Below are 122,059 nucleotides of genomic sequence, written 5' to 3'. Positions count from 1 at the left end.
TGGGGGGGGAGGTGTGTGGTTAGATCAGTGGTGGGACCGACCCGATCCATAGCTGTGACAAATCAAGTGTGGAACGAAGCATCCTGGCTCTGAGCGGGGGGGACAGGGGTGGGGGAAGAAGGGAAGAAATCAAACTTCCTCGGAAATCATAACTAACCTATGCAAGGAGAAGCGAGGGGGGGCTCTGGGGTGAGGGGGGGCCTCCCCCTGGGGTGCAAGCTGGGGGGATTACAGAGGGACCGGTGGGTGCTTTAAAGCTGTTTGGAAGAGATGTGTTGTCCTTGTTGAATGCTCAGGCGATACTGGGCGAGTGCACAGAGTGGACAGTGGAGGCTGGAGACCCCTCGTCACCACACGTGGGGGTGCGGTGGCTGAAACACAGGGGGGAGGGGGGTCCCGCTGACGCCTGCGGCTCACCAAGACCCACCATTTTCATGAACTGCTTTTTTCTTTTTGGTCAGCCCTGGGGTTTGAACTCGTGGCCTGGGCGCTGTCCCTGAGCTTCTTTCCCTCCAGGCTGGCGCTCTACCACTTGAACCACAGCTCCACGTCTGGTTTTCTGGTGGTTCACTGGAGATCAGAATCTCCCCGACTTTCCTGCCCGGGCTGGCTTTGAACCGACGCCCTCAGGAGGCAGAGGGGCCCTGGATAAGGACGGTTAGGTGGAAGGGGGCTGGCGCAGGCCTTACCTGCGGGTCTACACGCACATGAAGTGGGACCCTTCGGGGAGCGGCGTCTGCAGGGGCGGCTCGGGCTCGGGAGACGGGGGCAGACTCGCCACTGCAACGGAGAAAACAGGCTTTGTCTTTCCACATTCCACCACCCAGGCTTGAACTCGCGCTCCGGCCCGAGGCAGGGCAGGAGCACTGGAGACATACCCCGGGCTGTCTGGATCTCGCTCTTGGCCTCTGGCGTGGGCTCGGGGAAAGTGACAGGAGCACTGTTTTTGGAGTCTCCTTCAGGACCGTCTGTGGCTCTGTGGTGTGTGATCTGTCTCTCGCCTCCAGGGCTGTTGGGGAGACACAGGCGGCTGAGGCCCGTGCAGGACGGAGGAAATCCGGGTTTCTCCGCTTCTCATCCTCTGTCCTCAGCCCCCCCAGGGCTAGGATTACTGTGTGGAACCCACTGGTGTTTATTTGTTGTTGTAAGTGGCGGTTGTGGGACTTGAACTCGGGGCCTGGGCGCTGTCCCTGAGCTGCTTTCCCTCCAGGCTGGCGCTCTACCACTTGAGCCACAGCTCCATGTCTGGTTTTCTGGTGGTTCACTGGAGATCAGAGGTTCAAAGCCAGCCTGGGCACTAAACACTGTGAGACTCTTATCTCCAATTAACCACTGGAAGCGGTGCGGTGGCTCCAGGGGTGGGGCGGTAGCCTGGAGCTGAAGAGCTCTGGGACAGCGCCAGGCCCAGAGTTCAAGCCCTGAGAGCGGCGAAAATGGCTGAATGAAGATGAGCGTGGTTATATGAAGAGGGGATGGTGGTGGTTGGAGAGGTGCCCTGTTCCTAAGTACCTGCACGTGGGTCCGCCAGGCGCGGGCTTCTCCCTGTTTTCCTGGCCCCCCGATTCCTCAGAGTTTAGCTCCTTTGGCTCCGGGGTGGAAAGCACGCTGTAGAAAACGTCCTCCGTTCTCTTCAACTAGAAAATAAGAAAACCGGACGTGGAGCTGTGGTTCAAGTGGTAGAGCGCCAGCCTGGAGAGAAAGCAGCTCAGGGACAGCGTCCAGGCCCTGAGTTCCAGACCCACAATTGGACAAAACCAAAATAACGCCCCCCCAAAACAAAAACAAAACAAACCCTATCAAGTGACTTCAAATTTTGTACCAAATGTCAACTGGTTAAAAAAAAAAAAGATCCAGGTTGGAGGATACTAAAATGATGGCCATTATTTTCTATTAGCAATTCAGCAGGACCTCGCTGTTGGAATAGAACATTCCGTTAATGGAGCTGGCAATGCTCTACTCCAGCTTTGAGCGTGCTTTACATCTTCGCCCATGTGCATGAAAGGGACAGAGACAGAGAGAGAGAGAGCGTGTGCGCACGCGTGCTGGTCCGGGGTCTCGAACTCAGGGCCTGAGCACTGTCCTTGGACTTTCTCAAGGCTAGAGCTCTACCACTTGAGCCTCAGCTCCACTTCTGGGTTTTTCTATGTATGCGGTACCGAGGAATCGAACCCGGGTCTTCGTGCATGCTAGGCCAGCGCTCTACCACTAGGCCGGGCTCCCAGCCTCTGCGTGCCCAGCCTTCTCTCTCTGGATCTCCTCTGCCCACGATCTCACGCTACCTCCTTTCTCAGGCTGGGACTTTGGGGCTGAGCTGCGTGGACTGGAGCCACGTCTTCCGTTGGAGAGTCAGGCTTTGGCTCTGCGTCGTTTTCTGTGCTGGGCGCGTCGGGATCCTTCAGGCCGTCGTCTCTCCCTGGAGTCTGCCAGGGGACAGGGGGCATTGCTGCCATCGTTTTTCCTCCCGTGGCTGACTCTGGAAGCCGGGCGGGCTGGATTAAGGGTGTGTGCGACAGCTCCCGGCCTGCCTACAGGAAAAGGGACAAGGACAAAGGGAAAGGCAGGGCGTGGAGAGTCCTGTGGGGAGAAGCTGAGAGCCTGCGCGCGGTGCCCTCTGGTGGTGGGGACCCCGGCTCTCGATGCCAGGGAAGTGGGACTTATCTTGGTACTTTGTGACAACACTGAGACTTGAACTCAGAGCCTGGGCGCGATCTCTTAGCTGCTCCTCACTCCAGGCTAGCATTTTGGCAACAACTTTTACTGTATTTTTTTTAGGGGGGGGAGCTGGTCCTGGGGTTCGAACCCAGGCCACTGTCCTTACTCGTCTCTCCAATGAATCACCAGAAAATGCTGGAAGGGGGCAGCGCCCGGCCCTGAGTTCAAATCCCAGGACGGGCTCAGAAAACCAAACCAAACTAAACAGACAAAAAGAAAAAATCCCCCCAAACAGGAGTCAGTGTCCATTGTGAATGGACAAGTGCGGGACGTGGAGGTACCTGGACGGCTGGGGAGGGGCTCTCCCTCGGGCTCTGTGCGGGGGGAGGCTCGGGAGGCCCGAGAACGCCCTTCTTCCTTTCCCGCAGGCAGGCCTGCTGGTGCCTCCGGATCCTCTCCATCTGCTCCTGCACCGTCATCCGGGGTCTGGAACTCTCCGCCAGGCAGAGCTGCTCCACGGCGCTTCTCGGCCGTTCCTAGAGGGGTGAAGGAATTGTGCGGTGGTGAGAGCACTGGACACAGAGTCACTTGTGCGAGGCAGGGCCGGAGACCCAAGAGGGGGAGGCTGCCATTTTCCCTCCCTCTGCCTTCAAAACTCCAGAGGGGAGGCTTCGGGCGACTCTGGAGGCTGAGATCTGAGGATGCAGGTTCAAAGCCAGCCTGGGCAGGAAAATCCCCGAGACTCTGATCTCCAGTGAACCACAGAAAAAAGCCCGAAGTGGGGCTGTGGCTCAAGCGGTAGAGCGCTAGGCCTGGTCTTTTTAAAAGAAGCTCAGGGACAGTGCCCGGGCCCTGAGTTCAAGTCCCGGGGTGGCTCAAATGTGGGGGGGGGGGGCTCTGGCTGCCAGGCTGCTGTAGGGGATGGAGATGTGGGGTTCCCCTGGCAGAGGGGAGGAAGGCGGGCCCTGGGGCCTCAGGGCAGCATGGCTGGGGTTCTACTTGAGGTGGGAGTTTCGGGGCTTTGCCAGTGCGGTTAGGAAAGAACCTATAAACCAGAGATCCAGGAATGACTCACGGGCACCCCTGCACCTCAAAATCCCCCCAACATCTTCCCCGGGCCTAAGTCTGTCTAGTCTTTGCACTCATGACTGGCGCATTACCGCCTGAGCCGGGCCCCGGGTCTCACCACTCCTGTTCAGTTTCTAGTTCTGCCTCTCCCCGCTTCACCGCTTCCTGAAGAGTGTGTGTGTGTGTGTGTGTGTGTGTGTGTGTGTGTGTGTGTGAAACACCTGCCTGTCACTATTTGTGTGAATGTGTGTGCCAATTTCCTGGGGCACCTTCCCACGCGCGCTGTGGCTTCAGCCCGGCTTTTTGCTGGTTCGCTGGAGGGAAAGAGTCTCTCACGGACTCTCCTGCCCCAGCCGGCTTTGAGCTCTGATCCTCTGCACTCAGCCTCCCCAATAACAGGGATTACAGGCGTGAGCCGCTGGCCCCTGGCTTCACGCCTGGATGGGCTTTTTATTTTCTTTTAATTTATGGTTGGGTCTTGAACTCAGGGCCTGGGCGCTGTCCCTGAGCTTCTTTCCCTCCAGGCTGGCACTCTACCACTTGAACCACAGCTCCACATCTGGTTTTCTGGTGGTTCACTGGAGATCAGAGTCTCCTGGACTTTCCTGCCCGGGCCGGCTTTGAACCTCCATCCTCAGATCCCAGCCTCCTTGAGTGGCCGAGATTACATGCAGCACGCAGACCTCTGACCTCGGCGGGGGGGGGGGGGGAACGAATTATCGACTCTTTCTGAAGGCCCTGGGAGAAGAATTCCGTAAACCATTCCAAACGGGTGGAGGGGAGGTAAGAACGGCACAGGTTGGACCCCCAGAAACTTCTAGGACGTGAGTCTCTGGTCCAGTACCGTTCTGAGGTCCAGCATCTTCTTGGTTTTCCTCAAGGTCACATACGAAGCGATTGTAGAAGACTCTGGCGTGGGTGACTTGGTTCTGGGGGGCATGACCCCCGCGGGGAAATGTGACCCTGAAAGGGAGATGGACCTCTGTCACGCCTGTTTCTGCCAGGTCTGGGGCTTGAACGCAGGGCCTGGGTGCTGTCACTGCAGCTCAGTCTCACGGACTTTCCCGCCCGGGCTGGCTTTGAACCTTGATCCTCTGTGCCACGGGCGCCCTGGCACCTATTTTCTTTGAAGTCGGACTAACTACGCGCAGATGATTGGAAATTAAGTTTGCAGGGATCCTATTTTTCTCCTCCTATTCTTGCTTTCGGAATTCACCAGGCGCTGGTGGCGCCCGCCTGCCACCCCAGCTCCTCAGGAGGCTGGGATCTGACCATCCTCATTTAAAGGCAGCCCGGGAAAGCAGAAAAGTCCCTGAGACGCTCACCTCCCACGAACCACTCAAAAACCCAAAGTGGAGCTGCGGCTCAAGTGGCAGAACGCCGGCCTTGAGCAAAAGAAGCTCAGGGACAGCGCGCAGGCCCTGAGTTCAAGACCCAGAACGGGCCAAAAATAAAAAATAAAAAGTGGGCACAAAAAAAAAAAAAGCAGAAAAAGGGGAAAAGGGGGAATCATTGGCTGACCTTTGACCGATGTGTTTTCTGCCTCCGACACAGGCTCGGCTTTCTCGTCGCCATTAGACTCATCCACTTCTGCCACTGTGGTTAACTCGGGCTCACTCTTGTATAATCTATAATCAGGACCCTGGGAAGGAAGAAGAGCCATGATCAAAACCCTCCAGGCCCCGGCTCTCCCTGGCCTGTGAGGACGGGGACCTTGGCGGTTAATCGGCAGCATTTACATGAAACGCGCACATGGCTGGAAACAGAACCAACACGATGCACACGATGGCCACGCAGAGTTAAACTCAAGGGATTTTGTTTTGCCTGTCATCCCACCGACTCAGGAGGCTGAGATCTGAGGATTGTGGGTTCAAAGCCAGCCCGGGCAGGAAAATCTCAATGATCCACACCACGGAACTGGAAGTGGAGCTGTGGTTCAAGGGGTGGAGCGCCAGCCTGGAGGGAAACGAGCTTGGGGACCGCGTCCGGGCCCTGAGTTCAAGCCCCAGGACTGACAAAACAAACAGTGAACCCTCTTCTCACACCACATTTTTCAAGACTCTTCCCCTCAGCCTTCCTCGTGCTCGAATTACAGGTGTGTGCCAATTCCCTTCGCTGCAAAAAAAACGTGATTTCAGGGGCGACCACGAAGGCTCTTTCTTGCGGGGACACGTCACTGCTGCTCCTCTGGGCCAGGAGCGGGCACCTTGCGGGGTGCTGCTATCCCTGAAGCCTTCAAGGTTACCTTAAATTAATTTTTGGGCAGGACTGAGGTTTGAACTCAGGATCTCATCCTTGTTCATAGCTGGTGCTCTACCGCCTGAGCCATGTCTCCAGACTAGTTTTGCGTGCGCATGCCAGTCGAGTTTCCCGCTTCCGGGTGGCTCACTGGAGATCTGATGTCTCCCGATCGTCTGATCTCAGCCCCCCGAGTAGCTGGGATTGACAACGGCTGGGATTTTAGTGCTGGGTGGGAGAGTGGGTTTTCTTCTTTGTTGTCGCGGTTACTGGGCTTCCTTCTTTCACACCTATCCACTTTGCCTCTGTTCTCCCAAACTGGGCCCCGGATACTGTGAGACTCATCCTTTCCCCAAAGGGGAAACACCAAAACCAAACCAAAGCCAAACAAGGATGAAAATGAGAAACGCGTGGAAAATGCGAGCATGCTAAAAAAAAACATCACGCGCGGGGAAAAAGGAAAAAGAAAACAAGAAATGGCATTATGTGTACATGAAAAGCTTCCCGGCTTTAACTGGGGGGAGGGGGGGCGGGGAAAAAAAGAAAAAAGCTTGAGCGTGAGACGAAGGAACTTTCTAGAAACAAGGTGGGGGGGGGGGCCAAGGTGGCTGCTCGAGCCGCTTACACAGTGAGGTCCGTTTCGTGGATGAGCTTGACCTTGAGGCAGGGTGGTTTCCTCGGGAAGGTGCACGGGGCCCCTGCTATAACAGAGCAAGGAGCTGCTATCATTGGACAGAGGGGGGGCTATGGGAGGAGGAGTCTCTGTAAAGTCAAAGGGCCGAGGAGGTGGAGGTCGAGGTGGGGCTATCTCCTCTTCCTAAGGATTGTAGAAGTCACCTTGTTTAGACAGGCACAGTGCAGTCAGCATGGCTAAAGTCTTTGCAGCTTGTACAGTAAATTCACATTCGTACGCGCACAGGGACACTGTCAAGGCCAAAGTCTCCCCATCATCGCAACAACAATGAGAAAAAAAAGCCCCTCCTCCCCCCCCCCCCAAAAAAAAATGGTTAGGTGAACCAGCTGCAGGGATTTCCATGCGGCCACATCTGGGATTTAGCTTCCCACGGTAGTACGTTAGCTTGTTTTTTTGTCCCCCCTCCACCACGGCAGCTCAGTCTTGTGAGAGAATTATATTGCATTTTGAAAAGAAATGGCGCTGGGGGGCTCAGGATGGGGCGGGAAAGCGTGTGAGAGATTCTGATCTCCAGGGAACCACCAGAAAACCAGACGCGGAGCTGTGGTTCAAGGGGTAGAGCGCCAGCCTGGAGGGAAGCAGCTCAGGGCTCAGGGACAGCGCCCGGGCCCCGAGTTCAAAAACAGCAAAAAAACAAACTAAAACAACAACAACAACAACAAAAACCCAACAGCACAAAAACCATTTCTCTTTGGTTTCTGCGCCAAAGTCAAGAGTGCGGGTTTTTGTGTTTCGGCTGACAGCATCCCTCTGCAGTCATCATTTTTCTACACCACACGTTAACAATCACTCTACCAACTTTCCCAGTTAATAAGAGAAACCGTCATTACGATGCAGATCATTCAGAAAAAGCAGTACGGCTATTATTATTATTATTATTATTATTATTATTGACACGAAGGGAAGAAAATTCCTGTTAGAAGCATCAAATTCCTGAACCAATAAAAAAGTCTCAACACTACAATGATACCACTATATTAAAAAAAAAAAAACCACATTTCTGTTATAAGAATGGACTTAAGTGACTTGCAATTTCATACGTTAAATACTTTAGGCAGTCATTCCAGCGAGAAAATCAACCTGGACTCACCTCATTCTTGTACTTAACTGTTGAGAAGGGCTTTGACCCTGTCGTACCTGGGAGAAAGAAATGAAGACGTCACCACTACTTATACCACGTGCTTTTTTTTTTGTTGTTGTTCCCAATGTAGATTGAACTAAGGGCCTCTGGCCCCGTTTCTGAACTCAAGGCACAGCTCCACGTTTGGCTTTTTGGTGGGGAACTGGAGATAAAAAGGTCTCAAACCCTCTACCGCCCCTGGCTACAAGAAGATCCGCTGTCAGGAGCAAGAGCAGACTACGAGAAATCTTCTCAGAAAGCCTTTTTCAAGAGCACCGACGGGCCTGGAGAGCCCAGCAAAGCCCAACCAGTCCCCAGAGGGGCCGACACGCTCTCCTTTGGTCCTGGGTATGGCTCCTGAGCTGCTTTTTCCACCATGCTGGTGTCCTCTGCCCCTTGAGCCGCAGCACCGCGTCCAGCTTTTTCCTAAGTGGTTCCCTGGAGATCAGAGTCTCCTGGACTTTCCTGCCCGGGCTGGGTTTGAACCGCCATCCTCAGAGCTCAGCCTCCTGAGGAGCTGGGAGGCCAGGCGGACGTCTCCTTATCTCTGATGGACCACAAGTGGGAGAGCCCTATAACCTTGAGTGGAAGAGCTTGGGGACAGCGCCCAGGCCCTGAGTTCAAGCCTCATGGCCAACCACCACCCCCGCCCCCCCAAAAAAAAAGGGAAGGAAGGAAGAACCCTCATGCCCAGCCCAGAGGGAGAAACTTCCTTTCAGGGACTGATCTGCGTGGACGTGTGGATTGGCAGAAGGAGGGTCCTGCCATGTAGCCCGGGGCTGGCCTTGAACTCATGGCGTGGCGGTCATGCACCACTCTCCCCGGCTCGGTTACGTGAAAGGCAAGTGAGGTGGGAGACCCGAGGTGGGGTGGGGGGTCCGTACCCACCCGTTTCCCATGAGCCCCTCTGCTGCTTGTGTTTGCTCAGTCCTTCTATCACGTCTTGTATCCGCCAGATATCTTTCTGCACCTGCGCGCGCTGAATTCCCGCTGACTCCGTCTGCCCGAGGAGATGGACGGACCACGAAGCGGGGTAGGGGTGGGGAGACGAAGAGTCCGGGTTACCAATCGACTGGTCAGTCAACACAACCTGAGGACTGCGGGGAGCTTGGCCTGGGGGTGGAGCGCTGGCCTAGCACGCACGAAGACCCGGGTTCGATTCCTCGGTACCACATATGTAGAAAAAAAAGCCAGGAGTGGAGCTGTGGCTCGAGAAAACCCAAGGCCAGTGCTCAGGCCCTGAGTTCAAGACCCAGGACTGGCAAAACAAAATGAAACAAAACGGAACTGCGGTTTAGCAACTTTGGTGGCAACGATGAAAGGCAAAGTGGAGAAAGAAAACCATTTCTCTCTTCTGGTGGTTATTTTTTTCCAGTCCTGGGGCTTGAACTCAGGGCCTGAGCGCTGTCCCTGAACCACTACGACCACTATTTATTATTATTATTATTATTATTATTATTATTATATTATTATTTATTTTTGCCAGTCCGGCTTTTTCTGTGGCCAGTTAGAGAGAAGTTTCATGGACTTTCCTGCCTGGCTGGCCTGGAGTCTCGATCCTCAGATTTCAGCCTCCTGAGTAGTTAGTTACAGGCGTAAGCCATAGCAACACAGCCCCAGTCCTTGTTTTCCAGTCGGTCCTAGGGCCTGAACTCGGGGCTCGCGCGCTGTCTCTGAGATTTCTTTCTCGCCAACAAATGACTCAAAAGAAGCTGGAAGTGGCGCTGTGGCCTCAAGAGGTTGCGTTGAACAAAAGCAGTTCAGGGACGGCACCCAGGCCCCGAGTTCAAGTCCCAGGACTGGAAAAAAATACGTCAATAGATAAATAAATAAAGAACTTGGGGAGGGTGGCCGGGGTCGAATGGATAGTAGCCGGATGGGGAAAGGGGCAGCTTCCGGGCCCTGCGAGAAAGACCCCCCCACCATACCTGAACTCCTCCCAGGTGGTCTAGCTGCTCCTGCATCTGCTTCCGGGTGACGGTGACATCATACTCCAGCTTGTCATACTCCCTCCAGGCCCGCTCCAGCTCCTGCAACCAAAGCATCCGTGACTGCGACAGGCAGCACATCCGCCTGTCTAGAAGTTTCTACCGGGAAAACAAGCTCAGGGCCTGAGCACTGTCCTTGGACTTTCTCAAGGCTAGAGCTCTACCACTTGAGCCTCAGCTCCACTTCCGGCTTTTTTCTATGTATGTGATACCGAGGAATCGAACCCGGGTCTTTATGCATGCTAGGCAAGCACTTTAACCACTAGGCCAAACTCCCGGCCCTCCCTGGGACTCTTTTATCTCCAGGTAATTAGCACTTGCCTTGAGCAAAGGATCCCAGTTCTTGAGTTCAAGTCCCAGGATTGGGGGGTCGGGGGGGGGGGAAATTCTAGGTCTAAAATGATTAAGTATCTATAGATAATTACACTTTAATATAAGAATTCTGACTTGCCTCACACAGAGTACATAACAATTGCTTATCCAAAAGCTTCCATTTCATAAAGGGCAAAAAAAAAAAAGCCCACTGGCTACAGAAATAAACTTCACCTACTTGCCTAAGCGTCCGTCATATACACTACATAAACATGACAGGTCACAGGTGACAGTATCCATACACATAGCACCCATGCCTGCGTGTCCTGTGTGTGTGTGTGTGTACACACACCTATGTTGTGTCTATAGAGATAACGCACCCATACGTAGCTATGAATACAGGTAATAGAATGAAACTCACCGAGCACCGCTGGACAGGGATGGGGGGAGGGAGCCCAGGGAATATTGTAAAGGGTGGATTACAATCCCACACCCTCTATGACGCCACAGTTGCCACCATCACCCTTAGCTTTCCGATGCCCCCCCCACCCCACCGCTGGCCCGGCGCTAGCAGGGGCTGCACTCACGGCCGTGGCCCTGGAGAGCTCCCGGCAGGTGCTCAGCAGTCCGTTCTGCAGGTCTTCCCTCTGCAGTAACACCGTCTGGATGGCGGCTGGGTTGTCCGGGCTGGTCTCGATCTCCTGGCTGACGGACAGCAAGGCCTGCTCCAGCGTGTACTGTGGGGACAGCGGGCACAGGGCGGTTGGTTCCTCGTGTGACTCGTGTCACTGCAGGCACGGGGGTGGGGGAGGGACCCCAAGGGGCCACGGTCACCCACTTTCTCCTTGTGCAGCTGCTGCAGCCGGTCCTTCAGGGCGTGCACCACCTTTTCCTGCTCGCACAGGCGGCTGAGCTTGGCCTGGGTGGACGGGAGGGACGTTTTAGTCACCCCGGCCCTGGTTCTCGTGGGGTTACCAGGCCCGGGGTTCGAGCTCGAGGCCTGGGCGCTGTCCCTGAGCTCTTTAGCTCCAGGCTGGCGCTCTACCACCTGAGCCACACAGCTCCCACGGCGGCTTGGTGCTGGTGCACTGGACATCAGAGTCTCACCACCGACTTCTGTGCCCGGGCTGGCTTTGAACCCGTGATCCTCTGAGCTCTCAGCCTCCTGAGGAGCTGGGGGGGGGTGACAGGGACTGTTGGTATTCGATAGTTAGGGGACAGGCCGGCCCAGGACGACCTTGGTTCTGGGAGCTGGGTGTGTGGGGTGGGGTGGGGTGGGGGGGTCCACGCTGGCTGTGATGGTGAGAATGAAACAAAGCCTAGCAGCCAGAGACACATGGGGACTTCCCGCCACAACGGTGACAACGGTGACACTGGGCTGGGAGCCTGGCCTAGAGGTGCAGTGCCGGCCTGCCACGCACCAAGACCCGGGTTCGAGTCCCTGGTACCACATAGAGAGAAAAGAAAAGGGCCAGGAGTGGCGCTGAGGCTCCACTGGTGGAGCTCCGGCCTTGACAATGCCCGAGGGCGGTGCAAAGGCCCTGTGGCGCCTCAGGAGGCTGAGGTCTGGGCGTGGCCGGTTCGAGGCCAGCCCGGGGCAGGGCGGGGATGGCAGGCCGGGGGGGCCCCCGGGACCGACTCACGTCGATGTCCGGCTCCTCGGGCCTGCAGCGGTGCAAGGTGCCTCCGTCCTGGGACAGCTGCGGGAGAGGAGGCCCCGGGGACCCGTGAGCGCATGCGCGGCCCGCCGCCCGGGCCGCCCCCCCCCCCACGCGCATGCGCAGCCGCACTGACCCGGACCTCCCCCTCCCCCGGACCAAGCAGGGCGCGCATGCGCGCCGCGCCGACTGACTGCGGCTGCGCAGACCGTGCAGCCTCGTCCCACAGCCACGACCCACAGGGCGTCGAGCGCGCGCAAACACGTGCCGCCCGCGGCGGCTGCGCGGACCCTCCAAGCCTAGCGCCGCAGCCGGGACCGACATTCCACCGAGCATGCGCACGCACGCACGCACAGATACACGCGCCGCTCACTGCGGCTGCGCAGCACCGCCCAGCCCCGTGCCTCGGCCACGGCCGTCACGGCAGTGCGCACGCGCGCACGCCCGCACTCACTGCGGCTGCGCAGACCCCTCCGAAGCCCAGCGCCGCGGCCAAGCCCCTGTGATCGCACTGCGCACAGCGCAGCCAGGCCACCCCGGCGCGAGCCCCGCCCGCCGCGTGCACGCGCGTGGAGGGGGGGTCACGTGCACGCGCGTGGAGGAGGGGGCACGTACGCGGTAGAGACGCCTCCTGCTCCTCTGTCTGAGGAACTACGAGGCAAGGCGGGGTTAATCAATCAAGGTCAAGGGGGGGGGAGCCCGGGGCAGCGCTCAGCACGGGGACAGGGGACAGGGGACGGGGACAGGGGGACGGGGGACACGGGACAGGGACAGGAGGGGACAGGGGACACGGGGACAGGGGGACAGGGGACACGGGGACAGGGGACAGGGGGACAGGGGGACAGGGGGAAGGGGAACAGGGGACAGGGGGACAGGGGGACAGGGGGAAGGGGACAGGGGACACGGGGAAGGGGAACAGGAGACACGGGGACAGGGGACAGGGGGACAGGGGGACAGGGGACAGGGGACACGGGGGACAGGGGACAGGGGGGACAGGGGACACGGGGGACAGGGGACAGGGGACACGGGGAAGGGGACAGGGGACACGGGGAAGGGGAACAGGAGACACGGGGACAGGGGACAGGGGGACAGGGGGACACGGGGAAGGGGAACAGGGGACACGGGGAAGGGGAACAGGGGACACGGGGACAGGGGACACGGGGACAGGGGACACGGGGGACAGGGGACAGGGGGGACAGGGGACACGGGGGACAGGGGACAGGGGGACACGGGGAGGGGGGACAGGGGACAGGGGGGACAGGGGACACGGGGACAGGGGACAGGAGGACAGGGGACAGGGGGACAGGGGACGGGGACACGGGGAAGGGGGACAGGGGACACGGGGGACACGGGGCCTCCCTGGCCAGGGCCAGGGCCCAGGGCCCGTCACCCCCACCCGGGACCCGTCACCCACGCCGTCACCCCCACCCGGAACCCGTCACCCCCACCCGGGACCCGTCACCCCACCCCGGGACCCGTCACCCCACCCCGTCACCCCCCACCCGGGACCCGTCACCCACACCCCGGGACCCGTCACCCCACCCCGTCACCCCCACCCGGGACCCGTCACCCGCACCTGGGACCTGTCACCCACACCCCGGGACCCGTCACCCGCACCCGGGACCCGTCACCCACACCCCATCACCCCCACCCCGGGACCCGTCACCCGCACCCGGGACCCATCACCCACACCCCATCACCCCCACCCCGGGACCCGTCACCCGCACCCGGGACCCGTCACCCACACCCTGGGACCCGTCACCCCACCCCCGTCACCCCCACCCGGGACCCGTCACCCACACCCCGTCACCCCCACCCCAGGACTGTCTCCCCCACCCCTGGGCCTGCCACCCCATCCCTGGGCCCCTTCACACCTCTCAGGAGGCCGAGACCTGAGGATCAGGGCTGGAGGCCAGGCCAGGATGTTTTTTGGGGGGGGGGGGGATCTCCTCTCCAATCAACTGCCAAAAGGCCAGAAGTGGAGCTGTGGTTCAGGTGGTGGAGCACCCCCTGGCTTTGAGCAAAAAGCAGCTCAGGATGGCGTCCAGCTGCCTGAGGTCAGACCCCAGCACTGCGGTGGACACACACACGCCCCCCTCCAGTTCCTGTGTCCCAGTCTGCAGACACGCGTCCCCACCTCTCACCCCCCGTCACCAGGGGCTGCTCGTTCTCTCTAGTCTGGTGGAGACTGCCAGGGCTGTGCTTTGATTTGTTCTTTCCCCATGCTGGGTCTGGGGCTTGGCGGAAATATCCCCCCCCCCCCTCCGCCATCACTGGTAACCTAGTTGTGCAAAATTCGATTCTGTCCATGTACCATGAACGCAGGAGAAGACAGCGGGTCACTGGGAGCTAGATCAGGGGTTTGGGGGTGGGGTGGGGGAGGTAACAGATAACAAACATCACAGACACACCATGACCCCCGCCCCCCCCCCCCCGATTCACGCATTCAGGCCGCGTGTGTGTGACTGGCACAGAGCTCATGCAGATGGACCGGAGGTCACACGGACAGCGATCACGACACCACTAAGAGGCCACACACCAGAGCACGACGTGGAAAAGACGAATTTCATGACACACTGGCAAGGCCCAGTTACATGTGACAAGAGGCTGCTATCGGTTTTTGTTTTTTTTTAAATTGTCTTTGCTGGTCCTGGGGCCTGAACTCGGGGCCTGGGCGCTGTCCCTCAATCTCTCTATGCTCAAGGCTGGTTGCTCTACCACTTGAGCCGCAGCCTTTTCTGAGTCCTTTAGTGGACATGAGGGTCTCACCAATGTTTCCTGTCCTGGTCTGGCTTGGAACCCTGACCTCACATCTCGGCCTCCCGAGTAGCTGGGGTGACAGGGTGTGAGCTACGGGTGTGTCTGGTGTGTTGTGGCGTGTTCTTCTTTCTTAACACCACCCACAGGACACGAGGGAAGAAAAAAAAAAAAGAAAGGGAGTGAAACACGTGTCTTTAAAATTCTCAGATCCCTAATTTAAAAAAGGTAATGCCCCAATTATTACTTTTTCATGGTCTATGGAAGTATTCTGACATCTTTTGGTTAATATTTCAAGTTAAAGGCAACACGGCTTTACTAGACCCAGAGATAGGACCAAGTAAACAGGAATTGTGTCCTGTACCCCAGCCAAAAGGAGGGCGGATTAGGTGTGTGTGTGTGTGTGCGCGCGTGTGCGTGCACACCAGTCCTGTGGCTTGAACTCAGGGCCTGGGAGCTTCCCTTAGCTTTTCTTTGCTCTACCACTTGAACCGTAGCTTCGCTTCTTGTTATTTTGATAATTTAAGTGGAGATAAGAGTCTCACCGATGTTCCTGTCTGAGCTGGCTTCGAACTAGGGTCCTCAGGTCTTAGCCTCCTAAGTAGCTGGGATGACAGGCGTGAGCCACTGGCACTTGATTTGGTTGACTTTTCCCTGACGCCAAAAAACCGAGAGTAGGGGATTGCCTTAAGAGCTTTATGAATCGATGTATGGTCAGTAAGTTGGTAAAAGTTGCAACGAGTTGCAGCAAAATGCAGTGTCTCACACCCACACCCACACCCAGCCCTGTAAAAACACTAATGAGGAGACTGTGCCAGGAAGATCAAAAGTCAGGGGACAGAACCTGTCTCAACGCAGAGAGAGACTCAAAAAAAAACAAACCCCAAAACAAAACCACCGCCACAACAAACAAGTCAGGCTCTGGTGACTCAGGCCCGTCACCCCAGCTCCTCACGAGGCTGAGATTGGAGGATCCCAGGTTCAAAGCCAGCCCGGGCAGGAAGGTCCAGGAGACTCTGATCTCCAAATGAACCACCAGAAAACCAGACGTGGAGCTGTGGTTCAAGGGGTGGAGCGCCAGCCTGGAGCAGAAGAGCTCAGGGACAGCGCCCGGGCCCTGAGTTCAAGGGCCAGGGATAAAGTGCCACCCCACTGAAAGCCCACCAGCACCACCACAGACAAACAAAGAACAGAAAACAACAATGTGCACTGCACCGTTAAGCACGAAAAGGGAAAAATAAATCAAATACAGGCTATTGATGTGATGTACACAACGTAAACCACGGAGAAGCCGCATTATCTACCTGCCAGCCACACCACAACGCCTGGGAGCTCACAGCAACGGAGCGTTCTACACCATGATGACGGGTACCGGGGGGGGGGGGGGGGGTCCACGCCTGTCACCCCAGCTACTCAGGAGGCTGCGATCTGAGGATCGAGGTTCAAAGCCGGCCTGGGTTGAGCAGGGCACCAGAATGCCCAGAAAAGCTGGCTAACGCCATGACTGGTCTGTCTGTCCGTCTACCTGGTAACTATCCTCTCTCTCTCTCCCTCTCCGTCATGTACTGGCCCTGAGGATTTGAACTCGGGGCCTGGGTGCTACCCCTGATCTTTTACCCCCCACGGGATGGTGCTCTACCACTTGAGCCACGGCTCCACTTCTTTTTTAGCTGGTGCACTTGAGCGAAGATTCTCATGAACTTTCCTGCCTGGACTGGCTTTGAACTGGGATCCTCCCATCTCAGCCTCCCGAGGAGCTGGGATGACAGGCGTTGAGGCGCTGGCAGGCCTGGAGTTAGGGGCCCCCCATCACGTGTTACGACACCGAGTCGAGAAGCTAGCCAATCATTATTTCTACCCACGTGTGTGTCACCACGCCACAGAATGGAGAGCGAAGCCATGCCCGGAAAGCGTGGATGAGGCGGGGGTGGGGGGGGCGCACCCCTGGAGATCATGGAGGGGTCTACACACAAGAGCCAAGCGTGGTGGGGGGGCTGAGTCATTCATTCATTCACTGTCCAAGACCTTACTTGCTGGTACAGCTGTGGTCTTAGCGCGGAGTTCTCGATCAGGGTGTGAACCAAGGTGATAATGGGTTCGTTCTCTTTCATCTAGTTCAAACCGGGAGGAGCACACAGCAAGCGTCAGTTTACGGCTAGACGTGAAAGACGACACTGTAAATTCACCTTCTAGGGAAGGGTCACCGTCCCTCGTCCCTCGAGTCTCAGCTCTGATGCAGTCTCTACAGAGAGGGACTTCCCAGAGGGGGTGTCCTTGCTTCCTGCCTCTGGGAAGGGCTCTCCTGCCGCTCAGCAGGCTCTGTTCTGCTCAGGCGAAGCGTTCAGAAGCAGGACTGGCATCCCAGCTCCTCAGGAGGCTGGGATCTGAGGACCGTGGCTGGAGGCCAGGGTGGGCCGGGATGGCTGTGAGACTGCCGTCTCGAGGAGCTTGGATTACAGGTGTGAGCCACACGTGCTGGCTGCAAACTGTCTTGAGCAGACACCCACTTTGAGATTCCAAGCCCGTAGAAGAACATATAAACACACACACACACACACACACACACACACAGCACCAGATATGCCAGTCTGTCCAATGCCAGCGCTGCTTCCTGGCATTTCCATGCTGTGAAGGCCAGGAGGGTGGCCTAGTGGTAGAACGCTTGCCTAGCATCCACAAAACCCTGGGTTCGAGTCCTTGGTACCACATACACAGAGAAGCTGGAAGTGGTGCTGTGGCTCAAGTGGTAGAGCGCTGGCCTTGAGCAAAAGAAGCTCAGGACCTGAGTTCAAGACCCAGGACCGGCCAAAAATAAATAAATAAATGAGCGACCTTTACGGAAGCCCAAGGGAGCCCTGCAGATGGAACCCGATGCCACTGGGATCTCACACTTTTTTGGGAGGTGGGTGGGTGGGTTTGAACTCAGGGCCTGGGCGCTGTCCCTGAGCTTCTTTCCCTCCAGGTTGGTGCTCTACCACTTGAACCACAGCTCCACGCCTGGTTTTCTGGTGGTTCCCTGGAGATCAGAGTCCCCTGGACTTTTCTGCCTGGGCTGGCTTTGAACCTGTGGTCCTCAGATCTCGGCCTCCTGAGGAGCCGGGGTGACAGTGGGGAGCCGCTGGTGCCACAGAACGCTGGTAAATCAGAAAACTTCAGCTTCGTCTTCGAGGCCTTTTTAAGGGTAGCATTCGGCTAAAACGGTGGTCTCCCCTTTCCTACACCACTCGGCCGTCCTTCCAAAAATGTTCTGCCAGCAGGTGGCTAGACTGGGCTCTTAAGAGCCTCACACGGCGCCACACAAGGAACAGGAAAGAGCACAGGTAGCTGTGTCCCTGCTGTCGCGTCCACTGAGGCACACGGGTTTTCCTTAGACACTGGCTATGGAAGAGTGGGCAGTGGTACTTGGCTGTGTGTCCACCAGGGGGCAGCAGACTTCAAAAAGCTTTTTGAAGCATTGGCACTGAATCTCTGGGCCCTTCTCATTATTATTATTATTATTATTATTATTATTATTAATGTCAGTCATGGGGCTTGAACTCTGGGCCTGGGCGTTGTCCCTAAGCTCTTCAGGTCAAAGCTACCGCCCTGCCCCTTGAGCCACAGCGCCACTTCTGGTTCTCTAGTGGTTGGAGATGAGAGTCTCATGGACTATCTTTTTAGTGGCTGGCTCTGAACTCGAGCCTCAGGTGTCGTCCTCCTGAGTACCTAGGGTTACGGGTGTGAGCATAAACAATTATTTTTACCGAACACAGCTACACAACTGGTGTCATCACACAACTGGTGTGATGGTAAATGAACTCAAGCACTGGAGACATGGACGGGGAGGGTCTCCTCGGCAGAGGGGGGCGCTGTTTGTATGCCTCGAGGAAAGACAGCGACTTTTTATTTAAGCCGTCTTACGTATCTCAGTGGGAAATAGTCAGACGCCCCCCACTGTGGGAGGGAGGGGGGAGGCCCCACAGGGCACGCGGGGCGAGGAAGGATGGCGTGGATGCAAGCCTGGGTGGAGAAGAGTGGGGAGTCCTTCCTGCCATCCCACTGTTCTGCGTCTGATTGTGGCACTGGTTTCAGTGATGGCACGGATGTCACAGACAGACCTGAAGATGGGGTTATACTGCTGTTTTCTATTATTATTATTATTATTATGTTATCATTGTTTATTTTGGTCCACTGTGGGGTTTGAACTCAGGGCCTGGCCACGGGCACTGAGCTTCGTTTGCTCAAGGCTAACGCTCTACCACGCGAGCCACAGTGCCACGTCCGGCTTTCTTTTTGTGTGTGTGGTACTGAGGAATCGAACCCAGGGCTTGGTGCCTGCTAGGCGAGCGCTCTCCCACTAAGCCACCTTCCTAGCCCTGTCCTGAGCTCTTGCTCAAAGCCGACGCTTTAGCCACTTGAACCACAGCTTTTTGGGGGTTCACTGGAGTCGCACAGACTTTGCCACCTGGGCTGGCTTCAAAGTGCAACGCTCAGATCTCAGCGTCCTGAGGAGCTGGGGTGACAGCCATGAGCCACCCGCACCCGGCTTCCTGGGTCCTTTTGGGTGACACCATCCCAGGCTGCCTTGGGGAGGGTTTTTTGGGGGGGGAGGGGACAGAATGGGGAGCTCAACTAGCCTCCCTCTCCATTTCCTGGCGTACCCCTGAATTCACCTGCTGAGAACCTCTCTGGTCTGTCCCCCGGGGAACATCAACTCAAGTGACCCGAGCGTGCCTAGCAGCAGCTGGGGGGGGGGGGGGGGCGACCCTGCGGTGACACAGTCAGGACAGGACGCATGCACGAGAACCCCACCCACCTGGTGGTCCAGACACAAGGCGTTCCTCTGCAGATGATGCGAAAGTATTTCATTCTGGGAGGCACCGTGGAAGAGGGGAGGAGGAGGAGGAGGAGGAGGAGGAGGAGGAGGAGAGAGAGAGAGAGAGACACACACACACACAGAGACAGAGAGAGGACGCAGAATTCATGAACAGGCCTGTTGACAGCTCAGGTGCACAGGGCATGTGTGCGCATGCTCAGAGACCCGGCAATGGAAGATGGGAATGGACCCTGATGGTTGTGAGCTGCCCGGGGCATCGGAGGGTTCAACACCCGGGAGTCACCCTTCTCATGGCTTGGGCACACTTCATGGTGTCCTGCAGTATGGCCCCAGGAGCTACGGAGGCTTCAAGAACCAGGGCTAGTGTTCACGCTGCACGAATGGCACGGGTGAGTCTGGTGGGCCACGAGGCAGGAGTTAAGGCTGCCATTCGTTTACTCTGCTGGAAATAGGCAGAGCCACGCCTTTCATCATTATTAGTATTATTATCATTATCATTACTTTGTGTCAGACCTGGGTCTTGAACTCGGGGCCTGGGCGCTGTCCCTGAGCTTCTTTCCCTCCAGGCTGGCGCTCTACCCCTTGAACCACAGCTCCACGTCTGGTTTTCTGGGGGTTCACTGGACATCAGAGTCTCCTGGACTTTCCTGCCCGGGCTGGCTTTGAACCTGGGATCCCCAGATCTCAGCCCCCTGAGGAGCTGGGGTGACAGTCGGGAGCCACTGGTACCTGGCTTAAGCAACATTATTTTGGACTCTTTTCTGCATCGCGTTTCAACCAGAATTGTGAGTGAGTGAGTGAGTGGGGCGGAAGGAAGGCCAAGTAGAAACACATCCACTGTGCGTTTTCTCTCAAGGCATGGAGAAGCGTGATTTTTTTTTTTGGTCGGTCCCGGGTCTTGAACTCAGGGCCTAGGCGCTGTCCCTGCGTTTCTTTTGCTCAAGGCTTGTGCTCTGCCACTTGAGACACAGTGCTACTTGTGGCTTTTTAATGAACTATTACTGTTCATTTATTGGAGATAAGAGTGTTACCGAGTTTTCTGCCCGGGCTGGCCTTGAACCTCCAGCCTCCTATCCCAGCCCCGCCCCGAGCAGCAGGCGTGAGCCACGGGGCCTGAATTCTCCGAGGGGTGGTGATGGGCCATGTAGCACCATGGCCGAGACGCTGAACGCTCCACAACACGGGGGGCGGGGGGGGGTGGACGGATGGAAATGAGGGGATGGCGATGGCGCGGGTGGGAGGGCTGAGGTCTGACCTTGGGGCTGTGGGCCTCGAGCTTGAGCTGCATGAGCTGGGCGAGCATGTGCTCCCGAACAGTGCTCAGTTCGGCCTGCTGCCGCCGCAGCTGGATAAGCAGCAGCGTCAGTTCCTCTGGCTGCGGGGGGGACAAGAAGCCACACGGTGGACACCAGTTAATGGCTGACCGAAGGGGCCGGGGTGCGGAGGCAAGCGAGGCGTACTGGGCCCTGGGGTCCGCAGAAGGTTGACAGCGAGCGCAACGCCTGGCCACCGAGAGGAGAAGGAAGCCAGGGAGGTCGAGAGAGACAGAGCCCTGGGCTCCGCTCCTCAGGACCACGCGCACAGGAAAAGCTGCAAGCGGGGCCTGTGACTCAAGGCGGGGTTCACGGGCTCAGCGCCCCCGGGGGCCACTCTAGCTTCTTCTGCTCTACTCTTGCTCTTTAACACAAGTCTTCAACCACGACGACGACGATGACGACCACAAAAACCCAGATGCTGGTTGTGCCAGTCCCACCTGGGAGACGCTAAGCATACTCAAGAGGGACTCTATGGGACTGCAGCCCAGAAGTGAGGGACCCCCCCAAAACCAGGAACTCGGTGGAAGCTCGGCTCTGGAATGGGCCCAGACCAACACTTGAAACTCTGCTGCCTTTTAGGGCAAGGGGTTTTCAGAAGAGTGACAGCTGTCACTCAAGTTGGTCAGCTGTGTGAGGCCAGCGGGGTGAAGTGTTTTGCCCTGACTGTCCACGAGGGGGCGCAGGCCACCCGTGTAAGAATTGGAGGAAGTTGGCATCAAAACACAGAGAAATTTCTTAAAGCCAGGTTGGATTTCCTTCCTCACAGCTAGGCGGGGTAAAGATAAAGTGAGATGATTCAAGAGAAAAAGTGAACCTCGGGAGTGTTTTCTGATCGCCTCCTAATTTAGGGCTAAATCACAGCGGGCCAATTTGAACAGAACACCATTTGGGGAAAATGGCAATGATAAAATTGGCTTTGACCAGGTACTTAAAACACACACACACACACACACACACACACACACACACACACAAAAATGACCAGCTGGCCACCTCACGCCTGTCATTCCGCCTGCTCAGGAGGCCGAGATCCGAGGATCGTGGTTCAAAGCCAGCCCGGGCAGGCAAGTCCAGGAGACTCTGATCTCCAGTGAATCACCAGAAAACTGTGGCTCAAAGTGGTAGAGCCTTGAGCTGAAGAGCTCGGGGACAGCGCCCAGGCCCAGAGTTCAAACCCCACCGCGACTGACAAAAATGACCGGCTGTAAAATTGCCATACCATAAAATTCAACCCGTTTAAATCGGTAATTCGACGCTTTCACTGCAAACTGGTTCTTTCTCTTCGCGTGGCAGGGGAACCAGGGGGTGCAGGCCTACAGTCCCAGGGCTGGGATTGCAGGCAGATGCCACACTGGTTGGCCCTGGCCAAGTACTGGCCCCATTTTCACCTCCCTGTGGAATTACGCTAATAAGTCTCTACTGGATACGAAGCAGGAAATACGAATAATAATTCTCAGAACGGCTGGCGTGATGGCGTCTGTCATCCATCCCTGAATCCAGAAGGAAGAGCCAGGGCGCCGCCTGAGACTGTGCCTGACCACATCGCTCACGCTGGCCTTGAACTCGTGGCGCACGATACACCCTGAAATGCACCAGTAAGCGGATCCCCAACTCTTCCGGGCGACTTTGCCCCCCCCCCCCCGAAACTCACCGTTTTCCCCTGGAGGCTCTGGGGACTCACGGACTGGAGCGTTAGGCTGGCGGGCATGGACCTTCTGTCGGGCACGTACACCTGCTGGGAGAGAAACAGGGCACGGTGAGGGGAGGCGTGCGTGCACACACGCGCGCGTGTGTGTGTGTGTGTGTGTGTGAAGTCAGGTGAGATGAGGACGGGGGGGTCCTCACTTCTTGCCCAGCTCCCCTCCAATCCCCCCCCACACACACACACCAGTTCCCCCTTGCTGAAGAGCTGGGATTACAGGCGTGAGCCACGGTGCCCGGCCTCTCCTCCACAGCCTTGGAAATGAAACATGGCCCTGGGGACTCTTGTGTAAATCTTTCCGTCAGTTCGGTTCCCACACCCGTCTCTAGGTGCCATGTTTTGTGGCAGACCTATGTCAAGAGACCTTCCCGGGAAGAGGAAACAAGTTCAGTGGCTGTTGGATAACGACTTTTATCTTGGACCATGGTATATCGGAACTCCGGGCAGAGAATTCAGATATCCATCGGCTCATTTCTGAGCTTGTTAAATTTATTCCTGTGAATATATATTTTATTTGTATGCATATGTTCACATATATACATACATACACGTATATATGGTTATATATTAGTCTTATTTGCCTGCATGGTTGGATAACAAAACGGCCTCCATGTGTTAAATAGCAGCTCTGGGTGCAGAAGGCTGGCACAGTTGTGCCTAAAATACCAAAAGCCCCATTTGGTAACCACACCACCGACTCGAAGCCTGGATCCCGCCAAATCCCGAGCTCGCTGGGACACTTGAATGGTGACGGTGATAAACATGACTGCTGCCTGTCTGGTTCAGCCATCCAACACCAAGTGTGAACAACCGCACGCCCTTCGTTCCTTCAGTAACGGAGGGACAGGTTATATGTCAGTGAAAGCCGCTTTACTGTCTCTCTTTCGTTTGGTGCCCAGGCTGGGTCTTGAACTCAGGGCCTGGGCGCTGTCCCTGAGCTCTTCAGCTCAAGGCTGGCGCTTTACCACTTTGAGCCACAACTCTACTTCCAGTTTTCTGCTGGTTCACTGCAGAGAAGAGTCTTAGGAGACTTGCCTGCCCGGGCTGGCTTTGAACCGTGATCCTCAGATCTCAGCCTTCTGAGTTGCTGGGATGTCAGGCGTGAGCCATGAACCTGGCTTATTCAGATTTTGACCCAGAATATGTTTTCCTGCCTCTTACGTGAAGAGGGTAGCACATAAAAAGGAAGGAAAGAAAGAGAGAGGGGGGGAGGGAGGGCAAGAAGGAAGGAAGGAGGGAGGGAGGGAAAAGGGGAAGGAAGGAAGGAAGGGGAGGACGGCGGGTGGCGTGGGGCTCACCTTGGGGTGGGGGGCCCGGAGTCTGCGGTCCAGGGTGAGGTCGGGCCTGTGCGGGGAGGAGAGCAGGTCGGGGTGGGCGTGCTGCGGGGAGGAGAAGCCCGGGTAGAGGGCGAGGGAGGCTCGGGAGGGCGAGGCCGGGCCCCCGCCAGCGGGCCGGGGCAGCGTGCCCTGCCGGCTGTACCACTGGCGCTGCTGCCACTCGTACAGCTGCCACATGGTGTCGCCCCTGGCCGGCCGACGCTGGTCCTCGGGGCCCGGGGGCCTGCGGGGCCCGGCGCTGCACGGGCCATCCGGCCTCGGCTTGCTATTCCTGGGCAGCGTCCGGTAGCCCTCGGGGTAGCGGGCGAGCGTGGGGCCTCGGTGGCTCGGCATGTTCCGTGGCAGCGTTTGGTAAGAAAGCACTCTACATTTAGGAGAGAAAGAAGAAAGAAGTGGAAGACACACGAGAGGGAGGGCTGGGGGCTGAGGGTCGCAGGTTCAAAGCCAGCCCGGGCAGGAACGCCCAGGAGACTCTGATCTCCAGGGAACCACCAGAAAACCAGACGTGGAGCTGTGGTTCAAGGGGTAGAGCGCCAGCCTGGAGGGAAAGAAGCTCAGGGACAGCGCCCAGGCCCTGAGTTCAAGACCCAGGACGGGCACAAAAAAAAAAGAAATAATCACATGCAGCAGCGTTGTTCCCCAAATTCTACAATCAACATGTTTTTGGGGGTCTGCTGTGGGGCTCGAACTCAAGACCTGGCTGCTGACCCTGGGCCTCTTTTGTGCTCAGGACTGGCGCTCTACCACTTGAACCACAGCTCCACCGGCAGTTTTGAAGTGGCTCGTCAGAGTCTCATGGACCGGGCTGGCTTTGAACCGGGATCCTCAGATCTCAGCCTCCTGAGTAGCTGGGAAGACAGGCGGGAGGGGCCTGCACCATTCTAAGTCAGGACCACTGGGTCCTGGGAGGATGGAGGGATGGAGGGAGGGAGGGAGGGTGGGGTGGGGGACGGGGGACGGGGGAGGACTCACCCCCGGGGCTCTTCCTCGTGACTCCTCCCCTTCTGGATCTTAATCCACTGTTCCAGCTGCAGCATGGAGTTGGTTCTCTGTAGGACACGGCTGGTCTCGGGGCCCCCGGGGCCAGTGGTGGCGGGGTGACTTGAACCCCTGGGGTCTGCCAGGCTGGCATGGCCGGGCCTCCCGGGCACAGGCCCTGTGGGGTAGACAGGGCCCCCGTCGTGGTCGGTGGGCAGCGCCGTGAGCTTGGCACTGTTGATCTTGGTGAGCGGCCTCTCCTGGCCTTCCTTCTGGAAGCCATACTTCTCCGCTTCCAGGGCCTTTCTGTCTTCCAGGCGGCTCAGCTCCTTGTTTCTTTGGTTGTTCTGGGTCTCGGGTTTGACGAGCAGTCTGTGGTTGGGGATGTTATTGGTCTCTTTCACGGGGGGGCTTTCCCGGGGGATCTTATCCACTCTGAAAGCAGAGGAGAAGGTTCTAGAACCGCCATCGCCTGGCCCTGGGGCACACAGCACGCCTGAGACTCAAGCTAGAGATGCCCACCAGGGCTGAAGTCTTGCTCACCTGTGGCCCCTGGTGGCTGGGACACAGGAAAATCCCCACACCGATTCCCACGTGCACAGCTGTGAGCTTACAAGAGTGGGGGCCGCCAGGGAAAGAGAAGGGAGGACTGCTTCCCTCAGGGAAGGCCAGGCAGGGGCTGGCCTGCCACCTCCACAGCTCTCTTCTTTTATTCTTTTTTTTTTTGGTGGTGTTGAGGCTAAAACTCAGGACCTCACACTTTCTAGATGGGCGCTACGCCACTTGAGACACGCTCTGGCCATTTCGCTACTTTTGCTCAAGGCCGGCGCTCTACCACTTGAGCCACAGCTCCGCCTCCAGCAAATCTGTCAGGAGATTTTCTTTTATAGTCAGAGGACTATAAAAATGGATGCAGATAACCCTAAGCACTGAATCCCACTGCCCTCTCTAACTGGGGTAAAGACCAAATCTGTCCAGCCAGTTCTAATGCCAGGACCCGCTCGTAACAACAGAGAAACCTCAGCTAAAAGCAATAACTGACCAAGTAGTCTCTTCTTGTGTATAGAAGACAGACGCTCAAGGATCACTGATTAGAAAAAAATTATACCATCCCTTTTCTTTCAAATGACAGGAAGATCACCTTTGAAATGTACATGTATTCTACTCCTATCCGTTGGAGAAACAGATTTCCTCTGACAATTAAAAAATAAAACAAAAAAATAAAACAGGCTGGGAATGTGGCCTCGTAGTAGAGTGCTTGCCTCGCATGCCTGAAGCTCTGGGTTCAACTCTCAGGCCCATGTACACAGAAACAGCTGGAAGTGGCGCTCTGGCTCGAGCCCCGAGTCCAGAAAAACAAAACAAAATAAAAAGAAACCAGTAGAGTCTTTCTCTCCAGCTATCGGTACTGGGATCACGAACGGATGCCATGTCCCTGGCAATGAATTCTCAGTAGAGTTGAATAATAGTGATACAGCCTATATTTCCCAGCTGGGAAGAGAAAAATCACTCTTAGATCCATTGTTTTTTTTTTTTTTTAAATAGATCATGCCTGTATTTTCAAGGACATTGGGTACTGGTGTTCGAACAGAAAAAAAAAAAAGGCACCATTCACCAAGTGGGTGTATTTAGAGATAATCTAAGGGCGTGATGAACTATTTTCAGAAGATATTCATCATCGGAATTAACGAGAAAAGGTTGAGGAATGGAAACTCCATAAAAGGTCTCACTGTAGCTGGGTGCAGGGGGGTTCCCAGCGCCTCTAACCCCAGCTACTCAGGAGGCTGAGATCTGAGGTTCAAAGCCAGCCTGGGCAGGGAATTCTGTGGCACTCTCATCTCCAGTGAGCCACCAGAAAATTGGAGGTGGCTCAGCCTTGAGTGAAAGCAGCTCAGGGACAGCGCCCAGGCCGTGAGTTCAAGCCCCAGGACCGACCAAAAATAAAATGAAATAAAATCTTACTGCGTTCAGCTTCAAGAACATGGTGATAATTACACAATTACACAGACTTCATGAAAACAGACGGGAAAGGTTGCCAGCGAGTCGTCTGGGAGGACAGGAAGTGTGCAGCTTGGAAGAAGATCAAGGTGTACTTACCGGAAGTTAAAGGTAATTCTGAAAGAAGAAAGGAAGATTCAGTCAGAACATGAGAGCTGAGGGTCAGTGCGGGAACACTGACTGACGGGGAGGAGGAGCGGAGGGGAGGACGGAGTAGATGCAGGAGAGATCCCGGTCACTCTGCGCCCCTTCCTCCCTCTCCCCGCCGCCCTTACCTCTTCACGGGCTCGGTGTGCACGAGGGCTGCATCCAGCATGGCTTTCATCCACAGCTCCATCTCCTTGCCCGTGTCCGTGCAGAAGTAGTACGTCCGCATGTTCGGATGGGCTGCCTGGTCGAAAAGGACACGGTCACTGCATCAGCAAACCCGGGGCTCTGGGAGAGAGAGGGGGGGAGAACACGAGTGAGGTGGCTTCTCCTCAAAAACACAGTCACAAAAGCACAAGCTGCCTGCCCTGGTCTTGAAATGGACGTAGGGTCTTCATGTACTTACGGATTTGTGTGTGCCAGGCCTGGGCGCTGTCCCTGAGCTGCTCTGGGTCAAGCCTGGCGCTCTGCCCTCTTGGCCCTTTTTCGGTGTGTGTGTGTGTGTGGCACTGAGGAATCGAACCCGGGGCCTTCGATTGCTAGGCCAGCGCTCTACCGCGCCGGGCCCCGCATATGGGGTTTATTATCTTTCTCTGAAGTTCTCATTTTGCTTGTGTTAGGACTGAGCCTGGGCACCAGCGACCACGCCCCCGCCCTGACCACGCCCCCCAGAGGCCACGCCCCCGCCCTGACCACGCCCCCCAGAGGCCACGCCCCCGCGCTGGCCAGGCCCAGGGGACGTGGCTGTCCACTCACCTGCTCCCCCAGAAGCAGCGTCCTCCTCTGAAGACCAGGTGACAAAGCCGCTCAGAAATCCAGGGGGACAGCGCCGACCAGGGGATGAGAAATAACAATTACGACTCTGGTTGCATAAAATAATAACGCCGGGTGATCACAGACTGTGTGTGTGTGTGTGTGTGTGTGTGTGTGTGTGTGTGTGTGTATGTGTGTGTGTATGTGTGTGCGTGTGTGTGTGTATGTGTGTGTATGTGTGTGCGTGTGTGTGTATGTGTGTATGTGTATATATGTGTATATATGTGTGTATATGTGTGTGTATGTGTGTGTGTGTGTTCTCCCACCCCGGGGCTTGAACTCAGGGCCTGGGCCCTGTCCCGGAGCTTTGTCTTCCCCAAGCCTGGTGCTGCACCTCTTGGCCCACTGCGCCACTTCTGGCTTGTTCTGTGTATGTGTGGCACTGAGGAATCGAACCCGGGGCTTCGTGGGCGCCGGGCCCGGAACTGCCTTACCTTAAAGGCAAACTTGCGGTGGATGTGGTCCTCCGAGGTGAGCATGGCTATCTGGAAGCTGGGTAACAGAATGCTGCCAAGAACCCCCTCTTCCTTCTCATCTACGGGGCAAGCGAATCACGGGTTGAAACTTCGGAGGCCCTCGGGAAAGACAGTTATGTTCTCAGCGTTTGCTTGGGCCAAGGCAAAAGGTTTCTACACCCGACTGAGCTGTATTCATGCGTGAGCAGATCTTCTTTTAAAGGTTTTACAACTGGTCAGTCCTGGGGCTTGAACTCAGGACCAGGGCGCTGTCCCTGAGCTCCTTTCCCTCCAGGCTGGCGCTCTACCCCTTGAACCACAGCTCCACGTCTGGTTTTCTGGTGGTTTCCCTGGAGATCAGAGTCTCAAGGACTTTCCTGCCCGGGCTGGCTTTGAACCTGCGATCCTCAGATCTCAGCCTCTTGCCAGGCGGGAGGCACTGGCGCCTGGCTAGAGAAGATCTTCTTGCTACTACTGGTCGATAATAAAGTGGCGACAGTGCTGATGGTGGATTCTGTTTTAAGTACGAAGGATGGGTGTGAACCAAGTCCGCAAGTTCTGGCACAGCCACTCACCTCGGTAGTAGAAGAGGCACAGGTCGGACAGCACAAACCAGCGCTTCTTCCACAGCCTCATGCCAGCGCTATCCTGCGGGATGACAGGGCACAGGGAGCGTCTTTCTCCCCCCTCCCCCTCCCCCTCCCCCTCCCTCCTAGTCCTGGGGCTTGAACTCAGGGCGTGGGCCCTTTCCTGGCACTCTATCACTTAAGAACAGCACCACTTCTGCCCTTTTCTATGTATGTGGTACCGAGGAGTCGAACCCAGGGCTTTTTTATGGAAGACAATCTGGGGCGGGGGGGGGGGGGCTCCCCACATCTACAAATAGTGTATGAAGGATGAGACCGCGCAGGCACCATTCAAGGAACACTTCGTTTGCTGATGGAGGATGAGGGGACAGGACAGAAGGCTGGGAAGGAGCCTCGAATGGAGACGCTATCATTTTGGTTTCTGGCTAAGTCATTTACTGAAACTCAAGCCACAAACAGAGGAGGAGGAGAAGAAGAAGAAAGAAGCCCCAAAACCCTAAGGGATAATGCCAACATGTGGGAGGGGAAAATAAGAATATGTACGTGGTGGTTAATCCCAAATACTTTCCAAAAAGCTTCGTTATCCCACACTCCAGACAGCGCCAACAACTGAAACCTCAATGTACCCGAAGGGCTGAGGAGAAGCCCTGCTTGGGTCAGCAAGGGAAGAAGCTTGGAAAACAAAAGAAGCAAGGCAGAACAAAACGAAGAGGGAGACAAAAACAGTGGGAAGCGCTCAGAACCTCTCTGGATCTGCTCCTCTGTTTCCTACCGAACAGAAGGAAACCAACGAGTCCAGAAAAATACCTGTTTATACAGCCAGCCTCTCCTCACCACGGGAGCGTTAGGGTTTCTTTTGATTGAATTTGACCTCTTCCCAAAATTATGAACTTTCTTCGATGTCCGTGATGTCTAAAAGAGGGGGGGGGGAAAAAGCAAGCAGGGAAGGGAAACACATTGACAACGACTCCTTTGAAATCGGGTTGCATGGCCTTTCTGCGCGTGTGTGTGTGTGTCCTAGGGCTTTGCACTCAGGGCCTGGGCAATGTCCTCTGAGCTGCTTTTTGCTTAACCGCTTCTGGCTTCATCTGCGGTTCATATGGTACTGGGGGATCGAACCCAGGTCTTCGTCCACTGGCAGGCACTCTGCCACGACACCACCCTTCTCAGCCGGGATATACAGGTCTTACAAACGCAGAGTGTGCACTAGCAGTTTATTCTGCCTGTTAGGTAAGATGAGTAGACCTTGAGTAAAAACTATTAACAACGTATAAATCCACCGATGGAACGTTCTGGTTTTTACGTCTGGATGTGCTATAGCGTTTCAAGGAAAGAAAGCTCAGGGCACAGAGCTCAGGGAGAGATGAGCTTCCTGTGGGGAATGTTGCCACAAACAGTAGTGGAATGCCCCAGATCCAGAAGAAAGCAGGCAGTGGCAAACCATGCTGTATCGCCACAGAGTTCAAATCTTTACAAATTCAGCTTTTTTTTTTTTTTCCCCTTTAGGACAAAAAACCTGAACTCAGGGCCTGAGCGCTGTCCTTGGACTTTCTCAAGGCTAGAGCTCTACCACTTGAGCCTCAGCACCACTTCTGCATTTTTCTATGTATGTGGTACCGAGGAATCGAACCCGGGTCTTCGTGCATGCTAGGCGAGCACTCTACCACTAGGCCAAACTCCCGGCCCACTGTGCCTAACTAGCTTTCAGACACCCAGGGTGTGAAATCCCCGGTGGTAAGAAAACATATACAAAGCCCTAGAGGCTCACCCCTGTGGTCCCAGCTCCTCTGGAGGCTGAGATCTGAAGATCCAAGTTCAGAGCCGGCCTGAGCAGGAAAGTCCATGAGACTCTCCCATTCAATTAGCCATCACAACAGGAGACTTTTTAATAAACACTGATGTGGGGTACCTCCAGCCTTGAGCAAAATAGTTCATCAAGAGCAGAGGTTTGAGGCATGTGGAACTGTGGCTCAAGTAGGAGTTTTAGCAAAAGGCCCATCTAGGTTTAGGGCATATTTTATAATAGCGAAACCACGGTAATGATAAACGATGCTTATCGTAAGGAAATAGGCAACAGATTTTTGGAATAGGATTTGAGGTGTTTAAGATAAAACTTTAATGTGCTATTACAGTAAAACAAATTCGCCAGGCATTTTCTGATTCTTGCCAGGCGCCTGGGGGATTGGCTGGCCTAACTGTTCTTTTGTTCTTGGCTTTCTGGCTCATGGCTGGAGCTCTACCACTTGAGCCGCTCCTCCAGCCCAGCTTTTGGTTGGTTAAATGGAGAGGGTGTCTTGAGGGCGTTTCCTGCTTGGGCCGGCTTTGAACTGTGATCTTCTGATCTCAGCCTTGTCAGTAGCTTCGGAGACAGGCGTGAGCCAGTGGCTCCTACTTTTCCAGTTGTTTCTAGGTGACTGATTTCCTTTCCCAAGCCCAGCTGTGCCCATTCTGTCCCACAATGGCCTTCATCTTGTTGGGGCCAAGAAATGCCAGCCCTTCAGGTGCCAGGGGATTCTGGTATAGTTCAGGCAGCTCACCTTTCCTCACACCAACCTGAGACCCCGAGATCCCCGAGCCACTGAAGGGACGGAGGGCACAGACTGAGGTACAGCCCCGATCCTCCTTCTCCTCCCTCTCTGGATTTTGCCCTGGCACCAGTCCCCACCGGTAATGGAAAACCAAAGGCAGTAACTCACCCTGCTGCCGGGGCTCAGGGGATGGGGCACATAGTCCGAGGCCGGGCTGTAGTTGACAGCTTCATTTGTCAGACTGCCAGGCCGTTCCTTCTTGTCTTCCGACGTCATGCTGCCAACTGCCCTGAAAATACAGCGGGTACAGTGGGGGCAGATCACGGGCTTTAGCCGGGGGCCCAGTGCCAGCCTGTCACCCCGGCTACTCAGGAGATGGGAGACAGAAGGAGGATCGTGGTTCCACGCCAGCCTGGGTAAAGAGAATCTGTGTGACTCTTAATTTCCAGAGGACCACGCTAACACAAAACCAAAAGCTGGAAGAAGAGCTGTGGCTCAAGTGGTACAGCACCAACCTTGAGTCAAAATAAATAAATAAATAAATAAAAAAGCTCAGGGGCAGTGCAAAGGCCCTGGGTTCAAATCCCAAGACTGGCACACACACAAATATAGGGGTTCCCCCCCCCCCAGTGCCTGAGCAGTGCCCATCTGACCGCCCGACACGCCCCTCTGACAATGAGCAGACAAGCCCTCGATCCGCCCTCTACTCACTGGTCATTCACTATGAAAATGCAGTTGTCCTGGGACGGCTGGCCGGTGACTGGATGCTTGCAAGTCACTTTCCTTTCATTGTGACTGGGAGAAGAATCAAAGAAGGACTGACGTCAGCTCCTCCATCTCTGGGGTGGCAACGCACGCTTCTCCTGAGGCTCCAGGCACATCAAGGAAGGAGGCAGACGAGACCCAAGTCTGGCAGGGTGCGTGTGTGTGTGTGTGTGTGCGTGTGTGCGTGTCACCCTCACGCCTGGCGTTTTTAAACTTGGTGCTCTACCACTTTCAGTCGCAGCACCACTTCCGGTTTTCTGATGGTTCACTGGACATCAGAGTCTCACAAAATAGCCTGGCCCTGAGTTCAAGGCCCTGTACCAGACAAGGCCAAACTGTCGTTGCCCCTCCTCAAGTTTTAGTGTTTTGAGTCAGCGTGTATGTGCCTGGTCTCTGACGACGGCACACAGGCCAGCCCGTGGCTAGGACAAAAGCGACTTTTTATTTTTATTTTTTTTAATTTAGCAAAGAGGTTATAACGGGTACTAGCCTGGTGCCAGCCACGGCTAATGCCACCCCTCTGAGTGAAATGACACCCGTGGGCACAAAGAGAGACGATTAACTAGTGCTTTCTACATGCCGCTGGCACTGTTGTTGAGTTTATACCCACCAGGGAAAAGGGGGGAGGAAAAAAAAAAGAAGAGAACCCCCTCCCCCCCAGAAAAAGAGACACTGGTTGGCTCTGATGAAAGTCAGATGCATAACCCGTTGATCTGCTGTGACTCATGTGTTTACCCTCGGGAAAGAGGAGAGGATTTAATTTTAAGTTGCAAGCAAACTAGGGTTTATTTCTGCCAAGCTTGGCATCCAGCTTCCAACTCTGTGGTGATTCTTCTGGCAACCCTGGTAAGCAGAGCCAGCACCTCTGCTTGTTTTATTTTAATTTAATTTTTTTATAAATTTCATTTTTTTTAAAGGACCCTCTGCCCATAGACGGTGCCACGAAGCCGTGAGTCCAGAATGGTTACTCCGTGTCACTTTCAGTGACTGGCTTCTTACGGAGAGTGAGTCTAATTTCTATTTGTTTGGACGAAAAGGAGAAAGAGGTGACTTGGAAAAATCTGGCTGCTGCCACGGTCATTTGATTTTTCAACTTAAAAAGAAAAAGCTGGCATTGGAAAATGGTGTCTGTAATTCAAGACGATGACAGTGATTTAGGGACCCCCCCCCCCAAAAAAAAAGAAAAAGAAAAGCAGCGAGAGCTCCCAGCCTTTCTCGGGGAGAAGCGGGAGAGACAACCCAAAGTCAGGGACCCCGAAGGCTGTGACTGTTTCTCTACACACGACAAGCAACTGTTTCCTGTGCCACTGCCTACAACACACAGGGAGTGAGTCGAGTGCTTGCAGACGCCCTGACTCAGTCCTGCCCACCACCCCTTCTCCACCAGGCCAGGGAAGGCGTGGCTCACATGTGGGGTCACTTCTACCCCAGGTCCAGGGGCCCCCCCAGGAAGCTTCCCCCAACATTCCCCCCACCATCTCACCCTCCACCACAGTGGCCCCTCTCCTGGTCAGACAAAAACCATCGCGTGCCAATCTGTCCCGGGTCCAGTTCGTGTCCCCAGGACGCATAAATCAGGAAAAGCTCTTGAAAATGAAATGAAGATTCTACGAACAAGAGAGACGCTTGGCAGGGGCCCTTGTGTAACTCGGGGAGGAACACACAAAACCGAATTAACACCAGGCTGGGGGGGGCACAGAAAGCTCGCGTCACACTCGGCCCAGGTGTAGGGACTCGGTTAGATTTTAGAACACTTGGTACAGGACAGACAGCGAGCACGGAGGGAGGTGGAGATGATCTTACCACCTTCAGGTCCCCGGGTGTGAACTCAGCCAGGTGACAGTCCCAGAGCTGGGGGGGGGGGGGGGACGACTCCAGCATTCAAAGTCGTTTTCTGCCAGGTGTTCCAGAATCACGAGACACTTCTGGTTGCCACTTAGCCCCAAGGTGTATTTTGCTACTTAAAAACAAGACTATTGAATGTGGCCTTAGCATGCATGAGGCCCTGGGTTCGATTCCTCCATACCCCATACGCAGGGGGAAAAAAAAACAGGAGTGGTTTTTATATATATATATACACACAATATCAAATATATATCATGAATATATATATATTATATAGAGACCAGGAGTCCATGATTCAAGACAACAGCACTTCCTAGTGAAATGTTAGAAAACTACATTTTCTTTCTTTTTTTTTTTTTTTCCAGTCCTGGGCTGGAGCTCAGGGCCTGAGCACTGTCCTTGGACTTTCTCAAGGCTAGAGCTCTACCACTTGAGCCTCAGCACCACTTCCGGCTTTTTTCTATGTATGTGGTACCAAGGAATCGAACCTGGGTCTTCATGCATGCTAGGCAAGCACTTTAACCACTAGGCCAAACTCCCGGCCCCGGAAACTACATTTTCTTATAACATGCAGTAAATGGATATTTACTGAACCCCTGGGAGGGAAGAAGAAGAAGAAGAAGAAGAAGAAGAAGAAGAAGAAGAAGAAGAAGAGGAGGAGGAGGAGGAGGAGGAGGAGGAGGAGGAGGAGGAGGAGGAGGAGGAGGAGGAGGAGGAAGAAGAAGAAGAAGAAGAAGAAGAAGAGGAAGAAGAAGAAGAGGAGGAGGAGGAGGAGGAGGAGGAGGAGGAGGAGGAGGAGGAAGAGGAGGAGGAGGAGGAGGAGGAAGAGGAGGAGGAGGAGGAGGAGGAGGAAGAAGAGGAGGAGGAGGAAGAAGAGGAGGAGGAGGAAGAAGGAGAAGAAAGCTAAGTTTAAGTACGATTTTTCCTTGCTGCTAGCTCAGGCTGGCCTCAAGTTCAGGAGCCTGCAGCGTGCTGGGATGGCGGGCGTGGGCACCGTATCTTGCCATGCACCAATGCCAACCCCTTCCACTCCACACACTGCCCCCTCCTCCTCTTCTTTGGTTTTTCTGTCTGTTTGCTTCAGGTCCTGGAGGCTGAACTCAGGGTCCTTCTCACTTTTCAGGGATAATCCCGGCCGCAGGTTTACAGAGCAGCCCTTCTGAGGAGCTGGGCTCACAGACACGCGACACGTGGACACAGTCAACAGTTCAACAGTAACTGGAAAACAAAATGCTGGCCCTTCACCTGCTCTTCAATTTTCAATATTTGCTTATTTCTTAAGGACTACAGGAACTTTGGCACAAGATCCACTTTCAGAACCCAAGTGACGCGACACCCTGTCAACTTTGCAAACGTAAATAAAATTACAAGAGAAACTCCAAAAAAAAAGAAAAACAAATCAGTGTCTTAGTACAGTAAATAGTTTGTATTCCTTCCAGAACCCAAGCACTGGTAACCCAGGCGTACCAGCGTTCTTACAACACATAAACAATCCTAAAGCAAGCGCACTGCTGGTCCTTCCCGCAATCTGCCTTCAGTCCACCAATCTTTACCTCCAGCACCAGAATCTCCCCGACAGACGGCGAGAAAACCAGGGTGGCACTGCTGGCCAGACCCTGCCTCCCGCAGCCGAGAAGGGACAGAGGCTGAGTGGACCCCCGTCCTCACCTCTTTCTTGTATCCCTGCTGCATCCGCTGCCAACCAGAGAGAAACACAAGTGCAGTCAGCGTCCTTAAAGGGATTAGAGACCCCCCTAATCCAGCTTACCAAGCCAAATGCCAAGCAAAAGATGGGGGGCTGAAGCCAGATCCTGAAAGCCTCCTCCCGCTGTGAACTCTCCTCTCTTCAGATGGCCACCTCCAATTTCCTGTCCACACGAGAAGCTGAAGCAGCTCCTTGTCTCGGATTCCTGACGTCTCAAAACCATCTTTGTCTGAAGCCCCTGCCAGGCTGAAGCCCTCGACCCCTGTCAACGTTTACTGCTGAGTTTAAAACTGTAGGGCGGGGAAGGGGGGGGTGGTCCCCAAAACCATGGATGGGATTCTCCAGAGGGAGGGCACAGGAAAAAATCAGAAAGCCCGTGCGCTTTCCTGGACTTATACCTTGAAGCTTTAGGGAGGGGGGGAAAAAAATGTGATCGAGGTTGAAGATGTCGCAACTTAAGAGAAGACGAGGAAGGAGTCAAATGAAATGTCGAGTTAAATAAAGCCAGCGGGAGGAACTCACTTCTTCGGGGTTTCTGTGCTTCCAAATATGGTAGCATAATGAACTGTATCGGGGTGCCTCACACGAGGGACGGGTTACCCCTCAGATCTGTATTTGTACGTGATCACACACACACGTACACACACACACACACACACACCCCTGACAGAGTGGGCACCAGTGGCTCACGCTTTTAATCCTGGCGACTCGGGAGGCTGAGATCTGAGGATGGACGTTCAAAGCCAGCCTGGACTGAGAAGTCCTTTTAGCTCCAGGATTTGTTGCCAAAAAGCCAACATGGGGCTGTGGTTCAAATGGTAAAGCATTTGCCTTGAGCACAAAGAAGTTTGGGGACGGAGCCCAGGCCCTGAGTTCCAACCAAACCAAACTAAACCAGACCAAATAACTTCCTTTCAATGCTTAGGTTTTCAAATATGCACAGCAAATTACAGCCTTCCTTTGCTTTAGAAAAGTCAGTGGAATTTCAGTCCTTGGGAACTTTCAGAGTGGCTTTTCTCCAGTGTTTTTTTTAAAAAAAGGGCCTATTCCCTAAAACCGTGAAATCAGAGGCAGTTGAACACTTCCTCAAAACAATTAGGCTGGAAGTGTCAGCCTACCAAAAAAAGGACAGGCTTTAGGCGGTTTAATATTCATAGAATAAAACGACAATAATGTTCTCAGCCTGCAGGAAACGGAATCATTTGGGGGAAGAGGGAACCCTGAAAACAGCTCCCTCCAACATCAAAAGAACAATGCACTTTTCATTGGTCCTTTCGGTAAATCCAAGTGTCCTTAAGAACCACCCAGCAATATTGGTAACAGCATAAAACTCACAGATACACTTTGCCCAGCATCTCCAGCCAATGGCGGGGTATCTTCACCCTCAAGTTTTACCCCTGGGTCGTCTCCCTGTGACCCTCCTCCTTCAAGGTGACGTTCACAGACAGTCCCACTTTGAATCCTATCACGGGCATGACTCCTCGGGTGGAGGAATTAAACCGCCACCAGGGAAGGACTTGTTAATTCGTTTAAGGGCAAGAATTCAGTCTATTTTTAAGGGGCTGGATTTTCTACAGGACCCTCTGAAGAATTCCTCATAGAATTCTCCCTCTGAATAAGAAAGAGAGAGAGGAAGAGAAGAGAGAAAATTGAGCATTTTAAAGCCAAAAGCGTTGGCTTTACAGCAATGGATGCCTACTATGTATTTACGTAAGGGACTTAAAGGGGAAATGAAGGAGGAAAGGTTTGTCCCCGAGCCCACAAGCCAAAGAAACCCAAACCAACCATGTCCTCTATCACCTAAAGATCCTCTCCTAATGACGATTCTGCCACGCAAACAGCACAGGAGACGTTTATGCCATTGCACTTGGCAGTAGAGCTGCCCAGATTTGCAAAACCCAGAGAGGACTTAGCTCTGGAGAAATGTCAAGGCGCCGAGCCCTTACTTACCAGCCTTCTCCGGGCACCAAGGTCCCTGGCCGGGGAAGGAGCTCGGAGCCCTTTGTGGCTGTGCAGATTCCAGGGGAGCAGGAGAGAACGGGCACTCAGAGGGAGGGGGTGGGGTGCCACCCTGAAGTCTCACACCCTCCCGGCTGGCTGACGTCACGGCCACGTCCACAGAAGCCCCTCCCTCCTGAGCAGGCTGGAAGGAACCAGGCCTTGGAGAGAGGCAGGGAAAAAGAGAATTTCCCTCCACGGATCCAAGGGCCACTGGAGGACTCGGCACCCCTGAGCCTTCGTCAGCTTAGCCGGGGAAGTTCCTGCATTTATCTATCTGCCTACCAGGAAGAAACCTGGCACCAAGTAGTTGAGGGGTGTAAAGGCCACTGAATTTTCTGATGTGGCAAAATAAAGAGGATTATTTAATCCTCCAGAGATTTTGCTGAGAATTGTAGGGGAAAAAATGATCTCCGTTAGTGACTGCCTATTTGCTTAATTCAATGTGGAATCAGACTGTATTTCCTCTACCGTCATGCTCTTGGGTCAAAACAGTGCTTTTTCAACACCTCAGAGGTGGAAAAGGCCTTCACAAATCCACCACCAACATCTTGTGAGAATATCCCATCTGAGAGGCCGGGAGAGGCCCCCTGGGAGAGTGCGTGCCTAGCACTCATCAAGACCCGGGTTCGATTCCTCGGTACCACAAACACAGAAGAGCCAGACGTGGTGCTGGGGCTCAAGGACGGTGCTCAGGGCCTGGACTCAAGCCCTGGGACTAGGGAAAAAAAAATAAAATAAAATCAGCATTTTTTCACAGGTAATGAAAATTGAGGACTGGCAGCCATGGCTCAGGTGGTGGAGCGCCAGCTGTGAGTGTGAGGATAGGGGCCTGGAACTGGAGTCCTGAGATGAGCACACAAAACAAGGAAGACACACAAGCACAGAGAGGCCAGCCAGGCGTGCTCTAACACAGCACTGGCAGGGAGTCCCCGCTGCTTTTCAGGAGAAGGCTGGATTCGATTTCAATTCCATTCCTGCAGACTTCTCTACACCAAGAAAGGGAACAGAAGCCAGGCACGGTGGCTCCCGTCTGTCCTCCCAGCGACGCGGGAGGCTGAGATCTGAGGATCACAGGTTCAAAGCCAGCCCGGGCAGGAAAGCCCAGGAGACTCTGATCTCCAATGAAACCACCAGAAAACCAGGCGTGGAGCTGTGGTTCAAGTGGCAGAGCGCCAGCTATAAGTACAAAAAACTCAGCGACGGTGCCCAGGCCCTGAGTTCAAGTCCTGGGACTGGATCAAAATTACAAAGACCTGAAAATTGCCAGGAAACCGCCAGTAAGTAAACACTTAACCTCCCATACCCGGTCTGGTTTCTCTGGGGCCTGGATGATCACGGGAACTCAAGCCTTCTTCACCCACTCCCTGCTTCTACAGACGAGCCCCGCAGTGGAGTGGGGGAAGAAGACAGGGGACTCCCCTCTCTCTGCCCCCCACCAAAATCTGGTCGCCAGGTCACCAGGATGGGTAGGCAGCCAACACATCGTTCGTGGGCTCTTACCTCCAATAAACTACCAAATTAGGGCTGCGGCATTTTCAATCCACAACCCATTGTGTGCCCTGTGGCCGGTCCATGCCAGCGTGCTGGCAGCCCTGTAGAGCTAGAATTTCACACCACGGCAAACAGTAAAGTGGGAGACACTCGGATGATTTAAGGATCAAATTAGTTCATAAGCACCTGCTTAGAAGAGTCTCATTATTAAAAAAAAAAAAAGCCCTTCAGCGCAGAAAGGCTTCCTTCCCCCAAAGGGAACAGAAACTTCTAGACGGCGCCTGCTGACTCAGAGGAGGCAGAAGTTTTGGAGGACATCCTGTTTTCAGGTCGTTTGGGAACAAGTCACTGCAGTGAGACAGAGTCAGACATTTCTTTTTTTTCCTTTCTGTCCTCTTCCAGTGATTCTTTTCTATTTGTGCCAGTCCTGGGTCTTGAACTCAGGGCCTGAGCACTGTTCTTGGAACTTTCTCAAGGCTAGAGCTCTACCCCTTGAGCCTCAGCACCACTTCTGGCTTTTTCTATGTATGTGGTACCGAGGAATCAAACCCAGGTCTTCGTGCATGCTAGGCGAGCGCTCTACCACTAGGCCACACTCCCGGCCCCCTTCCAATGATTTTTTAATAAATCCACTGAAACGCCAGGTGCCGATCCAAGCCAGAGGCAGGCCAGTTTGGGGAGAAGTCAGGCCTCGTGTGCATTTTTACCCATCTTTCTCTGGCACCTCGAAGACACATTTCGCTTCAAGATTGGAGATGGAGTTTTATCTCCCTGACTCTTCTTTCCTTAGTGACGACAATGCAGAGAAAGTCCCAACGTGTATGAGAAACACAGGTTGCATGAAAGCTTTATATTGGCATGACTATCTATATGTATATTTCAATGTGTGTGTGTGTATGCCAATCCTGGGACGCGAACTCAGGCTGCGTGCCCACCTTGAGTTGATTTTCCTCAAGGGTATTGCTTGAACCCCTTCAGGCACAGCTCCATTTCTGCTGGGTCATGGCAGATAAGAGTCTCCTGGTCTCTCCTACCCGGTCTGGCTTTGAACTGTGATCCTCAAGCTCTCAGCTGCCCGAGTAGCTGGGATAACAGGCGTGCCCCGTGAGTAGACATTTCAAAGTGACGACTGGAGTGTAACTCTGCTTTTTCTGGTGGTCCTGGGGTTTGGAGTCGAGGCCTCAGTGCTTATCAAGAAGATATTCTCCTCCTCGAACCATGCCTCCCGCCCTGCAGACGGTTTCCCATTGCTAATGAGGCCGTAAAAATCTGATTTCTTTCTCCCCAGAGCCTGATTCACCAACAAAACCTTCATTATTCAAGGATCAACCATCAATACCTCGCTTTGGGCCATCTGCCTGGAAGCCACGTGGTCGGCTTTGGAGGCAGAAATAGAACCAGACATCTGAAGCCATGAGAGTCTCGTTATCTTGGAGACAGGCCTCAGAGGGATCCACAATGGCTGTTCTGTGTGGCAGCCTGCCTCCTGTCCCCTCGCTCTAGATTCTGCGCCCAGGACGGGAGGCCCCCTAGGGCTGAGACTTGGTCTCCGCTGTTGTTGTTTCCTTTCTGTCAGCCCTGGGTCTTGAACTCGGGGCCTGGGCGCTGTCCCTGAGCTCTTTAGCGCAAGGCTGGCGCTCTACCACTTGAACCACAGCTCCACGTCTGGTTTTCTGGTGGTTCATGGGAGATCAGAGTCTCCTGGACTTTTCTGCCCGGGCTGGCTTTGAACCTCTGTCCTCAGACATGAAGGTTTCAGAGGTGAAAGTGCTGTTACGTTTTAAAAAGCAAATTAGAACCAGGCTCTGGTGGCTCGCGCCTGTCATCCCAGCTCCTCAGGAAGCTGAGATCTGAGGATCATGGGTTCAAAGCCAGCCTGGACAGGAAAGTCCACGAGACTTCTGTCCCTTATGAACCACCAAACCAGCTCGAGGCAGAGCTGTGGCTCAAGTGGTAGAGTGCTTGTGTCCCCAGTCCGTGAGTTCAAGTCCCAGGACCAGAGCCTAAGCACTTAGACACATACAAGCACGCACGCACACGCACACGCACACACACAAATAAATGTTGGAGTCAGATACCGGTGGCTCACTCCTGTAACTGTAGCTACTCAGGACGTTGAGGAGAAACAGGAAGACTGAAGCTTGACTAGCAAAAAGCCAGGCTGGAGGTGTGGTTCAAATGGAAGAGCGCCAACTGTAAGTGCAAAGGTTCAGCTTGAGACTCTTAAGTTGTAGTCCCCAAAGACCGGGGGTGGGAGAGGGAGAGAAGTAAGCTGAGTGGCAGGAGAGGGTCTCCTGTCACCCACAGCACACAAACCCACGCCGCCGCCCCCAAAAGGACTCCAGTGTCTGCCGTTCCCTCGGCCACGTGGGTGCGAGGACAGCATGAAACACTCCAGCTGCCACGCAGGGCCTGCGCGGTGCCACCGTGCCCCGTTGTTTATAACTCACAACATCTCCGCTCTTCCACCACGAGAAGAAAAGAAATCTTCTGGCGACCGGGAAGAAGCTTAAACGGAAAGGGAGATTCCAGACACGGTTTGGGGTAAGCAAGTACACGCGGGAGTAGGCAGGATGAAGAAGGAGGCCTGGGGCCTCGAACCCGTGACCCTCCAAACCACAGGTGAGCGTGAAGCCGCCCTCCACAATGCCTGCGTGTCCATTTGATCCATCGGACAAGAACCGCCCCAGCTCGGACGGACTGAAGGCTTAGAACCCATCGGGAACCCAAAGCAGGCCTCGGGGGGACAGTGTAAGAGACGGTGTCACCCGCCGGGTGCCGTGGCACGAGCCTGTCTTCCCAGCTTCTCAGGAGGCTGAGGATCGTGGTTCAAAGCCAGCCTGGGGAAGGAAAGTCCACGAGACTCTCAACTCTTCCTCCCCCCAAAGCCAGAAAGTTGGAGGTAGAGCGACAGACAGACAGACAGAGTGGGGGGACTACAGGAGGTAACTGTAAGTGGCGGTCTCGCCCACAGGCAGTGACTTGGTGACACCCATGTGCGCTCCGCCCCTGCAAGGGCTCTGGCAGCCTGCACGCGGTCACCCCGATGTCTGTGGGGCCTGGAGGAAGATTCTGGTTCTTCTACCCGCTCTTCTCCCCCGCCAGACCATCCCCGTTCAATGATGGCTGGCTCGGGAGACATTCCAGCCACCCTCCAGCACGTGGCCACACAGAGGCAAGTTCAGACTGATATCTGGAAATGTCAAAGTAAAGGAAAAGAAAAAACCCACAGGGTATTTTTGGATCTTACGGGGGTTTTTTTGCTTTTGCTTTAAGGTTTCTCCAGATCACAGATTCTATGTTTAGCACGCTGCTTCTGGTTCGATGTGCTAACGAGCCACCAACACAGCAAGGCTACCAGTGCTTTCTACTTGAGGGGCAGGGGCTGGTTCTTGAGCCAGGCCGAAAGATCCTCAGAGCTCCATCACCATCGGTGAAACAGCCTGCCGCCCCAGCTGTACACGAGGAGGAGGTAACAGGAGGATCGCAGTCCGGGACTAGATTTACAAAAATGGCTCATGAGTGCCTCTCTCCGAACCCAACCTCCAGGAGGAAAACCAAATACAACGGGGGGGGGGGAGGGAGGGGGTGGCCTAGAGGGGGGTCCCCAGACCCGGGTTCGATTCCTCAGTGCCACCCACATAGAAAAAGCCAGAAGTGGTGCTGAGGCTCAAGTGGTAGAGCTCTAACCTTGAGAAAGCCCAAGGACAGTGCTCAGGCCCTGCGCTCAAGCCCAGGACTGGAAACACTGGCATGGGTTAGACCAAGCGGGGCTCACGCAGACACTCGGTTTGCAGGCGTGGGTGCAAGTACCCAATCCTGCTTGGGCGGCTGTCACGCTTTACAGCGGGGGTCACTGGCTTATTTGCATATAGGCAAATGAACTGTTTTACACACACACACACACACACACACACACGATCCTGTCCTGCTTTCTTGGCCTGTGGTAAAGGTCTGGAGCTTCTCTGTAAAGGCCTGGATGCTGCAATCCTGCAGAGAAGGAAACAAGGGGTGTGTGTCTGTGTGTGTGTGTGTGTGAAACAAGGGTGTGTGTGTGTAAACAAGTCTGTGTTAGTGTGTGTCTGTGACTGTGTGTGTGTCTGTGTGCGTGTGCATGTCTGCGTGTGTGCGCGTGCGTGCATGCATGCATCTGTGTGTGCGTGCGTGTCTGCAGCGCCCCCCTCAGGCCACACCTGGTACTGCCTCCAACCCCACCGGATCGAAAGCTGGGCGCAGGCTGAAGCTGGGAACTCTTACTGGGGTGTGGTGTGCAGGCTTCCAGACTGGCCGGCACTCGATTCTGGGCGCCACGGGGGGAAAAAGCCACGGGAAGACTGGTGTGATCCAGAGGTGAAAGGACCGGCCAGGGCACGGGTGGTTCACACCCGTCACCCTCAGCGACTCAGGAGGCGGCGATCTGAGGACTGTGGTTCAAAGCCAGCCGGCGGCAGGAAGGGCCCGTGAGACTCTTGTCTCCAATTACTGCTCAAGTGGTGCAGGCCAGCCAGCCATGAGTGAAAAAAGCCCAGGCCCTAGGATTGAACACACACACACACACACACACACACCACACAATAACAACTGGGGGGAAACGCTTTGCTCGCTTTAAAGCCCATTTTTTCCTCCTGAAAAGAGAACTGCTCGAGTCAATTCCGCTAGACAATTCCCAAGACTTTCCAGTACGTCGAGGGAAGGTTTCAGAGACGGTTCCAAACTTAAGAGGGAAAAAACAAAGGTGGTGACAGGCGCTCGTGGGCACGGGTTTTCTCCCCAAGGGGGGCAGAGGCAGGCGATGGAAGAAAGCCCGAGAGGAAGCCACCACCAGACGTCAGCAATCAACAGATGAGGAAGCGGATGAATGGAGCAGCTAATCAAATTCCTCCAGCACGAACAGCAGAAAACAGAAAGCAATCATTAAATCACAGAAAGCGCTAATGAACGGAAGGGAAAGTTTCGGCCCACTCTCCAACGAGCTTATTTAAAAGCAACTCTCCCCAGCCTCATTAATTTTTCAAAAAGCCGTTATTATTCACGTCCATAAAATTCTAACACTTAACGGCATCTCAGACTCATCAACCGGTCTAAACAAGACTCGAAACACTCTCTGAAGCCAGCTGGGCGCCCGTGGCCTCACTCAGGAGGGCCGAGAGTTGAGGATCGGGGTTCAAAGCCAGCCTGGGCAGGAAGGTCCCTGAGACTCTCATCTCCAGTGAACCATCAGAAAAAAGCCACAAGCGGCAGGCACGGAGGCTCAAGTGGTGGAGTGCAGTCAGTTCATCGTCTCACATCTGTTTTACATTATCGGTCGGGGGGTGGACTTGAACTCAGGGGCCTGGGTCACTGGAGATCAGCGTTCTGTGGGCTTTGAACCGCGGTCCTCAGATCTCAGCCCCCACCCCCCAGCCCTGGGTGGCTGGCGTCTCCCAGCTGCCATGCCTCTTTCTACCACCAGAGGGCGGGAGCGGCACGCCGGTCTCCCTGGACCTGGGGCTCAGCATTCAGAGAGGCTGTGAGAAAGGAGCCAGAAAGGAAAGGGAAGAGAGGCTCGGGCCTGCAGAGGCCTCCTGCGGGGTCAAATGGAGAGCCAGGGGCTGACAACTCTTCAGCCCATTTCCAGAGCAAGTGATGGAGCAGAAACTCAACTGCTTTTCCCATACCTCCTGTTGTACCCATATTGTGTGGTGTGCGTGTGTGCGTGTGTATCCATCCTGGGCCTTGAAACTTGAACCACAGCCCCAGCTCCAGTTTGTTTTTTGTTTTTTTTTAGTAGTTAACTGGAGAAAAGAGTCTCACGGACTTTCCTGCTCGGGCTGGCTTTGAACCATGGATCCTCGGCTCTCAGCTTCCACAGTTGCTGGGGTGTCAGGCGTGAGCCACTGGCGGCTGGTCCAGACTGAACATACCTTGAGAAAGTCCACCTGATCCTGCAATCTGAAAAGGCCAAACATGTACCACAAACCCCACACACACACACACACACAAAACCTGGCTGCCACACCCAGAGCACACCAGCAGGCATTTATCCACGGCGTGAGTGAATGAATGAATGAATGAATGTGGGGAGAGGAGAGGAGGGGCTTGCAGGGCGTGAAGAGCTCAGAGACAGAGCCCAGGCTGAGCTCAAGCTCCATGATCCATGGGGGGGAGGAGGAGGAGGAGAAGAGGAGGAGGAAGAAGAGGAGGAGGAGGAAGAGGAGGAGGAGGAGGAGGAGGAAGAGAAGAAGAAGAAGAAGAAGAAGAAGAAGAAGAAGAAGAAGAAGAAGAAGAAGAAGAAGAGGAAGAAGAGAAGGAGGAGAGGAGAAGAATCCCTTCCCTTATTCTGCACGAGTGACCTCGCAGGTCCATTTTTCTCCCCCCCTTAAAACTGTGCTGCTCCACTGGCCTGGTCGCCTGGCGACGGGCGCCCTCGTCTGGCCGAGCCCAGAACTGCCCATGTAGCAGGTACTTGGGCCCAGGCATGGTTTCCAGGCCCTTAGTTAATAAATACATAGGTGGCATTACTAGGAGGGTGTAACTTTTTCTTTTTTTAGGCTATAAAAAAAGTATCCCCACGGGCCGGGAGTGTGGCCTAGCAGCAGAGTGCTCGTCCAGCATGCAGGAAGCCCTGGGTTCGATTCCTCAGGACCACGTACATAGAAAAAGCCGGAGCTGTGGCTCAAGCGGTAGAGGGCTGGCTTTCGAGTGAGTAAGCTCAGTGACAACGCCCCGGCCCCGAGTTCAAGTCCCAGGAGTGGTGCTCTCTTTCTCACACGCACACACACACACACCCCGAAACACAACCAAACAAACACCATGGGTTGAGGTCTCCCTCCTCCTCCTCAAGGCCTGGGGCGGGCAGACATTCCAGATCAGATTCTGGGATGTTCCAGAAGCATCCACTCCCCGTCCGCGGGGACAAAAATCTCAAGTGCTTGGCGATCCCGACGGCTCTGCGTGATGCCCACAGCGTGTGGACGTTCGGATTTTCAAATTACCTCCAGCGAAGCACAGAGGTCTAAAGTGTAAACACACACACACACGCACACACACACACACACACGCACACGCACACGTGCGCGCGCTCACTCACACGCACGCATACTTTTGCTGTAATCAAACACTTCTCCCTGGCTTCTAGGGACATCACCCAATTACCTTAATTGGCTTTGATGAATGAACTAATCTTTATTTTAAAGGCTTTCTAAAATATCCACGTCCACACACCCATTCTTCTTATGCACAGTGAGCGCTCTGTTCAAGTGTTTGGGTTCATTTTCAGTGTCACATTTCAAACTTACTTCACTTTTACTTTTTGCTACTCCTGGGTCTTGAACTCAGGGCCTGGGGCGCTGGCCCTGAGCTTCTTTTTGAACTCTGTCAGGTGCCCAGTCCCTGAGCTCTTCCCCTCAAGGCTGTCCCTCTTGCAGTCACAGCTCCGCTTTGGGTTTTCTGGTGGTTCACTGGAGATGAGAGTCTCACAGACTTTCCTGCCCAGGCTGGCTTTGAACCTGCGATCCTCAGATCTCAGCCCCCTGAGTAGCTGGGATGACAGGAATGAGGGCAACCACATCCGGCTCATATTCTTGATTTTTAAACCACTACAATATGGTGTAAAATTTGGGGAAAAGGCACTCAGACTGGCTTTAATTTTCTCATCAGGACGTGGGAACCAAACGGAATGGCTTCCAGGACCAAGCGCTAATAAAAGCTACCTGATCAATAAATCAGAAATCATTCCTTTTAAAAAAAAAACATAAGTCATCCCTACCCCCCCAATCCTGTAATAAACGAGACGTGTCCACAAAGTCAAATTACACGCTGATGAAATGATTAAAAAAGGAAATCTCATCGGAAGAATGACTCTCAGGCGCCCGTGCTATTGCCTGTTTCGTGTTGTTACAGTTTTAAATGCTGTGGTTAAGAAGGAATTGTTTCAAAGTCAGATTTTTCGTGGGCAGGCAACTGTTACCACGGCAACCGGAGATGTGGCATACGGGCCCTGAAAGGTGCAGATCTGATATGAGAGATGTGGGGAGTCTGCTGGTTGGTGGCTGGGGAACACAGGACAGAGCGGCTCTCACACTGGTCATAACTACCACCAACAGGCTCCAAACAAGTCTAGGCCTTCACCCACACTTGCTCTTCTTATTTTTTTCCCGTCAGCCGTGGGTCTTGAACTCGGGGCCTGGACGCTGTCCCTGAGCTTCTTTCCCTCCAGGCTGGCGCTCTACCCCTTGAACCACAGCTCCACGTCTGGTTTTCTGGTGGTTCACTGGAGATCAGAGTCTCCTGGACTTTCCTGCCCGGGCTGGCTTTGAACCTGTGACCCTCAGATCTCCTGAGAAGCTGGGACGACGGGCGGGAGCGCACACAGGCTCTTGTTAAAGGAATGCTTGAAGACGTTAGTGATCAAACAGAACACTTACTCAGGCTTCCCTCGGGGCGAGCATTACCCCGCTGTCACGTGTTCCTTGTAACTAAACACAGGAGTTAGTGTTTAATGACACCCCCAAACTGGGAGTGATGTATGCGCCTTCTGAGGTCTGACTGCTAATAAAAACCTAGGCACCGCTCTTGGGGAATGAGCCGCACCTCTGTCTGAGCTCCATGCTTTGAGAAGGAAACGTACAGGAAGCAGACGGAAACTGAAGCAGCATCTTTGTGTGTGTATGTGTGTATGTGTGTGTGTGTGTGTGTGTGTGTGTGTGTGTGTGTCTGTCTGTCTGTCTGTCTGTCTGTCTTGGAGTCTGAACAAGGCTTGGCCTCTATCCCTGAGCTTTTGAGCACAAAACTTCTGCTCTACCAGCTTCACTTTTCCTTTTTCAGTTGTTTTTTGTTTTATTGGGGGGGGGGGGTTGGTGGTTAATTAACAAGAGGAGTCTCACCGACTTTCCTGTCCCAGGCTGGCTTCCAACTGTGACCCTGACAGCTCAGCTTGCTGAACAAGCCGGGATGGCGGGTAGCAGACTTGAGTGAGTTTTGAAATGGGAGGCCTACACTTGGTTCTTTGATACAACCGGTCCGGCTGCATAAATAGACAAGTACAAGGAAATGCGTGGAATGTGTGAGGGGACAGCAAACACTCTTGTACGGGATGGGGGGGGGGGGTGCAGGCAAACCAATCACTGAAACTGGAGGGTGAGCCAGAGACTGGGAGGGGAAGATTCAGATACCCATCAGCCTGAAAGGGGCAGACAGCCAACTCCAGGCGACTGATACCAACTTCATTCACACCCAGGGTGGCTTCGGTTCACGACCAGTCTCTCCCCCCCCGGCCTGTCCCTCCCCCTCTCTCGCTCCTTCTCCCTCTCTTGACCTTAAATAGCAATTAGTAGGCCTCTCTGTAGGGTCAACGCTGGGAAGGGGGGGGCGTGGCTTGGTGGGCAGAGTGCTTTGCCTAAGCAGGCAGGAGGCCCTGGGTTCGAGTCCCCGGCACCACATACACAAAACAAAAATTAAAAAAATCAACACCAGAAGGACGTGTGTGAAGGGCAGCAGTGATGGGCTCACTGCTTGCTTGCTGAGGGGTGAAAGGCGAAGGGGAGGCGTTTTCTAGGGCCCCCAGAAAGAATGGCAGGAAATGTATAAAGATCAACTCGACAGCTACACCTTCGGGCGGGGCAGGCGGCTTCCCTTCAGGAAGCAGTGGTCATCAATAACACCCCGGGTGCCCAGGGCTCCCGCCTGTCATCCCAGCTAATCAAGGCATCGGGAGGCTGAGACCCGAGGGCAGCGGTTCAAAGCGAGCCTGGGTAGGAAAGCCAGTGAAGACTCTGATCTCCGATTCACCATCCTCAAGTGGTAAATTCACTACCCTCACGCTCTTGAGTCCAAGAGCTCCAAGACAGTGCCCGGGCCCTGCGTTCAAGCCCCAAGATGGACACAAAGCGACCCCTTCTGATGAAATGAAGCGGAGGGGGGCTGTCTTCCGGTTCACCGAAGGAGGGAACGGACGGATGGTGGATACTACACTTCAATGTGTCCCTGAGTCAGGGAAAGCCATTTCATTGGCTGACACTTGCGGCCACCTTACAAGGAGGCCATGTTCAGTTCGCTCTCCAAGCGTTAAGCTCAGCTCCCAGAAGGGAAAAATTACATTAAATTTAAATTTAAAAAAGAAGAGGATTATTGGTTCTCTGGATGAATATATGTTGGCAACGGTGTGCGCATACCGGAAAGCGTGTTCAGGTTGTCATGGGTACCAGGACTCTGGGGGAGGGACAGTGAAGCAGGGGTGGAGGGAGGGAGAGGGAACGCATGGTGGCAAAGCTGGCACCCAAGACTACACTAACCATATATTCAGGGGTGTCATGGGTTCACACGCCTGAACTACAGCCCGGTGAGACTCTGCCAGAGAGAGAGGGCTATGTGCTCTGGATTTAGTGGACAAGCCCCGCCTTCCTGCTCAAGTTCCCTTCTGGGAACCCCCCAATATCTGTAACCCCCAAGGGAGTGGTGCTGCGGCTCAAGTGGTAGAGTGCCAACCTCGAGCAACAGAAGCTCAGAACAGTGTCCGGGCCCTGAGTTCAAGCCTGAGGACTGGCAGAAAAGGGGGGGAGGGGAGGAAGGAAGTCAGGGAGGGAGGGAGGGAAAAGCGAAGCAAAACGCAGGGGTAGCAGCCTGGGTTCAAGTCCCAGGTCCACATCTCTCCTGCATGATCGGGGCAGGAGTGTGGAGAATCCTTGTGATACGTGAACAGACACCCACATAAAACAACTCTCCCTGCGCCCCAGCTCGCCCCCCCCACCCCGCCCTGGTCTCAAAGAGAACAAGACAGGAGACAGCGTCTGTGGCCTGAGTAAATTGCTGTCTGGGATGAGTCTACAGGGCCAGCCGAGGTCCACACAGCCACCGCCTCCAACCACCAGCCAGTGACTGAGGCTCCGGGGTTTATCTCCAGCATCTGTCCACAGCCCTCTGGGGGACAAGAGAACTGGGACGGCTACGTGGGGGGCTATGTGACCCCTTCATTCCGTCTGTGCCCCCTGGGTTATCTCTGTGTGGGGAGCTGGCGACATTCATGACAGAGGAAAGACAATCAAGTGGTTAAGAATCTACCAAGCAGGTGCCAGGCCCCGAGTTCAAATCCCCCGTACGTGAAAGCAAGGAGGAGGTGTGAGAGGGTTACGAGTTGAGGCCAGCCTGGACAGGAAAGTGCTTGTGAGATTCTTGAGACACTCAAAACCGGGAGCAGCACACTGTGGCTTCAAGTGGTCGAGTGCTAGCCTTGAGCCAAAGAGCTTAGGGACAGTGTCCAGGCCCTGAGTTCAAGCCCAGGGACTACCCACCCCCCCAAAAAAACAATTTTCACTCGAGGTTATTACATTAGCACGTAGTGGAAGAATGAAACGACTAGAATATAATTACACAAATTATGACTTAGGAAGCATGGAAAAGGCCAACATCTATAATTACTTTGGAGCAAAACTCAGTATTTTCTCAATGTGGGCCCCGCCAGCTATCGTGTGTGACAGTGTAGTAAGACACGGGGTACCCACGTGACAGTCCAGGACTGGGGTTCAGTGTCCAGGCCCTGAGTTCAAGGCCCAGGACTGGAAAAAAAAAATTAAAATTAAATGAGGGGGAAGGAAAAGGGGGAGGGAGGCAAGGAGGGGACAAGAAAGGAGATAAAGGGGGGAGGGGACTATGACTGTACCCGTGGGAGTGTGGAGAATGGGGGTGCCTGGCAAATTTCATTTTCTCTCCCTTAAAAATAACTGGAGTGAAAGGGAAAAAGAAGATCCATAAAATATGCAAATCCACAGCACATGCAAGCTTTCCTAGTTCCTTTCTCCGGAGAAATTTTCCTCCTCTCTTTCTTCAAGAGGTAGTCTGAACATTTCTAACAGTAAACGTTAGGACATTCCCTCGAGAAGGAACGCGGCTCAGTCTGTAAGCTCAGGTTAAAATCCTCTGGGAAGGACACGTCAGTAGAAGATCCACAGGTTCTAGGGACACCTTTATGTCAGTGAAATCAAACCAGCAACTCCCGCCTGTCACCCCGGCTCCTCACGAGGCTGAGCTCGGAGGATCACAGGTTCAAAGCCAGCCCAGGGCAGGAAAGTCCAGGAGACTCTGATCTCCAGGGAACCACCAGAAAACCAGACGTGGAGCTGTGGTTCAAGGGGTAGAGCGCCAGCCTGGAGCTGAAGAGCTCAGGGACAGCGCCCGGGCCCTGAGTTCAACTCCCATGAACAACAAAAAACAACGACAACAAAAACTCAGAGCCCAAGCCTTCAGTAAATAAATAAATAAACAAACACCCCAATAAATAAACAAACAATCCTGAGAATTCTACGTCTCCAGCCCTAAAAATAATCAAGTGCAGGGGACACGAAAGACGAAACTGCAGTACAGAGTTATGAATTGGATTTTAGCAGAGTTAACACCGTGGGGGTGACAGCGTCCAGGCGGTGTCTTGATGGAGCCCAGAGCACAGGCTCCAGCCCCACAGTTCCCCAAGGTCACCTTGAAGGTGACCCAGCAGGCTTCGGTAATAAATGCATATCCGTGCCCTGGGCGAGCACACGTTCTTGTTCAGACTTTAAAAAGCAAGTGCACTAGAACTTCGCATGCAGCCCTCGAGAAGTGGTAAGAAGTGAGCTTGCAGGCGATTCACCGCGGGAAGGGATGGGATTTTGGAGCGTGAGGGAACCGTACAGTCTTGAAAGGCGACGGTTAATCGGGAAATCTCCAGGTGTGATGGAGAATGTGGCAGCCAGGAGGCAATTGTGCCCTGAACACACAGACAGCGCGTTCGAAGCACCAGTGCCAACCGAGACTGGGATAGCCTCCTTATGACTATTTCTTTTTGGCCAGGCCTGGGACTTGAACTCAGTGCCTGGGCGCTGTCCCTGAGCCTCTTTTGATCAAAGCTAGCGCTCTGCCACTTGAGCCACAGCACCACTTCCAGCTTTTTCTCTGTATGTGGTACTGAGGAATCGAACCCGGGTCTTCATGCATGCTAGGCAAGCCCTCGACCACTAAGGCGACCTTCCCTACAGTATATGACGTATTGACTAGACCAAATGCTTTGACGGAGACAGGCAATATTTGCTAAGTCTTCTAAAGAAGCCCAGTTTCGTTCTCAAGGACTCTGCTCACAGCTGTGTTTTGCCATGTTTTACTGAGCAGCAACAAACACGGCCCCATGAGTCAGTGAGCCCGAGCTTTTTCCACTCGTGCCTGCTCAAAGTCAAAGGCACACTAGCACATTCCTTGGTATGCTAGCTCTGGTCCTTTCTCCGGCCTGTGGTCGGTCCAAACTGTATTAACAGCGGCTGAATTTGTCATTATTCATTTTACTATTGTCAGTTGTTCATTAAATTTTCCTTGTCAGCTCTGACTCCGGGGATGAAGAATTGTTCTATTGGTTGAAATGATTTTTTGGGGGGGGTAAAGTTTTCGTAATAATAGCATATGGATTAGTATAAAATGACTCCACACCTAGTGAGGCATTGCACAACCCCTTTGTTGCCTTAAAAAACAACACAAAATCTGGCGTGGAGTTTGGCCTCGTGGCCTCACCTGCATGAAGACGCGGGTTCGAGTCCTCTGTACCCTTCCTGCGCATCTTGACCAGCACCGTGCATGTTGCTGAGCGTTTTTCCTGCCCCACGGGTTGAACCCTGACCCCTGGGCCCGGGCTCAGCTCGTGCCAGCGGGCGGTGTGTGCCCGGTGTGACACGATTTCCCTTCACCCCTGCACAGCCCCATTATTAATACGGCCAACAATCCGCTAATCTCATACTCGGCACTGCTGTGACCCCACTTTCTTATTCGTGATGGGGGGTTCGGAGCAGCTGGCGTTCCCTCCCCGTCCCCACGACCTGTACTGATCATAATAATTTCTCCCGCAGTTCAATTCATTCAGTTTCAAAACTTACAAAATACAGGGTTATTTCTTTTCTTCCTGCCTCCCCCGAAATCAGCTACTCCTACGTTCGAAATTGCCCTGGGGGAGGCGAGTTTGGCCTAGTGGCAGAGTGCTCGCTTAGCATGCACAAAGACCCGGGTTCGATTCCTCGGCCCCACGTACATAGAAAAAAAAAAAAAAAAAGCCAGAAATCCACTTCTCTTTTCTCCTAAGTGTATGATTCTCTATTTACGCTTACTTTTTAATCACCACCAGCTAGGAGAAAATAAGCTTTAGGAGTAGGTAAAACCGTGGTAGCCACACATGTACATAATATATACACATACACGGTATTACACGTATCTACATGCGCTGTACACAAATATAAAACACATACACTTATGTAAACACGACCTTACATACATGAGTACACCTCAACTTTACTTTTATGTACGCCTAAGAAAAACATGGTTACCCGGGTGCTGGTAGCTCACACCTATAATTCTGGCTACTCGGGAGGCTGAGAGCTCAGGATGACAGTTCAAAGCCAGCCAGAAAGTCCACGAGACTCTTATCTTCAATAAAACCACCCAGAAAAGGCCAGACGTGGTGCTGTGGCTCAAGTGGTAGGGCGCCAGCCCTGAGCCAAAAAAAACAAAAACAAAAAAACAAAACAACAAAGCTCAGGGACAGCGCCTCCGTCCTGAGTTCAAGGCTCAGGACTGGCATGAAAATAAAGAAAACAATGACGAAAAAAAGAAGACAACTGGCCAGACGTCTAAACAAATGAGTACCAGTCAGAGCACTGAATCAAGACAGAGAACGGTAACAAGTGCAGGGATGGATACTGATTCCTGCAGGAAATGGGGGCACGCAGAATCCAGACGAGACGTAAGGGTGGATCATACCAGGTCGGGGACGGACGTGCATCATTATGTGCCAGGACACAGGCCGTGCACTGACTAATTGGGGTAGAAAGGTACTTGGTGTAACAAACCCTAGGTGGTAAACCCATAGAACATTCTGGAGGCGAGGACCTGTGACGGCTGTAACAGCCGACCTCACCCCGATTCTTGAACGAGTTAGGGTGCTGATTGTACGGTTATCATTGGGACTTTTTTTTTTTTTAATGGAGGGTGTTTAGTACTCAGGAGGCTGAGATCTGAGGACCACAAGTTCAAAGCCAGCCTGGGCAGGAAAGTCCAGGAGACTCTGATCTCCAGGGAACCACCAGAAAACCAGACGTGGAGCTGTGGTTCAAGGCGTAGAGCGCCAGCCTGGAGGGAAAGAAGCTCAGGGACAGCGCCCAGGCCCTGAGTTCACACACCCAACAACCAAAGGAGTTTATTTAATACAGTCTTGTCTCTCATTCTCCCCTCCCTATGTTTTCCATTGTTACCCTAACTTCTAACCACCAGCAGCATAAAAGAAATATGGTGCTTTCACAATCAATCGTGATCCTGTAGGGCTGGGGACAAAACCTGCTCCTGGGACCAGCACCCATCCTCCCTCCCCCCACCCCCACCCCCACCTCTTCCCAGCCCAGCCAGTACACTGCAAAGGTGGAGGTCACTTGCACAGGGGACAGCAGAGCCCGCCCACTGCGAGTATCAGCCAATGAGGGCCGGCGTGGCTGTGACCCCGCCTCCTCCTCTCGGCTCGGGTCTCAATCCTCCACACCCTGGATATCTGAGTGGCTGATTTCACTTACACATTCTTACACACTGTGGGATGTACTTAAGAGTTTACTGGCTGTCCTTCTGCCCCCCCCCCACCATCCACACCCCAGACACACAGACCTCCTGGTTGTGTGTGTGTGTGTGTGTCGTTCAGGTCCCCGGATCACTAAAGCACAGGAGTCAAGCAATGCTTTGGGAGAGAAAACTGACTGGCAGGGCGGAGGGCGTGTGTGAATGATTAACTAACTGCATGGATTTCCACGCCAGGAAATCACCACCGAGACCGGTTGGTTAAGGTGAAAGACAGCAGAGCCCAGTGTCACGACAGGGCCCTTCCAGACCCACCCCACCTCTTCCTATAGCTCTGCTTTCAATCTGTGGTGGGCCAAGGTCATGACGAGACCAAGGTCACGGCCAGGGCTTCGGTCTTTGCGACGCTGGGTGCCCTAAGAACTCGATTTTCCATGCTGGAGAGAAGGCCTCCCTGCAGACCACATGTCGGGCCCAATTTTCAATCCATGCAGTCAGAAATATGTAGGCGTAGCCAGGTGCCCTGGCTCCCGCCTGCCATCCCGGCTGCTCAGGAGATGTGAGGATCCAGGTTCGAAGCCAGCCAGGCAGGAAAGTGGACTCTGATCTCCAATGAACCACGAGTGGAGCTGTGGCTCTAAAGTGATACAAGGGTAGCCTTGAGTGAAAAAGCTTATGGGTTGTGATTTCAAGCCTGTAACTGACACCACACACACACACACATTTGGTAGCATTTACCATGGCTTACTGTTATATACGAGTGTTCGCATTTTCCCTATTTCACTAACCCAACCAATTATAAGTTCCTAAGGACTATTTTATTCACAAAGGCATTTGGTACACACAAATAGTAGATGAGAGAGAGTGAGTTTGTGTGAGTGTGTGTGTGATCACTCCACCACCCCAGGTCTAGCTCCACTGGTACAGAAACAGTGACCTTGACAGCTTCTTTCAGATAGGTCATGCCCGACAAATTTGCATAAAGTGCTTAACAGGGATAAAGAATGACATACTGTCATAAATACAATGTCCTTGGATTTTTTTTTAAAGCATCATATTGCTCTAGTGTGTAAAAAACACCTGCCTGACAATCTAAACTATCAAGTGACATTAATATACGCTAATATTCACATGGCGGTCCATGCGTGTGTGTGTGTGTGTGTGTGTGTGTGTGTGTGTACTCATGCTTGGCACTGTGACATTCTATGAAAAGCTAAGAGTTTCTTCCCCCTTCCCCTTGCTCTGGCAACCTTGAATGAATGACTTTCAGACCCGAGATCCTCTCGCTGTAGGGATTTTACAATTCTCAGCACGCGTCCATAACGTTCCAGCTATCCGAATTCAAACCTGATTAGTCCAAATCAAACACTGTTCTATTTGCGCATCCAAGAAAAAGTTCCACTTTCGGAGCTGATATTTCCAGAAAAGCGCAATATCGACACGGAACCCCATGAAGGCTGTTACTGTTTTGCTGGGCTGCGAGCTGTGTGGCTTCACCCAAATCCAGCCATGCAAGCCAATGACCTTTAAAAAAGGAGAAGCTGGCTCTTTGCTATGTAAGGCGTGGGTGATGTTTTCTATTCGCCCGGCAGTTGAGGGAAACCAAACCATGGTAAAGCTCAGTACAGTGAGTGACACATCCATTTACACTACCTCGCCCTTCTGTCATCAAAGAATTATTAAGCTCCATCTTCAAGGTGGAGCAAGAAGGGCTGTAACTTGTAAGCAGAGCAGATTATCTCTGGACTTTATGGGTTAGGATTTCATTTCCAGTGAGAAAAATGGGAGCTGGGACTGTGGCCTAGTGGTAGAGTGCTTGCCTAACATGCATCAAGTCCTGGGTTCGATTCCTTGGTACCACACACACACAGGAAAAGCTGGGAGTGGAACTGTGGCTCAAGTGGTAGAGTGCTAGCCTTGAGCCAAAGAAGCTCAGGGACAGAGTCCAGGCCTTGAGTTCAAGACCCAGGACTGGCAAAATACGAACTTAATTAAGCTCTGCGGTCCAAGTTACAAACACTGATAACAATTCTTACCATGTCTTTTAAGCTACCACAGTCTTGGAAATATGGAAATCCAACAAGAAACCGAAACAATAAATCAAAAATGTACACACGTATAACAAAACACTCTGGGGGCTGGCTAGCTTAGGGAAGGTACATTGAAAATTTAGTTTTTCCTCAAAAAAAAGAATCTTTCTATGTATGTTTCTTTCCGTACCAGTCCTGAGGTTTGAACCCAGAACCCTGCACTGTCCCTGAGTGTTTCCTCTCAAGATTAGCGCTCTACTTTGAGTCACAGCTCTACTTCCAGTTTTCTGGTGATTCCTTGGAGAAAAGACTCTCACCGACTTCCCTGCCTGGGCTGGCTTTGAACTGTGAGCCTCAGAGGCTCTCGGCTTTCTGAGAAGCTGGGAGGGCAGGTACGAGGCGATGCTGATGGTGAAGATAAACCATTTTCCTCTGTGATTTTGCTTGTTGCCAAGTGGAAAATATGGTGTCCAGATCTCTTGTTAGCAGATTGTGTGTGTGGACTTGTCTCCCGGACGCGGGGCTCAGGGGGGTGCGTTATGCTTAGCTCTTAGCCTTGGAGAAGCTCGGCCGGGAAGACGCGAACCCACGGACCTTACAAGGAAACAGTGACAACACACCCAAGCGCACACAACCCGGGCTCCCTCGGGGGCTGCAGAGAAGCCGTCAGGGTCCACAAGGGATGTGGAAGGTGCTGACTGTCAAGATGGGAGGATGGCGCTCCCGTGTCTTTAGGCTTGGGCCTACACACGTCTCTCCCCTCCCACTGGAGCCCAAGCCCCAGTACCCACGTATATTCTCCACTGGCCAATGTCTCGGCGGCGTCCTGCCATTTTCAACAACCACCGGTATCTTTTTTTTCCCCAGGGAAGGGATAATTTTAGAGTTCAGTGCGTGGCGCGTTTGAGTGGCAAAGCAGACACAGCTCTGAAGACAGGCTCAGAACAGGAAAGGACAGCGTGGCCTTCCCCACCTTTCCCCCCCCCCCCTTGGTCACTCGTGGGGCTTGAACTCAAGGACCGGCGGGCTGTCCGGGAGCTCGTTCACTAGTGCTCTACCCACTTTGAGTCCCAGTGCCACCTCTGGCTTTTTCAGTGATTTATTGGACATGAGAGTCTCATGGGACCTTTTCTCCCAGGGATGGCTTCGAACCTGAGTTCTTCAGATCTCCGCCTCTTAGGTAGCTAGGATGCTACAGGCGTGCCGGTTTTGAGGCTTGAACTCGGGGGCTGTTTGCCCCATGTGGGCACTTAACCACTTTGGTGCTAACTGGATAGAAGAAGAGGCTCAAGAATTTCCCTTTCCGAGGCAGACTTCAAACTGCGATCCGCACGTCTCAGTCTCTTGAGCAGCTAGGGTGACAGGTGCGAGCCATGGCTGTCTGACTTTCCTCTCTTCCCTCCTCCTTCCCACGTGAACCAGGTCTACGAGGCTCACCAACCTCCCCAGTCCTCTGATCTGTCACCGCCTCGCAGCAGAGAAACAACTGAAACATACCCACCCCTGGCGTTCGGGTGTCTCTACTTCAGGACACCCTTTTCTTCTACTGGGGACATTCTAAACATAGCCCCTGCCCCTTCTCACTGTCTTCCGGTAGAATAGAAGGTCTGGACATGCCACAGGCCTGCTTTGTGGGTAGCAGCTTTTTTGGTTGTTGTTTTTTTAATTATGTGCTCGGGGACAAAGGAACACAATAGCTCTCCTGATTATTTCCCCGCCCCCCCATCTCGTAAACAGCAGCTTAAGATAAAAATAGTGCCCTACATTAGAATAACAGCAAGTCTCTAATTGCTCCTCCCGGTGGAGGGGGCCAGGGTTCTAGGATATTACAGCCTTAATCCCTAAGGACCCCCGGGACTCTACCTGGCCTCAGGACTAAGCAGTCAACACCTCCCATTCAACAAACCCCACCTTTCCAACCGGTTCACTTATGTAAAAGAAGCTGAGCCCCAGTTTCAGAATGAATTCCGCTGGTGGTGTCCACTGACAGGGACAGGTGAGTTCATCCTGGCAAGAAGAAGCCAGCTTCTCCAGCCTCTTCCGTTCTGTCCCTCTGCTTGGGCCCAAAGCCATCCATCCTCCCCTGTAAATCAGCCGGCTGCCATCTTGGAATCCAGGAAAGCAGCTAAGGATGGCAACTGGGCCCTGCCCCTTCAATTCTGGACGTGAGGCTTGAACTCAGGGACTGGGCACTGGCCCTGAGTTTGTTTTTTGTTTTTTTTTGCCCAAGGGTAGTTAGTGCTCCATCGCTTTAGCCACAGCGTTATTTCTGGTTTTCTGGGGGAGCTAAGATTACAGGTGTGAGTCGCCACTGGCGTCCCACTAAGGATATTTTTTAAAGTGTCTTACTGTTGTCCTCATCTTCCTGAGATAGTTTCTTAGGGATAACACTCAAAGTTGAAAGTGAAGCCAAAATAAGAAATACATCGAATCCGAATGGCCAGTGAAACAACCAAGCGCAAAGCAATTAAGTCATACCCATTCAGCGTACACCAAAAGACAGCCAGCACCACCGACTTAACAACCGCCCAGGAAATGTACATTATCATGGAAATTAAAAAGTAGCAGGAGCCAACAACACCGGGACCTCCAAATTAACAGTCTACGGTGTCAGTGTGTCTCATGCCTGTGTTATTGGCACCTACACTTCATTACCTGTAAATACCCTTCTAAAACACCTCAAGAGCCACACGTGTCATTATCACCTGGTGGAAATGTGGTAGGATGGGATGAATGTCTCTTGGCCAAAATTACGTACAAGGCCCACGAGGGGAGGGGGGGGGAAACACTTTTGCCCACACTATCTGTTGTTGCTAATGAAATATCAAAATTACCACCAAATGTTATATTTAAGCATTCTCTTTCAGCTTTTTAAAACTAAGCAAGAAAAAAAACAAAACTCTGAAATGGTTCCAAATTGAAAACGAACACAAAACTACCTTTATTTTCCTCTGACAGATTACATTTAAACAACAACAACAAAAATAGACTGCTGACCAGCATTTTATCCATTTCGAAGTACTACCGAGTTAACGCTGAATTAGAAATTAGTTCCGTGTTCTGGATGATTAGTTTTAAAGTTTGGGATGGGCAGTCAAGTTTCTTTGGAGCTCTCCTGAAAAGTCTTTTACTCAGGCACAACCCTTCCTGAGTTTGGCAGAATTGATCTGAAGGCCAAGTGTGTACTGGCTTTGTCCAGTAGCCGTTCTTTTGGGTTTTGAACTCGGGACTTTCAGGCTTGCTACCCAGACACTTGACCACTCAGCCAAGCTTCCATCCCATGTTGGTTTTGTGCCATTTAACTTCCGAGCTTTACTTAATTTTGCTACTTAGGAACAAATCTGGTTAAAATACGGAAGCAAAGGATCGATAGCAATGTAACAAGATCATGGTTGTGTGTGTGAGTGCGTCTGAACGTGTGGCACCTCTTAGCATAACCAACCAACCATCAAAACTCAAGTACTAAATAGCTAACGACCAACGACTACCATGTTGTCCGCATCGGTAACAGATACAGGAGAAACACCAAAAAAAAAAATCTAACTGCAGCCACAAACCAATTCTCAATTCAACCAATCACTTATTAGGCAGAAAAAAAAAAAAACAGGAAAACCAAGAATACTATTCTTTTCTGTACTCAAAATTTCAAAACTACAGTATATAATCCACATTGTATGATAAACAAAAAAGCCTTCAAGCAGCCGGGCGAGGTGGCTCACACCTGTAAATTCTAGCTACTCAGGAGGCTGAGATCGGAGGATCGAGGTTCAAAGCCAGCCCGGGCACTAAAAACGTTGGTGAGACTCATTGCCAATTAACCACTACAACACGGGAAGTGGCATTGTGGCTCAAGGGGTAGGGCGCTATCCTTGAGCTGAAGAGCTCAGGGACAATGCCCGGGCCCAGAGCTCAAGCCCCATGAGTCACACACACACACACACACACAAAGGAAAAACAAAAAACCTTAAAGCGTCATGGCCAACTCTGGACAAACCATCAACCAAATACTGAGCAGAGATTACAGATTGTAAATTACCCGGGGGGGCGGGGGGAGAAAATCAGAAATAATAAGACTCACTTGATGTAATATCTTGCACCTTCAAAGGTGTATGCCTCTTCCCAGCCAGTGGGCAAATCTAAAAAAAAAATAGATAAATAGATTACCATTAGTATTATTTCCATGGAAGAGCAGACTAAGCTTCAGACTGTTTTGTTTTCATGAGCAACTGTTTTCACTCATGTAGGTTTCTAACTTTAAAAAAAAAAAAGTGTACAGACTGGAAAAACATTAGTGGTAGAAAATAAAAAAGACTGCCCGGCACTGGTGGCTCCCGCCTGTCCTCCCAGTGACTCAGGAGGCTGAGATCTGAGGATCGAGGTTCAAAGCCAGCCCGGGCAGGAAAGTCCAGGAGACTCTGATCTCCAGGGAAACCACCAGAAAACCAGACGTGGAGCTGTGGTTCAAGGGGTAGAGCGCCAGCCTGGAGGGAAAGAAGCTCAGGGACAGCGCCTAGGCCCTGAGTTCAAGACCCAGGATTGACCAAATAAATAACTAAATAGGCATGGATGTTTATAGTACAGTAAGCTGGAGTCCAAGCTAATCAAACCAGAGCACTAATAAATAAAAAGAGCCAGGTCCAAACCACATCAGAGGAAAGTGCTTCCCCTCGGCTCAGAGGTGCTGGAGTTGGTGATGAGGGTGGATGGCTTTTTTTCTTTAATAAAACGTGTGATCCACCCGAGGCCTCTCTCTGTCTACAGGCGGCACACCTGACAGGTGCAGGGTGGGGGGTGGGGGAGGCGAACGGATGCCTTAGTCAGAAGAGCCCTGCCCTCCACTAAAACCGGGCCGCCCCTAGCCTGCTCAGCCCGCCTCCTCCCTCCCCTGCTCTTCTTCTATATTTATTTTCCCCTTCAAACGTGGACCACCCTTTTACCCCTTTGCTGAACTCTGGCCTTGGGGTTTAACAGGAGGGTCGGGATGGCTCAGCTGGAGAGTTCTAGACCTCGGGGTGCTCAGAGCAGGCAGCTCGGCTCTTTTCCTCCTGTCCCTCCCCGCAGGGCCCCGGCCTCTCCCGGCCTCTCCCCCCTCCATCCCCAGCCTTGGCAGCCCCAGGCCCTCGGCCTGCCTGGGAACACGTGTTTCATCTCAGACAAACAAGCACCCCGTTTGTAAACAGAGAATGACAAAAGCAAGCCGGCCCCAGCCCCGGGGCCCCTGGATCCCCCAGGCCAGCGCCTGGCCAGCTTCCTCAACCATCTCTGCCGGGCCACCCCTGCAGCGGAGAGGCCCACGGGGAAGGGGCTGGGGGGACCCCGCGATCGCCCTCGGGAGGGCTGAGTACCCCTCGACCTCCCCAGGTCTCTGCACCCCTCGATCCCTCTCCATGTCTGTGCACCCCTCAATCTCTCTCCAGGTCTCTGCACCCCTCGATCCCTCTCCAGGTCTCTGCACCCCTTGACCTCCCCAGGTCTCTGCACCCTCAACTCCTCCCCAGGTCTGTGCACCCCTGGATCCCTCTCCAGGTCTCTGCACCCCTCGACCCCTCCCCAGGTGTGTGCACCCCTCAATCTCTCTCCAGGTCTCTGCACCCCTCGACCTCTCCAGGTCTCTGCACCCCTCGATCTCTCTCCAGGTCTGTGCACCCCTCAATCTCTCTCCAGGTCTCTGCACCCCTCAATCTCTCTCCAGGTCTGTGCACCCCTTGACCTCCTCAGGTCTGTGCACCCCTCGATCCCTCCCCAGGTCTGTACACCCCTCAATCTCTCTCCAGGTCTCTGCACCCCTCGATCCCTCTCCATGTCTGTGCACCCCTCAATCTCTCTCCAGGTCTCTGTACCCCTTGACCTCCTCAGGTCTCTGCACCCCTCCATCTCCCCATGTCTCAGCACCCCTCAATCCCTCTCCAGGTCTCTGAACCCCTTGATCCCTCTCCAGGTCTCTGCACCCCTTGACCTCCCCAAGTCTCTGCACCCTCAACTCCTCCCCAGGTCTGTGCACCCCTGGATCCCTCCCCCGGTCTCTGCACCCCTCGATCCCTCTCCAGGTCTGTGCACCCCTCGACCTCCCCAGGTCTCTGCACCCCTCGACCCATCCCCAGATCTGTGCACCCCTCAATCTCTCTCCAGGTCTCTGCACCCCTCGATCTCTCCCCGGGTCTCTACACCCCTCGATCTCTCCCCGGGTCTCTACACCCCTCGATCTCTCCCCGGGTCTCTGCACCCCTCGATCTCTCCAGGTCTCTGCACCCCTCGATCTCTCCAGGTCTCTGCACCCCTCGATCTCTCCCCGGGTCTCTGCACCCCTCGATCTCTCCCCGGGTCTCTGCACCCCTCGATCTCTCCCCGGGTCTCTGCACCCCTCGATCTCTCCAGGTCTCTGCACCCCTTGATCTCTCCCTGGGTCTCTGCACCCTTCGGCCCCTCCCCGGGTCTGTGCACCCCTCAATCTCTCTCCAGGTCTCTGCACCCCTTGACCTCCTCAGGTCTCTGCACCCCTCGATCTCTCCAGGTCTCTGCACCCCTCGATCTCTCCAGGTCTCTGCACCCCTCGATCTCTCCCCGGGTCTCTGCGCCCCTCGATCTCTCCCCGGGTCTCTGCACCCCTCGATCTCTCCAGGTCTCTGCACCCTCGATCTCTCCCTGGGTCTCTGCGCCCCTCGATCTCTCCAGGTCTCTGCACCCTCGATCTCTCCCTGGGTCTCTGCGCCCCTCGATCTCTCCCCGGGTCTCTGCGCCCCTCGATCTCTCCCCGGGTCTCTGCACCCCTCCATCTCCCCGGGTCTCTGCGCCCCTCGATCTCTCCCTGGGTCTCTGCACCCCTCGATCTCTCCCTGGGTCTCTGCGCCCCTCGATCTCTCCCCGGGTCTCTGCACCCCTCCATCTCCCCGGGTCTCTGCACCCTCGATCTCTCCGGGTCTCTGCGCCCCTCGATCTCTCCGGGTCTCTGCGCCCCTCGATCTCTCCGGGTCTCTGCGCCCCTCGATCTCTCCAGGTCTCTGCACCCCTTGATCTCCCCAGGTCTCTGCACCCCTCGACCCATCCCCAGGTCTCTGCACCCCTCGATCTCTCCCCGGGTCTCTGCGCCCCTCGATCCCTCCCCGGGTCTCTGCACCCCTCGATCTCTCCCCGGGTCTCTGCACCCCTCGATCTCTCCCCGGGTCTCTGCGCCCCTCGATCTCTCCCCGGGTCTCTGCGCCCCTCGATCTCTCCCCGGGTCTCTGCGCCCCTCGATCTCTCCCCGGGTCTCTGCGCCCCTCGATCTCTCCCCGGGTCTCTGCGCCCCTCGATCTCTCCCCGGGTCTCTGCACCCCTCGATCTCTCCCCGGGTCTCTGCGCCCCTCCGCTCCTCCCCCGGCCGCCCCCCGGCGGGCAGGCTGGGCTCCGGCGCAGGCCGCTCCCCGGGTGGGGGACACGCGGCGGGGGTGCGGGGTCCCCGGGCGGCCGGCGGGGGTGGGGGGGAGGGGGAGGGGGGAGGAGGGGGAGCAGCAGCAGCAGCCCCGGCCGCGGGCCCGGCCCCCCTTACCGGTGCTCGGCCGCCGGTGCCCGGTGACCACGGCCTCGCCGGTGAGCGGGTGCAGCCAGGTGGTGCTCTGGGCCTCCTCGCTGCGGGGACACGGGGCGGTGAGCGGGGCCCGGAGCCCGGAACCCGGAGCCGCCCGCGCCGCCCCGCGCCCCCGGCCTCACTTGATGAAGAAGACGCGGCCGCCCCGCGTGATCCCGTACGTCCAGGAGCGGGGCAGCGAGCACAGCCACTCCAGGCTCAGGTCCGCCGCCATGTCTGCGCCGGGGCCGCCGGGGAGGAGCGGGGGAGGAGGAGCAGAGGGAGCGCCGGCCCGCGAGCCCTACCCCCGCCCGCGCCGCCCGCCCTGCCGCCCCGGCCCGCGCCGGCCCGCGTCGCCGCCCCTCGGCATCGCCACCGGGCCGCCGCCCCGCCGCCACCGCCGCCGCCGCGCTCGGGGGATGGGCGACGCCGCCGCGCCGCGCCCGCCCGCCCGCCGCGGGCCACGCCCACCGCAGGCCACGCCCCGCGCCGCCACGCCGTGACCCTCCCCGCGCGTGGCCACGCCCACTCCCGCAAAGCTCCTCCCCCGGCGTCGCCCGGGCCCCGCCCCGCGCGCTGCCACCCCCGTACTCTCCCCGCGCGTGGCCACGCCCACTCTCACTCTGTCCACGCCCCTTCCCACCCCACCCCCCGCCTCCATTCACCGGACGCCCCACCCACATGCTCGCGCCGTCCACCGCCCACCGTTCATGCCCCGCCCACTTCCCGGCCTTCTTCACGCCCCACCCAATCGCAGGCCTCCCTCTCCACGCCCCACCCAATCGCAGGCCTCCCTCTCCACGCCCCGCCCACTGGCGGGCCTTCTTCCGCACGCCCCGCCCACTGGCGGGCCCTCTTCACGCCCCACCCAATCGCAGGCCTCCCTCTCCACGCCCCGCCCACTGGCGGGCCTTCTTCCGCACGCCCCGCCCACTGGCGGGCCCTCTTCACGCCCCACCCAATCGCAGGCCTCCCTCTCCACGCCCCGCCCACTGGCGGGCCTTCTTCCGCACGCCCCGCCCACTGGCGGGCCCTCTTCACGCCCCACCCAATCGCAGGCCTCCCTCCGCACGCCCCGCCCCCCCGCGGCCCTGCCCCCGGCCGCGCACGTCCCCCGGCCGCGCACGTCCCGGGGTCTCCTTTTGTTGGTCGCAGCCGGGGGTTTGACCCCGGGGATCCCCGCCCCGCCGTGGGAGGTGAGCAGGGCGGGCGGGGATCCTGAGCCTCTGCAGGGCCTTGTGGAAGAGCTGCCCTGGGGGAGCGCGCGGCGGGCTTCACCTGCCAGAGCCTGCCCTGCCCGCCGCTTTGCGTCCCCGTGCCTCCCCTCCGCCTCCTCCTCCCCCTCCCCCCTCCTCCTCCCTCCTCCTCCCCCTCCCCCACTCTCCTCCCCCCTCCTCCTCTTCTCCATTCCCCCTCCTCTTCCCCCTCCCCCTCCTCCCTCCTTCTCCCCCTCCCCCCTCCTTCCCTTCCTCCTCCTCCCCCCTCCCCCCTTCCCCCTCCCCCCTGCAGTCCTGGGTGGGGAGGTCGTGCAATATTCCCTTGAAAATAACAGATCTGCATGAAGCAGCCACACTGAGCTGGAGCTGGGGCGGCCCTGTGAAGGGTCCAGAGTTCACCCCTCAGTCCTGGCCAGGAATGGATGAATGAGTGAGTGAGTGAATGTGTGAATGAATGAATGAGTGAATGAGTGCGTGAGTGAATGTGTGAATGAATGAGTGAATGAATGAATGAGTGAGTGAGTGAATGAGTGAGTGAATAAGTGAGTTAATGAGTGAGTGAGTGAATGAGTGAATAAGTGAGTGAATGAGAGTGAATGAATGAATGAGTGATGAATGAGTGAATAAGTGAGTGAATGAGTGAGTGAGTGAATGAGAGAATGAGTGAGTGAGTGAGTGAGTGAATGAGTGAATGAGTGAGTGAGTGAGTGAGAGAATGAGTGAGTCAGTGAATGAATGAGTGAGTGAGTGAATGAATGAGTGAGTGAGTGAATGAGTGAATGAGTGAGTCAGTGAATGAGTGAATGAGTGAGTGAGTGAATGAGTGAGTGAATGAGTGAGTCAGTGAATGAGTGAATGAGTGAGTGAGTGAATGAATAAGTGAGTGAATGAGTGAGTGAGTGAATGAGTGAGTCAGTGAATGAGTGAGTGAGTGAGTGAGTGAATGAGTGAGTCAGTGAATGAATGAGTGAGTGAGTGAGTGAGTGAATGAGTGAGTGAATGAGTGAGTGAGTGAGTGAGTGAGTGGATGAATGAATGATCTGAGGCCTGGTGAGCCTCATTCCAGGGACACACACAGGACTCCACGGGAGGCCGTCGTCCCCTCAGCTCCTCTTATTTCCTCATTTCCCAGCAGTTGTGGATTCCTTCATTATCTCCTTCATTCCCCCCACCCTGGATTCTAATGAGCTGATAATCTTTCAGGCCCTGGCAGGACTTGAAGGCCCAGGGGGGGGCAAAAAAGAGGTGGGGTGGGGGATAAAATGACCTTTGGCCAAAGTTATCTCTAAGCAAGTCAGATGGGCTGGGAGAAAGAAAGGGAAGGGACATTAAAAAAACCAAAGCTGTTTCACCCAGGTCACGTTCTAAAGGCCTTTCCCCTCCTGGGTGGTGAACCAAACAAACAGAATGTGGAGAATCAACCACCTCTGTCATTTTCCTGCCCATCTGCATGCACAGGAGAAAAGCCCGTCACATAGATATATATTTTTTGGTCTTCCCCTTTGCATTCTGCTCTTTCATTTTACTACTTGACATGTTGTCTCTTGCCCGGCCTCTGGAAAATATGACTTTTTTTTTTTTAATTCTTTTTAAATCAATGGACAAAATGAAAAAAATGAAGAGCGGTTCATTTAGTGTGTATGCTAACGTGACCATTCTCAACATCTCTTCCGTATCACCGTGACTTAAGAAACCCAGTCTCTTTGTTTGTTGGGCTGGGGGATTTCAATATTTATGGCATGGTTGAGAACTCTATACATCGACCATCTGCTGCTCTGAGACTTTTTTTTATTATTATTATTAACTCTGCATCTTGATGTTTTACAAGATTTATTCCCACAAGGCATACTTCAAACAAGCAACAGAGAGTGACTTAAAAATCTCTACCGCTCCACAGACCAACTGGAAGCTGAGATCCGAGCAATCTGGTGAGAAACCAGGCAGGAAAAGTCGAAGAGGCTCTTGTCTCGAATTAAGCACCAAAACAAACAAACCAACCTGGAATTGGAGCTGTGGCTTGAGCACAAAAGCTCAGGGCCTCTAGAGTAGCTAGGATTCTAGGCATGCACTTGTATTCCTAGGTAAAATGTATTTTTCTTAGGCTCTTTTAACAATGCCCTGTGCCTCGGTAAGTATATTTTGGTCCAGCTCTGCTGTAGGTTGTCATTGTATATTTGTAGTCATCGGCTTCATTCAGATAGACGCAATTGTGTCTTCTTAGCACTGAATCTCCAACATTTGGTGTTAGCATCAGTTGTTGTTAGTGAATTTAATTTTCTAGCCAGTACCTCGACCTCCCAATGGAATGATTCCCTGTACCGTGTTGGCATTTTTATCACCGTGTATTTTATATTTCCGGACCCAACTCACACCAAAAGTCTTATCCAACTTCTGCCTTTTATAGTGGTTTTTCCATATTTCCATTCTCTCTATTCAATTTCTTATTTCATGAAGTGCCTTTTGGAGGAGACGTATTATGCCTTGGTAACCAGAGCTGCCTCAAAAATGGGACAGAGAGAGAGAGATTTCAAATGTACCAAGCATGCTAGGGCTCACGCCTCTCATCCCAGCTACGCGGGATGCTGAGATCTGAGGATCGTGGTTCAAAGCCAGTCCAGGCAGGAAAGTCCATGAGACTCTTTACCTTCAAGGAACCAGCAAAACAAAGCTAGACATGAAACCGTAGTTCAAGTGGCTAGACTTAAACAACAACATTCTGGGGCAGAGTCCAGGCCCTGAGTTCAAGCCCCAGGACCAGCACCAAGAAGTATAAATAAACTAAACATCGAAAGTTGGGCGCGCCTGTTACCTATGGCCTGTGGCAGAGGTCCAGACGGAGAAATTAGGATGCATCCGAGAGGAAAAGCCGTTCCCAGCATGAACAGGAGATCGCAAAGGAAGACTAGACGTCCTCAGGCAAGCTCCAATGACTTAAATTCCTCCTGCACAACCCTCTAAAAACAAAAAAAAGACAAAGCTTTTTAGCATGGAGACAATGGCCTCAACGCAAGGTTAAATGAAGGTCATTGCGAGGAGTTTGCTCTTGGCACCATACTTTTCTAAATAAATTATTATTATTATTATTATTATTATTATTATTGTAGGCTGTAGGTCTTGAACTCGAGGTCTGGGCTCTATTCATGAGCTTCTTTTGCTCAAGGCTGGTGTTTTAGCACTTTGAGCCGCGATCCTCAGATCTCAGCCTCCTGCACGTGGCAGGCCCAAGCCCTGGCTCCTAGCTAGATGAGGCTAATTTAATTGTTTAGACAACATTGCTTTGTGCCATTCCTAATTTAAAAAAAAAAATTAGACACCTATATGTATTCATATATTTGCTTTAAAAAAAAAACAGTTGCATGCATTTCTGTGCGGAGTTCTATCAATAATAAGCCAAAATAAAGATATCCGTAGTTAATAATAACAGAAAGAGGAAATTGGGGGGGGGATGTCATAGCAATGCACATTTTTACATTACCATAGGCACACGTCTTGTGCACAGTTCATATTCAACAACCTTCAGCAATTGAATGAATCGTGAAATAACAGTGCCCAGCTCTAGGTGAGGACAAAGAGACTTTGTTCTATTTTGGAAGCATCTTTCCTTAAAAACCCAAGGCCCTGTACATTTCAGATTTGCCGGTTGAGTTTTTCGTGTGAAGAAGCATTTGTGCTCGACCTGAGAGCAACGTGGAGAAAGGTCATGAGTAATTAACGGGAGAGTCTGAGATCTGAGGATCTCGGTGCCCAAGGCCTGCCCAGGACAGAAAAAGAATTGACACTCTCCTCTCCAGTTAATCCCCAAAAGGCCTGGGCGCTGTCCCTGAGTTTCTTTAGCTCAAGGCTACCACCACTCAAGGCTCAAGAGCTCAAGGCTCTACCACTTGAGCCACAGCACCACTTCAGGCTTTTTCCGTGTATGTGGTACTGAGGAATCGAACCCGGGGCTTCCTGCATGCTAAGCCAGCACTCCATCGCTAGGCCAGGCTCCCAGCCAATGACTACAAGCCTTTTAGCATTTTCCTGACCCAGTGTCTTTGGTGAAGAGTCTAGGAAAGTCTGGCGAGCCCTTCACCTCTGTGGTGTAATTTGAAGATTGGTTTCTGTCATCAGTCCACTGGCTCGTGCATTATTTGATGTTTGCTGTCACGTACAGACTGTCACTTATTGAATGCTTACACTTGATCTATTGTGCCACTAGGTCTGATTGAAGGTCCTTAGTGAATTTTCTATGCCTTGACCTGAATATTGGAGATACCATCTATTGGTCAATTGATTACCTTTGGCTGAATCCAATGGAAACAATCTGCTTTATTGACTCTCAATCAGATCAGTATATTTTTCCTTTTTGTGCCAGCACTGAGATTTGAATTCTCATGGGGCTTTTCTGCTCAAGGCTGGCGCTCTATCCCTTGAGCCACGCCTCCAACCAACCAACAACAACAACAAAAATCTCTCTCTAGAGAGACACTGCTAATAGTAAAAATAATAAAAAGAACATCCACTTAGTCACGTTTCAAGGAAGGGGCAGATGTGTTTGGATAAAGGAGACCATCTAATAGCTTAGGAATGAAATCAAGATGTCTAACCATCTGTGTTCTGTGGAGTTTTCAGGATCTTACAGTTAGGCCTGTGACTCAGTCCTGTCATCTCAGTTAGACGCCAGGCTGAGATCTGAAGATCGCGGGTTCAAAGCCAGCCCGGGCAGGAAAGTCCAGGAGACTCTGATCTCCAGTGAACCACCAGAAAACCAGACGTGGAGCTGTGATTCAAGGGGTAGAGCGCCCGCCTGGAGTGAAAGAAGTTCAGGGACAGCGGCCAGGCCCTGAGTTCAAGACCCAGGACACACACACACACACACACACACACACACACACACAGCCTTGCAGTTGGATTTCCTCTTTCTTGGTCTATTTTATGACTACCCCTGGCTTCCAAGTTGGATCTTTGGAGAGGACAGAGCCGGTGTTCTGTGAAGGAGGAGGAGACGGGAAGGGAGAAGAGATGGAAGATGGAACAACCGAAATTGTCCCTTACCCCTGTTCAAATAGGCCCCGTGGAAAACACATAATCCTGTTTGTACATGAAAACCGGGCAGAGCTGGGACGGATCCTTCTAAATCACGTGAGTTTTTTGCTTCTTTGTTTGGTGCCAGTCTTGGGACTTGAACTCAGGGCCTGGGTGCTGTCCCTGAGTTAGTTTCTTTAGCTTAAGGCTAGTGTTCTATGACTGGAGCCATAGCTCTACTTCTGGCTTTTCCTTTGTGTGTGTGTGTGTGTGGTTCGTCAGAGAGAAAAGTCTCCCGGACTTTTCTGCCCAGGCTGGCTTCGAACTAGAAGGTTTAAATCGTGGCTCTGTTTCTACTTCGCGTCATGCGTTGGCTGTGAGGGGTTTGGTAGTTTCTTTTATCCATGGTTTCTGCCGAGCAGATGAATTAGGGCTGTCCTAAACTTCCTACCAGGGAGTCATCAAACGAGGTGAGGGATGGGAGCGGGTTAAGTCTCGTTTTCCACACAAGATTCTCGTCCTGACTGCTGCGTGCTGAAAGATTCTTATCAGTCGTGACACCGTCATTTCCACTCTATAAATATTTATAATCACGTGGAGGTCTAACCTATAAAGACAGACCCTGAGATACCTACCACCAATAAGAGCAAATTAAATCTTATTATATATATATATATACATGCACATACAGAATACATGTGTATAGAATCCATGGATCATATGCACTTATATGTGTTCTATACACACATAGATGTATGGATAGAAAACATACCACGGGCTGGGAATGTGGCCTAGTGGTAAAGTGCTTGCCTAGCATACATGAGGTCGTGAGTTCGATTCCCTAGTACCACATACTCAGAAAAAGCTGTAAGCAGAGCTGGGGCTACAGCCTGGAGCCAAAGAAGCTCAGGGGCAGTGCCCAGGCCTTGAGTTCAAGCCCCAGGACTTGGCAAATAAACTAAAAACAGGAAAACCCCAAACGGTACAATCTCATGTGAAGGATGGAGTCCTGCTGTATCCTCCAGGTTCACGTGGAAAGACTTGACCCCATATCTCTCCGTAGGCAGACTCTTCCAGCCTGGCTGACACCACTCTTGGGGTGTGTGTGTGTGTGTGTGTGTGTGTGTGTGTGTGTGTGTGTTTGGGGGGATTTTTGGTGTCGGTCCTGGGTCTTGAACTCAGGGCCCGGGTGCTGTCCCTGAGCTGCTTTCTCTCCAGGCTGGCGCTCTACCCCTTGAACCACAGCTCCACGTCTGGTTTTCTGCTGGTTCCCTGGAGATCAGAGTCTCCTGGACTTTCCTGCCCCGGGGTGGCTTTGAACCCCGATCCTCAGATCTCAGCTTCCTGATTAGTTAAGTTTGGAAGCGTGAGCCACCTGTATCCAGTTAAATCTCCTTTTTGGATATTGACAAAGCTGTATCTATAGCCTCTTTTATTTATTTCTCTTTTTTTTTTAAAAAAAAAAATGCTAACCAGAGGAAGTTTATTTGCCAGTGAAAGGTAATTAGAGAGAAGAGCCCCAAAGAAAAGCCCTCCAGCCTCCTTTGTACAAGTGAGTTTATGTCATTTACTTTTCACTATTTAAAATGCTAGAATCAGCTGAATTCACGTCTGAACCAACCAAATCGGATCTCAAGCCCGTGCTCTTTAAAATTTGGAGCAATTAACATTTTTTTCCTTTTTTTTTTTTTAACAAAGCAAAAATGAGCAGGCCATTTTCCAGGCCCAAATGTACATGAGTTGCTTGTTTACACCAGGGAGATAAACTTTGAAAAAGCAAGATGAACTCTGACCACTTAGACCTAGAGAAGCAGGAAATGAGTTAGGAAAACACACACACACACACACACACACACACACACACACACACACACACACACACACACACACACACACACACACACACAGGGCTGGACCACACTGAAGGACTTAGATTTTATATATATATATTTGGTCAGTTGTGGGGCTTGAACTCTGGCTCTGGGCCTTGTCCCTGAGCTCTTCAGCTAAAGGCTAGTGTTCTAACTCTGGAGCCACAGCTGACCTGGAAATGAAGAGGGCCAGAAGAGACAAGCTGCCTCCTTGGTTATGGAAACCCACGTGTCATAAGCTGCGCCTGGGTTTTAGTGATTATGGTTTTGTTGCTTTGGTTTATTAAACAACGACGACACGTTCAAGTCAGATACTCGTGCCTCCCGCCCGTCACCCCAGCCACTCAGGAAGCTGAGATCTGAGGATCACAGGTTCAAAGCCAGCCCGGGAAGGAAAGTCCAGGAGACTCTGATCTCCAGTGAACCACCAGAAAACCAGACGTGGTGCTGTGGTTCAAGGGGTAGAGCGCCAGCCTGGAGGGAAAGAAGCTCAGGGACAGCGCCCAGGCCCTGAGTTCAAGACCCAGGACTGACCAAGAAGAAGAACATTGGAAGATTATGCATTGAATTTTATGTTATGATTTGCCTAAGAATTAAGTAAGGGGAAGGGGTGGTTTGAGATGGGTGGGTTCAAGCAAGACACGTTGTAGAGGGAGGGGAGTCGGCAGGGAGAAACCTGTGAGAAAACAAGGGAGGGGCCGACATTGTTCAAAAAGAAATATACTCACTACCCGACTTTCGTAACCATAACAACTCTGTACATCACCTTTACAATATCAATTTCTTTTAAAAAAAGACTCATGGTATTCATAAACTGCTCTCTTGAGTGGCAACTCACTTGTACAACTACTTAAAGATAATAAAAAAATATTCCTCCCAAATGAACAGTAGAGGAAAATAAATACCCTTAGGCAGGTAAATGCCTACGGAAAACTCAACAGCTAATGCCCGAAATGTGTATAATTTGCCAAGCAATGTGACCTAACCTTTTCTAAATCAAAGAAGAAAAAAAAAAAGAAACCACAAAAGAATTGAGATTTAGAAGTATGGCAGCAGAGTTGCAAAAGCCTACAAATAAGAAGGAAATAAAAGCCGCATTCATTTTACACAGCTCCTGGATTAGATTTTTTTTTCCCCTCTCATCGTGAATAGCCTGTAGAATTTCGTATCATTAAAAAAAAAAAAAGACAGCCTTTTTTATTTTTACTTGAAAAAATATACTGTGGAAGAGGTTTTAAAGCCTATCGTTATTATTTTTTATTTTCAGTGAATAAAGACTTTTTAATCCAGATGCAAGCCTTTATCTTAAGTTGCATTAATTCCCAATCAGAAATTACGCCTAATAATAGAGCAACCTAGAGCAAAAACTAAATATGGTCAATTGATCACGGGTCCTTCTGAAAAGTTACCCTTTGAAGTTGATTTTACAAGTAACATAGGATTAGAAAGGAAAGGCAAAAAAAAGAAAAACCAATGAAGTTTCTACCGAAACAAGAGACTCACAGATTTTTTTTTTTCCCATCTAGGCTGGCTTTGAACCAGGATCCTCCCATCTCAGCCTCTTGAGTAGCTGGGGTCACAGGAGGGAGTCACTGGTACCTGGTACTAGAAGACATATATAAATATATATATAAATTATTATTTTGTATGCTTCTGGTATTGAACTTGCGAGACTAGCACTCTCCCCCTGGGAGACACACCTCCTGCCCTCTTTCTCTTTAGAATGCCACCTCCAGAGGATGCATTTAACCTGCCAACAGACGGCCCATGCATATTGAAGAGGACAGACAGCCCATTGCCCGATGGGTTTCGCTTGATTACCAAATACCCTCAGCCCGTCTCTGGGGTGGAGCGACTCTCTCGCCCAGGTAGCCATTTAGTGGCATGGAACTTGGATTTGACAGGAGACTCTGATCTCCAGTGAACCACCAGAAAACCAGACATGGCGCCATGGCTCAAGGGGTAGAGCGCCAGCCTGGAGGGAAAGAAGCTCAGGGACAGCACCCAGGCCCTGAGTTCAAGACCCAGGACTGGTACTAAAATGATACGGGGTGGAGAAGGTAGAGAGAGGGAGAGGAAGGGAGGGAGGGAGAGAAGGTGAGGGAGGCAGAGACAGAGATTGATTTACTATCACAAAATACAATGGTTGGCTGTAATCCAGGAAGATTAGACGATAATCACCCTGCAATGAAGCTTATTAAATAGGCTCTGACCCAGGAATGGCTTTCACTGTTGGATCTTGGGGTGAAGCTGAGTCGACCCACGGGAACTCAAAACCAGAACAGAGCCCAGCCCAGTGAGTCACCCAAACGCCCATCTTGTGAAGGAAGGAGGGGGATTTGAAAACCCATGTCAGGAGATAATTTGGCACCTGCCAATGCCCCAACACAGACACCATTAGGTTTGGATGTGGTCAGACCAGTTTTTTCTCCCTCCCCATCCCTCCCTCCCTCCCTATCCCTCCACCCCCAATCTCTGGGTTAGTCCTGTGGGGCTTGAACTCTGGACCTGGGTGCTGTCCCTGAGCTCTTTCCCTCCAGGCTGGCTCTCTACCCCTTGAACCACAGCTCCACGTCTGGTTTTCTGGTGGTTCCCTGGAGATCAGAGTCTCCTGGACTTTCCTGCCCGGGCTGGCTTTGAACCTGTGGTCCTCAAATCTCAGCCTCCTCTTGAGTAGCTGGGATAACAGGTGAGAGCCACTGGTGCCTTGGCTTTCTTTTCTTCTTTTATTTATGTATATATTTTTATTGGATAAAACTTAACGATGGCTATTTTACTGTATTTCTCTCCCATGTGCTTGGTCCTTGTTAACTGAGCAGCTACTTTAAAGAAAAGCAACTGTTTATTGTTGTTACTAAGGGGTTGTGCAAAGGGCCTGTGCTTGCTGTCGAGAGGTCCCACGAAGGCCCTGGGGATAAGAACTTTAATGTATGAATTTTTGGGGGGTGGGGGTGGGGGTGGTGGTGGAGGAGGAAAATCACATTCCAAAGCCTTCTACACCCCGAGTATCGCTTGAGCAAATCAGAAGGCCTCACCTAGAAAGCAAAGCCCTGGACTGTCACCACACCTCTCCAATCGGGTGTCACCAGTTTCAGGGAGGCACTGAACAGAGCAAAAAAGCTGGACATGAGCTACTGATACATTTTTCAGAGGTATTTTCACCCTCTCACCATCACAGTCCAATCCTGTGTGTTCTCAGCCCGGAGTTCTTCTCCCCTGGCCTGGGCCATCTCAGGCACAGCTTATAATAAAGAATCTGTTCACTGATGCTTCCCCCAACTCTTAATTCAATTAACCCCAGGTTCCAGACCAGGCCAGACCCCAGGCGATTTATCAAGGGCAAAGCCAGGGAGTGGAGTCCCAACTGGAAAGTTATAGAAAAAGCTCTTGAAGTTGCTGGGTGCTGGTGGCTCAGGAGGCTGAGATGTGAGGATCGCAGGTTCAAAGCCAGCCTGGGCAGGAAAGTCCAGGAGACTCTGATCTCCAGTGAAACCAGCAGAAAACCAGACGTGGAGCTGTGGTTCAAGGGGTAGAGCGCCAGTTTTGAGGTGAAGAGCTCAGGGACAGCGTCCAGGCCCTGAGTTTAAGCTCCAGGACTGACCACAGAAGGAAATAAAGAAGTGACGTTTTCTCAGTTTTCGGCTACACCGCATTGTATTATAAAGAACATTTCTTCAACAGCAAGCCTGCCTTGGAGGCATCCTGGCTCACAGAAAAGGCCTGTTACAAATCACAGCCCTGTTCCCCTGAGTTCTATGAAAACTTTTTCTCGGTGGTGAGTTTCAGTACTTTATTCCACTCGAATTTACATGTCACCAAGTGTGTCACTTGACATCTTTTCCCCCGGGAGGTTGCTGTCGTTTGGAAAGTATCTTCATTTAGAGATTTCCTTGTATTTAACCCAGATTCTTAAATTCTATTTTATCTACCATTAGCAATATGTCATTGTGGGGCCGGGAGTTTGGCCTAGTGGTCGAGTGCTGGCCTAGCATGCACAATGACCCGGGTTCGATTCCTCAGTACCACATATATAGAAAAAAGCCAGAAGTAGTGCTGAGGCTCAAGTGGTAGAGCTCTAGCCTTGAGAAAACCCAAGGACAGTGCTCAGGCCCTCAGTTCAAGACCCAGGATGGGGAGACAATAATAAAATAACTAAAGAAAGACAAAAGAAATATGCTATTTCCCCATGCAAAGCCTCGAGTACTGGTCTCAGTTAAAGGTGGACAGTCAGTCCTTTCTAGATGGTGCAAAATAGTTGCCTTTCTTTCTTGAAAGAAATGACCTTGAGTGCCCTTGGACTGTCTCACCCTTTTTTTGTTGTTGTTGTTGGTCCTGGACCTGGGGCTTACACTCAATGGGGCACTGTGGGAGCTTCTTTTGTGCAAGGAAGGCGCTCTACTACTTGAACCACAGCTCCACGTCTGGTTTTCTGGTGGTTCACTGGAGATCAGAGTCTCCTGGACTTTCCTGCCCAGGCTGGCTTTGAACCTGTGATCCTCAGATCTCAGCCTCCTGAGGAGCTGGGATGGCGGGTGGGAGTCACTGGCTTTTACCAATTTCTTTATCGTGTTCCGTATTACAGTGGGAATTTTCTACTTGTTTGTGTCACTAAGCATCCATGCTTGGTTTTTCTCTCCCCTCTCTTATTTTATTTTTAAAATCAAACTAAAGAATTTCCCTCCATTACCACCCTACTAAGATTTTTTTTTTTTTTTTTTTTGCTGGGAGATTTTTGAATCTGATGATAGCATATTTTCCTTTGGCGTAGACAATCAATAATATGCTTTCTCTTTCGTTAATGTGATAAAATGCATTGATCTTTTTTTTTTTTTGAGGCATTAGCCAATCTTACATTCCTGGAATAAACTCACAGTAAAAAAAAAAAAAACCAAAAAACAGAATATTTTGTTCAATTGGACTTGTGGGGATTTTGTGTAAGGTTTTTCAGTCTGTGTTCTGAGCAGTGCTGGCTTGGGCTCTGTCTTGCACATAATATTTTTGTCATGTTTTGATGGTAAGGTTATGCAGCTCCCTTAGAAAATGACAAGAAACAGTCCCTCGTTTGGTATTTTCCAGAAAAAAAAAAATAAGTCTGTTTAAGATGCACCCGCAGAGCCATCTGGGGCAGCCATTTGCTCTGTGGGAAGAAATGAAATTGAGAGAATTGATTTTCTTTAATGGACCACTTAGTTTTTTTTTCTCCCTGTTCTTGTGTTAGTTTGGCTATGACTTATGATTTTTGTCTGTGCCATCCAAATCTTAGCATGAGATTAAAAAAAAAGATCATCTCCTCCTATGATAGTTTGTGAAGTCTGTGTGATTTGAAGCAGGAGTTGGCAACGTATAATTCTCAGGCCCTTTCTGGCTCGCAGCCCATGTTGGATCAAACCAGTAAACTAAGCTTGCTTTTATTAACAACAAAAAAAAATATTTTGAGGGCTGACGTTGCTGGCTTCCGCCTGTCATCCCAGCAACTCAGGAGACTGAGATCTGAGGATCACAGGTTCAAAGCCAGCCTGGGCAGGAAAGTCCAGGAGACTCTGATCTCCAGTGAACCACCAGAAAACTAGACGTGGAGCTGTGGTTCAAGGGGTAGAGCGCCGGCCTGGAGGGAAAGAAGCTCAGGGACAGCGCCCAGGCCCTGAGTTCAAGACTCTGGACTGTTAAAAAAAAAAAAAAACCCAAACACACAAAAGCAAGTGTCTTTGAATGGTCACGGTTAGATGTCAGCCGGCTGGGTATCTAGAACTGCAGGTGTCTGGCCTGAACATAGTTTTAAATAGCACATTTTGAACAAGAAGGATTTAAAATGATATTCACAAGGAAGCAGACCCTGAGAGGCAATTTCTTCTTTTTTTTTGTCTTTTCTTTTTGCTCCAATGACCTCTTGCATCACATAGCCTGCTGGCTGTGTCCTGAGATGATAGATTGAGCCGGAGAGGAGAAGGAATCCATTTGAATAGGAGGGGAAAAATAAAGACGAGAGCAGCAGTGAAGAAGAGAGGGGCCAAGGCCAGCATTCCACCCGCGATTCTAGCCCTCTCTTCTGCAGAAACTCAGAATTACTTTGCAAATCCTTGAGGGAATGGACTTCATCTACTTGGTTTTCTCTCTGTTCAGTTTCCTTCCATGTCTCCAAGAGCTTGGATTTTCTGCATCTTGGATCAACATTGACATAGAAGAAAAAGCCACTGCTTTATATTTTTTTGTTGTTGTTTTATTTTTACGATTATTTTTTTTTAAACCATCCTCTTGTCTCGGTGTAAATGGGGTGACTCAGGCGGGGTGCTGTGTGCCAATCAACCCGTCAGTAGCCATCATATCTGTCCAATTTCAACTCTGCCCCATTCCAAGGTAAAAGAGGACTTAACTCAGAGCGCTGAGTTAGGGTGCACGGAGTTCCTGTGGGGAGATCAAACGTCTTTACAAAATTACTTTTATATCACTTTTAATAAACAGTGATAGAAAGGGGATCCCAGCTGTCTTCTAGCATTTCTTAGGGGTTTTTTTTTTTCCCTTTTCTTTCTTTTTTTCTTTTTGGTGTTTCTGGAAAGTTGTCCATTCTCCTTCCTCAGGATTTTTCTTCCCCCCCCCCTTGCTTTGTGCTATTTGCTTCTTTCTTCTTTATTTCTCACATCCTCACACACAACAGGTTGTGTTGCCATTTCGCTGTAAGCAATAATAAAGGAGTCAAAATAAAAAACAACTCAGAAATGCCCCAGGCAGCTTCCTACCTCTAAACCACAGGTTACTTGGGCGTCAACAAGCTGGCATCCAAAAAGACACATGGAGACTCAAAGGGAAAGATGGAGGCCTAGAAGAAAAAATGGCAGCCTGGCTAGAAACTTCTCTGTGGCCAGTTGGTCATCAAGAATGAGTAGGAGAGCCAGGAGCTGGCGTCTCAGGCCTGTCACCCCAGCCACTCAGGAAGCCGAGACCTGAGGGTCACAGGTTCAAAGCCAGCCTGGGCAGGAAAGTCCAGGAGACTCTGATCTCCAGTGAACCACCAGAAAACCAGACGTGGAGCTGTGGTTCAAGGGGTAGAGCGCCAGCCTTGAGCACAAAAGTCCAGGCCTTGAGTTCAAACTCCATTACACACACACACACACACACTGCGCTGGAAAGTCTGAACACGACTACCGTGACCCATCATACACTGAGCCACCCCGTTCAGGAAGTTATGAGAGCATTTGGGTCTAAAAAAATAATAATCAAAGGGCATGGGAGACAAAAGACAGCTGAATGGCATCAGAGGAGGCGAAACAATAGCAATCACCCCTCTGAACCATTAAATCCCAGTGGCCAGGCAGGGCTGGGGTCCCCTTTCACTGGGGGCCCCTAGATCAAGTACGCAGAAATCATGTTCTCCTCCCCCGTTTCTCAGGAGGGATTTGTCACCAGATCCTTCCAGAGGTGACCTTTGTCCTCGCCTTTGGGGGTGCACTTAGTGTGGCCTGGTGAGGTGTGAACGGGGGGCGGGGGGAAGGGGGGACTCAGAAGTTGTAAATTTCCACCAGGCAGCTCAAGTGTCTGAAACCTCTTGGCTTTTTCCTTCCCCGTGAGGGGGGAAAAGTTCCCGTGTCTCTGCAGGTGATTCCACGCAGGCCGCAAGGACTGATGAGGGGAAATCTCGAATTTCAGAGTACAAAATGCCAAACAGTGCTCAAAGGTGTGGTAAAAGTAAAAGCCACCTGCTGGGTGCTGGCGGCTCAGGCCTGCCCTCCCAGCCACTCAGGAGCTGAGATCTGAGGATCGAGGTTCAAAGCCAGCCCGGGCAGGAAAGTCCAGGAGACTCTGATCTCCAGTGAACCACCAGAAAACCAGACGTGGAGCTGTGGTTCAAGGGGTAGAGCGCCAGCCTGGAGGGAAAGCAGCTCAGGGAACAGCACCCGGGCTCTGAGTTCAAGACCCAGGACCAACAAAAATAGATAGATAGATAGATAGATAGATAGATAGATAGATAGATAGATAGACAGACAGATAGATACATAGATTATAGGGTTCAAGACCCCAGATCAATACTAGATAGATAGATAGATACATAGATAGATAGATAGATAGATAGACAGACAGACAGATAGATACATAGATTATACGGTTCAAGACCCCAGATCAATACTAGATAGATAGATAGATAGATAGATAGATAGATAGATAGATAGATAGATAGATAGGGACTGGGAGTGTGGCCTAGTGGTTAAAGTGCTTGCCTAGCATGCATGAAGACCCGGGTTCGATTCCTCGGTACCACATACATAGAAAAAGCCTGAAGTGGTGCTGAGGCTCAAGTGGTAGAGCTCTAGCCTTGAGAAAGTCCAAGGACAGTGCTCAGGCCCTGAGTTCAAGCCCCAGGACTGACAAAATCAACCAAACAAATAAACAACCGCCTGAGACTCACCCTGTTAAGTATCATAATATTACAGGCTTGCGTTTCAGCTCTCCCCTTCCCCCCACCCCGTTTGTGTTTGTTCCTCTCACCCCCAGATCTCTATTTTGAGCAAAGGCTATTCCAAATACAGATCTAGTAAAGTTATTCTCTCAAAAACCCATGGCTTATTTTTTTTGTTTGTTTTTTTAAATTTTTAGATCTTCCTCTTAGGCAATGCAATACCTAAGGAGGAAAGGAAAGGAAACAAAACAAAACAAAAAACAAAAAAGCAATGGACTCGGACCAAGTTTCCCTCTCTCTTTTCTTTCAAGACCAGAGAAAGGGCGGGGTTGGGGTGTCTTGTATGGAAGCCAGCCAGGGTTATGTCTCATTGTTTGAGTTCAATTTTAGCCATGTACTTAAAAGGCCGCGTTATAAAGACCAGGAGAAATCAACCATGAACCCTCAGAAATGCCCCGCGATGCCAAACAGCACACCTGCTACAGACCAGCCCTCCCTTTGAGTCCTGAGAGTTCTCATTTGTCACGAGCTCTCTCTGCCCTGGGAATGGAATTACACTGGCAGGGAAGTGAAGTACAAACCCGAGTTAAAAAGAGTTCCTCCTTCTCCTCCTCCTCCTCCTCCTCCTCCTCCTCCTCCTCCTCCTCCTCCTCCTCTTCTTCTTCTTCTTCTTCTTCTTCTTCTTCTTCTTCTTCTTCTTCCTCCTCCATTATTATTATTATTATTATTATTATTATTATTATTATTATTATTATTATTATTATTATACCAGTCCTGGGGCTTAAACGAAGGACCCAGAAACTTGTCCCTGAGCATTTTTCTCTCCAGGCTGGCGCTCTACCCCTTGAACCACAGCTCCACCTCTGGTTTTCTGGTGGTTCATTGGAGATCAGAGTCTCCTGGATTTTCCTGCCCGGGCTGGCTTTGAACCTTGATCCTCAGATCTCAGCCTCTTGAGGAGCTGGGATGACAGGTGCCTGACCGGAAAGGTTTGTTTTAATGAACTTCAGGCCCCTTTATTGGTGGCTTTTTCTTTCTTTCGCAGCCTGCTGCAGAGAGCCTGACCTTGCCGACTGACACTCGGTGTCTGGAGGCTGTGAGGGTTCTCTCGGAAGTGAAATGGCTCTCGAGACATGAGAGGAATATTGAATTCCTAGCCGAGGGGGCAGGGAATGGAGCAGAAAGAAAAATCGGAATTGATAGCGCGCTCAGCCTGAGTGGAGCCTTTTCAGGCCCTTTTTACAAGAGGTGGAACAGGGTTTGGGGAGAATGATTACTTTTAGAACTTGGAGAAGGGAACAGATTGGAGAGGGGAGATGACACTGTGGCGATGGTTGTGCAAGCCTGTAATCTCAGCTCAGGAGTCAGACATGGAATGGTGAAGAATTTAAGGCCAGCTGCTGAGGCCCCGTGGCCCCCGCCTGGCACCCCAGCTCCTCAGGAGGCTGAGATCTGAGGGTCACAGGTTCAAAGCCAGCCTGGGCAGGAAAGTCCAGGAGACTCTGATCTCCCATGAACCACCAGAAAACCAGACGTGGAGCTGTGGTTCAATAAACGAGACAAGGGCTTTCTGCTAGTCAGCAGAGTTTAGACTCCAAAATGCCTGCAAGGGTATGAAGAGGCGGAAAGTGGGCAGAAGCCCCCCGGGAGGTAGGCAGAATGACAGGCCTGCAGTGATTTGTTTTTTTTTCCTGGACAGCTCACTTTTCCCTTTTCCATTTGTGCTGCCTTTTCAAGGCCTAGGGTGTCTACAGAGATTTTCTTTATTTTTTGAGAGCCATCAAAACCCAGATGAGTTTTTTAGCCCTGACTCAGCTGGTAAGCTCAGGGCCCCCAAATAAATTTTATGAAGGAAAGATCCTGCTTCTAAGAGTTAGATGGGGTGGAGGAGGGGTGGCGGATGCGGGGTGGGAGGGGGAGAAAAGAAAACAAAGAGCTCCCCCCCCTCTGCATTTGCCGATACCTCCGAATGCTTTTGGATTCCACCTCAGAGGGACGTCAAGGATTCTCTCCTGTCCCCTTTTCTCTCCTCCTCCCATGATTTCCTTCTTGCTCCTCCTCCTCCTCCTCTTCCAATTTGTCCTCTTCCTCCTCTTCTAATTCCTCCTTCTCCTCTTCCTCCTCCTCTTCCCTTCTTTTGCGTCCCTCTCCCTCCTGTTTCCTCCTCCCTCCTCCTCCTTCTTTTTTCCAGTCCTGGGTCTTGAACTCAGGGCCTAGGCGCTGTCCCTGAGCTTCTTTTGCTCAAGGCTAACATTCTACCACTTGAGCCACAGCTCTACTTTCAGCTTGTTCTGTGTATGTGGTGCTGAGGGATCGAACCCAGGGTTTCAAGCATGGTGGGCGAGCCCTCCCCTGTTACTATTGTCCTTTTCTAATAGAGTAGCTTGGCGATGATGGTAACACGTATTAAATAATAGACATTGGTAATACATGAGTGTTTTGATCTCAGGCCTTGTAGGTTGCTGGGAGAAACAGGAAGACAGATGGGAAAGGAATTAAATTAGAAAAGGAGAAAGGTGCTAAGTGTTTAGCTGCTTTCCCTGTCTTCAAAGTGGCATTGCAAATAGAACGTGGAGAAAAGAACTTGACTCACCATAATTAGTGCAGAGACAGTTAACATCGCTGTAGAAAGATAGAAAAGAAAGCATTAAAAAATATCCATGCTGTGTCAGAGGGAAGTTTACACAGGGGCTGGTGCACATTGAGAATGATAGAGGGAAAAATCATTTATTTAATTTATTTTTTCATATATTTTTTATTGTTATTAATAGAAGGGTTATAGTACATTCACCAGATTTAATTTATTTTTCTTTTTAGTCAGTCCTGGGGCTTGAACTCAGGGCCTGGGCGCTGTCCCTGAGCCACTCTGTGCTCAAGGCTGGCCCTCTACCCTTGAAACACAGCTCCACCTCTGGCTTTCTTGAGTAGTTTGTTGGACATAAGAGTCTCACCAACTTTCCGTCCCCAGGCTGGCGTTGAACTGATTCTCCTAGCTCAGCCTGAGTAGCTGGGATGACAGGCGTTTGCCATCAGGACCTAGCTGTGCGTGTGTGTGTGTGTGTGTGTGTGTGTGTGTGTGTGCATGTGTGTGTATGTGTGTATTTGAGATTTTCTTAGCTATTGTGGGGAACCACATTTTTTGCTGTTTTGTTTTGTTTGAGGTTCTCCTCCTCCCCCTTAGCTAGCTGTGTTTGTAGTCAGGAATCACCACTCCAAGCTTAGTCTTCGACATGTTAGATCTATGAAAGGACAATTTTCCTAGGATTTCATCCCACACATCCTGGAATCCCGGCTCAGATCCCAAACTCCAAGGAGAGACGAGAGATGGGGTGCCGGCAGCAGGTGGGGCTCTGCTCTTCCTTCCTCCTCACACCCCGTGAACCACGTATCCCCACATTCTTTGACTCTGTTTCCGTATGCGTTGGAGATTCATGCTCTGTTCCCCAGTGCAGTCCTGGCATAGAATAGCCGCTGAGTGTATTCGCTGCATTCTTTTTTTTTATGATAGTAATAAACATAAATAATTCATAATTATTGACCTGACAGCTCTTAGGATAAAAATTTTATACTGTGCTTGCTTCCCATGATTAACCTTTCAGTCATATGCCTAACATCAGGATGAGAAATTTCTTTGAAGCAAGGAGCTGGTGGCCCCTCAGGAGGCTGAGATCTGAGGATCACAGGTTCAAAGCCAGCCTGGGCAGGAAAGTCCAGGAGACTCTGATCTCCAGGGAACCACCAGAAAACCAGACGTGGAGCTGTGGTTCAAGGAGTAGAGCGCCAGCCTGGAGGGAAAGAAGCTCAAGGACAGCGTCCAGGCCCTGAGTTCAAGACCCCACAACTGACAAAAACAACAAGAACAGCAAGGTAATAAGAGTTTGTTCATTAACTAGCCTGACTGATTTTTTTTTTTTAAATCACACAAATAGAACAATTGAAAATAAAACTCTAGGCTGGTCAACATAAGCAGACCAATAAAACAGCTCTAAGGCTAGACGGCAAGTAAGACCCAGAGTCGCATTAAAAGAAAAAGTGTTCAAGTTTCTGGTGAGAAATATCTCACTTTGAAATAGCTCATAACATCGGACTGGAATGCAAACGAATTTCAGGAAGAAGAATGTGACACTAGACAATCAGCGCGTTGTCTACCAGGGTGAAACCCCTTCCTTGGCTTACAAGATATATTCCAGAAGCTTCTGCAGGAAGCCAGGTGCTGGTAGTTCAGGTCAATCATCCCAGCTACTCAGGATGCTGAGATCTGAGGATCACGGTTCAACGCCAGCCCAGGTGGAAAGGACCATGAGATTCTTATCTCCAGTGAACCACCAGAAATCCAGAAGCAGCTCTGTGGTTCAAGAACAATAAACGTGAAGGGCTGTTTTTTAAATCTGATATTAGGACTCATTATCTCCTTTTGGGGGTGTCCTAAGTTTGTGAGATCTGATGACATAACAATTCATTTAAAACGTTTATGAACTTCTCCCCTTCTCTGTTCAGATATATTAATAAGCATGCAAATAGCTGCCCCCAAGCTACATAATTTCTAGTACAGAGACACCGGCGATACATCAGTAAAGTACATAGCGCGTTAGAAGATGATACGTTAGAGTGCTTGCCTAGCATGCACGAAGCCCTGGGTTCGATTCCTCAGATGGAAGTGGTGCTGTGGCTCAGGTGGTAGAGCTCTAGCCTTGAGAAAGTCCAAGACAGCGCTTGGGCCCCGAGTTCAGGCCCCAGGATTGGCAAAACAAAACAAAAACCCGACTCTCCAAAAGATGAAGGATACCAGTGAGGCTGAAAGCTGAAAAAGACAGCGGGTATGTCTGTGTGCGCTGGGCCCAAGTTGATTTTTTTAAAAATTTATTCTGCCCAGATGACAGTGTCATGGACTTTTAATGCATGGCTAGCCTAGAGCCCTGAATCTCCTGTGAGAAAAACTCAAAACCAGACTGAACTGTCTTTTCTATCAAAGTGTGTGGCTTAAAAGTTCCCGCCTGGGCCTGGTGTCTTGGCCTTTGTTAAGGAAAAGAGGAAGGGCTTTGGGGTAAAGAAGCGTTTGTGAAATGTCAGCTGTTGTCTTAAACTGGTTTCTTCCCCACCTCAGTTCCAGAAATAATTGAGACTGTGGGTCTAGCAGTGAGGTCACTTGAGTACTGATAATCTTATTTCAAAATCACCTTGTGTAAATACATCTTATCCTATTCACACCAGCCAATCAGAAGCAGATTGTGTAGCTGAGCCCAGCCAATCGGAGCAGAGGGGCGGGGCCTGCTGTGTAGGCAAAACCTTCTGTAAGTACATTTCACCCTATTCACACCAGCCAATCAGAAGCAGATTGTGTAGCTGAGCCCAGCCAATCGGAGCAGAGGGGCGGGGCCTGCTGTGTAGGCAAAACCTTCTGTAAGTACATTTCACCCTATTCACACCAGCCAATCAGAAGCAGATTGTGTAGCTGAGCCCAGCCAATTGGAGCAGAGGGGCGGGGCCTGCTGTGTGGGCAAAACCTTCTGTAAGCACATTTCACCCTATTCACACCAGCCAATCAGAAGCAGATTGTGTAGCTGAGCCCAGCCAATCGGAGCAGAGGGGCGGGGCCTGCTGTGTAGGCAAAACCTTCTGTAAGCACATTTCACCCTATTCACACCAGCCAATCAGAAGCAGATTGTGTAGCTGAGCCCAGCCAATCGGAGCAGAGGGGCGGGGCCTGCTGTGTAGGCAAAACCTTCTGTAAGCACATTTCACCCTATTCACACCAGCCAATCAGAAGCAGATTGTGTAGCTGAGCCCAGCCAATCGGAGCAGAGGGGCGGGGCCTGCTGTGTAGGCAAAACCTTCTGTAAGCACATTGCACCCTGGTTAGCCTCAAACTGCAGTTCTCCTGATCCCTGCCTCCCAACAAGGCCAGGATCCTAGTGACATGTCCCAGAAGCCTCACATCATTTAATTAACACACAAAAACATAAAAAAAAGGGGGACTGAGCTGCTGTGATCCAGCGGGATAATTTTAGAGAAGGACCCTGTGCAGACAGTTTTGATGTGTGAGTGCATTCAATAAATTACTTCTTTATTCATTTATACCAAAAAGGTATCTGTCTTCATTTGCAAGTTATCTTGGTGGAGTTGGACACGGGCGCCGCGTTGTGTGATGTGTGTGTATGTGTGTGTGTGTGTGTGTGCTTCTTTAATGGCTACAGGTCGATATTAAACTTTCTTTTTGTTCTTGTTCTTGTTAAATGACCTTGGCATGATTATCCTTGACAGGAGATCTTCAAAGACTCGTCATCCAACTTCTTTCTTAGGGTGTGAAGGTGTTTTCTTTCTTTTTTTTTTTTCCCCTCTGGCTATCACAGTATTTCTCTTTGTGTGTGTGTGTGTGTGTGTGTGTGTGTGTGAATCCTGGGGCTTGCACTTGCACTCAGAGCCTGGCCACTGACCCTAGACTTTTTCATTCAAAGCTGGTGTTCTATCCCTTGAAACACAGCTCCGCTCTCACTTTTTGCTGGTTCATTGGAGATGAGAATCTCACAGATTTTCTTGCCCCGGGGCTGGCTTTGAACTGCGATCCTCCAATCTCAGCCTCCTGAGTGGCAAGGGTTATACTCATGAGATACCAGTGCCTGGCTAGTGTTTCTATGTTTGATTGAATGGCCAGCACAGAACAGACTCCATTTCTTCCCCCCTACCCCCAGTCCTGGGTCTTGAACTCAGGGCCTGAGCACTGTCCTTGGGTTTTCTTAAGGCTGGAGTGTACGGGTTCAGTGCTTCAATCTCAGGCTTCCACCACTCTCCTTCACCTCCCCCTGCCCCCTCAAGTTACATAGCTCAATTGTTAGAGAATGTACATTCAATAGAACGACCGCATTTGCTCATGCTTTGGTCTCTCTGTTTCTGTGCAAGGTTTTCTTGATCTGCTATTTTTTTTTTTAATTTAAAAATCACCCAACAGGGATCAGCATAGCAACCAAAGATAATTATACGAACACTTCATGTAAAAATACTCTCTCTAAATCTATGTAATTATATAATAACGGAGCACAGTAAGCTGCATTGCTAAGCTGCCTCTTAGGCATTTGGGCACTGTTTTGGCTCTCCCCACATATGCAGGAATCTAGAGGGGGCCAAGAAGGGAAAGGTTACTGGCAGTGGGCTGCCATCCCAGCTCCTCAGGATTCTGAGATCTGAGGATCACAGGTTCAAAGCCAGCCAGGGCAGGAAAGTCTAGGAGACTCTGATCTCCAATAAACCACCAGAAAACCAGACGTGGAGCTGTGGTTCAAGGGGTAGAGCACCAGCTGTGAGCCAATCAAACATGTGAGGTCCTGAGTTCAAGCCCTAGTGTACACACACACACACACACACACACACACACACACACTGTGATCAAAAGAGAAGGGGTAGGAGAACTGATGGAGATCTTTTTTTTAAATCACGTGGTTGTATTAATTTTCCCTTTCGCCCCTGCATGTTCATAAACCCACATGAACTCGACACCATTCTACTAAACCAACGTAAGCACGGCTGTGTGAAAACAGCTGCTCCACCGAGGAAGCCTGCCTGTAAAAATTCCCTTCTGGGTGAAGCGATGAAGACTCAACTTCAAGATCCAGTTGACCTTGTCAGCGCTTTCCCCCATTAGACCAGAATGAGGACAGGCTGCAGGCCAGGCCTCTCAGACTCTCTGGAGCCTGGCAAGACCTCCCTCACCATCGCCTTTCTTCTCCCATCCCGCCCTGCCCTCCCTCCACCCTGGGTGAAGTGGGAAATTGCCTGTGGAAATTGATTTCTTTCTGTAGTTACGAGCATCCATTGTGTGAGCGCCGTCTCTTGATGTCTCCCGGACCAATTCAGAGACTTTCCGTTCTCTCTCTCTCTCCCCACTGTCCATTCCAGCTGCTGGCCATGTGCTGGGTGGGGAAAAATGATCCAGCTGCAAAAGGCCTTCCGAATGGCTTCTACATGTTGAGATTTCATTGTGTGCAGGCGTGTGTGGATATATGCGTGTGAGGGGAAATGCGCGTGCAAGCTCGTGCACGTGCAACGAAGTGCACGGGTGTCTGTGTATATGTGTGTTTGCATGTATGCATATGCAACTGTGTACACGTGCCTGTGGCTGTATGCACATGCGTGCATGCCTGTGTTTGAGTACATGTATACACATGCGTGTGTAAAGATGCATATGTGTGTGTGTGTGTGACTACGTATTGGGGATGGAATTTAGAGCTTCACATGTATTAGACAAATATTTCATCATTGAACTCTATCCCAGTCCGAATATTCACAAACAGCAACAAAAAAAGAAAATGAGTGGTTGGGAGCGTGGCCTAGTGGTAGAGTGCTTGCCTAGCATGCATGAAGCCCTGGGTTCGATTCCTCGGTGCCACATACATGGAAAAAGGCAGAAGTAGTGCTATGGTTCAAGTGGTAGAGTGCCAGCCTTGAGAAAATCCCCAGACAGTGCTCAGGCCCTGAGTTCAAGACCCAGGACTGGCAAAAAAATTAAAAGTTCTACAACCCAGGAAATCAACAGGAAAATGAGCTCACCATGTTTGACATGGATGGTTTTATCTCCTGTGTTTTCATTTGCTATGTTGAGAGTTCTAGCCTCGGTCTCAGTGGAGTCACGTCAAATGGCAGAAAATACTTTTTCCTCTCGAGAATTATGGAAATGGATACTGGGGCAAGAAAGGTTTACAATGATCAATATAGTCTTTATTGATCCAAATGGCTAATGCAAACATATTCCATTTAAAAAAAATTCCCATGTCTCTGCCTAAAAGATTTTCATAAATATTGTAGCAGAATATTAGCTTGCATTATTTATGAATCTGTTGAACTTTGCAAGGATTTGCTGACAGCAAAAGGATAACAGCTTTAAGGATAGTTCCTTTTACACCACAAATAACCTAAAAGGTCATTCACAATCTTGCAATAACATGAGGAGAGTGGATATTTAGAATGAGTGTCAGAAGTTAGGAGACCTGATGATGGTTATTTGGTTTTTGTTACTGATTGCAAGTAAAATATAGGAATCCGATAAGGGCTTCTATGTCTTGAATAGTTAATGTGTTATTATTATTATTATTATTCTTTGTCAGTCCTGGGGCTTGAAATCAAGGCCTGGACACTGTCCCTGAGTTTCTTTTTCTCAATGCTAGCACTCTACCACTTGAGCCACGGTGCCACTTCTGGCTTTTGCTGAGTTTGTGGTACTGAGGAATCAAACCCAGGATCTTTTGCATCTACCATTAGGCCATGGTCCCAGCGCCTTATATTTAATTTTTATTTTGGCATTGTGTTTTGCTTTCAAGATTTTTTAAAAAAAATTTTCGGTGCTGGCACTGGGCCTTGAACTCAGGGCATGAGGGTTGTCTCTTACATGTTTTCACTGATGCCCCAGGTTTTGCTGCTTGAGCTACCGTTCCACTTCCAGCTTTTGGCTGGTAAATTGGATGTAAGCGTCTCTTGGATTTATTTGCCCGGGCTGGCTTTGAACCTCGATCCTCAGATCTCAGCCTCCTGAGGATTTAGGATTACAGGTCTGAACCACTGGCACCTGGCTTATGGATTTTTCCCCCCCAATTCTTCTTCTTGTATGCTAATGAATTAGTGTAGTTAGAACAAGAGTATTAAGAGTCTCTGATGAGATGATCAAAGTGTGAAAGAAAAAGCACAAAACCCTATCTGAGAAAACAAAACCTAAGGTTAAAAAAGAAAAAGCCAGGCTGGGAGGTTAAGAATTAGAGTATCTGCAAGGAAACGTGAGGCTCTGAGTTCAAATCCAAGCATCTCACGAACAAACAAACAAACAAACAAAAACAAAGCAAAAAAAACCCCCCACAAAACAACTCAAGCTCAGAGTCAGTGCAGTAGCAGAAACATATGGTGTCATTGAAGAATGGTTTGTATCTGCACGTCGTGGTTGTCAAGTTTTGGACTGGGTTGGCTATTGCTATTCAGTTGAGATGTTTTCTGTTCAGTATGGGGAAAATACCAATTTCACAGGGGATACTAAATCAGGAACCCCAGAGTCTTCCTGTGAGGCTTTCTCTGAAGCCAGGTACATATAATAAATGAATAAATAATTGCCAGATACGTATAATAAATAAATAAAACCAGGCAAATATAAAATACATCCACACCTAAAACCAGGTACAATTCCACAGTGCTTTTTCTTGAAATGATCCTGTTGCCCACAACAAACACATAACGTATTTACCTGTCTACTTAAAAAAAAGAGGGGTGTGTGTCTTGTCTTGTTGTTTCTCTGTGGTGGTCTTGGCTTCTTTTTGGGGTGACTAATGTGTAACAAGAAAAGAAGAAGCAATCTTTCCCGGAGACCATGAAGTATGGATCAGCTGTCTTTTGTTTTGTTTTGTTTTGTTTCTTCTCCTTCCTGCCATTCCTAGAGCTGAACTCTTATTCCTAGTGGAAATAGAGAGAAAAATATAATAAGTTCCTAGCATCTCAAAGGCTTTTAATGTTTCCCTCCAGGCTGGCGCTCTACCACTTGAACCACAGCTCCACGTCTGGTTTTCTGGTGGTTCACCTGGAGATCAGAGTCTCCTGGACTTTCCTGCCCAGGCTGGCTTTGAACCTGTGATCCTCAGATCTCAGCCTCCTGAGGAGCTGGGATGGCAGGCCAGAGACACTGGGGCTGGTTCGTCTGCACGTTGCTTGATCAACGCGCCACGGCTGCATCTTCAAAGCTGGAGCTGTATCTGTGAGGGAATTTATTTCCTTCTGGATTTATTTACTGGGGTTTGAACTCAGGGCCCCATGTTCATTAGTCTGTCCCACCTGAACCATGCCCCCGACCCTGTCGTTTCTTTCCCCAGAGATTTTCCTATCCCAGTCTGACCAGAGGCAGCCAGAAGGCTGCATTAGGCCTGATAATGGATTTTTTAAATGATAGTTTTGTAACCCATCGTGTCACTTCTCACACACCTCATGTATATGCATGGAGACACGTTGAATATGCAGATTCAAGGTGGCTCATGCATATGCAAATCCACAGCATCTCATGCCTATGCAGATCCAAGCTTTTTTCCAGTCTGCCTCCCCTCCCCTGTCCTCACAGAAACAGTGCTGAGTCTTTATTCATTGACTGATTGATTGATTGACTGATGGTTGCCAGGTCCTGGAACTTGAACTCAGGACCTGTGCTTCTGTCCCTCAGCTTTGGGATTTTTTTTTTTTTTTTTGCATTTTCTTCTAGCTTTCCAGAAAAGATTTAGAGTAGGTTGTGGTTTAAAAAAAAAAAAGCATCCAGTATCTATCTTTGCCAAATGTCAGTTCATTTACTTATTTATTTTTTTCCCCTAAATCTCACCATGCTACATATAATTGGAAGAATTCCTAGAGCAAATGAAACCTGGGTGGTAAACTCAACCTTCTCTGAATTTTATTACTCAGACCAGTACGCCTCTGCCCATCCTGCTAAGTCTATAAACCCTCAAAGCAGGGATTGGCTGTCTCTTCTGTCTTCACCAGAAAACTGCAAGTGGAGTTGTGGCTCAAAGTGGTAGAGTGCCAGACTTGAACACACAGAAGCTCAGGGACGGCACCTGGGCCCTGAGTTCAAGTGCCAGGAAAGGCACACACAGAAAACAATTAAATAAAAATCAACCCAACCACCAACAAACAAAACCATGATGCAGAGAGACAGAGAGAGAGAGAGAGAGAGAGAGAGAGAGAGAGAGAGAGAGAGAGAGAGAGAGAGAGAGAGAGAGAGAGAGAGAGAGAGAAACTCAAATGGGAACAGGAAGTGGACTGGATTAAACCAGATTCTGTGAAGATTTGGAGCAAATGGCAGGTGTATTTCCAAGGCACAATCGAGAGGAAAAGTTCTAAAACTCAGAGTAACAAAACATGGCCCTGGGTTGCTGGTGTCAGAATTAATCTAGGGGCTTTCTCCCCAGAAATTAAGTCACATCCTCTGAAGTGGCAGGTGGCACACTTAAGTAAAGCTCTGAAAATATTTTATATTTGAAAGGTTTATATTTTATAGTTGCAATGTCACCTGCGCTTCTAAAAATAATCATCTCCACAAACTTTACATAGTAGGGAAAAAAATCTTTTATTGGCTGAAATGAACTTTGCAATAACACAAATCACTTCTGTGCTGGATTTCAGGATGGTGCAAACTTGTATTTTAAAATAGTGGCCTTGTATTTTTAATTATAGAAGAATTCCCTGGGCTGAGAATATGGCCTAGTGGTAGAATGCTTGCCTCTAGCATGCATGAAGCCCTGGGTTTGATTCCTCAGTACCACATACACAGAAAAAAGCTGGAAGTGGTGCTGTGGCTCAAGTGGTAGAGCTCCAGCCTTGAACAACAGAAGCTCAGGGACAGTGCCGAGGCCTTGAGTTCAAGCCCTGGGCCGGGAGTGGGGAGGAAATTCCCTGTGAAATAATGTATTGGTATAAAGGTTCAGAATCTAGGCGTGTGCTTAATTATTTATTTATTTTGCTTGTCCTAAACTTTGGGCCTGGGCATTGTCCCGAGCTTGGTTTTTTCTGCTCTAGGCTAATGCTCTACCATTGAACCACAGTGCCACTTCCAGCTTTGTCTGTCTGTCTGTCTGTCTGCTTGCCTGCCTATTCTATCTATCTATCTATCTATCTATCTATCTATCTATCTATCTATCCATCCATCCATCCATCCATCCATCCATCCATCCATCCATCCATCTATCTATCTATCCATCCATCCATCCATCCATCCATCCATCCATCCATCCATCTATCTATCTATCTATCTATCTATCTATCTATCTATCTATCTATCTATCTGTCTATCTATCTATCTATCTACCTATGCTGACCCTGAGCGTCTAACTCTGGGTCTGAGCTCCGTGTAGAACTCTTTGGCCCATGGCTAGGTAGGTCGTGTTCTGTGACTTGAGGCACAGCTGTACTTCCAGCTCTCCGCGAATACTCTGGAGATCAGAGTCTCACAGACTTTCCTGCCCCGGCTGCCTTTGAACTCTGATTCTCAGATCGCAGCCTCCTGAGCAGCTGGGATGACGGGCGGGAGCCATCAGCATGCCTGGCTGAGTCCCTCAAATTTAATTTTAAAAGCCACGTTCTTCAGGCATCATTCGAAGGTTTACCAGTTGCCTATGTGTCCTGCCATGGTCGTTGTCTTTATAACATGCAAAGCGGAGCCAGATCTGTGATTCAGCATTGTGTCTTTCCGTGGCAGGGCAGTGGCTCTGTCTCGGGTTCTCAGCTCCCTCTCTGGAGTCGCGATCTGTTGGAGAGGAAGAGTGATCGCTTCTGACCACCGGCCTTGGTGGTTTTCAAGACTTCATTGCTTCGGGAAATGTGAGTGCATTCAGGCCCTCAAAATCTCCTGGCGTCTTGGGAAGAAATCAGAAGCAAAGCCTGGGACCCAGATTTTATGCTAGGAAACAGGAAGGATTTTAGGATTATTTGTTATTATTTATTATAAATTATTTATTTAGGATTATTTATTATTCAGCTGGGTGCCGGTGTGTAAACTGATCTACTCAGGAGGCTGAGATCTGAGGATCACAGGTTCAAAGCCAGCCGGGGCAGGAAAGTCCAGGAGACTCTGATCTCCAATGAACCACCAGAAAACCAGACGTGGAGCTGTGGTTCAAGGGGTAGAGCGCCAGCCTGGAGGGAAAGGAGCTCAGGGACAGTGCCCAGGCCCAGGGCTGGTGAAGAAAAAAAAAAAAGAAAATGAGTTTTGTGAAGTGAGGGGCTGATTGCAATAGGAAATAATAATAATAATAAATAATAATAAGAAAGGGAGGCAGAATGGCAGGGCTTGTAATGGCATTAAGGCCCCTGGATTGAGTGCTGGCACACAGGGAGAAAGGCAGACTTTGCCTTCTGTGTCGCCATGTCCCCAGGGGATTTATTTTTTCCTTTCTGTTTCTTTTTGGTATTCCAGCCAGGCTCCTGACCAGCTCTTCCATGCTTCATTTAGGGGCCCGACATGCTCCACGATGTGAGCAGGAGAGCGCGAGGCGCTAGTAAACTCCTGAATTAAAAGTCAGTGAGGAATGCTTCGGATGTGCTGGGAATGCGGAGTTCAGCTCCCGTTAGGATCAATGGAGAAGCCACTTCTGACTGCACTGGAAGAGCAAATGCAGAAGATGCTCTCTTAGCTTTATGTGTTGTTTTTCTTGTCCATTCTATTTCAGCCTTATGGTTCCTCCTCCCCCTTCCTCCTCCTCCTTCTCCTCCTCCTTCTTGCATAGTTATTTTTTGTCTGTTGTGGGATTTGAACTCAGGGCCTGAGCACTGTCCTTGGACTTTCTCAAGGCTGGTGCTCTACCCCTTGAGCCACAGCCCCACTTTCCCTTTTCTGGTGGTTCACAGGTGATCAGAGTCTCACAGACTTTCTTATCCAGGCTGGTTTTGAACTGAGAGATCCTCAGATCCCCGCCTCCTGTGTAGCTGGGATGACAGGGTCTAAGCCATGGATGCTGGGACTTGATCCACATTTCCTCACTAGAACCCCTACACTGAAAAGGAGCGATCGCATCACGGCATCTTATTACTCAAGAGCTGAGTAATTAGCTAAGTAATTAGCTAAGCAATTAACGAAGTCATTCGCTCAGCAATGAGCTGGGTAGCAGTCTCTGACACAGCTGGGATGGCAGGCAGGCATCCACCATGCCTGGTTTGTTTCTTGACATGGGGTCCCCTTTATTGTGTGCCCAATCTGGCTTCTGTGACCCTCTGACCTTTGCCCCTCTTGTTAGCTGGGATTCCAGGCGTGTGCCATGGTGGCCGGACAGGCCTCTGAAAGAGAGAGAGAGAGAGGGAGAGAGAGAGAGAGAGAGAGAGAGAGAGAGAGAGAGAGAGAGAGAGAGAGAGAGAGAGAGAGAGAGAGAGAGAGAGAGACCGACCCCTGGACACCCCAGCCTGTGAGAGGGTTGGGGCCTGGAGGGGTGGGGGACAGATCTGACAGCTGGCCTTTGGGTTTGTGACAAGCTGGCTCTGTGACAGAGGTCAGAGTTAACACAGGCGAAATCCTTCTGCAACCAGGGATACTGGCTGTTGTCATGGAAACGGGGCTGGATTTCCATCACCCACCCAGGAGCTTTGGCCTCCAAACCCAGGCAAACCAGCAGCAGAGGTGCTGTGAACCCTGAGCTGGGGCTGGGGCGGGGGGTCTTTCCTCAGAAGCCAGGAGGGGCTGTCAGCCTTGGGTCACCCCCCTTCTTTTCTTCTGGCAAGAGAAATAACCCTTCTCCGCCCTCTCTGGGCCTCGTTTGCTGGTGGTCCATGCTCCATGGCGTTTGATGACTGACTCCAGGATAATGGCAGCCATCCGCCATCAGAGTGTGTGTGCGGGAGAGGTTTTGTTCCCTGAGGTTAAACGGACTCTCAGAGTTCCTCCTTTCTCCCGGCCTCAGCTCCTAAAATGGTTGATTGGGTGGGTGGTGGTGATGATGGGAAGTTCAAGAGACGTGTGGATCCACCCAGCGAGGCAGAGAAGCCATGAACTCCCTCCACGCATTCAGGAGGTGGTCAAGTGCTTTGTCCAGGACTCTGACCCATGTCCTTGGATTTCTTACAGTGGCTGAGTCAGATTTTCTAGCATCATCTTCAGTTTTATGGCCGGAAGTCATTCCTGCTGGCAGGCAGCCGAATGGAGTTTCCTGCAGCTTGTTTGTACTTATGAGTTTCCGTAGTGAAAAAAAAAGAAAAAGAAAAAGAACCGAAAGCGAGTGCATATTTGCTCTTATGATTTCCCATTCATTTTTCTTTTTGCCAGTGAGCTCAGGGCCTGAGCACTGTCCTTGGGCTTTCTCAAGGCTGGCACTCAAATCAACTCCAGTTGGATCTGAACTTTGATTTCCCTACCTCCGCCTTCTGCAGAGCAGGGGTTCAAGGCTTGCCCCCACCCACCCATGGACATGGCCAGAAAAACTGTCCTGATTGTTGAAGCATGCAGAGTTCTGTAGCATGGAATTATCTGTAACTAGTACTTGCCAACATGATGATTTTATTTTTCCTTTCACGGCACCTGGGGAAAGGACACACACACACACACACACACACACACACACACACACACCAGAACCCACGGTGTAACTGCATATAAGGAAATGATTGGGATAATGTGATAAGATTTAATTATATCACAGGGAAGGTCTCTGAGGACCCAGTGCAAGCAGAGAACAAGGCTGGAGGGGAAGAGACATCTTTGCCACCCTTTATCCGGGTGAAGATTGACTTCTGCCGTGCACCCCAGCTGCGTTCCCTTCCCACCGTGTGTGTGTGTGTGTGTGTGTGTGTGTGTGTGTGTGTGTGTGTGATGGTGGGGGGGTGTGGGAAATAGTCAAGACAATTCTCTTGCTAATTTACCTGCAAAAGACCAAATTACAGAATGAGTGTTCTTATTTCCCCTTTTAATTATCCAGGTAGGGGGTTCAGGATAATTAAGTTTCCATGGCATTTCTGCACCTGCGTGGCAGAGACATTTCCACTATCTCTGCGTCTCATGGACTCTTTCTTTCCCGGGCTGGCCTTGAACTGCGATCTTCAGGTCTCAGCCTCCTGAGTTGCTGGGGTGACAGGCGCGAGGCAGCAGTGCCCGGCTCACAGTGTTTATTTTCAATCATCGTTCGCAGTATTAAAACGTACACACCCAGAGAATCAACCCTTGGTTCATTGGTAAATAAATACGCAGAGAAGCAATAACCCACCATTTAATAAGGCGAACCCAGTTAATTCTTACAAAAGGCAGGGTTGTTGGACGACAGTTTGCAAATCCCTTCATCCTTTTGAATTTTAAGAGGCTGAAGAAATTAGTGAGAGAGGATGAATTCTAAGCTCCTGTTCTTTATGGGTTATGGCTGGAGATTATTATTATATATTATATATATTATATATTATTATTATATACAGGAATTATGATCACATTGAGTACTATCAATGGTAGGTTGCACTTTACATTATTATTATTATTATTATTATTATTATTATCTGTTGTGGGGCTTGAACTCAGGGCCTGTTTCTTTTTGTGCACAATTCTCATGTGACAGTCTGTCCATTTGTGTTAAACATCGTCTCCTCCTCCTCTCTCTCTCTTCCTCCTCCTCTTCTTCCTCCTCCTTTAGGGAATCATTTTAAGTGGATCAAATTCTAAGCCCTATTTCTGCAAATACCTCCTTCCTCCCCCCACAAATGACTAATTTTCCTCCAACATACAGCTGCAAATTAAAAACCATTTACTGCCACCCATTGATCCGTTTGTCCCTCAAACCAATTGACCTAGATATAACAGAGGCCTAGAGGGACCCCCAGAAAATAATCTAGGAGAAAAGTAATGTAGGTCACTCTGCCTCACGGATTTATTCTTCTTCCTTTAAAAACTTTTTTTTTTTTCCTTTCCTGTTTCCCTATAGGTTTCTGTACTCATCCTGCGTCCAAAATGGAGGGATCAAGTTACCTCTGGGGAAACAGAGGCAGCAAGAGGAACTGCCATATAAATAGTTGTATCTGTCAGAGGAAGCCACCAGAGCCAGCTGGAGAAAATATCCTTCTGTGTCATTTCCTGCTCCATAGATATGCTTAAAACATTTGTGCAGGCCAACCCAGTTGTTGGTTGAAACAAACAAAACCCCCACAAACTGTGTTTCCAAGGTGTTTATTTTTATTTAGTCACTTAATGTGTGTGTGTGTGTGTGTGTGTGTGTGTGTGTGTGTGTGCGCGTGTGTGTGCGCCAGTTCTGGGGCTTGAACTCAGGACCTCAGTACTGTCTTTGAGCTTTTTTGCCCTCAAAGCTGGCGCTCTACCACTTGAGCCACAGTACCACTTCGAGCATTTTGGCGCTTCCATTGGACCTAAGAGTCTTGTGGCTTTGAATCCTCATCCTCACATCTCAGCCTCCCGAGCAGCTGACATTACAGGGTTAAGTACCAGCAGCAGGCCTTTAGTTTGGGGGTGGGCGTGGGGGAACAACTTATAGGCTGGTTTCTCCCGTCTCTTTGTATTTTTTTAGAAAATGTTCAACATTTGAGTTGAGGATTTCATCTCTGAGTCAAATACTGAAAAAATGATTCAGAGGAAAAATTACAAAAACAACAAAAAAAGAGTTTTACTTTCATGGTGGAATCAAAAGCAGCCAGACTCTCTGTCTGTCTGTCTGTCTATCTATATAATATATATGTATTATATATTATGTCTGTCTATCTATCTATCTATCTATCTATCTATCTATCTATCTATCTATCTATCTATCTGTCTGTCTTTCCATCTACCATCTATCAGCGCTGTCTTTTCCACAAGCGGGATCTCTTCATTCAAGAGGGCTTTCCTTCCACACATGCGTGCTGGAGGCCTGCCCCCCCCCCCCCCCCCCCCGTCTGCCACTGTGTAGAAAACAAACATCCTGCATGCCATCCCTGCCCAGCTTCAGCGAAAGGCTTCCTAGAATCTCTGTTATTTCTGAATTGGATAATGTCCGCCTGCAGCTACTTCAAACGTGTCTGACTTGGTGTGCATTGCACAAACACCGCCGTAGCCACCATCATTTTGACCCAGAATGTCAGCGTGAGCAAAGGAAAACAGGAGGAAAAAAATGACCAGGTAGACATTTAGAAGGTAAAGCTACAAGAAGACGAGCGGAAGAGCTGACATAGGTGTTGGCAATGTTTATTTCCAGTCCTGGGGTTTGAACTCAGGGCCTGAGCACTGTCCTTGGACTTTCCCAAGGCTAGAGCTCTACCACTTGAGCCTCAGCACCACTTCTGGCTTTTTTTCTATGTATGTGGTACTGAGGAATCGAACCCGGGTCTTCCTGCATGCTAGGCAAGCACTTTAACCACTAGGCCACATTTCTGGCAAGTTTGTGACATTCTAATCTCAAATTAACTTCCTCCCCTCACCCAGTAAAAAGCCAGAGGTGGCGTTGTGGCTCAAGTGGTAGAGCACTGGCCTTGAGTTAAAGAAAGCTCTCAGGTCCTGAGTTCAAGCCCCGAGACCAACAAAAAGAAATAAGTAGATAGAAGATGTCTGAATAGAAGAACCATTATGGTTCTACATCTGTAGTCTCAGCTTGTTAGTGAAGAAAGAAATTGAATCCATAAGCAAAAAATAAATGTGGTTTTCTTCTTAATGTGACATTTCAGTGGAAGCTTCACTGGTAATTATGGGGCATTAAATTGTTTATTATCACCAGTCTCTATAAATAAGGCCACCTGCACAACCAGTCATTGTAATCCAGTCATGTGGAAAAAATTAAGGCAGCCTCTTATCTGATTATTACTTTGAGCTTTTGTTCACAGTGCAAATGAATGTGAATTTATTAATTTTGTTTGTTGGTTGGTTTTGCTTTTTTGGTTGGTCCTGGGTCTTGAACTGGGGACCTGGGTGCTGTCCCTGAGCTTCTTTCATTCTAGGCTGGCGCTCTACCACTTGAACCACAGCAGAATGTCTGTGTGCTCCATGTAGAGACTGAGGTAGATCTGGGATGGTGGTATTGAGAATTAAGAATCTTAATCCCTGAGCAATGCAGACCAACGAGGCACTGGACAAAAAACCGGGCCGGGAGTTTGGCCTAGTGGTTAAAGTGCTTGCCTAGCATGCATGAAGACCTGGGTTCGATTCCTCGGTACCACATACATAGAAAAAAGCCAGAAGTGGTGCTGAGGCTCAAGTGGTAGAGCTCTAGCCTTGAGAAAGTCCAAGGACAGTGCTCAGGCCCTGAGTTCAAGCCCCCGGACTTACAACAACAACAACAACAACAACAACAACAACAATAATAATGATAATGGAGAAAGCACAATGGAGAGAGAAAGCAATGTTAAAGAAACAGGCTCAATAGTCGATGGAGAGACAGAAATCAATGTGACATTTTTCTTGTCCCCATATGACCTAACTTTTCTTGGACTTACTCATTGCTAGCATGATGGGAGATCAAAGCCTGGAGGAGGAGGAGGAGGGGAAGGAGGAGGAGGAGGGGGAGGAGGGTGTGTCTCCTGGATGTGCTGACTCACTCTGGCACTGTGTTGGCCTTCTGGAAGAAATTTAGCTCCCCGGGGGTGAAGGCTGTCATAATTAATAACAGGACACCTGTTGGGTGGAGTCCAGGGCTGGCAATAGAACAGAGCCTGGGGAAGAAGAAGGAAGGGGGAAGAAATGAAGGAAAAAGCCAGAGACACCCGGGAGGGATTAGGTGAGCTTGAAGATAGGGAGGGTCACAGGAATGTAGGCCTGAGAGTTAAACGTCACTGGGACGATAAAGGTGATGGGCAGAGTGGTGACAGTTCTGTAAGTCAGAGCATGAGGACATTTGTGGACAGCGTCCCCTGGGTTCGATTCCTCAGTACCACACACACAGAAAAAGCCAGGAGTGGTGCTGTGGTTCAAGTGGTAGAGCGCCAGCCTTGAGAAAACCCAAGGACAGTGCTCAGGCCCTGAGCTCAAGGCCCAGGACTGGAAAAAAAAAGGAAAAAAGAACCCTGACTATGTGAAACAAATGCTTATTGGATTTTTTTTTTTAATAGGGAAAGATTCATCGTGTCAAAAAAAATGTTTTTATGATGAAAAACACAATGAAATGACATACCACCTTTTATGTAGAGATACAATTATGTAAAAAGATATCAAGTTATATATGTATATATACATTTATGCATGAATATATGATATGGTATATAAACTACATATATCTTGCTTCATACAAACAGGTTTAATTGGGGACTAAGTGACTTGAATTCAGCGTAGGTTTTAAACTTCAAAATAATCATAAAATCCACCTTTGACTTGAAGAGATGAGGCTAGCCAACATAGATATATATATTTATATATTTACTTTTCACCAGTCCTGGGGCTTGAACTCAGGGCCTGAGCACTGTCCTTGGGTTTTCTCAAGGCTAGAGCTCTACCACTTGAGCCTCAGCTCCACTGCTGGCTTTTTCTGTGTATGTGGTACTGAGGAATCGAACCTGGGTCTTGGTGCATGCTAGGCCAGCACTCTACCACTGGGCCACGCTCCAGGCCTGTTATTTATTTATTTAATCATTTATTGCTGATACTGGGGCTTGAACTCAATGCATCATATTCTCACTCTGTCTTTTTCACGCAAGCCTGGTTGTCCTACCACTTGAACCAGAGATTCGTTTTCAGCCTATTTTTTTTTTAATGGTTAACTGAAGATAAAAGTAGCATGGCATTTACTTCCTGGGCTAGCCTTGAACCATGACTCTTAAGTCCCAGCCTCCTGAGTAGCTAGGATTACAGATGTGAGCCACCAGACCCTGGCTTAATATTAGTTTTTTTTTTTTAAAAAAAACTAGTGGGGGGAGGGTTATTTTGTTTTTGTTTTTAAGGATGGAATAAGCGCTGAGAACATTTCTAGCATTAATGCTTTCCACTTAAGGGGAGTAATTACTGTTTTTCTCTCTTTCTCCTAAAGTTTTAGTGGGAATTCACTGGTTTCAAAATTTCCTTCCAAAAGATGTAATTACACAGCCTTTTATGGGCAGAGAGAATGTCAGGAAGTGAATCAACGAAATCAAAAGAGATTTCCTCTTGTTTTTAATCTCTTTTGCTTTCTCCAAACCATTTTGCCCCAGGGCTCTTATGTCAGGGCTTCCAAGTGGATTAGGAACTAAATACAAAGATTGAAAATAAGAATCAGGACCATGTGAAAAAAAAATGCTTATTGGATTTTTTTAACACAATAAACATATGCAAACAGATGTATATAATTATATAGTAACATATCACGTTTTTAAAAATATATAACATCTCTCTGTATGAAGATGTATTATGTTTCTTGGCTTGGCGCTGGTCCGTTGACACCTGTAATTCTAGCTGTTTAGGGAAGCTGAACTCTGAGGATCAAAATTCAAAGTCCAGCCAGGCAGACAAATCCTCGAGGCTCTTTATTTCCAATAAACCAGTAAAAAGGCTGGCGTGGAGTTGTGGCTCAAGTGTTACAGCGCCCGCCTGGGGTGAAAAAGCCAAGTAAGATCTAGAAGCCCTAAAGTCATCCCCAGACCTCAGTTGAAGGCCAGTACAGCGCACACACACACACACACACACACACACGCACACACACTTATATATTTTTGTTCCATAAACTCTAAGAAGGTATATTACAATGCACTAAACAAAGGAGTCCTATATGAATATATAATATATATATACTCACAAATCATTCTTCAAATCAGCATGAAAAACATCAAGAATGCAATAGAAAAATAAACAAATGATGTGACTGACAATTCACAGAAGGCAAATTGTATGGCTAAGCATATCTCTAAAAAAAAAAAAAATATATATATATATATATATATACACACATATACTGGGCTTGGAGCTATGGTTCCAGTGGTAGAGCTCTAGTCTTGAGCAAAAGAGCTCAGGGACAGCGCGCCCGGGCCCTGAGTTCAAGACCCAGGACTGGTACAAAATAAATTAATAAATAAAGCTTAACTTCTCTAATAATTGAGGGAAGGAAAATGAATACAGTTAATTGCTGGACAGTGATCAAGCACAAAAATTGGCAGTTCCTAATTTCTCATCACACCTAGACACAAACGATAACCCAGAAGTGGTACAAAGACTGAGAAGGAAACCACCAACATCTGTTAACAGAGAACAACTTTTTTTTTTTTTTTTGCCAGTCCTGGGTCTTGAACTCAGGGCCTGAGCACTGTCCCGGGGCTCTTTCAAGGCAGGCACTCTACCACTAGGCCGCTCTCCCAGCCCATGCAATTTTATTTTTAAATCCACACTTGCTTTATTATTTATTTCGTTTTCCTCTTGCCCACCACGGCCTTCTGGTATTTGTGTTGTGTTTATGCACAGAGTCTAAACGATTGTAGAAGAAACCAACCCCAATTAACACCACCCTTTCACGTATGCAAATTTGCTCAAGATGGATGAGAATGCTAATGAATGTGAGCCTGAATAAAAAAGTAAATAAAAGGCAGTCTCTACAAATTTTAAAGGAAATACTTTTAACAAGAAGAATTGCCTTTGTATTAATTCAAAGATGCAGCAGCATGCATTCAAGACAGAACTTTTTTTTTTTTTTTTTGCCTGTCATTGGGCTTGAACTCAGGGCCTGGGCATTGTCCTTGGAAAGAAAAACAAAAAAGATCTTATTGGATCACACATTAATGAGCCCACATGCTTTTTTGACATGTTAATCTGCATTTCTTCTTTTTTCCAGTCCTGGGTCTTGAACTCAGGGCCTAGGCGCTGTCCCTGAGCTTCTTTCCCTCCAGGCTGGCGCTCTACCCCTTGAACCACAGCTCCACGTCTGGTTTTCTGGTGGTTTCACTGGAGATCAGAGTCTCCTGGACTTTCCTGCCCCGGCTGGCTTTGAACCTGCGATCCTCAGATCTCAGCCTCCTGTGTAGCCAGGGACAGGCCTGGGCCATCGGGCCCAGCTGGATTCGAACACTGACCCTTCTACACTTGGCTAGGATTAGACCCTCGCCTTTGACACTCGACTAACGTGTTGTAATGGTTTTCTGGGATCTACAAAAGTGAGAGACAAAGAGAGCCGCGAAGAATCATCTTTGCGTGTGATGTCTCAATCTAGCTTTTGAGATGGCCAAGTTTTAATTAGAGAGTAAAAGAAAAAAAAAGATTTATTACATTAGGCAAAACACATGAAGTTACCATCTTTATGCAAGTCCGGTAATTGAATAGTGGAATTTTTAGGTGGTTTAACCTAATCACGACGTGCAATTTGAGAAGGAAATTAGGCCCACGAGATCTCACTGTAATTGCTTAATGGGAGGAAGGGAGTAATTTGCTGATGATTTCTGATAAGGTGGAGTCATTGCTCTCTTAGTATTTATGCTTCTAATGGGCCTTACCTACATGTTCCGTATGGTGGAAGAATTCTCAAAAATCACGCCGGAGACCATAAATACTTGGAAAATCCAAGCGCCAACTTTCTGGTGCTTCAACAAACAGTCCTTGGATTGCTTGCTAAGGAGACTACTCAGTGCTATTTAAATCAAAAGAAAAGAAAAGGAAAAAGACAAAGAAAAAAAGCAGCCTAGACTTACCAATGTCTAGTTTTTTGCTTTTTTTTGTCAGTCCTGGGTCTTGAACTCAGGGCCTGGGCGCTGTCTCCCTGAGCTTCTTTCCCTCCAGGCTGGTGCTCTACCACTTGAACCACAGCTCCACGTCTGGTTTTCTGGTGGTTCCCTGGAGATCAGAGTCTCCTGGACTTTCCTGCCCGGGCTGGCTTTGAATCTGTGATTCTCAGATCTCAGCCTCCTGAGGGGCTGGGATAGGCCTGAGCCAGCAGTATTTTAACTACTAAAAACTGAGAGTTTTGTATCCTTTGGCCAGGATGTCTCACGGGCAGGGAAGTCAGAGGGTAATGAAGTTTGCTAAGGAGCGGATTAAAGTGTAAGCACGTAATAAAGATGACTCTGAGGAGAGGCCGGATCCTGCCTCGCTTAGCTTTTTGTAGAGGCCGAGTGTGTTCACGGAAGGTTGTTTTCTAGAACAATCCATGAAGGCAGTGGTCCCTAAAATGTAGCTACAGGAGGAATTAACCTCTGACCCTTGGGGAGAGGATTCTCCATGTCCCCCAATTCTAGTGTACATGACATTGTCATGCTTTTCATTAGCGCTGGATGGCGTTTCCCTATTCTGCTCATAGCACAAGTCCACAGGAGGGTGGGCCCTGGAGAAACCCAGCAGAAGGCAGTTGAAGCTTCTTTTCTCCAGTTCCCAGCAGTATCTCACACTATTAGCTTTTTCCACACACAATTTTTTTTTTTTAAAGGCTCTGATTCTTGTCAGTAATTAAATGACACTTTCACAGCCGGAGGTGGGGGCCTTGAACCAGGGATATGAAACCCGCTCACTAGAACTTTGCTTTACCTCAATCCTGAGCGGAACTCGGATGGTAGAATATGAATGGCATCCTCACACTCATCATTTTGCATTTTTTCTTCCCCCCTGGGTCTTTTCCTTTTTTTGAATTTTTTTTTTTGTTCCTTCTCTAAGGTTTGACCTTTATTTCTTAATGGCTACTTAAGCCAATTCTCTTAAAAGAGGTCTAGGGGTTGAGTAAATAAATGGTGAAACCCACCCAAGGGAGATTTAAAAGGAGTTCTTTGTGAGTGATAAGAACACACTGTCTGCTAAGATGACAGACTGTGGACCCCACAATTATTATTATTATCACCGACAATAGAGAAAAGAACAGGGAAAAAACAAAAACAAAAACAACCCCCCCCCCAAGAGCCAATTTGCAGCTGAGCAAGAATTGAACTTTGACCATTCCCAGCCATCTAACTTTACCTATCATTTTCCTGTCCTTTACCCAGAACTTTCTTGGGGTGCAGGATGTATTTTGGGGGTCAGAGTGCTGATAACAGCAGAGAGTAAATAACACGCACGGAAGAAACACACTCAGCAGGGTCGGGCGGTGGGGTGTGTGTGTGTTGGGGGGGTCTGGGTGATCAGACACAGAAATTCCATCTTGACGCTGGCGTAAATGAAGTCTTCTCATGGCCTGGCCCTGACTCACGGTGGTGTGTGTTAGCTGAGTGAGCCGGAGCAGTTCAGTTTTGCTGCCAAGAATCTTTGGGGGGTATTACTATTACTATTATTATTGTTATTATTATTATTATTTTAGGGTTAGAGCTGTAAGCAGGGTGTCAGACCATCTGATGAATCTACAGCAGGCCACAAGTATTGGTTAATCCTGGGACTTGAACTCAGGGCCTGGGCGCTGTCCCTGAGCTTCTTTCCCTCCAGGCTGGCGCTCTACCCCTTGAACCACAGCTCCACGTCTGGTTTTCTGGTGGTTTCATTGGAGATCAGAGTCTCCTGGACTTTCCTGCCCAGGCTGGCTTTGAACCCTGATCCTCAGATCTCAGTCTCCTGGGATCTGGGAGGGCAGGCGAGGAGACATTGGCGACCGGCCAAGGATTCTTTGGAAGATGATTTATTTTGACCTTTAAGTCATTGTACAAAGGGAGCATCAATTCAACATGGCAGCATGGATGGAAGGACCCTGAGTCTTGAGTCATCCTTCCCCGCCTTTCTCCGCCAGTCTGACTGGGAATTTCACCTCCTAAATTGACTGATGTGATATGAATGCAACGACAGCCCAAAAAGGTTCCAAAAAAAAAAATCTTAAATAATTGCTTTCATCTGCTATTTCCTCTCCTCGTTGTCGAGTGAGCACTGGAAGAAGCACTCCCCAGGCAGTGAAATGACAAATACCTGCCAATCCGGACACGTGAAAACAGAATTCCTCTGGCTTCCACCATGTTCCTGCCACCAACTGAAGAGCTCAGAAATGAAGCTAAAAAGAAAAAAAATAAAACTTTCCCCATCCATTATTCATAGCCACCCAGCACGCCTGCTGTTAGTGCCCCGAAGAGAGCGATTTAATACCTGAGGGAACGCCAAGGTCAAGTTTATTTTGGGTAGGACAAAACCTTCACTGTGTCACACACGGGCTGTCAAGGGTTCCTGGGTGACCCCCACGTCAAATGGATATGCCATTCACTGTTCAGTGTTTAGAGTGCCACCAACGAACAGAACCAGGGACCGGGAGTGTGGCCTAGTGGTTAAAGTGCTTGCCTAGCATGCACAAAGACCTGGGTTCAATTCCTCAGTACCACATACATAGAAAAAAGCCAGAAGTGGTGCTGAGGCTCAAGTGGTAGAGCTCTAGCCTTGAGAAAGTCCAAGAACAGTGCTCAGGCCCTGAGTTCAAGACCCAGGACTGGCTAATATATATATATATATATATATATATATATATATATATATATATATATATATATCTCCAATAAGAATCATATAATAGTCACACAAAAAAAGACCCGCATCCTGGTCTTTTCTAAGGACTAGGCAGAAATGATTCTACATTCATTTTAAACATGTTTTCAATGCACTGTTGCCTTTATTATTATTATTATTATTATTGGTCTCAGGACCCTAGTTTGGGAGGAGGGGGTGTTTAAAAAAAAACACCTTTTCTGTCCCTTCTACTTCGAATGTCCTTTTATTTTCCAATAACCTTAGCGTAACACAGTTTTAGCTCATTAACTGTGGCTATCCATCAAATTAGATGTGCTTCGTTGAATTTGCCTTCAATGTGAATTTGTACCAAATAAGGCCGGAGGGAGGCTGGATTTTAAAAAAAATGTAAAAAAAAATGTTTTTCCAATGACCTCTCAAATCTAATAGAAAATGTGCTGCTGGCTTCTAGAAGCTCCCTGTGTGACTTTTGGCATGGAGGAGGTAAAGGAGCACAGAGGCCTCAGGGGGTCCCCTTGAGACAACACCCAGGTCTCGAGTTCAAGTCCCAGGACTGGCATATTCCATTTATTTTGTGTGTGTCTGTGTGTGTGTGTGTGTGTGTGTGTGTATGTGAGTCCTGGGTCTTGAACTCAGGGCCTGGGCGCTGTCCCTGAGCTTCTTTCCCTCCAGGCTGGTGCTCTACCCCTTGAACCACAGCTCCACGTCTGGTTTTCTGGTGGTTTCTTGGAGATCAGGGTCTCACGGATTTTCCTGCCCGGGCTGGCTTTGAACCCCGATCCTCGGATCTCAGCCTTCTGAGGAGCTGGGGTGACGGGTGTGAGCCCCAGCGCCTGGCTGAGTATCCCATCAGGATCATGGATTCGTTTGGCTAACTTAGACCCATCCATTCATGGTACAGTGCAGCCACACCTGCTGTTGGGTTGAGAGTGGGGTTGTCAGCCTGCCGTTTTCTTCAAGGCCCAGGACATCAGGGGAGTGGAAGGCAACGTGTGGGTTTATGTGGATTTTCAGAATCACGGCTCGTATGCGATTTAGAAATGGAGAATGCAATCACCCATAAGAAAAGTGCAATTTGAGGAGGCCGGTGGCTCACGGTTCTGATCATGGTTCTAATTCATTCATTAATTCTCTATATTATGCATCTGGATTTTATATATTTGTGTACATATACATATATACGATCTTTTCAACTCTGGTATTCATCAGGGTTATGATGGTAAAGTTTTCATTATGTTTACTTTGGGGGAAAAATATGCCACGGCTTTCTCTCTGTTCTTTATTTTATTGTATCGAGGGGGAAAAAAAAACCCCACATTTTAAGTCGGTGTGTGTGCAAAAGGGGTTTCGAATCAACCGTTCTGGTTATCAGCTAAAACAGTCTCCATGCTACACACCGCAAACTAAGAAAGAAGATTTATGATTGCCACCGATTTGTGATGTAAAACAACTGTGGACGTTGAAGTCTCTAACTTTAACATTTCCAAGCAGAAACAGGATATGATGGTTCAACTCTGCCGGTCCTTTTCTGTCACACTAGCACTAAACAAACCCCCCAACTCTAGTGACTTCTAAATCAAACGAATATTCTACCGCTTAAATACATTGACCTCTATTATTGGCGAAATGAATTCTGCTTCTCCGTTATTCTAGTCAGGAATCACTTTATACGGAGATGCAATTGAGTGTGGTGGGGATTTTTATTTTTATTTATTTTTGGGGGGTCTCATACTATAGGACTTTGACAAAGCATTCATCATCATTTTGCTTTTGTCTTTCTAAATACATATTGATGCCAGCCATAAATAGGACTCATTTATGGTTTTTTTTCTTATGTGTTGTTTTCCCGCTTCTCTCTTGGCTTGACTTGTACAACCTATCCTAACACATCAACTGCCGGTAATATTAATATTTTAGGGGAGGTGGTTAAAAAAGGGGGATTTTATACTGTTTGTTTGTTTGTTTATTTATTTATTTATTTATTTGGTGTGGGTCCTGGGACTTAAATCAGGGCCTGGTCCTGTCCCTGAGCTTCTTTTTGCTCAAGGCTGGCGCTTTACCACTTGAGTCACAGCTCCACTTCGGGCTTTTTCTGTGGCTGTGGCACTGAAGAGGAATCGAACCCAGGGCTTCAGGCCTACCAGGCAAACTCTCTACCACTAGGCCACGCTCCCAGACCCCAAGTCGGTTTTCCGAAGGGCAAAAAAGTTTGACCATCGACTCCAGAAGCCCACAACCTTTTCTTCATGTCATCATTAGGACAGGAAAACCAAATAATGCCAATTCTCTAAAAACACTCATCCCAAAGCCACGGGGTCTTTAGGAAATGCTCCGTTCCAGTGCTCCAGGAACAGCGAAGACTGGGGAAAATGTCATGTGTGCCCCTCCAAATAGCCTCCCCCTTCTCTTGCTGAAGCTACATTCATCTGGAGACCCCCAGCCCCGTTCACCCAGGAACCCAGCACAGGCTCTGTCCATCCCCTCCTTCCTTCCTTCCTTCCTTCCTTCCTTCCTTCCTTCCTTCCTTCCTTCCTTCCTTCTTTCCTTCCTCCCTCCCTCTCTCCCCACTTCCTCCCTCTCTCATTACCTTTCTTTCTTTCTTTCTTTCTTTCTTTCTTTCTTTCTTTCTTTCTTTCTTTCTTTCTTTCTTTCTTTCTTTCACCTCTCCATTATTTTTTTTTTGCCAGTCCTGGGACTTGAATTCAGGGCCTGGACCTTTCCCAAGCTTCTCTTGCTGACGGCTGGCACTCTACCACTTGAGCCACAGCTCCACTTTGGGCTTTTTGGTAGTTAATTGGAGATAAGAGTCTCTGAGACCAAAGCAATGGGTAAATCCACCCATCCATCTACCCACCATCCATCCACCCACCATCCATCCATCCATCCATCCACCCACCCATCCACCCATCCACCCACCATCCATCCATCCATGCACCATCTATCCATCCATCCACCCATCCACCCATCCACCCACCATCCATCCACCCACCCATCCACCCATCCACCCACCATCCATCCATCCATGCACCATCTATCCATCCATCCACCCATCCACCCATCCACCCATCCATCCATCCACCCACCCATCCACCCATCCACCCACCATCCATCCATCCATGCACCATCTATCCATCCATCCACCCATCCACCCATCCATCCACCATCCATCCATCCACCCATCCATCCACCATCCATCCATCCATCCATCCACCCACCCATCGACTCACCCCCCCACCCACCCATGCATCCACCCATCCACTCATCCATCCATCCACCATCTATCCATCCATCCACTCACCCATCCACCCATCTACCCATCCATCCATGGAATTTCCTCTTCTACACTGAATCGTGCAGAACCCACAGATGTGACTATTTAATGCTGTTAGTGTAAATTCACATGGCCTGCGGGGTGACCAGGAATCTGTTGACGAGAAATAATAATGTGAACCAGAAGCCTTGGAGTAGAAGCTTCAGGACAGAGGTGCGTGGAACGAAGACGGCCCTGGCTGAAGGAGTAGTTCAGTTTTCTGTAAGCATATGACCAAAAAGACATTTACGTTCCCAATGTAGTGAGGATTCAATAATTAAAGATTAAATAATCATCACAACTATAGGAAGATGGCTCGGTTTAACATCTTACTTGGTGCAGGTAGGAAAACGAGCAGAAGAAAGACAACTCCAGGGAAGATTTTGCTTCAGGTTTTTCTTCATCAATAACCAAAGGAGGAAGAATCACTTCAGACGCGCTTTGCCTTTTATATCTGCTCACTAATGAAATCTTAATTAACCACAGCACCGATTAGATTTTTTGTGTGTGTATAAAACATTGCAAGATTAATTTTCAAAATGGAAATGAAAACATTTGGTGATTTTTCTCCCCCAACTTGGTTTTCTGGAGGAAGAGTTTGCCCTCTTCAGTATTTTCTCACAAGAAATGTGAAAAATATGTAACATTTGGCTTTTGAAAGTGTAATGCTTCTTTTCATTATTTATGTTTCATATGTATGTATGTGTGTTTAATTCTGAGAAAATACAAAATTATATGTCATCTCATTTACATAAACTCTTCACCATCAAATAAATTCCTTTATATGACCTAATTCTTTTAAGCAAGCTTGTTCATATCTATAAATGTATAGATATATACAAATAGATGAGATATTATACAGTCATAGCAATAAATAATAGTTACACATAGACACAGACACGTAAGTAAATGAACCTGACCAATACTGTAAGTAGGGGTATATTTAACCAGTGGTGTTATTTGTCTTTAATAATCTTACCAAATTTAAAATGTGTTTATTTACTTTTACTTTTTTTTTTTTTTTTGCCAGTCCTGGGTCTTGAACAAAGGACCTGAGCACTGTCCTTGGACTTTCTCAAGGCTAGAGCTCTACCATTTGAACCACAGCACCAGTTCTGGCTTTTTCTGTATATGGGGTAATGAGGAATCGAACCCGGGACTTTGTGCATGCTAGGCGAGCACTCTACCGCTAGGCCAAACTCCCGGCCCTCTACCAAAATCTTGATTTGGAGTTTTCAATCTCCAGAATGGTAACTATTAATTTTCCACTTAGTGACTCATTCTCTTGTAGCAGCCTCAACAGACACTGTCTAAATAATGCAACAGGAAGTCGTTCTACTACATAAAATCTGCATAAAGTTTGAACCAGATGGATGATTTTTTAAAAAAAAATCATGTGCAAAGACTTTATTATATAAGATACGTTATGGCTCACGCCTGAAATTCTACAGACTCAGGAGGCTGAGGTCTGAGGATTTGCAGTTCAAGGCCAGCCTGAGCAGGAAAGTCTATGAGACTCTTACCTCCAAGAAACTATGAAAAAGAAAAGCCAGAAGTGGAGCTGTGGCTCGAGTGGTAGAGCGCTGGCCTTGAGAAAGCTCGGGGACAATGCTCAGGCCCTGAGTTCAAGCCCCAGGATTGGCCAAAAAAGATGATTTTACATGATAAAATATAGTAAAAACAATAAAAGACATTTTAGTATAGTAGGCTCCATATAGTAAAATAGAATTGAAAAGATACTTCATGAAAATGCATAAAATAGATTCTATCTTGAAATAGTGTAGAATCAGCGTAACTGTTTTCTAGCTCAATGTATTTTTAGCATTTAAATAATATATATATATATATATATATTTCTTGTTGTTGTCAGTTCTGGGTCTTGAACTCAAGGCCTGGACGCTGTCCCTGAGCTTCTTTCCCTCCAGGCTGGCTGGCGCTCTACCCCTTGAACCGCAGCTCCACGTCTGGTTTTCTGGTGGTTCACTAGAGATCAGAGTCTCCTGGACTTTCCTGCCCAGGCTGGCTTTGAACCTGGGATCCTTAGACCTCAGCCTCCTGAGGAGCTGGGGTGCCAGACCTGAGCCGTTCACTCCAGGCAAGGATCTGACATTGTGAAACATCCTAAAATCATGGAGAATGGATATGGATTCTCCCCCCCAGGCCCTCACCCCCTTGAACCCCACAGCCCTTGTCGGGAGAAGGCCTGTTCCCCACCAATACAAGCGAGCGCACTCCAGACCTTAACCAGGAAAGATTTCATTATATGATCCAGTTGCACAAGACGCTTCGGGAATAAATGACATACCCTAACTTGGGGTACATCACCAGAGTGAGGTCGGCTAGGATTCTCTGCCAGTCGATGAGCGTGCGGGTCACGGGCAGATCTCGACGGAGGATCCCCCGGAGGGCCTGGCTGGAGAGATCCTGCAGCTCTTCCAGGACGGCCATTTGAAATCGATTCTCCTGTTCCTCCACGAGCCTGGCAAAGCTGAGGGCCAGCTGGGCCTGGTTGACCACTTCCAGGCTCTCCTTGAGATCCTTGGCGATCTGCAGGTGCAGGTTGACGCTCTTGAAGAAGTGAGCCTGCACGAACATGCGGCCTGTGATCTGGGTGAGAAAGGGGTACACTTGGAAGATCCACTTGGACTTCCACAGGCCGTTCCAGAAGGCGCCCGCGTTGTAGCTGTGGTCCTCGATGCAGGCGATGAGGAATTCCTTGCGGTGGATGGTCTTTCTCAGCACGTTGCAGTTGCCAGCCGGGTAATGGTCGTTGACGTAGAGTTTCAGGGCACACAGGACCACGTTTCTCAGGTACTCAGCCTCGTTGCGAAGGATGCCGTGGCTCTGGATGTCTTTCAGCTGGTTCTGCAGCAGGTCGTACTTGAAGGACAGCTTGCTCTGATAGTCAAAGAAGCGATCGCCCATGACGTTGTGGTGCGACAAGAGCACCGCGTTGCCGTCGATGCACAGAGGCAGCGAATATTTCTGGCAGTGCAAATGCCCTGCACACTCGCCTTGGTGATGCATGAGTTTCTCATCTCGGATCAGCAAGCAGAGGTCGTCGAAAGCGTTCACGAACTCCCCCGGGGGAGCCTGGATGAGAAGTCTGTGGATGGCTTTCTCCTTCTCTTTCCGACTCAGGGTGCTCAGAGCCATGGTTCCCCTGCAGGGCCAGCAGTGAAGTTTCCGGAAGGCAGAGGAGTCACAGGAGGAGAAAACATTCCATGAGACTCCACTCCCACCCCCCGCGTGCGTGTGTGAGTGTGAGTGTGTGGTTTGGTTTTGCCCCACACGCAGGTGTTAATCGTGCCAGCTGAAACGATTACAGTTATAACCATGTGATGTTGTTGTGGGGTTCGGGGTGGTGGGTGGGCTGGGCTGGGTTCTGGGGGTGGGTGGGGGGGGAGGGGGCCCCCCCTTGGTGAACTCACAAAGGCCCCTTCCTCCAGAGAGAATGTGGAACCCCCCCCTCAAGCGAGCTCACAGAGCAAGGCCGAAACAATGACAAGGACAAAGAACGGAGAAAATGGCGCCCGTCTAAGACAACACAGGGGCTCTGCCAGCAGCACCATGCGTCCCATCTGAAGGAGCCAACAACCCAGCCACCGGGCCCGCCTTCTTTGAAAAAGGGGTGTGTTCCTCTCCCCCCTCCCTCCCTCCCTCCTTCCCTCCCTCTCTTCCTGCCTTTCTCCCTTTCCCGCCCTCCCTCCTTCCCTCCTTCCCCCCTTCTCTCTCTCTCTCTGTTGTGTGTTCTTGGAACATGACTAGTTCTCAAAGCCAGTTTTTAGCATGGCTTGCCTGCTCCACCTCTGTAATTCATATTCTGATCGATGGCTGGAAGATCATTTATGTGTGAGTGTGTGTGTGTGTGGGGGGGGTGTGTGTGTGAGGGTGTGGGTGTGGGTGTGTGATTGTGTGTGGGTGTGTGTGTGTGATGCAGAGCGTGTATAATATTAGGTGTGCAGGGTCTTCTTAGTCAGGTGCAAAGACAAAATGAACCCCAGGAAACGGGAACAAGAGGGCTCTCCTTCCTTGTTCTTCTTGTTGTTTTCTTTCCCTTGTTGCCTCGTGTGTTGGTTTCTCTGTCTTTGGGGGAGGGGGTGTGCGGGGGGCACAGACATGGGGGGACAGAGTGTGGACAGAGGCAACCGTGGTCCTCGCTGGACTCGACGTGGAGAATGGACTCCACCATTTGTAGGTGGGGATGGGGGGGGAATGGGGAGAGAGCAAGGGAAGGGGGGGACGCTGTCCTCAAAGAAATGTCCTCGGGCCTGACTTTTGCGACATCACCTTTACAATAATAATAATAATAATAATAATAATAACAATAATCGAATAGCATATGTGTTATGCATAAATACGTCTAAGATGACTGTGTATAAATACATACAGCATGCACTCTATTACCTATTACACAGTAAACACATTGTAGCGTGGATAGCTGCATAGACTCGAGACCCCAAATGAAAAGCACGATGACAATTCCCAGCAAACGGTGGGGAAGCAACAAGTAGAACACAAAGACGCCTGGCAGTGGAGACAAACTCCTCCTCCACGCATGCTGTTAGGTAGTAGTTTTATTTGACTTTCGAATATTTAGCTTTCATTGTAAAGGTGGCCTACGGTGACAGCAATTCCGTCACCAGTCCATTTCTATTTTCTTTTCTTTTCTCCCCCTTCCTGACTTCCCTCCCACCCCCACTCCCCCTAAATGATCAAGTCTCCTCTTATTTTGTCTTTTGGGCCAGTCTTGGGTCTTGAACTCAGGGCCCGAGCACCATCCTTGGGTTGTCTCAAGCCACAGCACCACTTCTGGCTTTTTTTTCTCTGTATGTGGTACTGAGGAATCGAACCCAGGTCTTCATGCATGCTAGGCCAGCACTCTACCCCTAGGCCACACTCCGGGCCTGTAAAGCTCGTCTTCAGCCTGGTGTTAAGCATGTTTGTGTCACCCCTGCCTACATCTCCCCTTCGCCTCCTCTGCTTTCTTCCCAGATAAAGGAAAGCAATGGAGAACACCAACGAATCACAAGAAACCCTTCTGCCACAGCGAGAGAGCACGGGCTCGGTGGGGATTTTGTCGCAGCACCTTCTCATCCAGCGAAGTCACGAGAAGTTCGAAGCCAAATATCCCTGCCCGAATGCTTTCTGCCTCCTGCCTGGCCTTCTCCACCCAGACCCTCTGTGTCCTTCTCCTGATGTGAACTCTCTCTCCCCACCCTCCTGTTGATTCTTCTTCTAGTTCCCTCCTCCATTTTCTTCTTTCTTTTTGTCAAATATTTATCTTTTTTTTTTTTTTGTCCAGTCCTAGGGCTTGAACTCAGGGCCTGGCCGCTGTCCTTGAGCTTTCTCAAGGCTGGTGCTCTACCACTTGAGCCACACAGCTCCATTTCTGGCTTTTTCTGTGTCTGTGGTACTGAGGAATCGAACCCAGGGCTTTGTCCATTCTAGGCGAGCCCTCTACCACTAGGCCACCTTTCAAGCCAAGTGTGGTATCTTGAAGTCTAGTATTTCCGATGTCATTCAACATACCCTAACAATGTGATAACATAACAATTTAATAGAATGATATTTTCACATATTTCTCTTTCTCCAGCGTTAATTTTCCTTCTTCCACTGTGTTCTCCGTGGTCTTGCCCATCTTTATTGGGGTATATAGTTATGATCTTCCTTTCGGTATTGTTTATGAGAAAATTGCCTTCTCATGTATTTAAAACACATGATGGTTCATGCCTTAAAATTAAAAATAAAATACAGTAGGCTGGAGAAAAAAAAAAAACAACGAACTAGCAATTTAAGAATGTCATATCCTCCGTGGCTTTCTTGGAGAATTTCCTTCACTTTTTTATTGTGCCCTCCTACGTGGTTTTTGTCAAAGATTCAGGAAGAATTCAGAGGCGGAAAAATTGACCTACTTAAAACTCAGAAGTTACTGGAAAAACTAGACTTCCAGTGCAATGAATATCACATGAAACAAATTTTTAAGGTGAGATGAGAACTGCCCCTTGCTCGGCGTACCCTGGAAATAACAATCTAATGCAAGGGATTGTACCTTGAACACTTTCCTGAGAAAAGACGGATTGAAAATGAGTCCCTTAAGGACAGAAGGAATTAAATATGGGAATTCCACTTAAAAATCCACGTGGAGAGAATGTAGGTGGTGCTAAAATGAATTGTGGATTCATATCTATTCATATGTATATAATATAATAATATGCAGTAGTACATTAGTAACATTCATACGTATTAATTGTGGACATATAGTTATATATAATATATGTATATATAATTTATGGGGCTTAAACTCAGGGCCTGGCTTCTGTCTCTGAGCCTCTTGTGCCCAAGGCTAGTTCTCTACCACTTGAGCCATAGTTCTACTTCTGGCTTTTTCTGTGTATGTGGTACTGAAGAATCAAACCCAGGGCTTCATGCATGCTAGGTGAGCATTCTACCACTAGGCCATGGTCCCAGCCCGTGTATGTAGATTAGAACTCACTCTTGCTCATGAGAGGGTGTGTGGTCTGATTCACTTGGCCTACTTTGCTTTCCTAGGTTTATCCATTTCTTTGAAAAATGATGCCATATCATGATTAAGAATAGATGAATAAAATTCCTTTGTGTAGTTATACTACATGGGTTTTTCTTTTTTTGATCCTTTCGTCCACTGAGGGGAGTCTGGGACGATTCCATATCTTGGCTACAGCTCATACTGCAACAGCAATGACTATGGTTGTGTTGGTGGCTTTACTGGATCCTGATTTTGTGATTTTTTTTTTTTTTGGTAAATGCTCAAGAGTGGACTTGCAGGGCCCTAGGGTAGTTCTATGTTTCATTTTTGGTTGTTGTTTGGTGGTTGTGGAGCTTGGACCTGGCCTAGGAGTTGTCTCTGAGCTTTTTCACTCAAGGCTGACTGCTCTACCACTTGAGCCACAGTGGCTTGCCTGGTGTTTCATTGGAGATCAGAGTCTCACAGACATTTCCGGCCCAGGCTGGCCTTGAACCGCGATCCTCAGATGTCAGCCTCCTGGGAGTTTTCTGGAATTTGCTCTTTGGTAAGAATGGAAGCCAAGTGCCAGGAATGGCTGTGCTTGGCAGGAGTCCTCTTCTTGTTCACTCAGGGAACAGTGTGTGGCGCTCACAGTGGGGACCCACCAGCCGGTCCTTTCTCTTTAGTAGGACAATGACAGACAGGGGAAAGGAAGAATCACCATCGAAGAGTTCCGAGCCATCTACCGCATCATCGTGCACAGGGAGGAGATGATGGAGATTTTCAACACGTATTCCGAGAACCGCAAGATCCTCTCCGAAAGCAGCCTGGTGAGGTTTCTGATGCAGGAGCAGTACAGCTTCGACAGGAGCAGAAGCCTCACCTCCCAGCTCATCCAGAAATACGAGCCTATCGAGGAAGGTCGGTGCACGCTGCCTTCTCTCCCCGGCCTCCGTGGAGCAGGCCTGCCTGGCAGGCTCACAGTCCAGTTTCTGGATGAGGCAGCTTCTGGCAAAACACACGCTTTTATTTTGACGTGTTGTAGAATGTATATATAATATGTGTATCATATACATATGCATATATATATGCACGTATAATACATCCTATTCGCATACATAGGCATTCTATTATATGCGCATTCCATTATATATTGTAAAATAAGATAATATATAATATATCGTATTATGTATTATAGCGTATACATTGTATTACATATACTATAGTAATATAATACAAAGTATATGATATAATACATAATATGATATATCATAATATATCATATATATGATATGTCTCACATATATATGATATATATGATATATCTCACACATATATTGCCGCAGACCGACTCAGCGGGATTGCGGAGAGACCAAGTCTGGATTCACAGGTCAGGAATGGATTCGGCGATGACAGACAGACACAAACGCAAGGGAGGTTTGAAATCTGCTGCGAAGTTTTACTTGTTGAGTGTGAGATTATATACAGTCAAAGCAGGAGTAGTTTCTTTCAGTTGGCATAAGTTCAAAAGATTACAATCACGTTTAAGAATGGTTACAGGGTACATTTTTCTGAGTAGAAAAGAAACTTCTCCCTTCATTCTAAGAAGCCATGGTTAATAAGTCAGGCATTATGGTTAGGCGTCATCCGCCTTAACATTAATCACTATTAGCTTTGTTTACCATCTGTTTTCTAGTTCTTCCTATGATTCTGTTTCTAAGTTAGTAATTATTACTCTTGTGCCAGGAATTGTAAAACCTTAAACCTAAGAGTCCATTGTTGCTGTTCAGTTAGAGCACACCACGGTGCTCTAGCCCTTCTAATCCTTCCCATGTGATTCATTAGGTACTTGTGACATTTACACAAGTAATGCAGACGCATTAAAGGCATATTCAGGTAAACTAACATTTATTACTAATTCAGAGATCATGTTTTCCGTTTAGTTTCTAATTCTGTCTTATTATTAGTAGAGTGCATTGAGGTCATCAAGGCTGCTGTGGATGTGTTTGCGCCAGAGTAGCCGGGCATGCACTTTTAGTTCCTGGAGCATCTAGTCGCTCAATTAATTGTTTAGGCCAGTAGCTGGCACAGAATATTACTGCCATACCATCAACTATCAGAAATGAAAAGAGTGATAAAAGAATCCCAGCACCCAGCATTATGAGCATTCCACGCATATGTCCCGGTCTCTGCCAGGGACCTCCAGGAGGCCTGATCACCATTGGTGCGAACCTCAGGACTGGCAGCCATTCAAGCTCTTTCTGCTCCATGCTGCACAGACTCCACTGGAGTGGGTGTGGCAATATATGATATATCACATATAACATATGTGATATATGATATATGTGAGAGATATATAATATATCATATTATACCTATAATATAATATGCATTATATTATTAATAAAAGTATATGTATTATGATATATACCATATGATATATTATATAATATATAATATCAATATAATATAGTAATACAATGTGTATACTATAATACATATGTGTATATAATCTGTGCATATGTCTATCTATGTATGTGTATATGTATCTAGCTACCCACCTATCTCTCTCTAGATATCTTTTCTAAAGGAGTATTGTATTGCAGGCTTGCAACAAGATAAATGCAACAGGTTGTAAAGTCATTATGTTAACAAAGAAAGCCTAGGAAGTTCAGGTGACATTTTGTTTTTTGTCAGCCCTGGATTCTTGAACTCAGGGCCCGGGCGCTGTCCCTGAGCTTCTTTCCCTCCAGGCTGGCGCTCTACCCCTTGAACCACAGCTCCACGTCTGGTTTTCTGGTGGTTCACTGGAGATCAGAGTCTCCTGGCCTTTCCTGCCCGGGCTGGCTTTGAACCCGTGATCCTCAGATCTCAGCCTCCTGAGGGGCTGGGGTGCCAGGCGTGAACCTCCATTTCCTGGCACTTCTATGTATTCTGTAACAAGCCCCACATGATGATTCATTCTTAAATGTCCATGCGGAAGGAGTTAAAAGGACTCACTAAAAATCGTGTTTTGCAAAGAACTACTAGCCGCAGTGTTGAGATTCACCCTTGACGAAGAGTTGGGAAATGAATTCTCTCTGCTCAGTGAAAAATGGAGTTTAGGCCTTGCTAATGCTGCTTCTACACTCTCTCCACGTGTTGTTATTATGATTATTATAGTTAAGAAAGTGCAACAGATGTCGTTTGAAGGCTTCGTAAGGTACATGTGTTCTCCAGAATGCCTGCTGTTTAAAGAGGAATGTAAAAATGTCTACCAAGATATGACCCGGCCACTGAACGATTATTTTATTTCATCGTCACACAACACCTACCTGATCTCAGATCAATTAGTGGGACCGAGCGACCTCTGGGGATATGTCAGGTATTTATACTTATTTTAGGACTTATTTTTGCTATGATGAAATTAATGCACTTTATTATTTTTTTTGTGATGTGGGTCTTGAACTCGGGGCCTGGGCGCTGTCGCTGAGCTTCTTCCACTCAAGGCTGGCGCTCTACCACTTGAGCCACAGCTCCACGTCTGGTTTTCTGAGGTTACATAGGATCTCACAGTTTTGCTCTGGATCCAATGTAATTCCTCTTTCCATGAAGCCAGGATTCTAGGCAGCGGCCCCCAACCCCCCTTTATTTGTTGAGATGGGGAGTCTCATAGACTTTATCTTTTGAAATTTCTTTCTCCCCGTCTGGCCTCCAACTGCGATCCTCCTATCTCTCTCCTCCTGAGGAGTGGCAATGAAGAGAACCACCTTAATAAGCCCAATAGTTTAGAAAAGAACAGACAGGGTGTGGCAGTTGTTGAAACAAACAAACGCATTAACAGTAAGCCAGGCAGCCCCGAGTCTGTGCAGGTCTGGTGGGTGTGTGTGTGGGGGGGGTCCCCGGGTCTGGGGTGGGAGGGGGTCCCCCGAGGCCGGTGGCTGACCACCCCGTGTTTCCTGCAGTGCCCTGGTGAAGGGGTGTCGGTGTCTGGAGATTGACTGCTGGGATGGGGCACAGAATGAGCCCATCGTGTACCACGGCTACACCCTGACCAGCAAGCTCATGTTCAAGACGGTGATCCAGGCCATCAAAAAGTATGCCTTCATGGTAGGAGACCTGGCCTGGCCCGGAGGGCACGGGGACGAGTGGGCATCCGTGGGTTCACAGGGGCTGGGGCCGAATCAACCACTCACATGCTTCAGCCATGATGGTGATGATGATGGTGATGATGATGGCACCACTGGGTCTTGAACTCAGGGCCTGGGCGCTGTCCCTGAGCTTCTTTCCCTCCAGGCTGGCGCTCTACCACTTGAACCACAGCTCCACTTGCCGGCTTTTTTGGTGGTGGTTCACTGGACAGAAGAATCGCCTTGGGTTTTCCTGCCCCGACTTGGCTTCTCTCTGTGATTGTCAGATCTCAGCTCCCTGAGTAGCCAGGATGAGAGGTGTGAGCCTGGCACTGTCTGTCTGTCTACCTGTCTGTCTTTCTGTGTACCTATCTGTCTGTCTGTCTATCTACATATCAATCCACCTATCAGATGGACATTTGCCTCTCTGTCTATCCATCTATCTGTCCACATCTATCTATCTATCTATCTATCTATCTATCTATCTATCTATCTATCATCTGTCTATCTATCTATCTATCTATCTATCTATCTATCTATGTATGTATATATCTATGTTTCTATCTCTGTATCTGTGTATCTATGTATCTGTGTATCATCTATGTATGTATGTATGTATGTATGTATGTATGTATGTATGTATGTATGTATCTATCTATCTATCTATCTATCTATCTATCTATCTATCTTCTCAATGGATTTGTAGTAAAGTCCATGAGACTCTGATCTCCAGTGAACCACCTGAAAACCAGACGTGGAGCTGTGGTTCAATGGGTAGAGTGCCAGCCTGAGCTGAAGAGCTCAGGGACAGCGCCCAGGCCCTGAGTTCAAGA

At 50.2% G+C, this 122,059-nt stretch overlaps 3 protein-coding genes and 2 long non-coding RNA genes across 5 annotated transcripts in view; 3 read left to right on the top strand and 2 right to left on the bottom strand.

Moving 5' to 3' along the window:
* Positions 1 to 439: 439 nt before the first annotated feature.
* Positions 440 to 64,385, bottom strand: Plekha5 (pleckstrin homology domain containing A5). The gene is made up of 30 exons (XM_090324512.1): positions 64,231 to 64,385; positions 64,070 to 64,149; positions 60,623 to 60,680; positions 31,876 to 31,959; positions 31,333 to 31,453; positions 29,444 to 29,548; positions 28,625 to 28,697; positions 28,029 to 28,129; positions 26,910 to 27,025; positions 24,631 to 25,071; positions 23,620 to 24,022; positions 22,271 to 22,354; positions 20,559 to 20,678; positions 19,283 to 19,336; positions 16,518 to 16,598; positions 12,346 to 12,381; positions 11,716 to 11,772; positions 10,911 to 10,991; positions 10,660 to 10,809; positions 9,701 to 9,802; positions 8,661 to 8,772; positions 7,743 to 7,789; positions 6,584 to 6,775; positions 5,242 to 5,362; positions 4,565 to 4,683; positions 2,994 to 3,188; positions 2,280 to 2,525; positions 1,510 to 1,634; positions 879 to 1,009; positions 440 to 780 (listed from the first exon to the last, which is right to left on the bottom strand). Exons 1-30 carry the CDS (start codon positions 64,320 to 64,322, stop codon positions 698 to 700), a joined length of 3,810 nt encoding a protein of 1,269 aa, XP_090180638.1. The 5' UTR covers positions 64,323 to 64,385; the 3' UTR covers positions 440 to 697.
* An 801-nt stretch (positions 64,386 to 65,186) lies between these two features.
* Positions 65,187 to 73,823, top strand: LOC150042473 (uncharacterized). Its single transcript, XR_016533615.1, has 3 exons — positions 65,187 to 65,283; positions 70,241 to 70,425; positions 73,706 to 73,823. It is a non-coding gene; the product is annotated as an uncharacterized LOC150042473 (long non-coding RNA).
* A 21,896-nt stretch (positions 73,824 to 95,719) lies between these two features.
* On the top strand, positions 95,720 to 98,186 carry LOC150042472 (uncharacterized). Its single transcript, XR_016533614.1, has 3 exons — positions 95,720 to 95,870; positions 95,907 to 95,983; positions 97,962 to 98,186. It is a non-coding gene; the product is annotated as an uncharacterized LOC150042472 (long non-coding RNA).
* A 14,684-nt stretch (positions 98,187 to 112,870) lies between these two features.
* On the bottom strand, positions 112,871 to 114,013 carry Capza3 (capping actin protein of muscle Z-line subunit alpha 3). Its single transcript, XM_090324433.1, has one exon. It carries the CDS (start codon positions 113,784 to 113,786, stop codon positions 112,890 to 112,892), a length of 897 nt encoding a protein of 298 aa, XP_090180559.1. The 5' UTR covers positions 113,787 to 114,013; the 3' UTR covers positions 112,871 to 112,889.
* Positions 114,014 to 115,632: 1,619 nt separating this feature from the next.
* Plcz1 (phospholipase C zeta 1) overlaps positions 115,633 to 122,059 on the top strand; it is a 17,371-nt gene continuing 10,944 nt past the window's right edge. The window contains exons 1-5 of the mRNA XM_090324476.1: positions 115,633 to 115,757; positions 116,493 to 116,616; positions 117,807 to 118,038; positions 120,280 to 120,481; positions 121,062 to 121,206. Coding sequence (XP_090180602.1) covers positions 115,639 to 115,757; positions 116,493 to 116,616; positions 117,807 to 118,038; positions 120,280 to 120,481; positions 121,062 to 121,206 — 822 coding nt within the window. The 5' untranslated portion in view covers positions 115,633 to 115,638. The remainder of the gene's footprint in view (positions 115,758 to 116,492; positions 116,617 to 117,806; positions 118,039 to 120,279; positions 120,482 to 121,061; positions 121,207 to 122,059) is intronic.

Source organism: Megascapheus bottae, chromosome 35 (assembly GCF_031878675.1).
Source record: "Megascapheus bottae isolate mThoBot1 chromosome 35, mThoBot2.hap1, whole genome shotgun sequence".
NCBI classification, from domain to species: Eukaryota; Metazoa; Chordata; class Mammalia; order Rodentia; family Geomyidae; genus Megascapheus; species Megascapheus bottae.
Note: the sequence above shows the minus strand (reverse complement) of the source record. Positions and strands in the feature narration are given on the sequence as shown.

Bases quoted from the DNA above. Each gene is read 5' to 3' on its own strand.
- Plekha5 (XM_090324512.1), bottom strand. From the start codon at position 64,322: ATGGCGGCGGACCTGAGCCTGGAGTGGCTGTGCTCGCTGCCCCGCTCC. The intron at 19,337-20,558 runs GTCAGACCTCAG...GGTGCCTCCCAG, and splicing joins TCGAGGCCCACAGCCCCAAG to AATGAAATACTTTCGCATCA. The intron at 16,599-19,282 runs GTGGGTGGGGTT...GGTTTGAACTAG, and splicing joins CCTTGTGTCTGGACCACCAG to ATGAAAGAGAACGAACCCAT.
- Capza3 (XM_090324433.1), bottom strand. From the start codon at position 113,786: ATGGCTCTGAGCACCCTGAGTCGGAAAGAGAAGGAGAAAGCCATCCAC.